Source organism: Odocoileus virginianus, chromosome 28 (genome assembly GCF_023699985.2).
Source record: "Odocoileus virginianus isolate 20LAN1187 ecotype Illinois chromosome 28, Ovbor_1.2, whole genome shotgun sequence".
Classification (NCBI taxonomy): domain Eukaryota; kingdom Metazoa; phylum Chordata; class Mammalia; order Artiodactyla; family Cervidae; genus Odocoileus; species Odocoileus virginianus.
Genome location: NC_069701.1, coordinates 37,627,491 through 37,742,282, shown reverse-complemented (window position 1 = coordinate 37,742,282; position 114,792 = coordinate 37,627,491). Strand labels below are relative to the sequence as shown.

Below are 114,792 nucleotides of genomic sequence, written 5' to 3'. Positions count from 1 at the left end.
CTTATTTTTGGGTGTGTCTCTGAAGGTGTTTGTGGATGAGACTAGCGTTTGAATCAACAGACCTAGTAAAGAAGAGGGCTCTCCTCACTGCTGGGGGGGGGGGGGGGTCTCCTTCAATCCGTTGGGCCAGAATCGAACAAAATGGCAGAGGAGGAGAACTGACTCTGTCTGACTGTGTGAGCTGGAACGTCAGTCTTCAGCCTCAGACTAGAACTCTCACCGTTGAGTCTCAGACCTTCAGATTTGGACTAGAACTAGACCACTGGCTTTCTTGGGCCTCCAGCTTGCAGATAGCAGATGGTGGGATGTCCCAGCCTCCCTTATCATGTGAACCAATTCCTTAACAGAGATATAGAGGAAGAGAAATATATATAATAAAATATGAAGTGAAAAAATGTGCAAATGCTAGCTGCTCAGTCGTATCCAACTCTCCATGACCCCATGGACTATAGCCCACCAGACTTCTCTGTCCATGGAATTTTCCAGGCAAGAATACTGGAGTGCGTTGCCATTCTCTTCTCTAGGGGATCTTCCTGACCCAGGGACTGGACCCAGGACCTGGACCCAGGGCCTGAGCCCAGGTCTCCTGCATTGCAGGCAGATTCTTTACCATCTGAGCCACCAGGGAAGCCCATGCAAATATAAAAATATGAATATATATCTCTATCTACTATTGGTTCTGGAGACCCCAATGAATACATGGTCATAATACATGTTTTTTATACAGTCTAAATTTTCCTTTGTCCTTTTTGATTGACTTCTCCCTCACTTCACCCATATTTCCTACCAACGCTCCCCCATAACCCAGATTAACACTCTGCTATGTATCCTCTCATATTTTATCAATACTCATAATCAAGAATAAATCTATATATAATTGTAAGTATGTGCAAGTGTACATATACAGGATGTGGGTTTTGTTTGGTTTTCTCATTACTAGAAGTGTTTGTGCCAAATGCACCTTTGCACTTTTCTCACTCAGCAATACTTCGTGGAACTCTCTTCAAGTCAACTGCTATTGCTGTAATTCACTCTTTTTTAATGGATATAATATCCTACAAGTGGAATTCAGCTACCTGTAGGTTTTTGCTTTGGTCTTGGTTGTATGCCAATATGAATATTGCTGCAATAAATCTTTTGTAGTGTCTAAGGGTTGGAATTGCTGGGTTGAAAGATACAAGAATTTTGTGTTTTGCTGAATGTTAGCTGAGTGCTTTTTTTTAAGTAACATATCTCATTTCCACAAAAAATGCATGGAAATTTCTGTTTCCCTGTATCATCTTCAGCCAACAGATGCTAAAGTTCTTCTAAATTTTTGCCAGACTAGTTAGCAAAGCAGCAGAACTGTATCATTTTAATTTGCATTTCCCAACCTTTCAGTTTAATCATCTTTTCCTTTGCCATTTGGAATTTTCCTTCTGTGAACTGCCTCATTGTATGCTCAGTTCATTTTTCCATCGAGTTCTTTGTCCTTGATTTGTAGAGCAGTAGTAAGCTGCTGGGCCCCTAGTGGCTCAGAGGGTAACGAATCCTCCTGCAATGCAGGAGACTGGGGTTTGATCCTAGGTCAGGAAGATCCCCTGGAGAAGGGAATGGCTACCCACTCCAGTATTCTTGCCTGGAAAATTCCATGGACAGAGGAGCCTGGCAGGTTACCATCCATGGGTCTGCAAAGAGCCAGTCACAGTTGAGCAACTAACACATACAGTAAGCTGCTCTTGACTTCTGCTTTGTAAATATTTTTCTTTCTTTTTTAAAAAATATTTTATCGACCACACTGCACTGCACTGCAGGTAGAATCTTTGTTCCCTGACCAGGGATTGAAATCACGCCCCTTTGCATTGGAAGCTTAACCACTGGACTTAACCACTCCACTTAACCAATGGAGTCTTAATCACTGGGCTGCCAGGGTGTAACTGTAAATATTTTTTTTCTAAATCTGTTCTCTGTTTCTTTGCTTTGTCTCCAGCATCTTTTGGCATTCATATATTTAATTTTTTATTGAGTCAAATATGCCTATTCTCCCTGTCATAACTTCTAGGTTTTCAGTCTTAGTTAAGAGAGTCTTCTCATTTTTTTACATTTTCTTACAAGATTTTTATTATGTTAACAAAAAACATAATAAAAATCTTGTAAGAAAAGGAGAAGAGGGGGGCAGAGGATGAGATGGTTAGATAGCATCACTGACTCAATGGACATGAATCTGAGCAAACTCGGGGAGATTGTGAGGGACAGGGAAGCCTGGTGTGCTGCAGTCCATGGGGTCCCAAAGAGTTGGACATGACTTAGTGACTGAACACAACAACAACAACAACAGCAAATTTGTTACATTTAAGCATTAGATCCTTCTGGAATTTATATTTTGGAGGCTAGCATAAGAGATAGGCCCAATTGTATTTTCTTCTGGATGGGTAGTGAACTCTGTGCTGGCACCTGCCATTACTTAACACAGCCCCTTTCTGCTAACTCGACACTCCGCATGTGTCATATGTTAAATCCTAAAATAGATAGGAGCCCAACTCTATATTCTTAATTCAGCTGCGTAAATCTGCTGGTCTAACTCTTTCCCAATACCAAATTGCTGTGATTGCAGTGTCCTTATGTGGCTCCTTTCTTGAAAAGTGAGGCCCCTTCACGATTCTTTTTTGTATATTTTTACTAATCCCAGACTTTTGTATTATTTGAGATAAGCCATTAGAATCGTTTAAAGCTATTAAAAGAGGAAACTTAGGGACATCCGTGGCTGTCCAGTGGTTAAGACTCTGAGCTTCCACTGCAGGGGTCTGGGTTCAAAACCTGCTGAGGGGCAAAGATCCCAGATGCCATGTAGCCAAAAAAATGTAGAACACTAACTGAAATCGCATTAAATGTATATATTAATTTTGGGGACAAGCAATCATTTTTTTTTTTTTTACAAGCGATCATTTTATGCTATTATGGCTAACCATCCAAAAATCTAGGATAGCTTTCTGTTTGTTCCATTTTAAAACATGTCTTTCAATATGATACTGAAAAATGTGACTGTTCATATTGATCTGTGCTTTTCTTGCTAAATTTAGATTTATCTTTGATTCATTTTGAGTTAATTTTTGCGTAATATAAGGTAAAAGGTCCAACTTCATTCCTTTGCATGTGAATATCCTGTTTTTCCAATACCATTTGGGGAAAGACTGTCCTTTCCCCTTTTAATAGTCCTGGAACTCCTGTCTAAAATTGAGTGAGTGAGTGGTAGTCGCTCTGGCACCCCTGTCTAAAATTGAGTGAGTGAGCGATAGTCACTCAGTTGTGTCCGATTCTATTGCTCAGTCGTGTCCCATGAACTATAGCCAGCCAGCTCCTCTGTCCATGAAATTTTCCAGGCAAGAATACTGGAGTGGGTTGCCATTTCCTTCTCCAGGGGATCTTCCTGACCCGGAGATCCAACACATGTCTCCTGCATTGCAGGCGGATTCTTTACCACCTGAGCCACCAGGGAAGCCTACTATTAACAGACATTTCTAAGTATAAAGACAGGTCAACAAAAACTATCAGCTGATACGTGCTTGACTTTATCTTATAATCTATAGACAATACATTAGAATATGTAATGAATCCATACACCTTTTTCAAAGAAATACCCGAGACAGAAGTAGCAATAAAGTTATAAATGACAATCATCAATCAGATGAAATAATTTAGATGAAGCTTGTCTCTCTCAATGAGATGGGAACTGGGCAAGTGGTCAGGAAGGAAATACAATGTACTTTTTTTTTTTTTATAATGTACTTTTAACTTTGTATGGAAAAAATTTATTGACCATAAATGTGAGGGTTTATTTCTGGGGTCTTGATTTTATTCCATTAGTCCATGTATCTGTTGTTACACCAATGTCACAGTGCTTTTGGCAGGTTTTTTTTTTTTAATTGAAATACATTTACCTGAAACTAACGCAAAATTGCAAATCAACTATACTTCAATAAAATTTCTTAAGTTCAGTGGCTAAGACTTCACTCTCCCATCGCAGGGAACCAGGGTTCAATCCCTGATCAGGGATTAGATCGCAGATGCTGCAATGAAGTGTTCACTTATCACAACTAATGATCCTGCATGTGGCAACTAAGACCGGGCACAGCCAAATAAATAAGTGTTAAAACAATAAACATCTATCAAACAAAGAGAAATACATTTGACAGATAACACTGGAAATTTAAGCTGTACAGCATTGTAATTTAGTATTTTATATATTATAATATGATCGTTATTGTAGCCATTGTTAGGTTCCCATCAGGTTACATCATCATCCTTACATCACCATCCTTTCTTTTTAGTGGTTGGAATCATTAAGTTCTGGTCTCTTAGAAGGTCTGATGATTTTACCACTACATTATTTGGCTGGTTTGCGTTTTTTTTAACCTGATCTGACAGTTTGTCTTTTATTACAAGTATCCGGTCTCTCACATTTAGTATAATGAATAATACACTTTCAATATTACTTTCAAGTCTTTCAATATTACTTTATGAGTAGAATTTATTTTACATTGCTATTTCTTTATTTACTTTAAGCTAAAATTTAAAGAAATGAGGTCTGTCATAAAAGTGTTTTAACACTATTGAATAAAACTAATGTTCCAGAAAGAATCCTTACTCTGCCACTTACTAGCTATATGATTGGGTGAGTAATTTAACTTCTCTGAACCTCAGTTTCCTGATCTAAAAAATGTGAATAACAACACCTCCTTCAATTGGTGTTTGTGAGAAATAAATCACTGTTGAACATAAAGGCCCAGCAGAGTAAGTATACAATAAATAGATGCTAAAATACACTTTATTGAATCAAAGACTGCAGATTTATCTTACGACGTCGTGGGGCTTTGGCACTGCTGAGGTCTCCTGTGGTTTGAGAACCTCTTCCTTGATCTCTATTTCTGGGGGACACAGGAAACCAGGTCCTGCTGGATGTAGCAGGTGGATGGATGTAGCAGCTTTAAATTTTTTTCCCTTTTTGATCGTACCACACAGCATGTGGGATCTTCATTTCCTGACCAGGGATTGAACTCGAGCCCCCTGCAGTGGAAGCACAGAGTCTTAACCATTGGACTTCCAGGGAAGTCCCTGGAGGCTTTTAAAAGGAGGTAAGTGTTTGGAATAGCTGACAGTGGGGACCGGAGAGGAGCTGCCCATGCAGAATTTCTTCCTTGTGACAGCCATGGGACTTCTGAGGTCCTCAGAGACGGAGGGATCAAGGAGAGAGTAGGGACTTTTCTGGGCAGAGCATAAGGATCTGGCTGGTGGAGGGTGTGCAAGAGAATGGGAGGGTTCTGGAAAAAGTAATTTGGAAGTAGGGAAAGAAGATGCTGGGAATTCCCTGATGATCCGAAAGGGATTTAATACTCTGAAAGGGATTGATCCCTCATGCACAGCCCCCCCACCCCCACCTCAGGAAGGAGATGCTATGGGGTTGGCTGCCTCACAGAAGGGCTAGAGTAGAGTCAGTCTCCGACATTAAACAGTATCCTTCTGTGCAGCAGTCACATTGCTCCTGTCAAAGCAGAGAACCTTAATTTTCTCCGCTATTCAGCTTTATTTCTGTTTTGAGATCCACCATGCCTTGGGAGTGGGGTACTTAATCTCCGTAATTTTTGAGATGTGGACTTACATCTAAGGTAGAGATTGAGAGGAAGGAAGGGCTCCCCCGGAGCCATGGTGTTGGTCATTTGAGCTGGTGGCTGAGTGCCATAGCTTTGTTTGAAATAAGGAGTATTACCAGGTATAAAGAGAGATATTGTATAATTATAAAGGGGTTATTTCAAGAAAACATAAAAATCCTAATTGGAGGTACTCAATAAGAGTTCCTGGATGCATGAAGCCAAAACCAACATAACTGAAAGGAGAAACTGAGAAAACCACAATTCGGCATTCCTCCGTGGGTAACTCATAGAACAAGTTCAGAGAACGTCAGTGAGTGTAGAGAAGATCTGAACAACACTATCGACCAAGTTGACCTAATTGACGTGAGTGTGTACTCAGTCGATCAGTCTTGTCTGACTCTTTGTGCCCCCATGACTGTAGCCCACCAGGCTCCTCTGTCCTGGGATTTCCAGGTAAGAATACTGGAGTGGACCCAGGGATGGAACCTGAGTCTCCTGAGTCTCTGGCATTGGCAGGCGGAGTCTTTACCGTTGAGTCTCCTGGGAACCCCAACCTAACTGACATTCACAGTCAAAGATAGTGCCTGTTCCCACCAGTCGGAAAGAAAGACTCTGTAATGTTACAGGGAGCATTGACTCCTAGAAAGGTCATGCCTCAAAAGTCAGGAATAATTAGCTCCTGGCTAAACGCTTCTCTGTTTCCACCTAACAGATTCCTAGTACAAAATTATATAAAGTATTATTTATTATCTATAAATATATATTTATATAAATTTATATGTATTTATATATATGTAATACATTATAGATATATATATTTAGCCTTTGTCTTAGTTCCTGGCACAGAGCTCTTAAAACCCTTGGTATGTCCTGAGTAATACAAATGTCTTTTGTTATTCATAAGTCCCTTTCAACCATAGCCAAATTTGTGCTCATGAGGTTACTATTGGTGGGCTCCTAAATAACTTCAGAATAGGAGCAGGTAGCCTGAGAAACCACCCTTGTGATTGGTGGATGGAACTGTCAGCCCCCTCCCCCAACCTTGAAGGAGGAAGAGTGGGAATAGAGATTCAGTTCAATCACCAATGGCCAGTGACTTAACCAATCATACTTACATGGTGAAACCTCCATAAAAACTCCTAAACAACAGGGTGTGGAGTGCTTCCCGGGGGGTGAACACCCAGTAAAGAGTCGGACACGACTGAGCAACTGAACTGAACTGAACTGAACACCCAGTGCTGGGAACGTGGAATGCCCAGAAAGGGCATGGAAGTCTGTACCCACCCTTATACATTACCTTCTCTTCCATTTGGTGGTTACTAAGGTATACCCTTTATAATACAACATTTCCCTGAGCTCTATGAGTTGTTCTACTGAGTTACTGAACTTGAGGGAGGAGGATCATCTACAAATAGTGTTAGAATTGAAATGAATAGTTGGACACCCAGTTGGTGTCAGAGAATTGCTTGGTGTGACGGGAAAAAAAAAAAACCTTCAAAATCTCAAAGCAAGATCCAAAGTAACAAATCATTTCAAAGTAATTTAAATGTGTCCTAGAATACAACTCAAAACTATTTGTAGGAATACAAGGATATCCTAGCACACAAAGAATTGAAATTCATCAGGCCTGATAGCCAACAAAAGGTTACAGATATGCAGAAGTGTAGGAAAATATGACCCAATGATGAAAAGGAAAATTAATAGATTAAAACTGCCCCAAAGGGATTTCCCTAGTGGTCCAGTGGTAAGAAATCTGCCCGCCAACGCACGGAATACGTTCCATCCTTGGTCCGAGAAGATCCCACATGCTGAGGGGTGACTAAGCCCAGGTGTCACAGCTCCTGAAGCCCGCACGGCTAGAGCCTGTGCTCCGCAAGAGAAGTCGCCACAATGAGGAGCCCGCACACTGCAACTAGAGAGTAGCCCCTGTTGGCTGCAATTAGCGAAAGCCTGAGCGCAGCAGCAAAGGCCCGGGGCAGCCAAAAATAAATCAGTACGAGAAAATCCATTTAAAAATAAAACACACACACACACACACACACACACAAACAAGTGAAAATTCCTGCCCTGCCACTTCTGTACTGTCTTCCCTTCTCTGGACTTCAATTCACTCATTTGTAAAATGAGAATCATACTATTGTACGGGGTTGTTTTGAGAGGTTTACATGAGATTCATTCACATGAAGGGTCATGTTCTAAGCCCTCCACAGAGGCGGGATAGTATTCCTGGCGGAGAGGCATCCAGCGCCTGCTGCACCTATGGAAAGCCCTGGCCCCTTCGGGTGCATCCTGCTCCCCACACCGGGAGCAGGACCACTCCAGGTCTACCAGCTCTTGGTGGCTGGGGGAAGCCTTCTCCGGTGCCCTGATCCCTGCTGATGCCTGGGGACTCTGTGAACACTCTTGGGCTCCCATCGGCCATTATCCTTGAAGACACGCTTGACCCTGGCTCCAGCCAGCCCAGAAGCATAGTGCAGGCGCCCGGGCTGGGAGCAACCCAGCCTCTCCGGGTTCTCTTTTCATTTCTACACTTCAGCCAGGGTGGGGCCCAGTGGGAACTGGGACATAGGTTCTTCCTGGGTACACCCCAACTTCTCTGCTCCTTTCTGAAGCCTCTGCTGCTCCTTCCTTGTTCCCCCTCTTTCATTATCCCCCTTGGGGAGGGTGGGAAGTTGATGGGCTCAGTGGCTGGGCAGTAGTTCTTCCAAATCTATTGTTCATGACTCGGAAACCAGCATCGTGGCTCCTTTTGTTCCACTGTGACCTGAGTCAGTGACTAGACGGGGAGTGTCACCGGAGGAAAGGAAGTGTGTGTGTTTGTGTGTGTGTCTGTGTTTGACCTGTGACCCTCTTCCAGATATCTCTGAGGAGGGCCAGTGGAATGGCGCTGACACTTGGTCTTGGGCCATGGCTGGACTGGAGAGAGACTGGGGAGGTAGAAGAGGCCAGAATGGGGGAAGGAACTGGGAAGCTGGGCTGGGGGGCAGAGCACTGAACACAGGCAAACAAACTGAGCCGGGGAAAGCGGAGTGAGTTTAGTCCCACGCGCCCGTGGGAAGGAGGGGCGGATGCAGGGGATAGCTGGGGGTGGGGGAGGGGGACTCTGAGTTTGGGGATTGGGAGGCCGGTGGATGGGCCTGTCTTGCTGCTGCTTGTTTGTGAATGGCAGCGAGGCAGCAGGATTGTCTTTCCTTCTTTGCCAAGATCTGAACAGCGTGAAGCTCTAGGATTGCCCCAGACCGACAGCCACTCCCAGCCCCAAGTCAGGGCATCTTGTGTCGCACCACCCGAGCCAGCCCCATAGCCCTGGCCTTTCTGTGGCTACCTCCTCTGGGACCACCTTTCCAAGGGTCTCGAACCTGGAAATCTGCAGTGGTCCAGAAAGGCCAGAAGGGCTGGGTGGGTAGATGTGTCACTGTCAAAATGGAACTTTTTATTTCTCCCTTTGAAATGTCAACCCCGCCAGGGCTGGAGCTTTGTCTTGTTCACTGCTCTGTCCCATGTGCATTGTGGATACACAGTGAATACCTCGCTTGGTCAAGATCTGGGGGGTCCTCTAGGGTGGAGACAGACTAGTGCCTTCTTGGAGGCTCCGTAAGCAGAAGACTGACCATCTCACGGGAGACAGAGGGAGACAGATTTTGACCCTATGTCACAAAGGACCGTGAAAACCCAGAGCTGCTGTGAGCTTGATATTGCCTGAGCTGACCACATGGAAGCTAGAGTTAGGCGGGGAGGGAAGGTGACTTGCTTCAAGGCAGACCCAAAGGGCCTCTGTGGGTCTTTCCAGTCACTGCATCTGGGACTGGGCTCCCGAGCCATAGGTTCCTGCAACAAGATGTCAGCTCTCGAGTCAGACAGAACTGGGTTTAAATCCTGGCTCCTCTACTGAGCTGTGTGACCTTAGGCAGGTCTTACCCAGTGTCTCAGCCTATTACCAAATCTGTAATACAGCCATCCTAGTGATACAACACTTGCCCCAAAGGCTGGCTGTAAGCACTAGATTCATAGCTTCAGCCACTTACAGCGGTTAGCTCAACAACTGGCTCACAGCCAAAGCTCAGCAAACATTAACTATTGTTACTGTGGTGGAGAAGGGGAGGGGCGGTTGCTGAAGGGGGAGCTGGTGCTCACAGCCCAGTGAACTAGGACAGATTATACAAGAAGCGAATTAATGGGTGGGCGGCCAGAAAGGGACACAACAGTGCCCTCATTAAATACTGGAGTGCACTCTTCTAGCTTGATAGGATTTTTAAAATTTTGTTATTATGTATGCATGTATGTGTTTATAGCTGTGCTGGGTTTGTGTTGCTGTTTGCAGACTTTAGTTGCAGTGATCAGGCGCTACTCTTTGTTGAGGTGCGAAGGCTTCTCACTGTGGTGGCTTCTCTTGTTGCGGAGCACGGGCTCTAGGTGTGTAGGCTTCAGGAGCTGCAGCACAAGGCTTGGTAGTCACGGCTCCCAGGCTCTAGAGCATAGGCTCAGTCGTCGTAGTGTAAGTGCTTAGTTGCCCACAGCATGTGGGATCTTCCTGGACCAGGGATGGAACCTGAGTCCCTTGCAGGTAGATTCCCATCCCCTGGACCACCAGGGAAGTCCAAATTTGATAGAATTTTGATTCATGCTCTTCCAAGTCATCACTGGCAGGACAATATTCAGATATAGGGAAGGTGCCATTTTTAGGAGATTTATAGAGAGAGATGTGCTTCCCAGTTGGTAAAGAATCCACCTGCCAGTGCGGGAGATGCAAGAAGGAAGATCCCTGGGTCAGGAAGATCCTCTGGAGGAGGAAATGGCAGCCCACTCCAGTATTCTTGTCTGGGAAATCCCATAGACAGAGGAGCCTGGAGAGCTACAGTCCATGGGGTTGCAAAGAGTCTGGGCATAAACACATTGGGACAGATACTAAATCCATAACTGGTGCAGAGATGTCAGAGAACCGACAGATAACTTAGTTCTAAGTCCTTTAGCTAAGCAGGGAGGTCCAAGGATTAGTTTTACTCTTACTCTTCTCTGTTAGAACAATCAGCTCCAACAAAAGAACTATTTAGATTGTTTTATAGCCAATTTTACATTGTTTCTATTAAACTCTGTTAATACAAAGTGCATCATTTGTAGAAACAGAAATTTTATCAACAATGGCAATAAAGTTGTAATTCTTAAATATTTAGCAAACATAATTAACATTAGGCCAACATTCAAAAATTCTCGGAACCCTAACTCAACACTGTAAAGCAATTATACTCTGATTAAAAATTTTTTTCAGAAGAAGTTTAAAACACTGATTTTGAGGCTCCCATTTGGAACTAAACCCACAAGAGAGGCTGAATTAGTCCTAAAATGAACTCAGTACTCCTATTGCTCCCACTTCTGCTGGAACTAACAGCAGAAGCAGAAGCAAACCCTTGTACCTTAGCCTGCATATACATAGAGCTCTCCCTTGCTCTGGGCCCTGCCAAACCCGGCAGCCTTCAAGCCACTCAGTGAACGGAACCGAGTAGAATTCCTGAGTGTAGTATGCGCTGTTGTCTAAGTACGAACCATATCTACCAGGTATGGCACCTTTTTTTTTATGGTAGGAGGTACAGGGTGCAATAACTATAGTCCACTGTAGTACCACAATTTCTTATCCATTCACTTGTTGATAAATATTTAGGTAGTTTACAGCTTGTCATACTGTAAAAAAGCTATAAACATCCTTTTATTTTTTGGGAATGTATTTTAAAATTTTTATTTTGGGAAAGTACATAGGAGAGAAATAGCTTGTCATGGGGCGAATGTAGACTTAACTTTATAAATGCCAGTTTCCCAAAGTGGTTGTACCATTTTCCCTTCTCACCAGCAAGAGTTCCAGTTGCTCCACATGAACTCACTTGATATTTTAGCTTGTTTTGATTCTAGTATACGTGAAGTGGTGTCTTATTGTAGTTTTAATTTACACATCTTTAATGATTTTTTTTTTTTTTTTGGCCTTGCTGGATCTTAGCTCCCCTACCAGAAATGGATCCTGGGCCCTTGGCAGTGAAAGCACAGAGTCCTAACCACTGGACTGCCAGGAAATTCTCTTTGATGATTACAGATAAATACCTTTTTATGTGTTTATTGATTATTTTTGCATCTTAAAAAAATTTTTTTTTATATGGGAGTATAGTTGATTAACAATGTTGTGTTAGTTTCAGGTGTATAGCAAAGTGACTCCCTTATACATATGCATGGAGGCCTGGCGTGCTGCGATTCATGGGGTTGCAAAGAGTCGGACAGGACTGAGCGACTGAACTGAACTGAACTGATTCTTTTTCAAGTTCTTTTCCCATTTAGGTTATTACAAAGTATTGAGCAGAGTTCCCTGTGCTGTACAGTTTAAGTACTTGTTGGTTATCTATTTTAAATACAGCAGTGTGTACATGTCAATCCCAAACTCCCAGTCTATCCTGCATGTATCTCTCTTTTGTGTAAGTTTCTTTTCAAATCTTTTGCTTTTTTTTTTCACTCTTAAGTCACAGTTTTATTTACGTATGCACACTGTATAATACTTTCCTAATGCTCTCAAAATGCTACAAATAAAAATGAAGGCTTGGCATGACAGCTGCTGGACAAAAACGTCAACACTGTGGATGTGTGGAAACACAGATTCTTTGTTCTTTAGCATCAGTGCAGAGTGCTTTTTTTTTCTTAATCATTGATATGTAGGGATTCTTTATATATTCTGGATATAAGTACTTTTTCAGGTATTTGTGTTACAAATATTTTCTAGTCATTTTATGAATAAGGCATAGAAAGAACACATGGAAAGTGTGGAGGAGAGGTAATATATCAAAAGACAGTGGCGCTTCCCTGGTGGTCCCCTGGTTAAGAGTCCACCAGCCAATGCAGGGGACAGAGGTTCAATCCCTGGTCCAGGAAGATCCGACGTGCTGCTGGTCAGTTAAGCTTGTGCTCCACGACTGAGCCCACGTGCCATAACTCCTAAAGTCTGCATGCCCTGGGCCTCTGCTCTGCAACGAGAAGAGTTGCTACAAGAGAAAGCCCACACAGCAATGAAGACCCAGAGCAGCAAAAATAAATAAATAAGTAAATAAGTAAATCTTTTTTAAAAAGACTGAAAGAGAGAGACGTAGTGGGCACTTCCATGGTGGTCCAGTGGCCGACTCCGAGCTCCGAATGTAGGGGGCCTGGGTTCGATCCCTGGTCAGGGAACCTAGATTCCACATGTCACAAGAAAGAGCAAAGATCCTGTGTGTTCTAACTAAGACCTGGCATAGCCAAATAAATACATGTTTTTAAAAAGGATTTATTAAGTTAAATATGTACATTTAATACCATCATCTCCATAGATGCAGAAAAAGCATTTGGCAAAATTTCATTAGCATGATAAAAACTCTCAGAAAAGTAGTAATAGAAAGGAACTTCCTCAACCTAATTAAAAGCCTCTAGCAAAAAAACCGCAGCAAACATGTTGCTTAATGGTGAAAGAGAATGCTTTCTTCCTAAGATCTGGAAAAAGACCGGGATGTTCATTTCTACCACTTTTATTCAGACTTCTACTGGAGGCTCCACCCAGTACAATAAAGTAAAAAAGAAAAAAAGAAAAGAGATTAAAAGGCATCCTGCTGTATGAATTGGGAAGGAAAAAGCAAAGATGCTTTTATTATGAACAATATGATCATCTATGTAGAAAATCCTAAGAAATTTACCCTATACGCACACACACACACACAAAAGTTACAAGAACTAAAATTCTTGTTCAGCAAGAGTTGCAGGATGCAACTCCAACAATAAATTTCTATATACTAGCAATAAGCAATGATAAATTTAAAAGTTAAAAACAATTAAAATGTCATAAAATATTGAAAACTTAGGAATAAATTTGACAAAATATGTGTAAGACCTATACACTAAAAAATACAAAACAATGCATGAAGAAATTAAAGAAAACCTAAGTAAGGCTAGATATATACCTGAGATCATGGCTAAGAAACTTGATATTAAGATGTAAATGCTCTCCAAATTGTAGAAATTAAGAAGCTGTATCCTAACACTTATAAGAAAATGCAAGGGATTTTAAAGAAAAGAAGAGGGAAGTTGAAGGATTATAGTATCTAATTTCCAGATATAATGCAAAAGAAAATAAAAAGAACAAAAATAAAATCAAGGAACTTCCTTCACAGTCCAGTGGTTAAGACTCCCTATTTTCACTGCAGGTGGCACAGGTTCAATCCCTGGTCAGGGAACTAACATTCCACAGGCCGAGTCTCCTGGGCAAAAGGAAACAAAAAAGATGTATTATAATGCTACCGTAATTGAGACTTTGTGGTATTAGCATGAAACAAACATATATAGATACAAGCAACGGAACAGAGAGTCCAAAAGTACACCCGTGTATATATATGGTCAGTTGGTGCCAAAGTAATTCAATGGAGAAATAATAATTTTTTTCAAGAAGTGGTGTTGAAACAATTCAATAATTGTGTGAAAAACAGGAAAGGAAAAGAAAGAAGCAAGCTCTTACTCAATACCATGTGCAAAAGTTAACTCGAAATGGATTATAGACCCAAATGTAAGAGCTCAAACTATAAGGCTTCTAGAAAAAAACTGAAGAAAATCACAGTGGCCTTGTTTGGGAAAGATTTCTTTTTAAAAAAAATTATCAAAATAGAAAAAAAATAAAAAAAAATTATCAAAGGGCTTCTCTGGTAGCTCAATGGTGAAGAATCACCTGCCAATGAAGGAGACATAGGTTTGATCCCTGATAGGGGAAGATTCCATGTGCTGTGAAGCAACCAAGCACCTGGGCCACAACTACTAAGCCTGTACTCTAGAGCCCGGAAGCCCCAACTACTGCGCCCACGTGCCGCAACTACTGAAGCCCCGGAGTCCCAGAGCCCGTGCTCCACAACAAGAAAAACCACCACGATGAGAAGCTGGTGCACCACAACTAGAGAGAGACGCCCTTGCTTGCCGCAACTAGAGAAAAGCCTGTGGAGCAGTGAAGACCCAGCACAGTCAAAAATAAATAAATAAAAAATTTAAAACTCTTTAAAATTATTGAAGTGTTACAACATAACATTAGTTTTGGGTGTACAACATATTTGACATTTTTAGAGATGATACACTATACAGAGTCATTATAAAATATTAACTATAGTCTGTGCTATGTATTACATCCTTGTGCCTTATTTATAAGTAGCGGTTTGTATTTCTTAATCCCCTTCACCTATTCCGCCCCTCCTCCCACCCCCTCCCCTCTAGTAACCACTAGTTTGTTCTCTGTATCTGAATCTATTTCTGTTTTGTCATATTTGTTCATTTGTTCTATTTCTTAGATTCTACATGTGAGTGAGAACATACAGTATTTGTCTTTGTCTGACCTATTTCACTAAGCATAATACCCTCTACATCCATCCATGTTAGTAAGATTTCATTCCTTTTGATGGCTGAGTAATATTCCATTATATATCACATCTTCTTTATCCATTCATCTGTAGATGGGCTAAGATTTTTTAAACATGATACGAAAGGCATGTAGTACAAAATAAAAAATTGGACTTAAGCAAAATGAAAATATTTTATTCTGCTCAACTGGTAAAGAGTCAACCTGCAATGTAGGAGACTTGGGTTCGATCCCTGGGTTGGGAAGATCCCCTGGAGAAGAGAACGCCTACCTACTCCAGTGTTCTGGCCTGGAGAATTCCATGGGCTGTATAGTCCATGGGGCCGCAGAGTTGGACACGACTGAGCGACTTTCACTTTCACCATTCTGCAAACCATACACTCAACAAAGGACTTGTATTTAGAATATAGAAAGCCATGTATAGTTCAAAAAGATCCACCAAATTTTTTTAAAAAGCAAGCTTCACTAAATAAGATACATGGACAGAAAATAAGCACATGAGAAGATTCTCAGAAAACCTCTGGCAAGACATCTACAGAGAAATAGAAAGTACAAATAAATAATGTAATGAATGAAAAGGGACACATAACTATAGTTACAGCAGATACTAAAAAGATAAGAAAGTTATCATCAACTTAATGCCAACAGATCTGAAAACTTAGGTAGAATAAATTCCTAGAAAAACCACAACTTTTCAAACTTAACTCACAAAAAGTCAAAATAGCCCTATAAATACTAATACAATTTTGTTACCAAAATTAGACAAGGCCCCCCCAAAAGGAAAACTACAGCCACTTAATTTACAAATGTAGTTGCAAAACCTTCTCCTAAAATAACAATAAATCAAATTCAACAATGTAACACACTGTGATCAAGCTAGGTGGATCCCAAGAATGCAGGATAGTTTACTATTAGGAAATCTATGTCATACTCTGCATTTACAGATAAAGGAGAAAAATCATATGATCTCCATAGATACAAGAAAAACATTTAATAAAAATCAACACCCAGGGAATTCCCTGGAGCTCAGTGGTTATGGATTGGGTGCTTTCACTGCTGGGACTGGGTTGAATCCCCAGTTGGGGAACTAAGAGTCATGAGCCCCACAGTGTGGCCAAAAAAAGAAAAAAAAAATCAACACCCATTTATCACAAACACTGTAAACTAGAAAGGAGCTTTCTTAACTTGATAATGGATATGTACAACAACAACAACAGAAGACCCTAAAACTGAATATGACCCAAGAACAAAAACTATAAAAATATACTCTATATTTAATACCATTATTGGTGGTAGAGTTAGTATCATTACCTCGAGCGTTTTGTCTACAGGATGAGACAGACCGAATGAATAACTGATGGAGAACTGAGGTTTTTTTTATTGTAGTAAAATATACATAATGTAAAATTTACCATTTTAGCTACTTTTAAGTGTACCATTCAGTGACACTAAGTACATTATTGTACCCCGGTGACCACCATCCATCTCCAGAATGTTCTTCATCACCAACATAAACTCTGCATCCATTAAATACAAACACCACATCACCCCCCGCCCCACTGACCAGCCACTGAGAACCATTATTCTACTTCCTGCCCCTATGAATGTGACTATTCCAGGTACCTCATATACATGGGATTGTGCAACATTTGTCCTTTGGTGTCTGCGTTAGGGACTTCCCTATAGCTCAGAAGGTAAAGAATCTGCCTGCGATGCAGGAGACCCAGGTTCCATTCCTGAGTCAGGAAGATCCCCTGGAGAAGGAAATAGCAATCCACTCCAGTATTCTTGCTGGAGAATCCCATGGAGAGAGGAGCCTGGTGGGCTACAGTTCATGGGGTCACAAAGAGTCAGACATGATTAAGTGATTAACATACACACTATGTCACTTAGCCTAATGTCTTCAAGATTCACCCATGTTGCAGCATATGTCAGAATTTCTCTCCCTTTTAAGGCTGAATGAGATACACACAGACACAGACACAGACACACACACACACACGCATATACCACGTTTTGTTTATCTGTGCATCTGTCCATTCACAATTGGATTGCTTCTACATTTTAGCTATTGTAAATAATGCTGCTATGAGCACTGCTTTACAAATATCTGATTGAGTTCCTCCTTTTAGTTGTTCTGTTTTATACCCAGAGGTGGAATTGCTGGATCATATGGTAATTCTGTTTAATTTCTTGATAAACTGTTTTCTATTTTCCACAGCACCTGTACCATTTTACACTCCTATCAATGATGTACGAAGAATCCAATTTCTCCACATTCTCAGCCACACTCATAGTTTTGTTTTTCTGCTAATAGCCATCCTAATGAGTATGAAGTGGTATTTCATTGTAACTTTCAGTTGCATTTTCCTGATAGCTATTAGGTTGAGCATTTTTTCATGTGCTTATTAGTCATTTTTTATCTTCTTTGAAGAAATGTCTATTCAAGTTCATTGCCCATTTTAAAAACTGGGTTGTTTGGGGCTTCCCTGGTGGCTCAGTGGTAAAGGAATCTGCCTGCTACTGCAGGAAACACTGGGTCAATTCCTGATCCGGGAGGACCCCACACGCCTTGGAGCAACTAGGCCCATGTGCCACAATTACTGAGCCTGTGCTCTACAATGAGAAGCCTGCAACGTGGATCCTGTGCACCGCAACCGCAGAGTAGCCCCCGCTCCACAGCCAAAAATAAATAAAATTATAAAAAAATAATAATAAATTGAGTTGTTTGGTTTTTTGGTTATTGTTTTTTTTTTTCCCATTGATCGCCCAGTTTAGTGGCCACAGACTTGAAACAATACTAAACAGCCTTCTCCAGCTCCACGGGGGGTGGGTAAGTTGACATGTGCCCACCCCTCTGAGGACATCACCCACCAGAGATGCAACCAAGGGTGGGGATCCCTTGGTCTGAATCCAAGGCCACCTGTGATCCACCCAAAGCCCAGACACCAGCCTCCTCCTGAAATTTGTTTTGAGAGATCCTTTCCGGTGGTCAGGTTCCACTCTCCCCTCCCCGCACTCCACCCCTCCTTCCCTGCTCCCCCCAGCTACAGAGAGCACCCTGCTGGAGCACTGAATGAGCCCCAGAACCCCTGTGTGCCAGGGGACTGGGGTGTGTGGGCAGGGGACTGACCAAGCTGCCAGGGGGATTGTGTGGAGGGACTGACCAGTGCTGCTGTGGGACTGGCCTATGTGTTGCAGGCTGAGGCCCTTGTTCATGTCTAGAAGTCCATTCTTGGGCCAGCAGCCTATGGCGAAGCTGTAAGCCTTTTTCAGGTTAATCCATTGCTTGAAGTAATCTGCTACTGGCAAGCCCAAGTACTGGCACTGTCCTGGGAGCATGACTTTTAATTCCCAGTCTCCACAGGTGACAAAAACTGACTTGACATTTGGATCTAAGAGGCCTTCCTTTGCCATCCACTCATTGACCCTCTCCAGGACTTGCTGCAGGCTTGGCTGTCCATCCACCATGGCTTGAATAATCCCGGTGAGCTTTTAGGGAAGAAATTTTCATTTTAAGAACGCTGAGTTCCTCTAGGTGGGTTTCTGTAGTTCATCAAGTCATTATTAGGTGGTATTTTCAGGAAGTGTAAGGACACAGCCACTCTATTTCATATTCCAGAAACTGTTTTTATATTAATCTGTTTTTTAATTGGATAACAGCTGCTGCCTACAGACTTCCCATGGTCTCTGTACAGAAGGGAGTAAGCTGTGGATGGACTATGGGCTGGACATACATGTGAAAGGTAGACTCAATCTCCATGGTCCGGCCATTTAGCTTCAGGATGGGGAACTCGATGATTTCCTCCACGCACTTGGTTATTGAGTTTTAAGAGTTATTTATATATTGTGGCCAATGATGGAACAAGCTGAACTTCAGTAATAATTGTAATGGAATAAAGCACCTCATGAGTGCTCAGTTGTGTCTGACTCTTTGCCTGTCCCATGGACCATAACCTGCCAGGTTTCTCTGTCCGTGAAATTTTCCAGGCAAGAATACCGGAGTGGGTTGCCATTTCCTCGTCCAGGAGATCTTCCTGATGCAGGGATCAAACTCACATTTCCTGCATTGGCAGGCAGATTCTTTGCCACTGCAACATGTGGGAATCCCTAAAACACATGAAAAACGTTTAATTCCATGCATTCATTAAGATATTTTTTAAATGCTTATTAATCAACTTTGGAGGATGTTAAAGAACCAAGGCATTATTTTGAAAACTGATAAACAGAAATTCTATACCCTAATAATCACATTTAGATATATACCCAAGAAAAATTCTGGATATATGTAACATGAGACATTTACAGGAATGTTCTGAACAACATTGTTTATAATAGCAATAAACTGGAAACCCAAATGGCCACCCTCAGGAGGAATAAATGAAAAACTGATATGTTTGCAGAATAGTACACAGTAGTAAAAAAATTGAATGAACTATGAAACAGATGAATATTAGTAATGTGTTGAGTGAAAAATGTAAGTACCAAAAGACAACAAATACCATACTTTCTTACAGTTCAAAACTAAGCAAAAACAAACATCATTACGTAGGCATGTATATATGAGTACTTTTTTCTTAAAATATTTTCTCTTTAGAAAAATCAAAGGAATAACAAACACAGAATTGTGAATGATGGCACCCTAGACACTGGGATAAGGAGGGGATGAACAGGTGAGGATCCGGGGGGTAGATGTAAGTCCTGATGCTTTTCCATCCAGCCTCTCTTTTGCAGTGGGTGCACTGGAACTCGTATTAATCAGAAAGTTACACATATCTAAATTTTAAAAGGAGGAAAATGCTAGCATCAGTGATGATTGTGTGTCATTAATCAAAGATTACAATTAATCCACTCTGTCTTCCCGACGACTGCCTCCTCAGAAAAAGTAAGGTGCCTTTTCTAATCCGGGGCAGCCACATGAGAAACCGAAATGAGTGGGAGGGGTGGTAACTGTTTTCACTTTTCTCTTCCTGTTTTTTTTGAGCCTGGGAAAGTAAGTCAGAATTTCCAATCTTTTCCAATTCCCACACGATTCCCTAATTTAGAACGAACTTCGAGAAAATAAAAAGCCTTCCTGCATCTGGGGAAGACTGCCGCCAGCCGTGGAGCATCCTCACTGTGGGATGAAGAATCCTCCCGGGGGCGGTGTGTGCTCCAGCCCCACCCCCAACCCGTTCGTACTTGCTTGTACGGGGCTCAGCCTTGGGGGACGATATCCTCGGCGAGGAGTCACAGGACGGTTAATTAGTGGAAATGCTTTGGGAAACTCTTGGACCCCAGCAGGAAGCCCTGGGAGGCGGGCGGGGGGAGGAGGGGCAGGTAAAGGAGTTCAAAAGGAACAGAGGTGTCAGGCTGCAGAGACAAGCTCCAGAGATTTACCTCTGGGTGACGACCCCTGTCCACCCACTGCCCCCCAGGGCTGGCAGTGTGGATGATCTTAAACCGACAAGCCTGCGGGTACTGCGCGAGCGGACGCGGCGCGGAGCCTCTGATCACGCTAACGTGCAGCAGGCTCCGCGAAGACCACGATCCGAGTACTGCCAGGTGGAGAGGTCCAGGCCAATTCTCTTTTTCCTCGTTGCATCCAGACTGGGGTGGACGGGAAATTAAAAAGTGCTTTATGCGTCAACAACCATCAAGAAGCACTTTTATTGACTAGGAAACCGTGAAGAGTTGAGCCACCTGGCCTTTGCGGGCGAAGCAGGCCGGAGCCTTTCCCTACGCGGGGCGGGCGGTCGAAGCCCGGCAGCCCTAGCTTGGCTCCAGACCGGCTCGGGGTGACATCACCAAACTCCTCCGATCGGCGGGAGGTGGCCCCCGAAATCCCCTAAAAACATAGTGAGTAATCGCAGGCCCCGCCCTCCAGGCGGGGCCCAGACTCGGGAGCGAGCCGAGCTGCCCCGCCAGCCCCGGGAGCGGCCTCCAGGCGAGCTGCCTGTCGGTTACCCGCGCGGCGCGCACTAGCTCCGGGTCGCCGGCAGCGGCGGCGCAAGCAGCCTATCCACCCTGCACGCGGCCTGTCCATCCTCCGCGCGGCGCGCGTTCGCCTCTGAATCTCTCCCGGTGGCGGCGGCGCTCGCTGCGGCGACGAGGGCGACGAAGACGTAGCGCGCAGGCGCGGTCGGATTCCCGGCAGTGACGCGGCGGCGGGCGCGCGCGGCGCATTTCCGCCTCTGGCGAATGGCTCGACAGTAGCGCGCGCCGCGGGCCCAGCTGCGACCCCGGCCCCGCCCCCGGGACCCCGGCCATGGACGGTGAGGGGGGCCCCTGACCCCGCGGGGTGGCGGCGCTGGGGCCGCGGTGACCGCGGCAGGAGGCCCCTCGCCGCCTTCCGACCCTTCGTAGGCCGATGGGCGCTGCGCAGGGAGCGGCCGGCCGGATGGTGGCGCGGGGTGGGGCGGGCATCGGGGGTCTGACTCAGTTTCCCTCTGGTTGTGGGGTGTGGGGTGTTGGGGGGGAGCGTTGACTCAGTTTCCCCCCGGGACCCGGGAGGGGGGGCGTGGGCAGTCCCAACTTAGTTTTCTTGTTAGGGGAGAATGTATCTGACTCAGTTTCCTCTCGGGATCGCGGGGGGGTGGGGGTGCCCTCCCTTAGTGTAACTTAATAGAAAAGACCGTGACTCAGTTTCTCCTGGTGGAGGGAGGCCACCATCCCTGGTTTTCCTCAGGAAAAGGGTGCTTCTGGCTCCCTTACCCACGCCCCTAGTTTCCCTGAAGTTTCCAGGTATCAGGCCCTGAGTGTCCGAGAGAAGGAGCCTGGCTCCCTCTCCTCATCGCGGGGAAGCAGGCCTTGCCTGGTGAGGACAGGATGTGGGCTCCTGCTGACCCTTGTCTCCCTCTCCTTTCAGACCTCTTCCCCCTCATCTTCCCCGCAGGTAAGTGGACCATCCTTTCTCAGTGGGTCGGGAGGAGCTCCCCAGGGTCAGGGGCGATGGGGTCAGCCGGCTGATGGGGGCTGGCCCGCCTGTCCTCTGCAGAGCCGGCGCAGGCCTCCGGCCCCTATGTGGAGATCATCGAGCAGCCCAAGCAGCGGGGCATGCGCTTCCGCTACAAGTGCGAGGGCCGCTCAGCCGGCAGCATCCCTGGCGAGAGGAGCACGGACACCACCAAGACCCACCCCACCATCAAGGTCAGTAGAGCCCCAGAGTGGGGGACGCAGAGTCAGAGGGCTGGGACTTGCTCCCAGCCCCTCCCCCCCACCCCATCCCGAAAATGTGTCTGGGAGTTCGGTCTGGAATTCCCGCCCTCTAGGGTGCTCTCTGTTCTTTGGACAGATCAATGGCTACACGGGGCCAGGGACAGTCCGCATCTCCCTGGTCACCAAGGACCCCCCTCACCGGCCTCACCCCCACGAGCTTGTGGGGAAAGACTGCCGGGATGGCTTCTATGAGGCTGAGCTCTGCCCCGACCGCTGCATCCACAGGTGAGCTCCCTAGGGGTGGCAGGGGGTGGTAGAAGGTGGTGATGACATGGGAATAGAAGCGGGCAGTTATATTGCTGTTACAATGTTAATCGTTTCTGGACAGAGGGCAGAATTCCTCACTGCTTGCTCCCTCCCCAGCTTTGCAAGCTGATTCTTTTATTTTGAAATTGTGTATCTCCTCTCTCCAGTGGATAGGAGGAGCTGCATGTAAGCTCTATGGCAAAGGTGTGGGTCCCTAATCACCTCTGAACCCCTAACCCCTGTGGCTGGAGTGTCACATCTCTTGTAGTCAGAATGAAAGCCATTGAACCAACGGTCTCCCCTGAAGCTTATGTACTGGTTGACAGAGGCAGACCATAAATTAATGTACAAATAACTGAACAAGATACTGTTAGAAAGTCATTTCAGTGATGAAAATGAAGCAGTAATAGGTTGGAAGAATAGCCTGAGGTGGGGGGGCGAAGGAGCTGGTCCCATTCCTTTGGACTGGGAGGTCAGAAAGGCCTCTTGAAAGTAAGACCTAAATGTGAGAAAGCAGAGAAGCACGGAAGGAACATGCCCAGCAGAATGAACAGGTGCAAAAAGCTTTGAAGTGGGAATGAGTGTCATGCCTTTGGAGAGGGGAAAAGAAGGCCCTGGGGCAGAGGGTAGGGAGCTGGCAGGGACTGTGACTGGGGCCAGGCGGCAGGGCACAGGGCCTTGTCAGCCACAGTAAGTAAGGAGTGGCTTTCATCGTGGCACAGTTGGGGGGGGTGGCAGCATTCAGTGGGGTTAAGAACGGAGTGATCACCTGGTGAGTGGGTGGGGATAAGGGGCAGAGTCGGCAAGGCAGGAGGGCGCAAGCTCTGCTGGAGACAGTGGAGCTTATGCCTGGGGGACCTCAGCTTTCAGAACCTGGGGATCCAGTGTGTAAAGAAGCGGGACCTGGAGCAAGCCATCAGCCAGCGCATCCAGACCAACAACAACCCCTTCCAAGGTGAGGGCGGCGACGGCGGAGGCCTGGGCCTGCCCGGAGCACCTCCAGCTGCTGTACCCTTTTGAGGCCACCTTCACCTCACGTGTCCCTCACCGGCCAAGATGCAGTGCCCATTCAGTACATACTCCCGTTCAGTACATTTTACCATTGGAGAAGCAGACCGAGAGTGGGGACGTAGGGGACATGACATCCAGGGTCACAGGTGGAGTCAGTGATGGGTCTAGAACCTTCCCACTGCCCTCCTCTAGGACTCCTGCTATTTCACACACCTTCCAACAGCCCTCCCAGCCCAGAGCTACCCGCACACCCCGCTCCCGCCCCAGCTCCATCCCCTGTCCCGGCCTCATCCCCGGCCCAGGCTCTCCTGACCATCGGTTTTTCTGACAGTTCCCATAGAAGAGCAGCGCGGGGACTATGACCTGAATGCTGTCCGGCTCTGCTTCCAGGTGACAGTGCGGGACCCAGCAGGCAGGCCCCTCCGCCTGGTGCCTGTCCTCTCTCATCCCATCTTTGACAACCGTGAGTGGTCAGGGAGCCACAGGAAGGGGAGAGGGATGGGCCTGTGAGGAGGAAGGGAGAGGTGGGGAGGGGTGACCTGCAAGAGGTGCTCTGACTTCGTCCAGTCACCCAGCGTATCCATCCTCCCTTCTGTGCCCAGCGCTGTACTGATCAAAAAGACGAGTCAGAGGAGACCCAGATCTGCCCTCAAGGTGTAGCGTCCAGGCTGGCAGGGAGTCGGATGGGAGACAGGCATTTCCAGCCCATGACGAGAGGGTGGTGTGCCCAGAACTGTACCGATGACGCCAGGAAATGAACTTCCAGGAATGAGATAATGTTAGAAACTAAGAATTCAATGAGGAAAGCTCACAGGAAGTTTACAGATGGATTGGGCTGACATTGGTCAACTGCAGTTTTAAAGTAGCCAGTAGGATACATGAAAATAAAAAGGCTTTGGAGCCTCAAGGCCGGAAAACCAGGATGAACCAGTGTGTAGAGGGGTGGGGGACTCAGGAGGGAAGGATTCATTGCCAAAGTGGGTATGAATGGGTCTTGAATACTGCCTGGGTCAAGGGGAGAAACAGCAGTTGTGCTCACTTTGGTTCTCGTAGGACTGTATGCAGAGATGTTTACCTTTTTGTTTGGGGTTATGTTCTTCAGGCCTACAGCAGAGCTGGCCACAGAGTAGGTGCCAGTAGATAAAGAGTTGCTGAATTGGTTGGTGTGAGGAGCCAATGGGAATGGTTGAACCTTGGCTGCAGAGGTGTAGTCAGCACACTCTGGACAACCTTGACCCTGGGCTGGGCAGGAGCCTTCTTTTCCTGCAGGTCAGCCCGGGAGACCGCCGGTGGTTCAGGGCTTCCTCCCTTATTCCTACACCCTCAGGCGCCCCCAACACCGCCGAGCTCAAGATCTGCCGGGTGAATCGGAACTCTGGGAGCTGCCTTGGCGGGGACGAGATCTTCCTGCTATGTGACAAGGTGCAGAAAGGTACACAGCCGGAAGGAGGGCTGGACCCGGGAGCAGGAGGCGAGGGGCAAGGCTGAGCAGGTGCGCTAAGTGTTAGGGAGCTGGCTTAAGCACTGTCCCCCACTCCTTGGGGACAGCAGGGCCATGCATCTCGAGAGGCAAGTATCGGCAACTACAGGGGGCGGCGGGCTGGGGGAGCTGAGCACCCACGCGGCCACCGTGTCTCCTGCAGAGGACATCGAGGTGTATTTCACGGGACCAGGCTGGGAGGCCCGAGGCTCCTTTTCACAAGCTGACGTGCACCGGCAAGTGGCCATTGTGTTCCGGACGCCGCCCTACGCAGACCCCAGCCTGCAGGCCCCTGTGCGCGTCTCCATGCAGCTGCGGCGGCCTTCCGATCGGGAGCTCAGCGAGCCCATGGAATTCCAGTACTTGCCAGACACAGGTACCCAGCTGGGCAGGGGAGCAGCAGGGCTCTGGGCTCCAGCCAGTGGGAGTGAGGCCGGGCTGGATGCCACAGCTGTGGGTGAAGGTCAGAAGCTGGGGTTGGGCAGAGATTTCCATAGTAATCAGACTCTTCTTCTCACCTCATTTAATAATGAAACCCAAGACTTACTGAGCTCTTGTGACATATGTGACCCTATTCCAGGCACATCAGTGAATTACCTGATTTTATTCTCTCATGAACCTCTTGAGGTGGGAGATAGCATCTAACTTGCTTGAGGTCACATAGCTAGTGAGTTATAGACCCAGACCTCATTTGAACCCAGGCCGTCTGGCTCCAGGGACCTGTTGCCTCACTGTATCTGTACTTATCACCACCACACAGTAATGGTGTGGTCAGGGCTTTCGGGCATCTGCTCAAATAGGAACAGCCAAAGTGATCCTTTATCTGAAGCCTGTCATCCAGCCTGAAAGTGTGTCCTGCCCTGGGAACTGTCTAACAGTCTGGAAAACAAGGCCTGAAATGGCCATCAGATCATTCCACCAGATGAGGACTGAGTGTCCACTCGGCACCAGGATCTGCGCCAGGTATTCTTAATATAAAGATGAATAAGACGTGTTCCCTGCTCTTTGGGAGCTCGGTTACATGAGGAAGACACACATGCAAAACAGAGCCTTACGGAACAGCGAGGTGTGTGCAGAATACTGCGGGAACTGGAACCGGCTGCGTGGAGGAGGTAGCGTTTAGGTTGGAGAAAGACCCAGAAGCGCATTCTCTAGGAGGGTGGAGCAGAAGGGCCGGGAGAGGGCATAGCACGTTTGGGGACAGCTTTGTGGCAGGAGTTCACGTCGGGCGGTGAGCAGGCCCTGGCAGAAGGGCCTTGAAGGTTGGACTTGCATTCATCCAGGGTCACATCCTAAGGCCTCAGGAGCCACCAAAAGTTTCTGAACAGAGAAGTGATGTGAGCAGGTCTGGAAGCAGCGTGCAGAGGATCTGAGAGCGGGGGACACGAGGTGGGGAGGTTTTGGAAGATGTTCCAGTCGTTCCGGGAGAGAAGGTGCTGTGTGAACCTCACAGACGGAAGGCACGAGAGTCTCCCCCACCGCTGGCCTCCTCTGGGACCCTGAGCCCCACGGGCCCTTTGTGTCCTCCTGGGAACCTGTGCTCTAGCTGTTGCCTCTGCTCGGAATGCTTGGCCCCTGGATCTTGACATGGGGGTCAAGTCCCAGTGCTTCCCGGAACCCCTAAACTAGATTCCTTGACCTTACTTCTGGTGCTGTTCCATCACCCTAGGTCTCGTCCTCAGAGCTCCTATCACTTGTGTCCACGCCCCAGTGTCACTTGGATGTTACAGCTTTGGGGAACAGGAACCTTGTCTGCTTACACAGGGCCATACTTCCAGTGGCTCAAATAGAGCCTGGCACGCAAGTGCATGGTGAATGTGTGTCTAGAGGGTGAATGGTGGGGAGTGAGAAAGAGGAAGCTGCTGAGGATGTGTCCAGGGTTTGGGAACAGGGCACAGAGGTAGGGCGGGAACACCGAGGGCGAAAGAGCCAGGATCAGGTGTTTGAGGTGAGACGGTGACGTTGGCTTTGGGCTGTTAACATCGAATGCTTTGGGCTTATCCAAGTGCTGCAGTAGTTAGAGAGTTCAGAGAGCTCCAGACTGAACTTGGAAACCATCAGATAGAAGATTAAGAGTCTGTTGAAGTCTTAAGCCAGCCTGTCATACCTGGGCTGCCCCCACCAGAGAGCAGAGCACGCAGCACCAGGCCTGGTCAGGGCTGGATGGGGAGCAGGGACATCAGCCGTGCAAGTGACAGAAGCCTGAGGTGGGACCCTGTGACGGCTGCTGGCCCCTGATTTGGGGGCACCCATGTGGCCTTTGGAGGGCAGATTCAGCTAACGGAGGTCTTCTCAAAAAAGTCATGCCACTCTTATAATTGTGGAGTGTCACAGAGTTGTGCAGCTCTACTCATTGGCTGAGGTTTGGAGAAACGGTCTTAGGAAAGTTTGTCCTCTCGCCTACCCCCCGAGGGTCCTTTGGGAGCTTTGGGGGTCTACTGGTACAAGGACCCACTTCCCGCCCTTGCTTTCCCAGACGATCGTCACCGGATTGAGGAGAAGCGCAAAAGGACATACGAGACCTTCAAGAGCATCATGAAAAAGAGCCCTTTCAATGGTAAGAGAGGGCAGTGGGAGAATCAGAGAGCAGTGGGCAGAGAGGGGACCCTGGACACCAAGAACTGACCCAGCTTTCACCCCACAGGACCCACCGACCCCCGGCCTCCGACCCGGCGCATTGCTGTGCCTAACCGCGGCTCAGCCTCCATCCCCAAGCCAGGTGAGGATTTCCTTAAGGTCATTACACCGGAACTGTAGGCTCAAATCTGTTCTGCCCGTGGTTTTGACACCTCTTGGAGGGAGTCGAGCAGTCAGTCTCACCAGCAGGTGTCTGAAGCCTGCTCTCTGTTGGGCTCCTGTTTCTCAGGGTCTGAGCTTTGGTGGCCTAAAATCAGAACCAGCTGGGAAGCGGTGAAGGTGCCGATTCCCGGGCCCCTTACAGACCTGGGGAATCAGGCTTGGGAGGTGTGTCCCAGGAACCAGCACCCTCCTGGGGATGAGAACCCCTGTGGTGTTGGTTAAACCCACACTGGATGCCTTGAGATGCAGAAGTTTCAACAATGCAGTCTCTGCTCTCAGCTTTCCATTGAAGTGGGGCAACCAAAAAGTCACCTCTGAAGTAGCAAAACAGCACACTGTAATGTATGTGCTGCTGTGTGTCTCAGAGAAGAAGGAAGAGGCACTGCTCCCTGCCGGCTGCGCGGGTACAAGGTTGTGCCCGTTCGGAAAGCATCCCTTCCTCTAAAGGCTGTGAGAGCTTTGTGGGCTGGGGTAGACAGGCGGGACTCCACGGAGGTGAGCCTGGAACTGGGCCCTACAGGGGAGGCCGACTGGGTAAGAGGAGGGTGCGCCACGGGGAAGGGCTGAGCCTCAGCACCTGAGGCAGCAGCAGGGGCAGAGGATGGGGGCCGCCTCTGAGGCTTTCTCTGACCCCTGCCTCTCTTTCTCTTCTCCAGCTCCCCAGCCCTATTCCTTTACGCCATCTCTCAGCACCATCAACTTTGAGGAGTTTTCCCCCATGGTCTTTCCTTCTGGGCAGATCCCAAGCCAGACCTCGGCCTTGGCACCAGCCCCCAACCCGGTCCTGACCCAGACCCCAGTCCTGGCCCCAACCCCAGGCATGGCATCAACCCCGGCCCCGGCCCCAGCCCCAGGCATGGCATCAACACTGGCCCAGGCCCTAGCCCCAGGCCTGGCTCAGGCTGTGACCCCGCCTGCCCCCAAGACCAACCAGACTGGGGAAGGGACACTGACAGAGGCCCTGCTGCAGCTGCAGTTTGATACCGATGAAGACCTGGGGGCTCTGCTTGGCAACAACACTGACCCTGCCGTGTTCACAGACCTGGCATCTGTCGACAACTCTGAGTTTCAGCAGTTGCTGAACCAGGGTGTACCCATGGGCCCCCACACAGCTGAGCCCATGCTGATGGAGTACCCTGAGGCTATAACTCGCCTGGTGACAGGGTCCCAGAGGCCCCCTGACCCAGCTCCCACTCCCCTGGGGCCCCCTGGGCTCACCAATGGCCTCCTCTCAGGGGATGAAGACTTCTCCTCCATCGCGGACGTGGACTTCTCAGCCCTCCTGAGTCAGATCAGCTCATAAAGGGGTGACACTGCCCTGCCCAGAGCAGTGGGTTAGCAAGGGATTGAAGCCCTCCCAAAGCACGCACTTATGGATTCTGGGAGGGTGTGCTCCAGTTGCCCTCAGCTTCTTTGGGTGATGTCTTCCTGGGGAGGGGGGGTGCATTTTATTCTTTTATTGGCAGTATCTCTCTCTCTCTCTTTTTGGAGGTGCTTAAGCAGAAGCATTAACTTCTCTGGAAAGGGGAGAGCTGGGAAGACTCAGACTCTTCCATCCCTTCTCCTGATGTTTGGCTCCAGGCTCTACAGAAAATTCTGGGGTCCCCCAACGCCACCCTCCAGCTTATAGTACTCTCCTAGAGAGATGGGTAGGCTGGAGCTATGGCCTTGGAGGCCACAAAGCCTTATTACAAGTGTCTTCCTCAAATTGTAGATTCATTTATACCTTGAGGCAAAATAATACCCCTGTTACCTGCCCCTTTCTGGTGCTGGCATTCTTTGTGCCTAACTACCAGCCTTTGAGGGCCTGGCCTTCCCAGCCTGCAGAGGTCTCTGCCAGCTCTTCCCTTGCTGGGCTGTGGTTGAAGGGGACTGGTGGGGCAGTATTGGCCCTCTCCAAGACCCAGGGAGGTTCTCTTTGAGACTGCTCTGTTCCTCCTCTTCTCAAGTGCCTTAATAGTAGGGCAAGCTGTTCAGAGTCAGGAGGAGAGCAGGCTGGCTGCTCTCCAGTCAGGAGGCTCAGTTTTTACTGAAGAATCAAAGCATTTATAGACTATTGCTTTTTCTACTCTGAACTAATAAATTTGTTGCCATGCTGGCTAGAGATTTGTCTTCTTTGAGCACACTCTTTGCTGGTCATTTCAGGCTGGATGTTGGTGATACAGAGTTGGAGGCACACATTTGCTGGAGGAATACATTGCCACTGGGGAGCTTGCAGCCCAGAGACATCCGTGGAAACTACTAGCTACCAGCCAGTGGATGAAAGCAGGCGGCTGTGGGGGGCGAGGGGAAGTCCCAGCCTAGCGAGAGCCCGGTTGGACCCAGGAGTTGTGGGGATGGAGCATTTTCAGGAAGGGCTTCACGGAGGCCACGCTAGCTTCAGGTCTATACATCAGAAGAGGGGCTAGCCAGCATTTATAGGTAAGCGGGATAAGAGACGATGTTGGAAAGATTCGATGGGCCAGTCTGTAAAAGATAAAGAACGCTCGGCTAAGAGGTTGGAATTTCATCTCAAGTGGTTGGGGAGGGAGGTGTCGCATCAGTTGGGGAAAGGGAGGTGCCAAGTGAAGGTCTGTCCTTTCATACCCTGCCCTGGGAGGACCAAGGAAATCTTATATCCGAAGCCGCCTCCTCTCCACCACCGCGCACGGCCCAGGAGTCCTGAACAAAAACCAAGCCACGGCCCAAGGGCTAGAGCCGGACAACTTCCGTTTTGTCTCGACGCACGCGCAGTAAAGCAGAGTCAGCCACCGGCCCTAGTGAGCGAGGGCCTGCCTTCCCGAGTGCGCATGCGCACAGATAACTTTCTACAACTGGGCGGCCAGGCAGTGCGCTTCGGCAAAAGCCCGTCCTGAGGCCGATGGTATCGCAGGGTTGCGGGAGAGTGAAGGCAGGAGCACCCAGGTATTAGTGAGACGTTGCTGCACATCTAGCGAGTCCCCTGGGAACACAGGAGGCCCAGGGTGCAGGCTCCGATGGCGTCTACGAGGAAAGATGCCAGCTGGCGGCGGAATGCTGGGGAACCGGAAAGCATCTAGCGACTTGTGCTGCGCTAAAGCGTTTCTGTCGGGGGGGCGGGGTCTGAAGCAGGTGGGTCACCCTGGGGCCTGGCCAAGCTGTACTTACGCCCGAGGGGCGGGACCCAAGAGCCGTGGCCGGGTCAGGACCTGAGCGGACGAACCCGCCGGCAGTGCGTGGGGAGGTGAGGTTTACAGCTGCTGCGCTGCGGCCGGGGCCAGGGCGAGCGCCGGGAAGGACCTGGTGGGGTGGGAAGACTCCTCACAGGAGGAAACTGATGGCCCAAACTGCCCGCAATGTCGCCAGCCTGAGGCCCGGAGGGAATTAGTGAGTTCGGGTCCTCCACCTCAGGCTGTGCCTCGCTCTTCTTGGCTTCCCCAGTGTCCTGAAGTGACCTCCCGTGCTTCCCCGAAAGCCCTCTCCTGGCCCTTCCCACACTCCCTGAGTGACGTCATCATGCCCATGGCTCACCAGTCCCAAATCTCAGACTTCTCTCTCCTGTGCGCCCGCCCTCTGGACATCTCACCCTGACATCCCTCAGGTCTTTCAAAATCTCGAGGACCCTAGCATCCCCGGCCTGCCCTTTCCTCTCAGTCATGGCCTTACCAGCCTCCAGGGCTCCAGTCAGAAACCTGGCCACCTCCGTGGATTATGCACCTTCTCCCCTCGCAACTCGAGTTCACTTCCTCACTTGGTCCTGGCAAATGTGCCCTGTTCTCCCCATCCCCACGGCTATCCCCTAGTTTAAGCTACCACCTCGCCTCCTGGGGCTGCAACTACAGCTGCCTCCCTGGCCTTACCTTCCCTGTAGGGCTCTGACACCCAAATCTCATCACCCTCCCTTTGAACATCTACCCACCCATCACCAGACCCGTTTTCTGCAGACTCACAGTCAGAGAGTAACCAGAGCCGTCCACCCTGCCTGTGAGGGCTCCTCACTACAGTCCACCAGTGAGAGCTGGGACCCAGGGCTGGGAAACCCAGTGCTCCCATTCACAGTCCTTTCTGATTCAGCTCCAGCCTCCTTGACCCTGGGTCCCTGCAAAAGCCAATCCAGTCCAGTAGGCTCCCAACTGGTCCTACCCAGGATACCCTTGACTTCTCTATCTCATGAACAGGACAGTGAACCTCTGAAATTCACATTACCTCCTCCTCATCCCCTGACCCTGTTTTTCAGAGCCTGGCTCATCCTGCCAAAGCCTAAGTCAGTGGCCTGGGTCTCAGCAGGGTTGGACAAGGCATGGGATGCTGGGCAAGTCAGTGCCCTGTCTGAGCCTCAGATCCCGAAAACAAAGAGTTTAGACACAATCTAAGTTCGGACCTGCTGATGCCATTCATGGGAAAGAGCCCAGCCTGGTGAGGAACAAGGGGTCAGAGGCTGGTGAGGAGGAAAGTGAGTCGGAGACATGGAAACATCTCCCCGGCAGCTAAGGCAGAGAAGCTCCTACCTCTGGAACTGGGCCCTGCAAGATCTGGCCAGGTGACTGAGGAGTGCCAGGCTTGGGGGCTCAGTGTCTGCAGAGAGGAGAGGACCTCCTGTACTGGGGCAGGGCCTTTAAAGGGGGGCATGGTCAGCACCTTCCCTCCTGTGCCCAGCAGGTCCGCTCTCTGCCTCTGATCTCAGCCTCTCCGGTTTGGTTCCAGGGCAAGGGCCTGGCTCCTACAGTTAAGCAGAATCAGTACAGAGTGTGGCGACTTGCTTCCCCACAGACCAAATAAATGTTTGTGGGACAGAAGACAAGGAATGGCCTAGCCTCAGAGAAGCCCCGGTTTGTGGCAGCCCAGCTCTGAACAGCGTCCCCAGGGCTTCCCTCACCAGTCCCGGGAGCTTGGTTGGAGCCTATGGGAGCAAAACCCCTTCCCCCATCAGGTCATGAACACCTGTGTAGACACAAAGAGCAGTGGCTTCTTTATTCCCTGAAGTCCCCTTTTCTCCACAGAATATTTACAAAGAAGGGTGGGGTGAGGGCAACTGTGCCACCGAATGGTGGGCTGGGGAGTGGGGCAGTGCTAAGATGCGCCTCGCGCAGGGAGAGTTCCTGAGGAGGGCCCAGTTTGTGCGGCCCAGAGGCCCTGAGCGGCCGGGAGCTTCCAGCAAATCTGCAGCCAGGCTTAGGCCTGCCTGCGGCTCAGGCCCGGTCGGTGGCGGGGGAGCCCAGCTGCTTGGAGGCCAAGAGCAGGCGGGTGGCTGCGCTCTCCGACTCGGCCTGCAGCCGCCGGTTGTTGTGCCGCAGGCTCCGCACCTCCTCCTCCAGGGCCGCCCTGTCTGCCTTCTCCTGAGGGGGTAGGGGGTGAGGGGAGGCAGGAGTCAGGGTGGCTGGGCCCCAGCCCTGCTCCCGGGGCATCCCTGACTCCCCGCGACCCGCGGCCACCGTATCACCTTCTGCAGGTCATCCTGCAGCTTCCTGAGCATGGACTCCAGGTGAGAGACCTTCTCGGACAGGCTCCCGGGTTCTGGCCTGAGGACAAGGAAGTCGGGACTCAGGGGGACCAGGGCTGGGGGCAGCACCACGGGCTGGTACCCAGACCCACCCGTGTGAGAGGGGCCCAACCCCCATCTTCTGACTCAGGTGTCCAGAGCTTCCCTCTCATGCATGGGCGTGAACACTGGGCATGGGGTGAGGGGTAGGTCGGTGGGAGGCTTACTCAGCATCAGACTTCGGAGTTCCCTTGGCGTCTCCACTCTCGGGGATGGGCTGTCCTGTGGGGACAGAGGGACCGTCCGGGCAGGTAAAGCGAGAGAGCCCCACTCTGGCTCCCGCACCCCTGATAACCACCCCCTACCCCCGGAGCACTGTGGTGGCCTCACCCTCCCGGGAGAGCGACTCCAGGATGGTGTTGCAAGTGGAGGCAATCTCCGAGATGGACTGCCACTCGTCTTCCAGGGTCTCGCTGCCCGCCTCGGACATGACTGTGGGCAGCGGGGGTGGGTTCAGCCAGGGAAGCGCAGGCCAGACCCCCTCCCACTCCGCTCCTAGAGCCCACCCCACCCTAGCTCCAGACTCACTTTTGCTGATAGAGTTCCTCAGAGACAAGGTTCGTGGCAAAAAGGAGGCCCTCAGCTCCGGGGCCGGTTCGTCCTTGTCCTCAAAGCCACTGGGGCTGCCTGGCCCGTCCTGGGGTGGGGGGGCGGAAGTGGGTATAGATGGGGGATGGCCACCATGACCACTGTGCCCACCCCGGCTTGTGGGGCTCCAGAACCTTGCTTCTGCTCACCTGAGCGGACGGTGCCTCCCTGCCCGCACTGGGTGCTGCCGGCTTGGCCGTGGTGGCGAGGAGGAGGTCCGGGGTGGTGTTGGGCAGGACTGGGGCCTCGTCGGACAGGGAGCTGCGAGGAGGGGGACGGCTCAGCACTGGGGCTGCGCCTGCCCGCGGCCCCTGCTTGCAGAGGCCTCCCGGGCTGCAGGAGAGGGGAGGCCGAGGGGGTACCTGCAGGGTGACGGCGGGTTCTGGCTGTGCAGGAACTCGGTCCTCTCCTCCGCCAGCTCCCCAGGCCCCTGAGGACCACCGCTGTCATTCAGGCACACTTGCAGCAGCTGCTTCGTGTCGGGCAGTAGGGCCTCGGCGGGGGCCTCATCCTGCACCGGCTCCGCAGCCCCCCGCCGGCTGGGCTCCTGCAGAGACAGCGTGTACAGCTCCGAGAAGCTCCTGCGGGGGGAAGAGGGGGTCAGGAGGGGTGTCCAGCACCACCAGTCCCACTCCCAGCTGTGCCGGAGGCTCGCTTCCAGGAGGAGAGCACTCCCAGCTGCCTAACAACAGTGAAAGAGGTTTGCCTGGCTGCTGGCCATTGTTCCCACAGGCATGTGTGTGTGTGTGCTCAGTCACTTCAGTCAATGTCCGCCTCTTTGCGACCCCGTGGGCTGTAGCCCACCGGGCTCCTCTGTCCATGAGACCTCAGTTCAAATCACAGGGCTGCCTGCGCGTATCCTGAGCAAATCAAATATCTCCATCCGTGAAATGGAGATGATACTACTGATCTCCTGGCTTGCTGTGAGAGTTTAAATAACGTGGGAAAACCACTCCGTGTAGAGATCCAGAAAGTACTGCCTGGGCACAAATCCAGCCGCTTGGCTTTTTTTCTTTTTTAGCAGATGTGCCTGTTTCTAGAGTACTAAACACTAAGGATTGGTTTTTACGATCTTAAATGGTTGGAAAAACACACACACAAAGAATGTATCAATGGCATGTGAAAGTCGTATGAAATGCAAACGTCGGGGTCCACACTCATCAATTATGTGACATCTGTGGATGCTTTTGAGCACCTGTGAGAGAGTTGAGCACCTGCAGCAGGGACCAGATAGCCCAGAAAACCTGAAATACTTTCCATCTCTCTCTTTACAGGAGAAGCTTGCATGTCCCTGCTTTAAAGTAGCAGATAGTCAATAGCGTGTGTGAGGGTGTCTGTGAGAAAGCTAGTGGGAGCTGCACTTCGATCTTTCCGCAGTGAAGACAGTGCTTAATTGGCTTCCTTCGACGCATAAGAAACGAGTCGTTCGGAGTGATTAAATAAGAGACGTGGGGTTCTCTCAGAGGAAGGCCTCCACGCAAGGTTCCTGTGGCCAGTGGGACACAGTAGGCATAAGCAACGCGGTGGCCAAGCTGCCCGGTCCTCCCACCGCCCTGCATCCAAGCGCCCTGACCTGCGGGGCCGGCCGCTGTCGTCGGGGGGCAGGACGGTGACGCAGACCTTGGGCGCCGAGCGCAGCAGCTGAGCAGCGGCCTCGGGGCCGAGTCTGGGCAGCGTCTGGCCGCATACGCGCAGCAGGCGCGCCCCAGGCCGCAGCCCTGTCGTCTCCGCGAACGTGAAGCGCTCCACGTGCGTGATGAAGCCGGCGGCATCCACCTCAAAGCCCAGGCGGCCTTGGCCGTCGCGGGGCAGCGCCAACTCGCGGGTCTCGCAGCCGCGGCTCACCAGCTGGGGCGGGGCGGAGCGTGAGCGGCGCTGCTAGAGGACGCGCAGCCCCAGCGCCAGCCCCGGGACGTCCCAGGTCACACGAACCCTTTCCCACCCCCCGGGGAGGGCATTAACAACCAAGCCGCGGAAGACGGCCTGGGGACCCCTAGTTCCAGCTCTGCCAGGCTCCCGGACTGGGTGTGCCCCCGGTACTCCGAGTCTCCCTTTCGTAGGAGAGGCGGCGGAAACGAGGGGTCCCAAAGCAGGTTCCTTCCTGCCGCGCCCCGAACTTAATCCCGCGCCTCACCTGCAGGCGCGCCACGACCTCGCCAACGGCTTGGCCAGGGGACCCGTCGAACCGCAGCGTGATCGCCTCCCCGCGGCCGTAGTACAGGTCGAGCCGCTGCTCAGAGAAGGTCCAAGCCAGCACGTCGCGACAGGCGCAGTTGAAGACTACCCGGCCGTCGCGCGGCGCCACCAGCACCAGCGCCTCGGCCGAGATGCCCAGCAGGCAGGGCACCTCGGCGCCGTCGGGGCAGCCCGCCTCGGCTCCGGCCGCACCTCGCGCCCCAGGTGCCGCGCGCACGCCCCACACCAGCGCGCCCGCCGCCTGCAGCTCAGCGCCTGGGCCCCGTGGGGCTGCCCGCCGTCTCCCGCCCAGGGAAGGCAGGCCGAAGCGCGACGCCGAATCCAGCGACGTGGTGGTCACCTCGTTGGTGGCCAGGTCCTGCAGGTACTGCTGGCGCGTGCGCGTGGCCATGGCGTGGAACTGGCGTGCGTGGCCCGCCGCCTGCTCGCCATTGAGGGCTTTGGCCAGCAGGAGGGCCCGAAAGTCGGCGTTGGCCGCGAAGGGACCTCCGCCAGGCGGCAGAGCTGGCCCGAAGGCCGGCGTGTCCTGGGTGCGGCTCACGGCCACCCTATGGGGAGGGAGGCCGTAGTCAGGGACAAAGGCAGGGTCCAAGAAGAGGCACCCTTGGCAGAACTGGAACCCCAGGGCGCCCACCTGTAGGAGGTGTGTGGAGTGCAGGGCGCCTCGGCCCGCACCACTAGGAATATGTGCTGGAAGTGCGAGCGGATGGTGGTGGGGCAGAAGGGCTTGCTGCCCGGTTCCTGGAACACGATGGTCACAATGTCGTTGCCGATGTGGCGCTTCCGCAGGAGCTGGAGGTTAGGAGGAGTGGCATGTGAGCGGGGCTTCCCCAGTGCCTGCTCTTTCAAGCGAGGCAGAATCTGGGCATCCGTGTCCCCCACTGGCCCCCCGGTGCAGGGCTGGGGTGTCTGGCTTTGGGGAGTCACACTGGCTGGGAGAGAAGCTGGGGGTAGGCAGAGCTCAGGCCAAGGTCCCGCCCACGCAGCACCCCTCCCTGGTTCCCCAGAGCCCTCGTCACACCTGCTGCTGATTATTGGGGGTGTACGGCAGCATCGTGGATACGTGGAACATGATCTCATGGTCCTGGTATGTCGTGTAGAGGGAATGCGTGCCCGTGGAATCCGCTGTGGCCGGGGAGTTGGGGACACGGAAAGCAAGGGGAATCTGGGTGGCTTGGACCTGTCGTCCCTGCCCACAGGCTGCAGCCTCTGTCCCCCCGCCTCCCGCCCAGCAGGTAGAAAACTCTTTCCCACCACCAGCCAAGCCCCAGGCCATGAGCTCCAAGGGTCTCAGCCTTGTCTGCTCCCCTTCCCCAACCCCCGCCCCGAACCCCCACCCCCTCCCGCCACAGGATCCAGCCTGGAGTTGGGATGCTGAGATAGAATGACGACAGAAATGAGAAACGGTCTGCTAAGAGAGGCGGGGGCGGATGTCCCAGGAGAGGACAGATGTTGGCCTAGGCACCAGCATGTGTGGAGCAGCTGAGAGGGGAAGGCAGGCAGGAGGTCACCTCCCAGGAGCCCTGGGACCTTTCCAACACAACAGGCTGAGGCTGGACTGGGGCTGTGTTTGGGGGGTAGGGGGAGGTGGTGCCCAGAAACCCCCATGGCCCAGCTCCGGCAGTAGGGCACCAGAGCTTTGGGGGACATTCCCAGCCCCTCCCAGCCTTCGCAACCCCCGCTGCACGTCCTCGGCCTACCCAGAGAACTCTCCACCCCCGGCCCCGGCCCGAGGACAAGATGAGACAGAAATCTGAACTGGCAGCTAGTTCTTGCCAAGGCAGCCTGCCCTTCAGCACAGGTCTCTGCCCACCCCACCCGACCCCGACCCCCTGGGCCTCACTTTTGGTGTCCAGCTGGGCCCGGTAGCTCTCAAAGCCTTTGAGCCGCACCACGTCGCCCAGCAGGGTGAGGAACTGCATGAAGGCAGGTCCTGCCTCCTGGTTGTTGTACATCTCCTCCTCCGAGCCCTGGCCCGCCCGGCAGTACAGGATGCCCACCTTGCGCTGGAAGCTCAGCTGCGGGGGGAGGGCACAGGCGGAAGGCTCAGGCCTCAGTCTCCCAGCAACACCCCGGGGGCCTTGGGGCACAGACGGGACACTGGCCTGGGGGTGGGACTGCCTCTGCCCTCTCTAAGCCATGACCCTATCAAGTGGGTTCGGTCTCTCCTGCTCTGAGAGCTCAGGAGGGCAGAGGAGGACAAGGTGGGAAGGAACCAGGAGGCGGCTGGTTCTCATGGGACCACAGAAGACGTGATTCACGGAAAGGACCCTGCACAGAGGGTGCTCGATCCCAATCAGCGTCCGCACAGTCATCCTCCTTAGCCCAAAGCCAGCCTGTCTTCCCCCCTGGAGTCCCAGGCACCTCAACCCCAGTCTCTGGAGCCCCACACCACCTCTTGCCCTCTGCTCCCAGCTCCTCTGGCTCCTTTGCACCTGCGCTTAACTGTGCACAGCTCAGGGTGCCCTGCCACCGTGCCAATGAGCCCAGGGCCCTCCAGCTCCCGCCTCCCTTCTTCACAGTAAGCCTGTTTACACCCACAGTTCCCACTTTCATCACTCCTAACCCCTAGAGCCCCACACTTCCACCCCAACTTTTAAACCCCGAGCCCCTCTTAATGACCATGGGCATGGCTTCACCCTGACATACTCTCACCATAGTTGGCACTTGGGATAACTGGAACTTCACTTGGCCCGTGACCCCAGGGACTGCCCCCTTTGTGTCCGGGCCTCTTCTCCACACCTGGTCTTTGCCCTCAGTGGCCAAAGCAGCCGTCTCCATGGACGACACCCCCATCTCAGCCTCCAGTGCAGCCCCTTTCCTGGCTGCAGCTGCATGGATGTCCTTCTAGCACCTGCCACCTCACCTCCTCCCTGTGACTCTTCCCTCCCGCCCATCCTCCAGGGTCCCTGGCTCCACAAAAATGCCATTCCCAGGGGCCAAGGAGGAGGGGAATCTCACAACACCCCCACCAGCCACTCTGTCACCTCTGGTATTGTCACCACCAGGCCTGGCTTGGATGACTGCCAACAGCCTTCAGCCTGGCCTCCAGTGCAGCCCCCACACTGCAGCCAGAGGGCTGCTTGAGCTCTCAGATCTTCCATGGCTCCACAGCGCCCTCAGGACCAAAGGCCAGCCTTTGCCACCCTGTACCCCTAGCCCCACGCCAGCCACACAGAACTGCCCACAGGGCCCTAAGAGTTCTTAGTCTCTAAGCTTCACCCAGGTTGTTCCTTCTGCCCAGAACATGCCTGCCCTTCCTGGTTTGAACTCTTGCATTTCCTCTATGATGCTAACATCCTGGCCAAGGAAGGCAGTCAGCCCTACCCTGGTGCCCCACGGAGCCCTCAGCATTCCCCTTTCACTATTATCCTGCTCATCATTATCCATGGTTTTCTGTGGGTCTCTCCCCACCTGGCTGTGAGCTACTTGAAGACAGAACCTGGTCTAGACAGGTCTCCAGCATCCAGTCTGGAGCCTGGTACCAAGGGGTGAGGAAATGTTTGTTGAGTGACTGACAGATTGAATGACCAAGGAGGAAAGTCAGGGCCAGTGGGTAGTAGCTTTCGGCACAGGGAAGGGAAGGACTTCCAGCTGGCTTGAGTGGGCCCTCAGTGGAAGGAGTGAGCGCCCCAAACTAGCAGGAGACCCAGCACAGCCTTGCAGGGCAAACTGACAGAGAATGAGAGGGACTTGCAAGAAGAGGGGGTGGCAATCAGAGAGCGCTCCTCAGCGGACAGGCACATGGGAATTATCTAGGGATCTTTTCACGTGCAGGGCCGGAGTCAGTAGATTGGGGTAGGCCCCCGAACCTGCCTTTCTAACAAGCCCCCAGGTGATGTGGATGCTGCAGATCTTGAGAGGCAAAGTTACAGATGACCTCTCATGCCCTTCTTTTGAAAAGCTAGCTCTCTTGGGGTCCCTATCCAGCTCAGGATCAGGGTCAAGGCTGGGTGGCTGGGAGCTGGACAGACTCGGTTCAGACCAGGTCGAGCTCTAGGACGAGGGTGTGCCCTGCCCACTCACCACTTGCTTATCCAGAGTGAGGTCAAGGCTGGGTGGCTGGGAGCTGGGCAGACTGGGTTCAGACCAGGTCTAGCTCTAGGACAGGGGTGCCCTGCCCACTCACCACTTGCTCGTCCAGTGTGAGCAGCGTGCGAGGCACCTTGGGTGAAGCTGAGCCCAGGCGCAGGCAGGTGGGGCTCAGCCGTGGTGCCACATGCTCTAGAAGCTTCCTCGGGGACAGGCCTCGGGGGGGCCCTGGTGGCAGCGCGTCCTCTGAGATGGTGCCTCGGAGGGTCCGGAGCTAAGGACGGGGTTGTAGGGGTGTTCAGGATACACGCAGGCGGCTCCGAAGGCAATCTACGGCCTGGCTCCCATGACCCCGCCCCACCTGCGTGGTCCGCACGATGATGCGGTAGCTGTGCAGAGTGCCCCCTCCGCTGCTCTCCTTCTCCTCCCGCCGCAGGCTCACTGCCACCGGGCCCAGCGCCTCGTCCAGTCCGAAGAAGTTCTGGTGTTCTGCCGGGAGCAGGAGGCAGATGACTGGCCTCGCCCCTCAGTAGTCCCACCCTCGCTTGACCACACCCATCACCAAGTGCCCCTTCCAGGTCCCATCACACTAGCTCAGACCGTCCCCTCCTCAGCCCTGCCCACATTCTACCAAGCCAAATCCTGACTCCTGTCCACATCTATTATACACTTGGGCCCTAAGCCTCATCCATATATCTGGCCCCAGATCCAGTGGGCTATGCCTCCCTGCTCCAAAGCCTAGATCCTGCATGGCCTTGCCCAGCATGTCCATATTCTTCCCCAGAATATCCCTCGTGAACACTGATGATGACAAGGTGCCCGGGTGCAGGGGTTCAGATTTTAGCTCCCAGCAATGGCCTGAGGAAATCTCTCCCCAGCCCAGAGGAGTACGATGACCCGATGGAGGCAGAGGAACATGTCTAGGTGTGAGGGGAGGCCTGGCTTGGCTGCAGGGAGGTGGTTAGACCTGGGCAGCCTTGACTGAGAGACACAGCCTGACCCTTTACATAGCCAGGGACTCGACAGAGAAAGGACAGCACGCTGCAGGTGACCCCCACCTTTGCCATAGAAGTACTTGCGGTAGTAGCCGGCGCCCAGGTCTGCGTGCTCCAGGCTGTAGGCGGAGGTTCGGTTCTGCGGCTCCTCCAGGACGGACACAGCGGCGTTGGGCAGTGACGGGGGCACAGGTGGAGACACCGGTCCTCCCAGGCCCAGCTCGCCTTCACCCCCGAGCTCGCTCACAAAGCCAGGCGCCTCGAGCAGCAGATCTGAGCTGGCAGTCTGGTCCTGAGCTGCGGCTGGGGTCCCAGAGCCGGCCTCCGCCTGCGCCCCATGTCCCCGGGGCCTCGGAGACCAGTCAAAGAGCAGGCTCTGCACGTCGTAGTGGGCGAAGCAGCGGGGCTCAGGCACTGGTGGGAACTCAGGCTCTGGCTCCTCCGCCGGCAGCCCCAGCAGTGCCAGCGGGTCGGAGAAGAACCGGGCCGGGGGCGCGGCGGGGCGGCTGGCCTCCTCGTGGCTGTGGGCGCGGGCGCGAGGGCTGGCCGGCGTCGGGGGCCGGGCCTCGCCTGCATCGCTGCCACTGCGCACGAGTGGGCCCCGGGTCGGCCTGGGCTCAAAGGTGTGCGGCGTCAGCGGGGGCCGGGCCGGCTGTCGCAGCTTGCGGGCAAAGAGGTCATCGGTGGGCGCAGGGGCCGGGCCCCGCCGAGGGCTCCCCACGCCACCGCCGGCCCACATGGGCGTGCCTCGGACCTGGGGACCTGGCTCTCCGGGTGCCGGGCCGCATTGGCGGGCGCGGGTGGTTGGTGCCCAGCCAGCAGGCCGGTTCCTGCCCTGAGGGAGGAGTGGGCTGCTGAGAGGGGCCTGGGGAGAAAACAGGAACCCAGCCCCCAGCCTGGTCCTCCCCACGCGGGTTGGCTTCCGGCCCCCTCCGCGACCATCAAAGCCGCTTCCGCTTTCCTGGCCACTTCCTCGTCTGCCTGGGGCTGAGGTTTCAGCCCCCTCCTCCAGCTCAGCACCGGGCAGGGCCAGGGGCTGGGCTGTGGCGACCTTGGCCCTGAGGGCCTGGGAGCCCTGGGCCGCCCTGGGGCCGCCAGGGTTCCCCAGCTCCCACTCACACCTTGGCTGTGGTCTGGGCCCAGGGTGAGGGTCCCCACCAAGACCTGGCCCAACCAGACAGATGATTTGTCTCCACTGGGACGGGAAACCCATGGGGCCAACTGGTGTCTGGGTCCTGCCCACTTGACAAAGGGAGGACGTCCTGTCCCCAGAGACCTTCCTCCCTGCTCCTCCCACTTCCTCCAGGATCCCAGAGGAACTCAGCACCCAGCGGCTGGGCCTCAATGCCCTGGCCCTCACCGCCTCAATACCTCAAGGACTCAGGGGTTCCCAGGGGGCAGTGGCCAGTCAGCACGGACGGCAAGAGGACTTCCTTCAATGCAGGAAGTGGCCCCAGCTCTGGGCCCAGCCCCCTGCCCAGCCCCACATCCTGAGGAAGGTGCTGGGGTCACACCAGCTCAGTCATGGGACCTCGGTCACCCCAACCTGATGGACAGGTCTAGGCTCACCCTCCTGCAGCCTTCTGTGGCCATGCCTGGGGGGAGGGGAGGGAGTCCTGGTGACCAGGCCCCTCTGCTGGAACGGGGACCCTTGGGCACTTCGGCCTACCTGGCCACATAGAGGCTTGACAGGGCATTCTGAACCCCACATGACAATCAAACCGAAGTGCCCATAAGGGACTGCTCTTGCCTGAAGCAACTCTGGGTCAGCTAGGATTTGAACCTGGGCCTGTCAGTCCTCACCACGCTGAGCTCTGTGTGAGTAGGTGTGGGCAGGTGGGGGGCTGGGCTAAGGCTTGAGGTCTCACAGGATGTACGAGACGCCGAAGGCCCCAGGGACCTGCTAAGTGCGGAAACGTGTGGAGACCAGGGGCAGGTGTAAAGAAGGGGTGGTGTGAGAACGTGAGGCGGCCACCCTCAGACGAACCCAGGATGGAGTGGGCGGCTGGGGCAGGGCTGTGGGTGACCCACTCGAGGTGCAGGCACCTGCTGGCGGGTTTTCATGCGTCAGCTAGGGCTACGTGGGGCTGGGCTGGGAGGGGGTGGGGGCAGACGCTCTGCACCCCTCAGCTAGAGCTCCAGAACCAAGCGAGGGCAGGCCTTCAAGAGCTCAGGGTGCCTCCTCCCTTAGCTTCTCCTAGAACAAAGTTCTTGATGCTGACCCTGAGCCTCTGTACTCTCATCTCCAAAATGGGGTTAATTAACCCTACCTGTCCCTTCCCAACCCTGCCGGGAGACTGCAAGCAAGGGGAAGCGAGCAAAGCTGGCCATGTGTTAAGCGTATGGTGGCAGATGCAGGCCCTGACTCCATGGGCCAAGCTCCGGGGCCTGGGCTGTGGTGTGTGTGTGTGAAGTGTGTGTGTGATGGGGTGGGAGGGGACACGAGGCAGGGGTCTGTGCAGGCTCCCCCTCCGTGCAGGTCGAGCTCTGTGTATCTGTGTGTGCACAGCTGGGGGCTGCTTCTTGCTCTGGCCCACTGCCGGCTGGGCTCTGGCCCTGCCTTGAGGGGTGTTCTTGGGCTCTGCCCCCCACCCGGCAGCTTCACACAGGGTCCATTGAGGCCAGGACATTCCTTGCGGCCTGTGTCACTGGCGAGGAGGGGGCCGGCCCGCTCCCACAGATCCGGAAGGCCTGGCTGCCCCAGGAGGAGGCGCTGGACGCTTCCCAGCACATCTGGAGGTCATGACCCCACTTCTGCTGCCAGGGGGCGCGACAGATGTTTCCTCCCAGGCCAGGCTCGGGACTGGGGGGCGGTGTGCAAAAGCTGGGTCGGAGGCCGCCAGGGGAGAAGGGGAGCCCCAGAACAGGGGGTGCCCGGCACACAGCCAGCAGGCAGCCAGACAGTCGCCAGCTCCTCTGAGAGGAGCCGGGAATCGCCGCATCCACTCACTCATCCGCCACAGACCGGGCCGGGCTGTCCACGCAAAGGAGGTGGGGGCGGCACCAGTTAGAGGCAGGGGACTGGACGTGCTGACTTGGGACTGGAGCCCAGTGGGAGGTTGGGAGGGTGCAGGCGGCAAACTCGGCGAGGATCCCCTACCACCCACACACCACCCTGGCTGACCGGCAGGCCACCTCCCCCCCTGTCCAGCCCGACACGGTGCCGCCGCTCCCCCGCTCCCGCCGGTACCTCTGGGGCTCCCGCCCGGCCGTCTCCTCCTGCGCTGGGGTCCCGCTGCCTGCTCTCCGGCGGCGGCTCCGGGCGCCGGCTCCGCCTGGGGGCGGGGCCACGCCGGGGGCGGGGCCGGGGAGGAGGGGCGGGGCCGGCCCGGGAGTCCTCCGCGGCGGGAAGCGCATCGGGCGGGGACTCGAGGCCTGGCCGCGGTCAGCGCGGAGCGCAGGCGAACCGCTTGCCCTGAGCCAGGCCCGGCCCGGCAAGCTGTGAAACTGTCGGGCCTCTAGCCCTTGGCCGAGAAACCGGAACAAGTGTACCGGCCTTCCAAACCAATTTTGGGGCTAGACCGGGACGCCTAGTGTTGGGCTGCAGGCCTGCACACAGACCCAAGTACTCAGGAAGGGCCACTATTCATGAGTATTTGTAAGCGCGGCTCTACACACAGTCTCATGTACTCTTAAAAGGCCTTAGATGGGTGTCATCTCTTATTTACAACTGGAGAAACTGAGGCTCAGAGAAAGACTGGCCAAGGGTTAGGCTGATAACTGTAGGAACCTGCCATTGGAGCTAGAAATCTTTGAACATTTTGGCGTGAGAAGCAGAACAACTGCAAACTTAAGGTCAAGGTTTAAAAAGGGAACAGGCAAGTGGCAAAGAGGATCCAGTCCCACTTGAGCCCCACCCTAGTCTAACCTTGACCTCTTTGTGCTCCTCTAACCTGACTTGACCACCTCCTCTACCCTCCACCCAAACACCCCCAGATAGAAGAAGAAACTGCCAACCAAAATCAAAAATAGTGTTATTAATTCTGGTGTCTCCGAAGCACGAAAAAAAAAAAAAAAAGGAAAAAGAAATCCCCCTTTCCCACATTTCAGCCCCAAGTCCAAGGCCAAAGGGCCACCCCAGCAGGCAGTGCAGGCTGAGGGGCAAAGTCAGTCCTGGCCATGGGCTTGAAGTGGGACCAGCCCATGGGTTTGGCTCTTAGGGCCCAACTGGGATGCTGCCTGCCTCAGTTTGGGGAGCCCAGGCTCTGGATTAGGGATGAGAGATCAGGGGTCAAGGTCAGAGGTCTGGGCTATTCAGTTCCGGTGCTCTGGCTAAGGCAGCCAGAGGTCAGGGTTCACATGTGGAAACCAAAGCCACTCGGTTCTGTGGTCCAGCAGAAAGGGCCAGAGGCCGGGGGTCCAAGTCCCCAAATACATCTGAGGCCCAGAGGGCGCCAGGCCACTCAGTACTGATGCTCCAGCAGGGGCTGAGCTGCCGGGCTCTCTCGCTCCTCAGCAGGGGCAGGCCAGTCGCCCAGGGCCCCGGTGGGCGTGCCAGTCTCAGGAGCACTGCTGTCCAAGCAGTGAATGTCCTGCACTGCTCTGGGGGGTGAGGCTTCAGTGCTGATGTCCGGGCTGAGGCTGAGGCTGAGGTCTAGGGGCGCCTGAGGGAAGGGAGACAGGTTGGTGGTGGGGGAGCAGACCTGAGCCGCCCAGACCTGACCCCGCTGGAAGAGCCTTACCTGAGATTTGGGGGTGCTTCCTTTAGGGCTCCCTGAGGCTGGCTCCCCCTCAGATCCCCCTAGCCCCTTCCGACCCCCCAGGCTCCACTTCCCACTGGGACCCTCAGAACTTAGGAGACCAGGGGCAGGGGGCCTTGAGGGCCTAGGACCCTCAGGGGGGGCTGGCGAAGCGGGGGATGGTCCAGGGAGCCGAGGGGGTGGCCACTGTAGCAGAGGAGGGGGGCGCCCATCACCAGAGCCGCTCAGGGAGGGCCCCGGGCCCCAGGCTGGGCCTGGTGGGAGGGGCTGGTCCCCAGCGCCTGTGGGAGACAGATAAGAGGGCAGACTTCAGTCGCTAGGCTGCCCTTCCCTCTCACGGGCTCAGCCAGGCCTTGTCTGCTCACCTGCTGTGTTCTCAGGTGTGGGTTGTGCCAAGGGGGGGTTATTGCTGAGGGAGGTCAAGCCACCGCCTCCGCCACAGTCTGAGTCATCCACGTTCCCGCCACTATTGCAGCCGGCACCGCAGCCCTTGTGAAGCCTGGGTGAGGGGAAACAGAGACGAGGTTGGTGGTGGGAGGAGGGTGCAATGCCCTCACAAGCACAAGTCCCCGACCCAAGACAGACCACCTAACATCTCAGATCCTAGTCCTATTTCTAAAAGATTCTGCTATCTACTTTACAGGGTGTTTTTTTTTTGTTTGTTTAAGGTTACACTGCGAAGCATGTGGGATCTTAGTTCCCTGACCAGGGATCGAACCCATGCCCCTTGAGGTGGAAACCCACTAGACCACTAGACCACCAGGGAAGCCCCTACAGAATTTTTCAAGGTGGCATTATCGATGGTGCTTCAGGCTAAAGACCACCTTCGGCTCTGGCTGAGGGGGCAGGGTGTGCAGTTGGGTCAGCTTGGGGTTCGCTCCTGGCTCCGGTGCTTCCTCAGTCAGACCTCAGAGAGCACCACTTCCTCTCTGTGAACCTCTGCTTCCTCCCCTGTGACCCCAGAGGCAGGGGTCAGAGCTCACCTCTCCCAGCTGCGCAGAAGCCAGTGGGCGATGGCACCCAGGCTGACGGGGCCACCCCACAGCGCCCGCAGCTGAGGGTGGCTGCCGGCCAGCGAGGTGGTGAGGGGAGACACATAGATGGGGTAGCCCAGCGGCTGGTCGCAGGAGGAGTTGATCATGTTGCGGAGAGCCTGCTTGGCGTTCTGGATGCTGCCGCGCTCGGGGTTGCGGTTGCGCAGGAACACCAGCTCCTGCTGCTGCCCGGCCCAGAGGCCACGCACGCACTCCCGGTTCACCTGCGGGGGCCACATGTGTGGGGGCAGGGGGGTGTCAGGAGGCTGCGGCAGGAAGGGGGCCAGGTGGGGTGAGCGGCTGACCCCACCTTGATGACGCGGAAGCTGAGGTGGCGCCGGTTGAGCATGATGATCTTGTACTCGTCTGAGGCGTCGTCTAGGACGTGGCGCAGCGCCAGCAGCGAGGGCGTGTTGCTGAGGATGGCACTGCGCCAGGCCGGGTCGCCCTCGTGTGAGATGACCAGCCGCTCCTCATTGGCTGCGATGGCGTCATACAGGGCTGCCGGCTCCTCATACTCGTCCGGGGACGTGAAGTGGTCCTGCGGGGAGGATGGGAGGGCCGAGGTGGGCTGCCCCTGCCCTGGGCGGTGGGTTCACTGCCTGCCCACCCTGCCTGGGCATACCTCTGCCTACCTGGTGAAGCTTGAGGGCCATGCGCACCCCGGGCGCCACCACGCGGTGAAGCAGGTCCATGTCGGCGAAGACCCACTCATCCCGAGGTGAGGTGATCCGGAAGTCCCCCTTAAACAGGGCGTGCAGGCCGTAGAGGAAGGGCTCCAGGCTGGAGAAGAGGAGGAGGGATGAATGCACCAGCGCGCGGGGGCTCCTCAGCGCTGGCTCTGTGTGCAGGGCTCAGAGGGCAGCCCACGCTTCACGCTGGGCCTCAGTTTCCCCATCTTGACAAGGTGGTCAGTCCCTCACAGGGCGATGGTGACGAACAGGTGGGGTCCCATGGGGAAAGGAGCCGCGCTGAAGGAAGGACTGATGTGGCCCTGGGGGCTGCAGCCATAGGCCCAGGGCTTGTCAGCAGGTAGAGGGGAGGGCGACAGGCTGGGCCGGGCACTCACCTGGCAGACATGCTGTGCGAGGCGGTCCCCAGGGCCCGGCGGCCCAGCACACACAGGCCAAAACACAGCGTGACGAGCGGCGAGTTCCAATCCTGGTCCACAGGCTGCGGCACAAGGACCCCCGTCCCCAGACCCCAGCTCAGACCTGGCACAGGGCACTTGGGGCAGGGGCTGGGGCCCAGGCCAAGGGAGGCTGAGGGCGAGAAGAACCCACACGGGGAGGGGGGAGGCCGAGGGGGAGAGGGCAGCCCCAGGCTGGTGGTGGCCGGACCTGGCCGCGCCGGGAGGCACAGTACTGGATCCACTCTAGGTGCACAGCGCAGAAGGAGGGCAGCGAGAGGCCAGAGAGGCGAAGGTCGTAGTCCTCGTCCACGCTCAGGGAGAAGGTGGGGTCGGAGTCAGCGTAGCCAGGTGCCCGCACGGGACGCAGGGCCGTTGCGATGCCTTCGTGGCTCAGCCAGGCCTCCAGCTTGGGAGAGCGGCTCACGTAGTAGATGATACTCTGTGAGAAGAGGGCAGGGGTCAGTGACTGGGGGCGTGCCCTCGCCCTGGCCACTAGGGGAGACAGTGTCAGGGGACAGAGGCTTCTCCTCATGAGTTCCCTAGTGGTCCAGTGGTTAGGACTCTGCGCTTTCACCGCAGAGGTCCTGGGTTCGATCTCTGGTTGGAGAACTAAGATCCCTCAAGCTATGTGGCCTGACCAAAAAAAAGAGAAGCTTCTGCCTTAGACTGCGCTGAAGTCAGCTTCCCAGGACACCTGTCCCCTCTCCCATCTCAGCTCCCTGAAGCCACACAGGCCTGTCTGTTCCTTATCTCGGTCAGGGAAGAGGAAGGGGAAAGCCGACAGGAAGCACCCCTTCTCACAGAGCATCCACTAGAGGGTGCTGCCTGTGGCAGGTGCTTGGGTCATGGGTCCCTCAAGAGAGCGTTAAGTGTGATGGCCACAGCACTTCCCCTCAAAAAAACGAGGCACAGCATCTGTACCCAAGCCAGGGGCTCCTGGACCCCTTAAGAGAATCTGCTGGGGACTTCAGTGGTTAAGAATCCACCTTGCAGAGCAGGGGACGCGGATTCCATCTCTGGTTGGGAACTAAGACCCCACACGCCACAGGGCAACTAGGCCCACATGCCACAACTACTGAGCCCGCCTACAATTAGAGAGACTGCGTGCCACAACGAGGATCGTTTGAGCCGCAACTAAGACCTGACTCGGCCAAGGAAATAATAAAATACACATTTAAAAAAGAAAGATTCTGCTGGTTTCTAAGCAGGGGCATGGGTGAATGGAGGAGCTTTTGGACAGTATGCAGCTGGTACAGACATGATGGATGGGCAGTCTGAGGCCGTCAGTTGGCAGTCAGTCAGGTTATGGGATCTTGTGTGCTGCCCTGGATGGAGCCATTGCCTTCTGCCTGGGGGAGGGGTGGGGAACCCAGAGCTGCGGAGGCTGGTGCAGTGGCTGTGAACAAGGGGCATCTCGGCAGTAAGGGGACCAGCAGGGCAGCTCCGGTAGGACGTGGGGGGTCAAGAACCTGGGCAAAATGGCCACAGTATAAGCTCTTCCCTAGGAGTGAGTGAGGGCATGGGAAAAAACATCTGAGAAAGTAGTTTCTCTGACAAGTGACACAGACGGGGCGTCCACTGGCAGCAAGAGTCAGCTGGGGGACACAGGACCGCCCAAGAGAACCTCAGGTGAGCAGGCTCCGTGGACTCCCAACAAGCCGCACGTCCCTTCTGGGCCCATGACATGCTGCAGGGTGGATGCCAAGAGAGCGTGAGGGGACCTGATTGTGACCCCGTCACCCCACTCCTGTAGTGCCCTTGTCATTCCTGCCACTTCACAGAACTGCAAGAATCCCTACTTCTCAAAGGGCCAAACGAAGGCAAAGAAAGCAACATCGCAGGCGTCCCACAACCCAGTCCAGGGCTCCCTTGGGACCCCACACTGTGCCTCCCCAACCCCTTGCCCCACAGCAGGCCTAGAGCCCCTCAGGCCTGGCTTGGAGGGCCTAGGTTGAGACAGGGAGGCCCAGCCCAGGCTAAGCCTAGCTCCAGCACTTCCTCCTGATGCTGGGGCCTCAGGCAAGGCACTTTCCACATCTAAGGCAGCAGCATGTCTCCTGCAAGGTGTGGTGGGCTTCACCCAGCTCAGGAGAGGTATCTGGCAGAGCCCACCCCTTAGTAAGCACCGCTGCTTGACAGATGCTCCTAAAGCTGTGTTAACACCACCATGGTCAGCTATACTGTCTCTCTGTGCTGGTGGGGCGTGGTGCAGGGCTGGTGGTCTGGAAGGTGGGCATCAGCAATGCCCCTCCCAGGACCAAAGTTCAGAGAGATCTGTGTACGTGCTGCCCACTGGCCCCCAGTACTCACCACCCCATGGGAGCCTCCTGGAGGCGATGACAGAGGGCCCCCACCCCAGGCCCCGACAGGCAGAGTCACGGGGCCTCAGAGACCCAGTCTGGCAGTGACGCTTTGGAAGATACTTCCACTCTCTGAGGCCCTGGCGTCCCTTGGACAGAACAGGCTCCCAGAGACCCAGAAGGTGGCCTTCGGGAAGCTCCTGGCCAGCGAGCCCTGAGCGTGGGGCCCCGGCCACCCAGCCTCACCCTCCTACCCTGACGTAGTAGGTGACGAGGATCTTGCGGAGGTCGAACACCTGCAGCATGGACGCGGCGTTGTTGTCACTGATGCTGTAGCCCTCCAGCACGTACTTGCTGGCCGTCACCTCCCAGGCCAGCCAGCGCTGCCCGAAGGCCGCATTGAAGGACAAGACCCGTGGCAGGTGGCCTGGCTCGCAGCAGCAGCAGCCCTCGTCCTCCTCCACACCCTCGGTGATGGCCTCCACCTCGCGCTGCTGGCAGTATGTACCTGTGGGGAGGGGGGCCAGTCAGGGGACACGGGCACATCCCCGCCTGCCTCCTCCCCAGAGTGCCCAGGCCCACCCCTGGAGGCAACGGGAGTCACCGTTACTTAGTGAATGGATGAACCAACGAGCCCCTTTCTCCTGCTAACTCCCAGTGGCCATGGTGGGGTGGGACTAGGGTGGCAGTTTCAGGACGGACAGGGCCAGGTCCCTCACTTATAGACGCAAAGACAAGCGCAGGCTCGTGCTGCTCCGACCTGTGCTTCGAGCCTCTCTGCACTCGGGGGCCTCTTCTGAAGCTGGTACCTGCCACGTACATCTTCCTGAGGGCCAGGAGCTGGCTCACTCCCCAGGGCTTATGCGTGGGCCCAACCTGGGCCAGACCTGAGTCCACAGAGCAGGCCAGCAGGAGCCCCAGGCTGGAGCTTCCACCGGAGCAGCCTGTTCACTACAGACCTGCCACAGTCAGGGCAGGGACAGGGGTGGGCCAAAGAAAGCCTGTTGCCTCAACGTTCAGACTAGGAATCCCAGGCCATGGGGCCTGTAGCGGAGAATGCCTTGCTCAAGGGCCCCAGCAAACTGGGGTACAGCAGGGTTAGGGTCCGGCCCTCACACACTGACAAAGGCGGCACCCTGGCTCACCTCGGAACTCGAGGCCACGCAGCTGGAAGGTGACGAGGCCGTTGCCGACCTCGATGAGGTGGACCAGGGCGTTGAGGTAGTCGGAGGCCAGGACGAAGCAGTCGCCAGGGCCGTAGTTGCCCCAGCGGCCCAGCACCAGGTCCCCACACAGTGTGTGCTGGAGCGAGCGGGTCAAGTGCTCGTAGAAGATCGAGTTGAGGTTGTTGTCATCAGCGCCTGGGACCCAGGAAAGACAGACAGATGGACATGACAAGTGAGCAAGGCTCCCTCCCCAGGGAGGCCCGGCCCCAAAGCTCCCAATGGCTGGGTACACACCGGGGTTCCGGTCCAGCTGAGTGACCAGGCGGGTGTTGGAATGATCCACGCGTTTAGTGCTGTTCAGAGACAGGGTGATACACAGGTGGCTGAGAGGGCAAGGCTGCCCCAGGCTCAGGTGACAGTTCCTGCCACTCCCCACCACGCCCCTCTGGGCTTGCACCCCCATACTCTGAGTCAGATGCCACAAGAGCCCCATGATAAGGGGAGGGTAAGGCTCACAGACATGAGGGAAACCCCCCCAGGGGCACCACACAGCCAGCAAGCCCAGGGTGTGATCCACAGGCCTTGGCCTGGCTCAAGCTGTGTCCCTGTGGGTCAGCCCACGGTGCCCCTCCCCAGTCCAGCCTCCAATCTCCATCCGATCTCCCCGCAACCTGCCCGTCCAGCTGCCTGCTCCCCGCCAGTCCCGCTCAGGGTCCCACACAGCGACCGCCTCCGTCCCAAGAGACCCACTTGTAGTCACGCTCCCAGAACTTGAGGGGCCGCGCATAGGACATGATGAAGACGGCGCTGCCCAGCAGCGGGTTGAGAGGCGTGGAGAAGAGTGCCGAGAGCAGGGCCTGAACGAACAGCATGGCCGAGTCTGGGCGCGAGTCAAGGAGGTGGCGGGCACGCAGGACCCTCCCCGGCCTCCCTCATGACCCCTCCACCCCTGCCAGCCCGCCTGGAGCCCCCCAATCCGGGCGACGGCCCTCCCTGCACACCCCCGCCCAGGCCGCAAGCGGCAGGCTGGGTACGTGGCACGGCGAATGGCTGGGCAAAAGCGTGGAAAGCTGAGCCCCAGGTGATCTGCCAGGGCGCGATGTAGGTCAGCACGAAACGCAGCTTGTACAGCAGGTCCCACAGCTGCAGGGGTGGAGAGGGGAGGGGAGAGATACACGGACTGCTCACAGAGAAGGGGGCCCGCCAAGTGCCCACTCAGACCCCGGGGACTTCCGACACCATTAGCAACCCCAGACAGAGCACCCAAGGGGACATGAGCTACTTAATTCATATAATCATCCTGGGAGCGTCCTATCACTGTCCCACTTTGCAGATGGGAAAACTAAGGTTCAGACAAGGTAGAACAGATACATGATTTGCTCAGGCTATGCCATTCTTGGTGATGCGGCTGTGATACCAAGAGTTAAGAGACAGTCACAGGCCCTGCCCTCAAAGGGGGACACAGTACTCATCTCCACCATCCTGGGCCAGGCCAGAAACCAGACCAGAATGCTCACGGGAGTGAGAAGAAAGCTCAGGCCTGTGCCAGGCTCCCCCATGGGCACCACTGTAGGCCTCTAGTACAGAGCCGGGGAATAGGTCTTTGTTCAAGTCTCGGCTGACCACCAGCTCTCCAGGAAACCTGAGGCAAATCACTTACGCTCTCTAACCCTCAGCCTGCCCACTGCCCTGCGAGGAGGTGTTGCCAAGGCCCCGAGAGGGGATACCACGGCCTGGGGCGGGTCTCCCACACTGACGCAGGAGAGGTCTGCAGTGCAGCCCCCAGCTCACCTTGCTGCAGAGCAGGGACATGAGGAAGTAGTCGAGCAGGAAGCCCTGGGACAGGCGTGGGTAGTCGAAGTGAAAGAGCAAGACGGTGAAGGCCAAGGTCAGATACTGCTGGGGCGGGCAGCAGAAAGCCGAGCGCAGCAGCTTCAGCCCAGCCACGGTCATAAGCAGTGCCCGGCAGCTGTGGGCAAGAGGCAGGCTTTAGGGGCCGGGCGGTGGGGGGGGTGCCCACCCCTTGCAGGCCCTGGCCTGGGCTCTGCTGGGCGGGGCCTGGCTCTTTTGGGCCAGTGACCTTTGTCTCTGCTCCCTGAAGAGGGCACTAAGCCCCCCAACTTCAGGCGTACTGGAGGGACACGTCTGCTCCTGAAGAGGCAGGTGCTTCACTGGAAAGGGTGTCAGAGGCTGGGGGCCTACTTATGCTTGTTGGCCAAGGGTACTCAGTCTCCCCCTGGGTTACTCGGGCAGGTAGACGGTGGGATGACCAGGGGGCCGGTGGTCCTCACTAGAGGCAGAACTTGTCTGGGTGGCTGACGACTGTGTGAGCGTCCACCGTGAGGGCGTTGAGCACCACGGCTGGGTAGATGAGGTACTTCTCCACACACTGCAGGCCAGCGTACAGCTTCTCAAACCACATCACCTGGGCAGCACCTGCAACCACAGGCAGGAAGGTGGGACTGCTGTCGAGCTCTGGGCCCTCCACACCCTCCTCCTGCTGCAGGGGAGGACGGGCGTGCTCTCCGAGGGAAGCTGGCGGGAGGGAAGAGCCCAGGATGTGGGGGTGCGCAGTTCTGGGCCCCTAGAATTTCTGAGCAGCTGGGGGGTGTTGATATTCGGCAAATCAAATGAGGGCGATGAGGCCCAGGCAGGGTGTGTGGGGGGCTCAGGGTAACTGCTCTGCCCATTCGGCTATCTGAAATAAAGGATGATGACAACACCCCCAGGGTCCACCGGAGTCAGGACAGATTGGATGAGGCCCAAGTTCACAGTGACCCTCAGTCACAGGGTCCTTCGGACCAGGTCCCTGTCACTGGCTCAAGGTGACTGTAGCCACATGGAGATGCTGGCCCAGTAAACAAGATCCTTCACAAAGAAAAACAAGCACGCAGACCTTCGTACCACAAACCCAGGTATTCAAATACAAGCTCCAGGGAATCTGTGTTGCACAAGTCAGCGTGCGCTGCACTGGTCTAGTTCATTAAGAACCAGTCTGTATTTCTCAACACCACCTCCTGGAGTTCTACTCCTACCTGCTCAGAGTCCACAAGTCGGGGAGGGGAAGGGCAGAGCAGGCAGAGCGAGTGAGCCAGGGGCTGAGGCGGGCACAGGAGAGGGAGCAGAGGGCGGTGAAGGGGCCGCAGGGCGGTGTGGGCAGAGGCCGCCCCCTGCTGGCGCCGAGCTGGGAGGCCCCAGCTCCTGTTGGAAGGGCGGGCGGGGTGGAGGGCCCAGCCGGGCCAGAGGCGCTCACCCCGCACTTCGTACTGGCTGTACTCCAGCGGCTTCAGCACGGGCTGCGACAGGCAGAACCAGGGCAGCTGTTTGCGGAGCTGGGGCAGCAGGTAATGTGTGAAGAAGCCCACGGCCCCCGCCAGCGCGTACAACACAAAACCCAGCACGGACTGCAAGGAGGAGAGGAGGCTCAGCCTCGGGCTGCCTGGTGTAGGTCAACCAGGGCCCGAGAAGGGCGTGAGGCCATAGCTGCCCAGCCCTCAGGACGTTCAGGCTCTGGCAAAGACCTGAGTGGGCGAGAGGGCTGGCCTGTGCCCCACAAACCTTCAGGGCAATGAAGACGGTGCTGGCGCTGATGGCGAAGGTGAGCACAGCAATCACTACACACATCACCAGGTCGGAGTGCAGGACCTCGCGCTGCAGGGTCAGGAAACACCAGCGTGGGTGCCACCGCCACCGGTGACCGAGCACACCCTTCCCCCCAAGACTGGACCCCGGGACTCTGGGCACTTACCACTGACTGGCGCATCTTTTCTGGCAGTGGGTCTGGGGGCTCAGCGCGGGCGGTCTCCAAGCTCCGCTCCTCCAGCTCGGGGAAGAGCTTGCTCCGGACCAGAGACCTGGGGGGTAGGGCCATGAGAAGAGTCAGGGGCCTGGGTCTGGGAGGCTGCCCCTCCTCCCACAGGCCCTGGGGTCGGGTGGTGACAGCACATGTGCAGACCCTGCCCCCAACCCCTGCCATGCACGGATACACACACAGACACACACACAGACACACGTGCACGCACAGACAGGCCCACGCAGGCACCCACCAGAGCACGGTGGGGTCACTGCTCTGCCGGCTCAGGTGGTAGGACAGTGCCACCAGGAGGCCACAGAAGACGGAGAAGAGGACAGGGACGTGCTGCTCTGGCCAAGGACTCTGGGGAGGGAACCCATGCTGGTCAGGGCGTGAGGGTGCCCCCCCGCACCCTGGGGGAGAAGCCACTGTGGAGTGTAATTCACAGCCCCATCCCAACAACCCCCAGGCTCTGGACGCCTCCTGGCCCCCCACAGGTAATCCCTACCTTGATGGCCCCGAGGCAGAAGCCATAGAGCAGGGCAGCGGCCAGTAGGCTGCGGGAGAGGCTGAAGACGGCGGTAAGGGGACTGGTGGCGGCTGCAAGGCGAGCGACATCAAGTAAAGCCAGATCGCACCTTCTAGGCCCCATGGCACTGACCCCGCTGCCCCTCAACTTCCAGAGGCTAACCTCCCCTGGACTCGGGACCCGGCCCACTGTTTTCTGCTCCCCCAGCCCAGAGAGGCCTGCAGGACTTTTGGCATTCTCGGGTTTAAACCACTTGCCTGGGGAGGAGACGGGAGAAGAAGATATGGGCACTTACAATCTTGCACATAGACTTGGAGAAGCCTCAGCGAAGTGCTAGACCCACAGTTGGAGAGCCTCATACCCTCAAAGACCCACCCCCGAACCCCACCCTGGGCTCCATACCTGTGCCCCCAAAGCCGTGCATGTCTATCTGCTCCAACAGGTACATGAGGCAGGTGTTCACCTGGGGCAAGAGGCCCAGGAGGAAGACGAATGGGAAGCACAAGGTGAACACTGGCAGGGAGGGGAAGCGGAGGCCCGGTCAGTCTGCCGGCTGCCCCCCAACCCCCCCGCAACCTCAACCCTACCCGCCTTACCAGTGGCCACGTCACGGGCACAAAAGAAGAAGGAGGCAGAGAACAGCGTGAGGCCATAGAGAGAGACGGGCGGGAAAGGCTGCGCGGAGCCCAGGGCGTCCAGCAGCCAGATGAGCAGACAGCAGATGCAGAAGTAGACAGGTCGGCTGTACGCGATCACCCAATTGTGGCCCTGGAGAGGGGGCCTGTGAGGAGCCATGCCTCCCTCACTGAACGCCCTACTCACAAACACATGCTCACGTGCCCTGGCCCCAGCCCTGGGTCCAAGAGAGCTTGGCAGGGTTGGGGGCAGAAGGATCTGGGGTCTGGAGGCAACGGGGAATGGTGACGGTCTCAGCCCCGCCCAGGCCCAGGCCTTGCAGGGAGACGTGCTCGGCTGTACTCACATGCATGGGGGAGGCGGCATCCGGCTGCACACTCTGGAAGAGACAGGAGCTACACTGGTGACCAGAGCCTCGCCCACAGGAGGGTGAGAGGCCTGGGACCTGTTTGATTCCACTTCCCAGGCATTATGAGGGACCAGGGCAGGACTCCCCCTTCAACTATTCTGAGCCTCAGTTCCTTCATTTGTTGGATGGGGCTGGGAGGGTGGTGGTTGCAGGGAACGTGAAACATCTTATCTGCTTTCTAGCTCGACCCCCTCAAGAGGAGTTGTGGGAGGAGACCCAGGAGGCCATGCCTGACCTTCAGCAGGGAATACTGGCAGGAGGCGATGACCAGGCAGAACTGGAAGACCCAGATGTCCGTGAAGAAGCCCTTGAGCAGCAGCAGGTAGCCCAGGAAGGCGACGAGGCTGCTCAGGCCAACACCAAGGATGTTCTCCAGCAGCCCGCGCGTCCTGGAGAGACCGCCGGGTCAGAGCACGCCTACCTCCTCCCGTACTGGCGGGGCAAGGGATTAGGGGGTGGGGGTGGGGGACCGGACCCAGCCACAAAGACCCACATCCAGGCTGGCGCCCATGCCAGCTGTCATCCTGAGTATCCAGAGCTATAACCTTGGGCAGGGCCAGGCTGCACCTGCTCCAGGAAGCCAGCTCACTGCTACCCTGCACCCAGTCCCAGGTTCTGTCCCCTCTAGACCCGGAAACCTCAGGGGCCACACTCTGGGATCTGGCCGATTTGCCTCCCGCTCCCCCAAAGCACCGCTCACAGTGCTGGGAGAAATCCAGAGCGCAGGAAGCCACCCAGACAACAGAAGTCACCTGACATCTCTGCCTTTCTGGGCCTCAGTTTCCTCCCAGAAAAAAATGGAAGCTAAGACACACAACTTTCTGGCTCTTTAGGCTGTATAGGATTCAATTTAATTGACTCTAACACAGAAGCAAATAAAAAAAACCCACACCGCATAGGAGCAATGTCTCCCTCTAGCAAAATTTTGAGAGAGGAATGATCAGAGCACCCCCACCAGGCCAAACATCTGCCCCCAGAAGAACCTAAAGCAACCCCACTGCAAATTCCAGCCCTCCATGCACCCTCAGTGACCCAGCAGTTAGGCTCTCTGTGGCCATGACAGCCTCCACACGTTCCCAGAGTCTGGAAGGCCTGAGGCTAGGAACAACAGAGGACGGGGGGCTGAGTGCTCACCGGTCCAGCAGGGCCAGCAGGGCGAGCCGCTCATAGCGCACAGACGTCCAGCGGCCAGGAAGAAGCCAGTACTTGTAACTGTGTTGGGCCCGGGGTGGCGCCTCCTCCATCAGTGTCTGCTCCTGGGATTCGTGCAGGGAGTCCTGGTCCAGTAGGTCAAACTGCGGTCCCCACGGCCGCGGCCATCAGCCCCACCCCCCACCACCACGGTCCACGCAACCCCCTGGCAGACTGGCCATCAGCTGCGCCACCCCCCCCCCCAACTGCGGTCCACACCACCCCCGGCACACATTGGCCATCAACTCTGACCCACTGCCATCCATGCCACCCCCTGGCACATGTGGGCTGGTCTACACAGGAAGTCTCTACCATCTAGTGGCCCCGCAGCCTGCCCTGATCCTCCACCCCAGGGCCTGCTCCTTTCTCCAGCTCCCCAGGATATGGCTCAGTGGCTGTGGGGGCTGCTAAGGGCCAGGGTTACCAGCTCCTGTGTCTGTCTTCCCCACTTAGGAGGTGTCTCCGGCCTCTTCCTGGGGTCGGTGAAATCCACCTTACCCTTCGGGAGCCAGCACAAATGCCACCCTTTGCCCAGACATGGCCATCAGGGTCACTCTGACCACCCTACCCTGGAGCACACGGAAGGCTGGCCCTAAGGGCAGGCCTGGGTGCCAATACCACTGCTGTGAGGCCCTGGGCTGCCTACTTAACCTCTCTGGACTTCTTGGGTCTTTAAGTCAACAAGTGCTTATGGGACACATCCATGAGCCTGTCCGGTGCCAGGCCCTGGAGACACAAGGACAGCCACCGCAGCACAGCCCCTGCCTCTGGAGGAGCCCTCGCCCGTGTGAGGACTGCACTGCTCTCCCACGGGACGGGGAAGGAGGACAAGCACATCAGGGAGCACGCGCGGCTTCTGGGCGCTGCCCTTGGTCTCTCTGTGGCCCTGGCTGCGTGGGCACTACTCTCACGATTGTTCTTTAGGCTCCGAATCTGCGCCTTACACAATCCTAACGTTTCTGTCATCTCCTGACCGTTTACATAAGTGTCGTCCACACCAGGACCCTCTCAGGAACAATAGGAGGTGCTCTTACTAACCCTGCTGAAACAGACAAGCTCGACCAGCCTCAAGCGACCCACCGCCACTGTCCGGTGAGCTCAGCTGTCCCCTTTGCGGGCGCCACTACATCGTCCCCACTAATTGCGGGCCCCGCCAGAGTAAAGAAGCTATTCCAGACATATTTACTGAGTAAATAAATAAGCAACTCGTCACTCGTGTTCTGTGCACCCTGTGCTGGCCATCAAAGATCAGGACAGCCACTTTAGGGCCCCTGGAGCCCTCACTCGGAATGACCTGGCCCTCCCGGGGCCTGCACAAGTGCTTGGTGCTCTGCATCCCCCAACCCCTCCTGCAGGTCCTTCCCCAGTGCTGGCTTCTCACCTCCGGGATCTCCAGGGGCACTCGGCGCACCTGCATGCCCTGCAGGACCACAGGCCGTGGCTGCAGCAGGTTCAGGCCGCCAGTGGCCTCTGGGACATCAGCTGAGTGGAAGCTAGAAGAATGCGAGTGGCGGTCCCTGTGGGAACAGCAGAGGTGAGGGTCAGGGCTGTGGGTGAGCCCAGGAATGAAACAGGGTTGAGGCCAAGGCCAGGCCACGACTGGGGGCCCAAGGGGGCTGTTCAAGTACCCAGACAATGCACAGGGGTGTCAAGAGGAGACAGGTCAGCCCAGGTTGGATGCATGAGACAAGTGCTCGGGCCTAGTGCACTGGGAAGACCCAGAGGGAGCGGGTAGAGAGAGAGGTGGGAGGGGGGATCAGGATGGGGAATACGTGTAAAACCATGGCTGATTCGTGTCAATATATGACAAAACCCACTACAATACTGTAAAGTAATTAGCCTTCAACTAATAAAAATAAGTGGAAAAATAAAAAAGAGAGAAGACAGGTCACAGAGGGCCTCCCTCCCAGACCCTGGGCCTCCAAGAAGGTCCTGGAACCTCGTGCTTGGAAGTGCCGTGGAGCCAGGGACCCAAGGGATCCCTGCAGGCTTGCCCCTCTCCCCTCCATGCCCCTCGCTGCCACCCACCCTCCTCTCCTCCTGGAGGTCTGAGCTACCCCTGCTCCTGCCCAAAGAAGGAAGGGAGAAAACTTCCCAGAAATAACAGCTCACCAGCCGCCAGGCTGGGAGAGCCTGAGCTTGGAGACTCACCAGGCTCCATTGGCTGCCTGCTCCCCCTGCTGCCCCACAGGGTTCTCATAGCCGCCTCCAGCCAGGCCAAAGGTGTAGGAACGCCGCACACCTGGGGCACAGACAGGTGTGGGACACAAGGCGGCCCGTCACGGACAGGAGCACTGAGGCCCAACCCCCCTGCGGAAACCCGTGTGCTCGGGTCTCCAGATGGCAGCCCAGCCCTGGGGCACCAAGGCTGCAATTCCAGGGACGATGACCCTAGGCAGGGGGCAGGTGGGGAGGGTGCGGGGTGGTGGGGGGGGCGGTGGGAGGCTGGGCCAAAGGCTTGGCCACTGGACGAAAGGAGGGGCTCACCGCTCTCGTCGTAGAAGTAGTGCACGGCACCCTCGGAGGTGTCATCAAAGGTGCAGGCCTCATGCACGTTGGCGCCCGCCCGGGTGAGCAGCAGCGAGGAGGCAAAGTGCAGGGCCGAGGGCAGCGTCAGAGCCCGGGAGTGGGAGGCCGCGCGGCCCCGCTGAGCCTCCTGCAGGCTGCTGGGGAGGGGGCAGCCCATGGGCTGTCAGCAGCACTCAGAGCCAGGGGGCCCCCACTCCCCCACCTCAGGCAGCCAGCTGGTGCTCACCTGGGGGGCGAGCCCATGACAGAGGCCGGGGGGGTGGGGTTGCTGCCAGCATTGTGCCGCCTCCGGATGGCCTGTGCCCGCCTCACGCTGCTTGAGCGGTCCCGCTTGCCAGTCTCCTCGGCAGCTGCCCAGAGAGAGGCCCCCCCAGTGTAAGTGACAAAGAAGCGAACAGAGCCTGGGGGCGGCCGGCAGAGAGATGCAGGTGTTCCTGTGTGGAGCTAAAGGTCAGGTCTAGTGCAACCATATCCTGGCTCTGTGACCCCTCCAGGTCACCTAACCACTCAGGCCAGTTTCCACATCTGGGAATAAAGACATGTCCTGCTCCGCTCTGCTGGTGGCCCAGAAGAATGAACATGGCTACACAGAGACCTCAAAAAGAAGAAGCTCAAGTGCTAACTTCAGGACTGGAGCCAGGTGCCTGAGGTCTCTGCCTCAGCCTCCCCTACGCTCAGCCTGGCAGACAACGTCGCTCGACGGCTGTGTCCACATCCACCTGCTGCCGGAGGCTGAGTAGGCCCTGCTCCAGCTGCCCCTTGCCCCAACCCCCGCCCCTCCGCAGCCCACCCTCTCCAACTGGCACTCACCTCCCCCCACCGCACCTTCCTCCTGCAGCTCCCCACGCCAGCCAGGCTGGTTGGCAGCAGGTCCCCTGCGGGCCTCGGCGGGCAGCACAGCGGGCTCACCGGCAGCCAGCTCCACCCCCGCCTGGGCCTCCAGTTCAGCCTTGGAGCCAGCCAGGGGACCCCGCAGGACATCCCCCCCTGCCCCGTCCATGCTCAGCACGCGGGCGTGCGTTTTGGCGCTGGCAGTACTAGGCGTCCGCTGGGTCCCATAGGGCCGCTTGGGGGGCACAGCCATCCCCTCCTCAGCCCCGTGGGGGGCCCGTCGTTTTCGGGCTCCCCCGGCGGCCCCCCGAGAACTCTCGGGGGAATAGCATGAAGTGGAGGAGGAGCTGTCGGTGCTGTAGCGGCGCTGGGACCGGAGACTGGAGGCTGGGCTCAGTTCACTGCCCTCGCTGGTGTCATCATCCTCGAAGAAGCCCCGGCCTTCCAGCAGCGGCCGCCGAGGGGCCCGGCCGGCGGCAGGGGAGTGTCTCCGCACGGGCGGCCGCCGTTTGCTGGGCCGGAGCAACGCCAAGTCCTTGGGCCGCACGACCAGGAGCGGCTCAGCCGGGCCAGGCGGCGTCCCTGCTCCTACAACGGTGTCGAAGGAGCGGAGCGTGTCATCCGAGGGGACTCCAGCATCTGGGGAGGCGGGCAGCTCTGCCTCCGAGGGGGGGTCTGTGTCGCTGCCCTCGGGGGCTTGCCCGCCAGGGGGGCTGTCTAGGTGGGTCGAATTGGTCTTCTCACTCTTGAAGCTGCTCAACGTCTCCCTGTCAGTGCCACTGAAGCAGGAATCTGAGGAGCCAGCTTTCTGGGGTGTGGGGTCCCCCGAGCCCCGCCGGTCCAGGGGCTGGTAGCCGCCCGCTCCCCGGCGCTGTTCCCGTCGACTGCTGGTCCTCACCAGGGCCCGCTCAGGCCGGGTTAGGGTCAGGAAGCTCTTGCTAAGTTCCTGGCTAAGGCTGCCCTTCAGGAGGGGGCTCATGGGAGTGTCAGCCACACTGCCGCCACTCCACGGGGCTCCGTCTCCAGCCAGGGGAGAACGTTCTGAGGAGTCCGTGCTGGGGAGAGATGGGTCCGGGGCAGCCCCTGGAGGCGTCTGGGGAAGGTCTCCAACTGTCAGAAGAGAAGGCGACACAGGACTAAAGAAAGGCATTCTCTAGCAGGAACTGATGGCTGAGACGGTCCTATGGCCCCGAGTTCTGAGAGCTCAGTGGGGCGGGACACTGAGGCCCCATCTCAGAGGACCAAGAGAGCCCCAGGAAGCAAAGATGAGGGTGATTCAAAGACATGACAGCTGGTCTTCTCCCCAAGCCCTTGCCAGTCATGACCACTCACTCAGCTTCTCCTGTGAGCTCAGCTTCAGCATCTCTCGATCGGCCGAGGTCACGATCACGTTGTTGCTGCCCTGCTCCCGCACCAGCTCCTTGATGTCTACAAGCACAGCCCCAGACGCGTTAGCGGCACCTCAAGGCATCGACGTGCTGGGCCCTGCTCTGCACCACCACCTCAGCCCTCGACAGCAGCCACCTACCTCGGAGGGGCCCGGAGTCCTCTATCCGGGGCAGCAACTCCTGAGTGGGGAAGAGAAACGTTTGAAGGAGCCAACAGGGCAAAAAAGTAGGTGCAGGACATACCCACACGGGGAACAGGTTCCCAGGAGAGGAGGAGGGGAGGCTGAGGGCCAGCACCACTCACCGAGACCTGGTTGAAGCCAAACACGGAATGCTGAGAGCTACAGCGTACGGGGGGCGTGGAACTCACTTTTCGAAATACAGTCATCTCCACTCCAGGGTCTCTAGCAGTGCACAGGAACATCAGTTTCGAGCTAACCTTCCCTCTTCAAACAGCACCTCTCCCACCATCCCCATCACTCATACCTCCATGTCGATTCCCCTGACAAATCCAGAGCCAATCAAGGAATATTCAACCACTCTTGGACGCAATGTTCCCTGAGCCCCCTCTCCATCTTCCAATGCCAAGGCCCAAGCACCAAGAACCCTCCATTTCCAGCACAGGCCCTGCCTTGCCCACCTGGGCAGATTGCTGTCCCCCTGGGCAGGCTCTTCCTCTGGTTCCCCCATGGTAGAGTTGCGCTTCTCCACAATCTCGCCCTGGTCGAACATAGCATGCAGCCGATAGTTCACAGTCTTGATGGTAGCGAAGATGACAGCCACCACAAGGCAGTACACACCAGCCACCAGCAAGCTGGGGGGCAGGACCTGGAGGTGGCAGCAAGTCAGGTCATTCTTCACAGATCCCTGCTCCCACAAAGGGTGGACCTACCGCCGCCATCAAGGCTAGGATTCACAAGTTCACAAGAAGACTTCCCCGCCCCTGCATACAACCAGTACAAAGACCCTATCTTTTCTCTACTAACTGGACAGAGATTAAGTGAGGGGCTCAAGGTCACCCTGGCCAGAAAATTCTGGCCTCTCCTCTACACACTCTGAACTCTGCAGTGAGTCCCCTTCCCACAGCCCGGAGTCCCTGTCAGTTTGCACCCCTCGGTGACATCTGCCCTCCCTTTCCCCGGCAGGAGTTACAGGTGGCGATAGCGTCTCACCATGTACAGCAAGAAAGGGAAGGTGAGCAGGAAGATCCAAACATAGAGGTGGAAGCAGTTGGAGAAGGTGCTCTGGTGCGGGTCGAAGAACCAACCGCCGGTGAGCGAGGCCCACACCCCCTGGCGCAGGATCTGCAATACCTGCGACCCCATGGCCCCGCCGCTGCTGCGCGCGCCCTCCTCCCGGGACCCTCATGGGGGCGGCCCCTGGCCCATGCCCCGCCTGGCGCCCGAGGGCCCCGGGGCCCGGCCTCGCGCTCACGCCATGGTCCCCCCCCAACGGGGGAGAGAGGTCTGAGGGGCGAGGGTGCGAGCAGGGGGCGGGGCCGGCCGGGCAGTCAGCGGTGTGAGACCCAGGCGTGGGGGTGGAGCCGCATCAGAGGCGGGGTCCTGGCCCCCACCCCCGCCCCAGAACTGCTCCCGAGGGCCGGGCCGGCAGGCAGGCGCGGGGCACGGGCCGGGCACCCGTCGGCGGCATCCAGAGGTGGGCGTGGGGTGGGTGCTCCGGGGGTGCAGCGACGGCTCCTTCGGTTCCGGCCGGGGGAAAGCCCCGGGACCCTGAGGTCCACTTCCGGGGTCACAGGTCACTCGCTTTGGGCTCCGCGCTCGCCCCGCTTCTGCGGGAGCCGGCCCAAGGGGGAGGCCGGAAGAAGGAGCTGCGAGCCGCCAACCTGCAGTGGCGCATGCGCCCAACGAGCCAAGTTGGGACCCGGAAAAGGAAAACCTGGCGGCTTGAATGCGCAAGCGCAGGGAGGTGGTGGAGCGATAAGAAGCCAGGGAACCCTTCGGGCTTGCGCAGAGTCCGGGTCTAAGGGAAGGGGCGGGCCGAAAAGCAAAAGCCCTTGGGCGCATGCGCACACCTGAAAGTTGCCAGCCTAGCGAAGACCACTGGGCGGAACCCAAGGGATAGTTGAGTGGCCATCGAGTAACGGCGGAATTAATTGGCGCAAAACTCTCCCAGTGAGTTACAAGAGCCGGGGAAAAGGATGGAGGCGTGGACCTGCCTGAGCTAAAGCTACAGTTCGGCGCAACGGGGGCACACCCCCCTTTAGGTCCAACCTATTCAGTGCGGGACCTTAGACGTCATGAGCTGCTTCTACTTCCGGGTCAGAGCTCACACTTAAGATTGTAGAGAGCGATCCTCCAGAAAGGCAGAAATAGTCGAAGTAGGATATCGTCGTTCGTCTTAAAGTGACAGGCTCAAGGCAATCAAGGGGTCAATCATGCGGTTGCGAGTGCGGTTTGGCTATTCTGAATCCAGTCACTGCGCACATTTCGGGACCACAGTCTCAGGTTTCCGCCCCTTCATGGGGAAGAGGAATACATAAGTGGTTTCCCAGGTGAGGGAAAGGAGGACCTGACAACTCGTTTCAAGAGCTCGAGGTGCAGCCAGTTCGGTCCTCCTCGTCTTAACCGCCCCCCCCCCCACGGCCCATCCCACTAGGTCTGCAAAGCTGAGCTTCTGGCCCCAATTTCAGATGCAAAGAGAACGAGGCGCAGAGAAGATGGATCACACAGCCTTGCAGCTTCGGAGCCAAGACCAAACTCGGGTTTGTCCCCTTCCCAAGCCAGGTTCTTTGCCCGAGTTTTCCTGATGCGTATGTAGAGGGGAGAGATGGCCCGTCGTTAGCAGAAACCAACTCGACCCTGAACCTGATGTCATGGGAGGTGGGGGCTAACCTTCCCCTCCGTCGGCCTCTCATTGCCCGCCTACCCGGGAACTCCCCGGCCCAGCTGCCCCGCAGCCTCTGGGAGGGGAGCGGTGCTACCCGCCCGCGTCATCTGATGCTGTTTCCTGCGGGAGGGAGAACAGCGGAAAAAAGTGAAACTCCACCCTCCACCTCTGCCTCCCGCCCCCGGGGCCAAAGTACAAAGGGAGGAGGAAGAAGGGAACGGGGTTGGAGCCTTCGGGTCGAGAGAGCCCAGCCAGGAAGAGACAGCTAACCCCAACAAGAGACACTCCAGCCACCCCCTTCGCAAGGAGACCCAACCAGCGTCCAGGCGCTGCCCCTTGCTGGCCCCACCTTACACTTCGTGGGGTGCTGGAGCCAGGCTCCCAGGACTGCTCCAGACTGAGGAACGCCGGGGCCCCTCTGTGCCGGCCATGGTGAGACACCGGAGGCCCCGGGGGCCCACCCCCCAAGCCTGACCACACTGCCCTGGGTGGCCTTCCTCCGGAAGCCCGAGATGCAGGGGGCCGGGAGGCGACACTCCTGGATCCCCAGAGAGGCGTGGGTCTGGGGCTGAGGGCCAGGGCCCGGATGCCCAGGTTCCGGGACTAGGGCCTCGACGGTCAGCAGGGGTGGGGACCAGGGGCACCCAGGGAAGGTCCCCCACACCCACCAACGCCAGCTCCCAGCCATGGAGCCCTTGAAGAACCTCTTCCTCAAGAGCCCACTGGGGTCATGGAACAGCGGTGGCAGTGGGGGCAGCGGGGGCGGCGGCGGAGGTTGGCCAGAGGGGTCCCCGAAGGCGGCAGCTTATGCTAACCCTGTGTGGACAGCCCTGTTTGACTACGAGCCCAGTGGGCAGGACGAGCTGGCCCTGCGGAAGGGCGACCGTGTGGAGGTGCTATCCCGGGATGCAGCTATCTCAGGCGATGAGGGCTGGTGGGCGGGCCAGGTGGGCGGCCAGGTGGGCATCTTTCCGTCCAACTATGTGTCTCGGGGCGGCGGTCCGCCCCCCTGCGAGATGGCCAGCTTCCAGGAGCTGCGGCTGGAGGAGGTGATTGGCATCGGTGGCTTCGGCAAGGTCTACCGGGGCAGCTGGCGGGGCGAGCTGGTGGCTGTGAAGGCTGCCCGCCAGGACCCAGACGAGGACATCAGCGTGACAGCTGAGAGTGTGCGACAGGAGGCCCGGCTTTTCGCCATGCTGGCGCACCCCAACATCATTGCCCTCAAGGCCGTGTGCCTGGAGGAGCCCAACCTGTGCCTGGTGATGGAGTACGCTGCCGGTGGGCCCCTCAGCCGTGCCCTGGCTGGCCGGCGTGTGCCCCCCCATGTGCTTGTCAACTGGGCTGTGCAAATTGCCCGTGGGATGCACTACCTGCACTGCGAGGCCCTGGTGCCTGTCATCCACCGAGACCTCAAGTCCAACAACAGTGAGTTTTGGGGAGCGTGGTTGGAGGGTGGCATGGCCTGAGCGCACACCTACTGCCAGCTCGCAGCTGAGCCTACCTGGGGATCTACTAGAGGCAGGAGCTACTGTTCTAGGAGCATCTCAGTTGACCAGGGGTGCCCCTGGGCTCACACTAGCCCCAAAGCAAGAGTCCCAGGCACCCAAGAGTCCTTTATGCCCCAGCCCCAGGAGGCAGCCTTGACCCCAGCTCACAGGTGCCGAGTTAAAAAATTGGAATCTCTCGGGAGGACCGTAAGCAACCTGCCTAACCATGGCTACTACCTCAAGGAAGGGTGTGCTGGATCCTGGCACCTCTCATCTTCAGGGAGTGCCCACTTGTCCTGCAGGTGCCTCCTCTCCTCCACTTGTGGTGGGTAGCTTCTCCAGAATAGACATCGCAAAGGGAAAAGCCCCTCCCTGCTTCCCCACCCCGTGGTGGTCAAAGCTGGGGCCAGGGATGGAACTCTAACCCTACTCCTTTCCCTGGCTGCACTTTCTCTAGCTGGTTATTTCAGCTCAGAGCTTCGATTTCACTCTGTAAAAAGCGAGTGATTGGGAGGATGAATGGGCTTAATCATTGGGCACCCAATGCCCAGCATGCGGTGGGTGTCAGCCATGGGTGTGGATGTTTGAAGGCTGGATCGCCAGGAGGGCTTTGCCTGGAATCAGCACTTGGAGTGGGCGTGGCAGGGCTAGGAAGACTTGAGGCACTCTATCTCCAGCCATTTCAGGTCCTACGCACGGCCCAGCATGGGCCTGAGAGAAGCAAGTGACAGGTTCAGAGGGCTTCCTGAAGCAGGCAAGCTTCACACCTGGCCCAGAGCAGGGCATGTTCAGAGAGGCACCCAGCTGGATGTCCTGGCAGGGCCTGATGAGAGCAAAGTCAAGGAGGCAGCACCCATCACGGTGGTAGGGATGTGGGTGGGCCTGCTGGGGCCCAAGGTGCAAACTGAAAAGCAAGAGGAGGGGCCGACAGGGCCACTGGAGAACCACGGGTCGCCCGTGGAGGGGTGAGCGTGGATATTTGGAGCCTCCCGGCCTGGGCTGACCATGGATCAGAGGCTTGTGGGGAGCAGAACACCAGGGCTCAGTGATACCCAAGTCTTTTCCAGGGCTGGAGGGGCCTCAGGAGGTCTGCCAGCCACCCCACCCACTCCTCTCATCCACAATAGGGTGCAGGTCCCAGTGCTCAGCTGCACTCCTGAGCCCCAGCCATCTAGGGACCCTCACTCCCTGCCCCAGCCTGAGGGGGATTCCCCGAAGGCCTGGGGGGAGGGGACTCCAGTCTTCTGTTTTTCCTCCAGTTTTCTTTCCAGAAAAAATGGAACAATAGCCCAGGCCCCTGCTCCCCACCCTCCCCACCGCTTCCTGCGTTTCCTGCTGCCCCTGAGCCGGCTTCCTGCCCCTGCTCCAGTCTCTGCTCTCTCCCCAGCCCAGCTGCCTGCAGGGGAGGAAAGAGTTGGGGGTGGGGGGTTTGTGGGAGAGGAAGGAGCCAGGGATGGCACCCCCACTCCCCCCAGTTCCCTGCTTTCCTCCCTGAGTCTGGGTGGTGGCGAAGGGCAGGAAGGGTGCCCTTAGCCTCCCTGAGCCTGGGCTCCCACCTCACAGACCCCAGTTCTAGGCCCGGGGTGCTATCTGCGGCATTGTGGGGGGGGGGAGTCCCTGGGCTGGGGGGGCGCAGGCAGGAAACAATGGCGTGATTTTCCTGGACAATGGGGGCCTTGTGAGGAAGCCTGGCGGGGAGAGGAGGGGGAATTCTCCAGGCCCACGAGTCACAGGACTGACCAGCCAGCCCAGCCTGGGCCTGACCTCCCCCAATTCTCCCCCAAAGGACCCCCCCCCCCCGCCATTGGAGACCTGGGCCAGATCTCCCAGAAAGGAGAAGTAGGGACCATGGGAGGGAAGCGGAAGAGGTGTGAGCTACAGAGGCCACTCCCGGGCTCCCCAGAGGCAGTCTAGGGAGGGGGCTGGGGGCCAGGTCCCTTTTCAGAGCCAGGGAGCCCTAAGGGGGTGCTGGGAGGGGCATCTCTAGCCTTCTCTGAGTGACCCCTGATGACCCCATCAAGGTCTATATCAGACACTAGAAGAGCAGCTTGGGTTGGAACAAGTTCAAGGCCGTTGGAGAAAAGCAGGGACACGGAGGGGAGGCTAAGGCCTCACAGGTGTCAGGTTAACTGGGGACGGGGGTGGCAGAAAAGGCACCAGTACAGAGGAGTCCTGAGACTCTGAATGTGTTCCCACCCCTCTCTGGGCTTCAGATGACCTGACTGCAAAAGGGAGGCTGGCCTCCCAGCTTGAGATACTGGTGCAGAAAGTGCTTCACCAGTCCGTGAGGTACCACGGGTGGCTAGAGACCTGACGGAGAAGTAGCAGGGGTTGGTCTTCAAGAGGATGGGTGGGTCCTGGCACCAGAGGAGGTGGGAGTCCCTCCCCAACCCCAGCACGTGGACCCCTTTGCCCGGTCCCTCTCCAGCCACCCGCCCCAGCCTGCTGCGGTTCTTTGGAATGGATATTCACAGGGCTTACTAAATGGTCCCTTTCTGACACTCCAACAGCCAGGCCAGAGGCTATTGTGAAGCTGGGAATAAGATGTGGTAGTAGATGGAGAGGAGAGTCAACTTGAGATTCACGGTAGCATCTTTGGAACAACCGTCAGATCCTTGTGTGAAAGCTTTAAAAAGCATGGTCTTGTTTAATATTCATGATGATCCTCTGGCTTTTGTTGTCATCCTCAGCTTTAACTGTTCAGGAGTCAACCCCAGTTTGGCTCAGAGGAGAGGGTAGGTTGCAGGACCATTCTCTGAATTTGGAGACAGGGCAGGAAGATTTGCCAGGCACGGTGGGAGGACGTAGGTGGTGGTTGAGGGCATGGAAACCAGGTAGGGTGACAGCTGGGTAGCTGGACCCACTTCTGAATGAGGGCTCCACATACAGGAGATGCCAATGAGGAGGGGGCAGCTGGCACCTGGGAGAGGCCAGGACAGCCTGGAGGCAGTAGGCCGAGGTCAGGGGGAGGCCAGGCTCTGAGAAACACCGGCATTGAAAAGGCTAAGGGTGGGGAGGCCTGAAGGAAACAGCACAAGCAGCCAGAGGCCCTGGGAGCCAAGGACAGCAGGGAGGGGCTGAGCAGCAGTGCCAGATGCCCCCATGAGGCCCAGGGAGGTTGGCCAGCAGCAGGATCAGGAGTTGTGGCTTTAGGCCTAAAAAAGTGAATACCCTGGTCGTGCCGCCACCTCTGAGAAGTCTTCCCTGACTCACCTGTATGAGGTGCCTGTCTCCTCTGCCCCAACCCCAGTACCCTGTGCTGCCCCCTCTGTGGTGCTGTCACCCTGGGCAGGACTGCTGAGAGGTATGCCCTGAAATGGCAGCCCACTCCAGTGCTCCTGCCTGGAGAATCCCAAGGACGGAGGAGCCTGGTGGGCTGCCGTCTGTGGAGTCGCACAGAGTTGGACACGACTGAAGCGACTTAGCAGCCGCAGCAGCAGCAGCAGTGCCCTGAAAGGATATGTGTTCAGAAATGTCATTGGCTTCGATGTCCCTTCTGTACAATACAGTTGACTATAACCAGAAAAGTAGAGTCCTCTTCAGACCCTCAAAGATTCTCTGACTTTGCCTTCCTTTTTTTCCTTTAAAACCTCTCTCCTTTGAGCCATGCTTGTCCTGGTGAGACATTTGCAAGTTGCTGGCTTTCTTGTGTGTCCAGGGTATGGTGGCCCCATGAGGGACAAAGCCATGAGCCTTGCTGTGTCCATCCACTCCTACATTTGTCCCAAACTCCGTTTTAGTCAACAACCACCCTTAGACCCCTTCGTCTCTCACATCTAGCCACATCAGTGGATATCTTTTGGAGTCTTTCTCTCTTCTGGAAATGGCTGTGCTAGCCACAGTGGGACATGGGCACCAGGGGTCTATAGTGCCCGCTGGGCTTCCTTTCTCACCAGACAGTTCCCTCCTGCTCCCCACCCCCAGGGAGGTTCTAAGTCACACTCTTGCCTCAACAAAATGGCAACACACAGATTTCTTTTGATATCAGTCACGAATGCTGAGAGGCTGCCATATTGCCCATTTCTGTTCTGCGCAGGGTTAGGGGAAAGTTAGAGCACTGGCTTTGGAACCACGCATACCAGGTTGTGTGTGATTCCTGCTTTGTTTGCTTATGACCTTGGTTAAGTCAAATTGTTGCTCAGTTTCCTCTTCTGCAAAATGAGGATAATGATGTCTTTGTTGTTGCTGTTTAGTCACTAAGTCGTGTCTAACCCTCTGCAAGCCCAAGGGTTAGAGCCCACCAGGCTCCTCTGTTCATGGGATTGAACCCCCAGCATCACCTAGTTGAGGCCAACTCCTCACTCTGGTCTCAGCTTAAATGGCACTTCCTCTGGGAAATCTTCCCAAATCTTACAATTTACTTATTTATTTATTGGTTGAGCCAAGGGCATGTGGGATCATAGTTCCTTGACCAGCGATCGAACCTGTGTCCCCTGCAGTGGAAGTGCGGAGTCCTAATTACTGAAGTGAAGTGAACTGTTAGTTGCTAAATCGTGGCTGACCCTCTGCAACACCAAGGACTGGAGCCCACCAGTCCTCTATCCATGGGGTTTTCCAGGCAGAAATACTGGAGTGGGTTGCCATTTCCTTCTCCAGGGGACCTTCCCGACCCAGGGATCGAACCTGTGTCTCCTGCACTGGCAGGTGAATTCTTTACCACTGAGCCACCAGGGAATCCCATGATGTTTACCTCACAGGTGTGTGTGTGTGTGTGTGTGTGTGTGTGTGTGTGTGTGTGTGCGTGTGCACGCTAACACTGAGTATAAATGCCTAACCTCTAGGAGCCCCTTGATAAATATGTCCCAGCCTTGTGTTTATTGTCTCATTCTATCCCAACCCCAGATATGAACTCTCCAGGGCAAGGTTGAGACCAAGTCACCTCAGTGCCCCAGTACCTAGCCAGGATGTCTGTCAGATGACAGTTTGCTCCCAGCTCCTCCCCTGTCCCCACCACCTGAGCCTGGAACCACAGTCCAGCCTCTCTTCCCCAGTTCTGCTGCTGCAGCCTATTGAAGGTGATGACATGGAGCACAAGACCCTGAAGATCACTGACTTCGGCCTGGCCCGTGAGTGGCACAAAACCACGCAAATGAGTGCTGCAGGCACCTATGCCTGGATGGCTCCTGAGGTTATCAAGGCCTCCACCTTCTCCAAAGGCAGCGATGTCTGGAGGTGCGGCTGGGTGGAGTCTGGACAGATATGGGGCCGCGGGGGTGGGAGAGGTGGCAGCCAAAATCTAGGGCTGGATGGATAAGCAGAGGCCAGGGGAGGGACATAGACCACTTAGCTCTTGGTTGCTTTGGGGTGAAATGGCAATGAATGAGTCGAGGAGGGAACACAAACCCTTTGTCTCACCCACAGCTTTGGGGTGCTGCTGTGGGAACTGCTGACTGGGGAGGTACCCTATCGTGGCATCGACTGCCTTGCTGTAGCCTATGGTGTGGCCGTGAACAAGCTCACACTGCCCATTCCATCCACCTGCCCGGAGCCCTTCGCACAACTCATGGCCGGTAAGGGGATGGGGCAGGTGGGTGAAGGGTAGAGCTCCTTGACCCAACAGGACATATCTATTCACAGACCCCTTCCCCTGTCCCCCCCCCCCCTCCGCCCCAACTCCGTTTCCCTAGACTGCTGGGCGCAGGACCCCCACCGCAGGCCCGACTTCGCCTCCATCCTTCAGCAGTTGGAGGCGCTGGAGGCGCAGGTGCTACGGGAAATGCCGCGGGACTCCTTCCATTCCATGCAGGAAGGCTGGAAGCGCGAGATCCAAGGGCTTTTCGACGAGCTGCGGGCCAAAGAAAAGGTGGGAGGAGTCGCGGTCCCAGGGTTGGAAGGAGACGCCGGGAAGGGACGTCTCGCGGAGGGTGGGGATGAGCGCCTGGGACCGTACCGGCCTGACGCCACCGCCTTGGCTGTCCTGGGCACAGGAACTACTGAGCCGCGAGGAGGAGCTGACCCGCGCGGCGCGTGAGCAGCGCTCACAAGCAGAGCAGCTGCGGCGGCGCGAGCACCTGCTGGCTCAGTGGGAGCTGGAGGTGTTTGAGCGAGAGTTGACGCTGTTACTGCAGCAAGTCGATCGCGAGCGGCCGCACGTTCGCCGCCGACGCGGAACCTTCAAGCGCAGCAAACTCCGCGCGCGCGACGGCGGGGAGCGTATCAGCATGCCACTCGGTAAGGGGCAGGGCCCCAGCGCGCCGCCCGCCATTGGCTTCGCGGGCGGTGGGGCGGGACCAGGCTGGTGGCTGACCGCGCTGGGATTGGCCTAGGGTGTCGGTGGGTGGGCCTGTGAGCGGAGGCTGGAAGGGGTGGGACCAGGAGTGTGTATTTGTCTGTGGGCGGGTTCTGGCGGGAATATTTGCATGTCGGCCTGGGAGTGGCTGCGGCCGGGAAGGGGCGGGGCTCATGAAGGTTCTGGGAAGGCCTAGGGCGCCGGGTGGGCACTCCTACTTCGCGGCGCTCCCAGGGTTTGGGGATTTCCTTAACGATAGCCAGGGGCTCAGGAAGCCAGTGAGGCCGGCCCCAGTCACCTAGCCGCTGTGCTAGGCCGGGTTCCAGCACTGCCGAGGGGCCCTGCGAGTTAGGATCCTGTCTCTTCTTCACCACAAACCTGCACCCTGCTTCCCTCCCCACAACCCTAGACTTCAAACACCGCATCACCGTGCAGGCCTCGCCTGGCCTGGACAGGAGGAGGAACGTCTTCGAGGTCGGGGCTGGGGACTCTCCCACCTTCCCCCGGTTCCGGGCCATCCAGTGTAAGCAACTTCTCTTGTCCACGTCCTTCTCCCCAGATCTTACCCTTTTGTTAAACCTTATCCTTGGAAGTGGATCCCTCGCACTGTCTCCTCTTCTTCTCCCTGATCCCAGGCTCTCTCCCCATCCATCTAAACTGGTATCTCTAAGTTCACCAAGTAGCAATCATTTTACAACTTTTTTTTCTAACAATTGTATGATGCTATGTACCATTCACTTTCCTAAGTGCTTTGCTAATATTAGGGTGTCACTGGTGGCTCAGAGCCTAAAAAGAATCTGCCCACAATGCAGGAGGCCCAGGTTCGATCCCTGAATTGGGAAGATCCCCTGGAGAAGGGAATGGCAACCCACTCCAGTATTTTCACCTGAAGAATCCCGTGGACAGAGGAGCCTGATGGGTTACCATGGGGTCACAAAGAGTCAGACACGACTGAGTGACTAACAGTTGCTAATATTAATTCCTCACAATGACCCTGTGAGGTAGATATCTTTACTATTACCTAGGTTTTACTGATGAGAAAAGTGAAAGAAGTAACTGCCTAATACTGCATAGCTGATAAGCGGCAGGGTCAGAATTCAGACCCACACAGTCTGCTGCAGTGTCTGTGCTAATTCCTAAGCAGCAAATGCCAGCTGAAGGACTAGAGATGCCCCACTGCCAGTCCCAGGACCCACACTCACCTACCCCACCCCAGTTCTGTGTGATTTCTCTGTAAGCCCAAAGCTTACCACAGGAATGGGATGGGGTCCAGCCTGACTATCCGCTCCCCATCCTCCAAGAAGTTGCCCCTGGAGCCCATTTCTTACGATGGGAGGACAAGGATCAGGGTCTTTGATCTTGACTCAGACTCCTTCGGTTCCCCCCCTCACCTCACCCACCACAGTGGAGCCTGCAGAACCAGGCCAGGCGTGGGGCCGACAGTCCCCGAGACGTCTAGAGGACTCAAGCAATGGAGAGCGCCGAGCATGCTGGGCCTGGGGTCCCAGCTCCCCCAAGCCTGGAGAAGCCCAGAACGGGAGGTGAGTGCTTGACTGCCACCCACCCAGTGGCTCCTGCCTCCCAACAATCCTGAGATTCACGAGGCACAACTCCCCTTCTCATCCCCCTCACCAGGAGAAGGTCCCGCATGGATGAAGCCACGTGGTACCTGGATTCAGATGACTCATCCCCACTAGGATCTCCTTCCACACCCCCAATGCTCAATGGTGAGTGGCCTTGTCTGCCCCCAGCCAAATGTTGCTGCACTCCTGTGGGTACTGTGGCGAGGCAGGCCATTGCTAGAACCCAGGTCTGACCTATAAGCCCACAGCTGAGGGGGATCCCACCTAGGCCTCAGGGGGCCCAGAGTGGTCCCATTGTGCAGGGCTGGCCTGCAAGCAGGCTTTTGCCTGGGCTTGCATCAGCTGCTGTGCCCTCAGCAAGCTCTAGGGAGGGAAGGAAGACAAGGAACACTGCCCCCCGTTGGGGACCCAAAGGAAGCTGGACGCAGAGAGGGGAAGGAAATTGTGCATGTGGGGTGGAGTTAGAAAAGTGGCTACCGCTCTGTGCTTCTCAGAGTCCTTTCTGGGGAGCTTGGAGATGGAAAAGAGGATAAGAAAGCTGAATGTGTGGGTATCACTGCATCTGGGGCAGTTGTGGGCTCTTCTGTTTTCCATAATGGCCACAGCGCTTACTGTGTATCAGGTATTCCATTCAAGCAACAACCCCATGAGGGGTTATTATACCCATCTGAGAAATGAGAAAACTGAGGCTCTGAGACAAAGTAATCTACCTAAATCCCCCAGGTAAGGATCTGAACCCAGGAAAATGTTGACACTGATGCTTATAGTGAGCTTCCCCAGAAGCTTTCACTTAAAGAAGGAGTTTCTCACCTACAAGCTACTTGGGAAGCTAGGGGGTCAGCAGAAAGCAGGGATCCTGGGTCAGAGAGGCAAGGCTCATCTCAGCACTGCCCAGCATTGGCAGGGACTAGAAAGTTGCAGCCTCCTTTGCCCAAGGGTCCCTTTACAGCCCCCAGCTGCACCTGCTTCTCAAAGCCAGAATATAGAACCTGACTTAGCTGTCGTCAGACCAGAGTCCTATTCAACAAACAAGTTAGACTCACTCCTCTCACCCCAGCCAATGCATCACCTCCACCATTACCTAAGCTAGGATTCGCAGTAATAACAACAGCAAACATTTATTGGGTCCCTCCTGTGTGCCATTTTATAGAGGAGAAAACTGAGGCACAGAGAGGTAAAGTGATTTGAAGTAGGACACACAGCAGAACAGGGATTTGAGCCCAGGGCTTCCCTTGTGGTTCAGCTGGTAAAGAATTCACCTGCAATTCGGGAGACCTGGGTTTAATCCCTGGGTTGGAGAAGTCCCCTGGAGAAGGGAAAGGCTACCCACTCCAGTATTCTTGCCTGGAGAATTCCATGGACTGTATAGTCCATGGGGTTGCAAAACTTTCACTGACTCCAGAGGCCGGGCCCTGGACCCCTATCTGCCATGCCAGTTCTTGCTTCAGGAGTTGCATTGCCTCAAGCGGGCTGTGCTGCAGGGACTGAACTGAGAATTGGAAGGCCAAGGGGGCTGCTTGGAGTCACCTGCTCTAGAATGCCCCAGGCCAGAAGGCTCATTGGAGAACATGAGGTCCTGTCAAGCTGGATGTGCAGGCCGAAGCAGCCCCTGACCATGGTCTACAGATCCCTTCAGATCCCTTTGGCCTTATCTTCCCTGGGCTCCCAGGAGCAGGCACCTCATCTTTCTCCAGCTTGCCCCCTTACCTGAAAGGATATCACTTGTCCCAGCCCAGCTGCTGGCAGCATCTGTTTCCACGTGTGCAAGCCCTCATCCAGCTGTCTTGGCCCACTCACAAGTGAGTGATCTTGACCTCCCAACCACCTAGAGAGTCAAAAATCTAGCTAAGAATCAAAGATGTCCCTGAGAGATTGTCCCAGGCATTAGCCACACCACTGGGGAGTCGCATCTCCCACCCCCGTCCCTGTCTGGGTGTGCTGGCCCCTGGGGAACCGGTTGTAATGGATTGGTGGGCATGGTCTGCCAGCAACTGCCCCATGAAGCATTTTCCCTGGAGCCACCAACTACCACATGGCCGTGTCCTTTCCATGAGACCCTGTAGAAGTGATTTCACCTTCATCTCTGAGTCAAGAATGGTTTTTCTGCTTTCTCTGTAACAACAGGGTTGTCACCTCTTACTGCCAGGGAATTTAGAGGTAAATTAAAATCATTGCCAAGTTACCTGGGGCAAGTTTCTGACTTCTGGGAACCTCGGTTTCTCAGGATATCAACTTCAGTAACTTCTTTCCATTCTTAGTTGGTGTGCTGATCTCCAGCTTCACTTTCTTCCATTTTTCTTGCTTGTTTTAAACATATTTTTCCCCTGTTCTGTTTTAAACTCACTGTAAATGATCAGTTTCTTCACCTGTAAAGTAGGGGAACAGCGATCACCTTATGTGCTTGTCACAGGGATTCTAAGAATGGAGTCTTCCATCAAACATGTACTGACACATATAATGAGCCAGGCATCATCATGCTAGAGATCAGCAGTGCCTTGACCTCTGGGCGGGCCTAGTCTGGTGGAGGAGGCAGACTCAGAAACAAACAAGTACAGTAGAGAGTAGCATGTGGTAGGCTGAAGGACTGTACAAGGCATAGCATGAGCAAGAACTGCATAGGTTAACAGGGGATTCTGACAAAGCTTCTACTTTATTTTTTAAACTTTTTTTTGGTTGCACTGGGTCATCATTGTGGCACACAGGCCTCTCTCATTGTGGTGTGCAGGCTTAGTTGACCCGCAGCATGTGGGATCTTAGTTCCTCCGCTGGGGATCAAACCCACATCCCCTACGTTGGAAGGCAGATTCTTAATCACTGGATCACCAGGGAGTCCCTGGCAAAGCTGCTAAAAGAGGAAAAAGCTCTTGTTTTCCTCTCCATTCTATTGCTTCACTACTGACACCATGCATATGGAGTTTTTCCCACAATGGCCAATTCTGGGACCCCAGCTGGACAATCCAGTCCAGTTCTGACACGTCTACCTGGAGTTAGCGTCAGAGCCCACGGGTTAAGGGTTCAGGCCCACAAGATTGCTCCTCTGCACTGCAGACATCAGTTGTAAGTCCAGGTTATCACCTGTGCTCCTCACCAACCAGCTCTACATCAGAGGTTCCCATGACCCCCCTCCTCAGATTTGATAATTTCCTTGAAGAGCTCACAGAACTCAGGAAAACCATCTACTTACTAGACTACCAGATTATTATAAAGGATACAGGTCAAGGACATCCAGATGGAAGAGGTGTGGAGGGCAGGGTATGTGGGAGGGGCACACAGCTTCCATGCCCCCTCTAGGCACACACCTCTGCTGGTTCACCAACCCAGTTCTCCAAACCCTTTGGCTGGGTTTTTATGAAGGCTTCATTACATGGATGTGATTAACTGATTAAATCATTGGCCATTGGTGATAGGAGTCAATCTCCAGCCCCTCTCCTACCCTGATTCAGGTAGAGGCTGAAAGTTCCAACCCTCTAATCACAGAGTTCGTTCCCCCGGCAGACCCCATCCTCCAACAATGACTGCATCAGGGACTTCCCTGGTGGTCCATTGGTTAAGACTCCATGCTCCTAACGCAGGGGTTACAAGTTTGATCCCTGGTCAGGGAACCAAGATCCCTCATGCTGCACAGGGCTACCAAAATAAAAAGACCACATCAATATTAACTCAGATATGGAAATTCCAAGGGTTTGGGGAGCTTTGTACTAAGAATGAGATGAAAACCAAATATGTACTTTTTTTATAAACCACAGTGTCACAGCTTCATAGAAGCTGTGATCTCTCAGCCGGGTCTTAAATGGTAAGTAAGCGATTACTGAGTGTGAGGTGGGAAGGTATGCTGAGTGGAGGGAACAATGTATGTGTGCAACCGTGGGGCTTACCAGACCTAAGGAAGAGGAATCCTGGTTGAAATTCATTGAAGGAGTTGAGAGCCAGGGACTCACAGGCCTGAAACAGCAGGCTGGGGCCAGTTCAGGAAGGATCTGGAAGTTGGGGCGGGGGTGGAGGGGGTGGGGAGCAGTTTAAGAGAGACTTGTCCTTAGCAGGTTTGCATTTTAGAAGGCAGTGGCCACTGCTGGGGTGGGGGCGGGGGGGTAGGAGATAAGAGAGAGATGGGGCGGGAGTCAGGGGTGGAATTCCCTGGCTTTCTGGTGGTTAAGGACTTCCATGTTCTCACTGTTGAGGGCCCGGGTTAAATCCCTGGTGAGGGAACTAAGATCACACAAGCCTTGGGGCCAAAAAAGAGAGAGAGATGATGTAAGGGTAGTGGCTGAGGACCGACCCCAAGCAAAGTCCTGGTTCACTGCAGAAGCTCACATTTTCCCCAGCTTTGCATTTCTTCCTCTGGACCCCCCACCCACTGCTCCATACCAGGCAGGTCCAAGGAAGACAGAGAGGCTCTGAAAGCCCAAGCAAGGAGCTTAGCCTTTCTTCTAGCAGCCGTGGAGAGCCATGGCAGGTTCTAGAGCTGAGGAGGACTTGACAAAATTGGGGTTTGTGGGGGGCCATCACAGGCTGCCCTACCTTCTCGATGCCTGGTTCTCCAGACCCACCCATTTGGTCTAGAATAGAGTCAGAGTAACCCTAGGTCCACAGGTTAGGACACATGTCCTTTAATCCAGGGCAGGGTAGCCTTAGCTAAGCCTGGGAAGCCCTGGGGCGTGAGGCTGAGACAACGTAATGCCCCCCCTAAATCACTCAGCTCAGGCCTGACACAAACAACTGACCTCTCCGAGCCTCATCTCCTCATTTCTGGAATAGGGACAGTGTTGTGTCCCTTTAGGGCTGTTGTGTACATTGGAATTGGCCTGTGTGCCTATACAGGCCACCACTGGAGGCTGGAGCAGGCAAGTGGGAGGAGATGGGCACTGCACGGGCCCCAGCTGTGACCCCGGCCCCTGCAGATATCTGCCCCTGCTCTTGAGGGCACTGAGGCGGGCCCTGCTCTAGCTTGAACTTGCTTCTTGGTGGACCCGGGCCTTCCCTCCAGCCAGCCCTCCTCTTGTGGGCTCCAGGGCACCTGCCTTAGCTCCTGCTGCTTTCACAGGTTGCACTGCCCTCCTCCACCCCCAACACTTAATGAAAAGTCAGAAAAGGGGTGCCGGGGGAGGACTTGGACTGGGGGAGTCGGGAGCAGAAGTCAACCCTTGCTCCAGGGCTGCCCGAAGTCTGCCTAACCTGTGTACCCACTGCCAGGTAACCTCCCGCGGCCGAGCCCGGAGCCCGAGGAGCCCCGGCGGCCTGGCCTCACCGAACGCGGCAGTGGCTCCGGGACGCCCAAGCTGATCCAACGCGCGCTGCTGCGCGGCACCGCCCTGCTCGCCTCTCTGGGCCTCGGCCGGGACTTGCAACCCCCAGGGGGCTCGGGCCGAGAGCGCGGAGAGCAGCCCTCGCCAACACCGCCCCGCTCGTCGTTGCCCACCCCGTCCCCTGCCGAGCCGCCCCCCTCCCCGCTCATCCGCTTCTCCTCCGAGACGCCCGAAACTCCAGCCTCCCCGCTGAGCCCCGACTCCTCCGGCCCGCCCGCCCCTGCGCCACCCCTGCTGCTGGAGCTGGGTGTCCCCGCCGCGGGGCAGCCCTCAGCTAAGAGCCGCCGGCGCGAAGAGGAGAGGCGCGGTAAGTGGCCTACTGCCTGGTGACGGGGGAGGAGGGGCTGGTGGGGACCCGCAGGGCCACCCCTGTCTGCTGGACCTCCAGCTGCGCCCTCGGGGTGATGGGGATACTGCAGGGAACTGAGTTCTCTGTTCAGCCATGGGCGGGCCAGGCCGGTTGTGAAATGATGGAAGTAATAAGGACCACCCCAGCAAACTCCTACTGGCTGTTTACCTGGGCCAGGCACTATTCCTAGTGCTTAAGAGAGGTAGTTTCATTCATCCGATAACAATGCTATGAACTGGGCACTCCGGTTAGACCCATTTTTTGAGTAACTTCTGCGGCACAGAGAGGTCAAAGGACTCCAGGGTCCCACTAGTAAGCTGCTGAGCTCGGTTGATCCAAGGCCTGCTCCAGAGGCCTCCTCACTCTTAACTGCTCAGTTGTGGCACCATGGAGCAGGAAGTGTTGTGGAAGTCATGAGTCCCGGAGCTCACTGTGCCAGGAGGAAACAGGCCCAGAGCAGGGCAGTGCCCCCTGGGGCCACCCAGGAGCCGGTGACTGCCTGACCTGGGCCCCCTCCTCTTCCTCGAATAGCCAGCGCCGTCTCGCCGCCGCCGGGGATATCACGCTCTGCTCCTGGCACCCCAGGGACCCCGCGCTCGCCGCCTCTGGGCCTCATCAGTCGACCTCGGCCCTCACCCCTCCGCAGCCGCATTGACCCGTGGAGCTTCGTGTCCGCCGGGCCACGGCCTTCGCCCCTGCCCTCGCCACAGCCTGCGCCCCGCCGGGCACCCTGGACCTTGTTCCCAGACTCAGACCCCTTCTGGGACTCTCCGCCTGCCAACCCCTTCCGAGGGGGCCCTCAGGACTGCAGGGCGCAAACCAAAGACGTTGGTGCCCAGGCCCCGTGGGCGCCAGAGGCAGGGCCCTGAGCGGGCTGGCTGCTCCCCCGCACGCCCACTGCCCTGGAGGAGCCTCAGCATACACTGGAATAGGAGCCAGGCCAGTCTCTCCAGGTGCCTTGGTTTTGCCCAGGGACCCCGCCCCCTTCTGGGGGTCCGGAACACTACACTGCACAGGAAGCCTTCACACTGGATGGGGGGCTGCACCCTGCCCCCGCACACACCTGCCACGGTGGGCCCCCCAACTCACCCGCCCCACTGGGGCCCGACACTGCACCCAGCTGGTTGGGAGGACCAGGGCCTGTCTCAGGGAACTGCCCCCGGGGGAGGTGCAGGGGAGCCGGAAGGTGCAGGGGAGCGGGGCCGGCCTTAGAGCCTGGGCCCCCCTGCCCTGGGGGTCATCTGGGGCCGGGGCTCTCTGGGTGCCTTCCTGCTACCCCGGCCAGGGCTGGGGCCATGGCCTCAGGATCCAATGAAGCCAAATAAACTCCCCAAGCTGTCCCCCCAAGCACAGCCTGTCAACGTTCTTGGAGGTAATGGGGGGATCCTGACCATTCCATGACCCTGGTGACCTCAGACCCCTAGCAGAATGGCAGATGGCCTGGGCCGATGCTGGGATGCTCTGGACCACATTTCTCTCTCAGGATCAAGTTCAGTGGATCATCAGGTGTTACAAAGCCCTTCTCAGCCTCCCTGATACCCATACACTTTGGCCTTACTCACCTGTTCCTACCCTTGCCAGTCCTTTCCCACCGTGTCAAGCCACTGTTTGCCCTGATTGTTCCTGTTGCAGGGTGGTCCCCACTTAGCCTCAGGGCCCAGCAATAACACCACCTCCCCTCGGGCTCCTTCCTGGCTATGCTGCGCCCACTCCAGGCAGCTTGCTGAACTCGGGAGCCCACGGTCCTCTGGAAGGCATCTTAGGGGTTTGTCCAGGGTTTGTTTTTATCCTGAGACCTGGACACAGGAGGGGGTCATCCACCCTGACACCTGGCTCCACTCACCCTTCTCTTAAGAAGCCACAGGGGTTCTGCAGACCACCCCTTCCCCACCACACCCCAGGACCACCCCTCCCATGCCACGCCTAGGGCAGGGGTCCCTGGGCTCATCCCCCAATGGTTTGTGGGGGTTGTGGTCCAGGCTCCCTCTCCCCCTCCCCTTCGCACTCCCAGGCATCCAGATCTACTGTGACTCGTGTTCAGCCGGGCGGGGGACTTGGGAGAGCACAAGAGTTTCTCAGGAAGGATTGGGAATGGCGGGAGCCTCACCTCTCCAGGGCGCCCAGCGTCCTCCACACTTGTCCTGCCCGCCCCATCCCAAGTCCCACCATCCCTCTCCCATTCTGCTGCCCAGGCCACCACCTTCTCATCTGGGGTACCTGCCATAGCCCTGTCCATAGGTCCCCATTTTTCTCACCACCCAATCACCTTCCCACCTGGCCTGGCCTCTTCTCTTCCCCAGCTGAACTGTCGCTCCCCAGAGGAGCTTTTCAGGCGAAGTTCCCCTCCCCCATCATCCAGGGCGTTCCCTTCAGGGAGTCTATGACAATGTGAACTTGCCCTGCCTCCTTGCTAACAGGTTTCTCCTGGGAAGGCCGGGAGGGCAGGGACCTGCCTCTGTCCTCTCCTCTAGTGTCCTCAGGATCTGGGGACCTGCTGACCAGTGAATGGGGTCTGTGACTGGGTGAGCTCGTCCTTGCATGATCCACCACTGTGGGAGGGGGAGCTAGTTGATCGCCTTGCCTTCCTCCCACCTGATCCTGACTGCCCACCACTCAACCACCCAGCTCTGGGGACCTGGGTGGAAAACGTGTTGCCCCCAGAAATGGAGGAGTGACCCAGCTCCTTCCCAAACCTGAGCCGCAGCCTCACCCTCCTGGCCCTACTCACCCCAGCTCCATCCCAGGCTTCCTTCCCTCTCCAGCCACCCACGCAGCCCCTCCCCCCAGCCCCACCCTGCCCAGCCCCTCCCAGGTGCCTGTGGTAGAGAGTTGGCTCCCAGGGCACCTCTGACGGACTCTGGTGGCATACCATGGGGGCTCTAAGGCCCTGGGCCCGATACGGGCTACTGGCTGTGGCCCACCTGCTGGCCTTGGGGCTTGGGGCCACAGTGCTCCAAGCCCTGGAGGGGCCTCCAGCCCTTCGGCTCCAGGCTAACCTCAGGGCCGAGCTGGCCACCTTTCAGGCAGAGTTCGGAGACTGCCTGCCACCTGGGGCGCTGGAAGAGCTGCTGGGCACCGCCCTGGTAGCCCAGGCCCATGGGGTTTCCAGCCTGGGCAATGACTCCGAGGCCAGGAACTGGGATCTGCCCTCAGCCCTGCTCTTCACTGCCAGCCTCCTCACCACCACGGGTAAGGCGGCCCGGCGGCCCGGCAGGAAGGCGCTCTCGAGGCCGTCCCTACCTGGGGTCCCTGAGGGTGCAGCCCTCTCCAGGCCCCAAACTGCTAGACAGAACCCAGTCCTCATTAGGCCTGTCATCAGGGCTGGGGCTCCCCCCACCAAAACACCCCAACTGGTGCCTCAACTTCAGGTGCCAGGGGGCGTGGCCTCCTCAGCCCCACCCCCAGGCAGCTGTGAAACCCAGGGGAGGTGCCCAGACCCCACAGACCTGAGGCAGAGACTGGGGAGCCTGTGCTGTGGGATGGATTCTTGGATAGAGGGAAATGGAGAGAACCCAGGGACCACCAACCCAGGAGGAGTATGGGGGGAGGATGTTAGCTAATGAGACGTTAGCCCAGGCAAGAGTGCACGGAGACAGACACAAAGAAATTCCTGGCAGAGGAAACAAGTGTGAAGGCCCAGAGCCCAGGAAGTGGGGGGGCTGGGGGTGGGAGTGCGGTGCTTGCCCTGTAAAGTATGTGAAATTCATTTATTTATCTAGGCTGCACTGGGTCTTAGTTGCAACACCCAGAATCTTGGATCTTCATTCTGGTATCTTTAGTTGTGGCACGTGAGGTCCAGTTCCCTGACCAGGAATTGAACCCGGCCCCCTGCATTGGGAGCACGGAGTCTTAGTCATCAGATCACCACTGAAGTCCTGAGTATTTTTTGAAGTCCATTTTCCACCTTCTTTTGGAGAAACTTGGAAACCTACTTGCGCTGAGCCAGAAGCTCCTGTTGGAGAACAGGGCCCGCCCTTGGGACAGTGTGTATGCTTGCTCTCCAGCCCACCCCTGTCCCCACCACTCCCTTTTGGCTCACTTCTGACTCCAGGCATCTGCGTTTTACAGCCCTGGACCAGCTGATCCTGTTCCCCTGGCAGGCCCTGATCTTTCACCTCACCTGCCTTTGCACATACCTTTCCACCCCTGAAAAGCACGCTGCCTCTTTTGCAACCCTCCATGTCTGGTGTCTTGACTGATTTTCCTGCCTGCCTCCCATCTGAACCTGAGCAGACTCAGGTTCCAGCACAGGGCCTGGCACCCAGCGTAACTTGATATGCCTTTGGGGAAATGAATGAAAGACTGGGTAACATTTCACCTGCTGAACTGGGAAGTGTGGATCAAAGACAGTCTGAGGAATCTCTCAGGAGGTCAGGCTGCCTCAGGGTAGGATAGAAGCTCTCAGAATTACCCCAGCCTGAGGGGGACTCTTCTCATCCTTTCATGTTCCAGAACATTAAAGAGTGACCCAGAGAGGTTCAGGGACTTGACCAAGACCCCCAGTGAACGAGGGGAAGAGCCCACAAACAGGGCCTGAATAGTTCCGGCCGTGCCGGCCACCAGAGGGCAGCCTTCTGCAGGAGCAAGGCTCGGGGAAGTGGGCGCCAGCGACCCCACCCGGGTCCTCATTACCCACGGCTCTCTCCCCTCCAGGTTACGGCCACATGGCCCCGCTATCAGCTGGTGGAAAGGCCTTCTGTGTGGCCTACGCGGCCCTGGGGCTGCCGGCCTCCTTAGCCCTTGTGGCTGCCCTGCGCCACTGCCTGGCTCCTCTGCTCAGCCGCCCCGGGGCCTGGGCAGCCACCCGCTGGCAGCTGACGCCGCCCGGGGCTGCGCTGCTGCAGGCAGTTGCACTGGGCCTGCTGGTGGTTGGTGTCTTCGTGCTGCTGCCAGCACTGGTGCTGTGGGGTGTACAGGGCGACTGCAGCCTGCTGGAGGCCATCTACTTCTGCTTCAGCTCCCTCAGCACCATTGGCCTGGGGGACCTGCTGCCGGGCCGCGGCAGTGGCCTGCACCCGGCGCTTTACCACCTCGGCCAGTTTGCGCTTCTGGGTGAGTTCAGCGGCTAAGGAGGATGGGGGGCGGGGGGAGGACAGGAGGGAAGAGGAGCCTGAACTACAACTCCCATAAGCCCCTGGGGGAGGCTGTCTCACAGGCCCCTGCCCCAGGGCATGGTGCAGAGTCTTAGTTGGCAGTGGGAAGAGAATTGTGTGGGTGGGAGGTGGGTGGGAGCATGAGAGCTGCCCTAGTAACCTCCCCTCCTCAGGTTACTTGCTGCTGGGGCTCCTGGCCATGCTGCTGACCGTGGAGACCTTCTCGGAGCTGCCCCAGGTCCGTGCCATGGTGAAGTTCTTCGGGTCCAGCGGCCCTGTGAATGCTGAGGACGAAGGTGCCATCATAGGCCAGGACGAACTGGCTCTGAGCACCATGCCACCCTCAGCGGCGGCCCCAGTACAGGCCCCAGCTTGCTGACAGGTGTCGGTGATGGAGCTGCGCTCCTTTCAGGTGGAGAAGCCTGAGGAGGGAGCCCTGGGGAGTGGCTGGGGAAGCCTCCAGAGGAGGGAAGGGAAGGGGTGAATGTGAGAACCTCGGGAAATAATGTGTTAATAAAAAACAGGCAACACAGCCGGCTGTTATCGTTTCTTCTTTCGAAACGGGACTTCCCTACAGCCATCAACAACCCAAGCTCCATCATCCTTTAAAGGCAGAGGTCAGGCCTCTGGTCCCGCCTTGGCTGGCATCTAAAAACCTTCCCACTCTGCACAGTCCCAGTGAGGATCGCAGACCGCCTTATCGGCCAAGGCCCCACCCACTTCCGTCTATTGAAAGCCCGGGTCACCCTGAGAAAGCCCAGGCGCGCTGGCGTGGCCTTTTCCAACTTTATTGCTCGCGAGGAACAGGAAGGGGGGCGGGGTGTTGAGCGCGGCAGTTCACCAGCCGTCCCTCCCACCCCCTGGAGCTCGCCGGCCGGGTTCAGCCATCGGGAAGGGGCTCTCGGTGGGCACGCCTGGGACCCTCAGTCCACCACGAACATACACGCACACTCACTCACATGGACTAATAAATACGGCCTGGACGGCGCGGCCGCCCAGCCTGCCGCCCTTGTCCGTCGGGGCCTGAAAGGCTGCGCTTTCTTTCCCAATAAAGGATCACGGCGGCCCCTACTGGTCGCGCGCGCACCGGGGAGGGTCCGGTCCTCCCGAGCGCAGGCCCAAAGCGGCGATCCGGCGCGGCGGCGAGAAAGGCTGCGGTCCGAGAGAACCGAAGGCGTCTGGGCCCCTGCAGTCTCAGCTCAGCACGCAGCGTTCGCGCCGGTTCAACTGCCGGCTCAGCTTGCGGCGCCGCTGCTCCAGGCCGCGCTCCAGGCGCTCATCCTCCTCCAGGGCGCTGGGAGGGAACGGGTTCCGGTCAGTCCCAGCGGCGTCGGGGCCCACACGCTGGCCGCCGCCAGGGGCCCAGACCGAGCACTCCTCCTTGACCGCCCCACCCCCACCCCTCCCCAGCGCCTCCCCAGCCCTCTCCAGCTTCCGGCGCATGCCGGGCTCACTCACGTCCGCTCCTTCTGGTCCAGGTCCCGGACCAGCTCGTCTCGCTGGTTCACCAGCGACACCAGCTCCTCCAGCAGGAGTTGCTCTCGGCGCTGCTGCGCAGCCGTTTTCAGCCAGTCTGTGGGCAGAGGAGGCTTAGGGTCAGGAGGCGCCAGCCCCTGCCCCGTCCTGGTCCCCGGTCCCACAGCCCCATCTCCCACCTTCAATGGCCAGCATCGCCCGTAGCTCCCGGCTCAGCAGCTCAAATCTCCGCTCCAAGTCCTGTTCTTCGATGCTGGGGGTGGGGTGCCAGGTCAGGGAAAGGGGAATGGCCGGGAGTGTCCAGGGTTCTCGACCACTCCCTGGCCCTCACCCCACCTCACCATCAGTTCCCACAGATGCTATAGGCAGGCAGAGCTATACCCCAGTCCCAGCTTGGAATTATCTCTTTTGTTTCAGGTTTTTTTTTAAGCGGCATATAGGATCTTAGTTCCCCCACCAGGGATATGGAACCTGCACACCTTGCAGTGGAAGCAGGGTGTCTTAACCACTGGACGGCCAGGGAAGTACCTCTTCTGTTTCAACTGTTCCCCAACATATAGTCTCCTCCCCCCACCGACCCCTTTTTCAAAAATAAGAAACAACCCAGGATTGTTTGGATGAATATTATTCATAAATGGCAAATATTAGACTAAAATTTATTCTGAAAAATGACCCAAGATGCAAAAAGGAGGCAAAACCACCTTCACCATGCAGGACTATAAAGGCAATGATGCCCGGGGAATTGTTTCTGACCCCACTCAGGAACCCAGCTCAGCTGTCTCTAGGCCTCAGTGTTCCTCACTGTAAAGGAATGGGGTCAAACTGGGGTGCTCAGCACTAACCTGCCAGTTTTCTTTGGGCCTCAATTTTCTCATTCATAAAAACAGTACCAATTTAAGAAGTATACACTTTACTCCGGAAGTTATGAAAAAAAATTAAGATGGCTGAGCAATTTCTCAAAAAAAAAAAAAAAAAAAGGAAGGAAAGAAACCGCAACTTTGTAGAAAGAAAAAAGCAGTGAAGAGTTCTAATCAAGGTAGTTAAGTTTGCATTTGCTCTGCCCAGGTGGTAACAAAAAATCCCTCCTGCCAATGCAGGAGACATAAGAAACATGGGTTCACTCCCTGGATCAGGAAGAACCCCTGGAGCAGGGCGTGGCAACCCACTCCAGTATTCTTGCCTGGAGAATCCCATAGACAGAGGAGCCTGGCAGGCTACAGTCCATGGGGTCGAAAAGAGTCAAACATGACTGAAGCAACTTAGCATGCACGCACTGCTCTGCCAGCCCTGGGTGGGCAGAGGCAAGGCCTGAGTGGGGAGGATCAGCACTCACAGCAGCTGCAGCTGGTCCTGCCTGCGGATGAGAGCGTTCTTCTTGTTGACCAGAGTGAACCACTCCTGGATCAGTACCTCCTCCTGCAGCCTGTCAGTACCTGAATCAGGCCAGGACAGTCACCAGGCCAGCCCCTGACCCCTATGTCAGGAGCAGGAACTGATGGCGGCAGGGGGTTGGGGGTGGGGTGGGGGCGTGGTTTCCCTTGAGTATCCCAGAAACCAGAGGTGTGTGCCTCCAGCAAGCTGCTTCCGGGCTGCAGGCCTCAGCATGCCCAGCGGTAAATGGGGATAGTGACCCCAGCCTCCATCCTCCCGACTCCTCCCAGGGTCAGAAACAGCTGCAGAGCGGGCCAGATGCGGTGGCATGTGCTGGCGAGTGGACTCAGGACGCCCGTCCCACCTGACTCCATGAGGCTCCTTAGCTGTTTCTCCACCTCGGATGCCCGCCCGTCTATCTGCCTCTGTTCCTGTTCCAAGGCCTGAAGCTCCGCGCACACGTACTGACTTGTGTCCTGGAACCGTTGCTGGGGTGCAAGGGACAGGGTGGGTTTGGCTCAGGCCCCGCCTAGGAAGCCCACCCATCAGCTCCTCCCACTTCAGCCCTCCTTACCAGCCCAGCATCCTCCCCTGGGCTTGGGGGCGGTTCTTCCGAAGGAGGTGTCCCACCTGCGGACAGAGACCAGGCTGAGGGACCCCCCAACTGACAGCTGCCCCCAGAGGGGCCCCAGCTCAGGATCTGTGAGCCGGCTGAGTTGAGCTGAGTCACCACCGCCTCGAAGCTACTCACCAGAGGGCTGCTGTGGGGCTGAGGCTGCGGGAAGGCCAGGGGCAGGGCTGGGGTCAGGGCGCGCGCCTTCCTGTGGAGAAAGAGGCCAGTAAGGGCTTGGAGGGGCTCCCCTGACAGCAGGCCCAGGGGCCAGCCACAGCCCCACTCACATGGGGAGGAGGGGCCTCCCTGCCCCATCAGCTTCTCAGTCCAGCCGTCAAGAACCCCACCTCCACCCCTTCTGGAGAACCGCTTTCGAGTGAAGGCCATGGCCTTCACCACCCCAGGCCCTGTGGTCGGGCCAGTCCACTCCCGCTGGCCAAGCCTCACAGTCCCCGTTCCTGGGGCCCCACAGGGCTTTTGTGGGTCGGAGGTGAAAGGCTGTGAGGGGCCCAGCTGGGGCCTCTCCTGAGAGCTGTCTCAGGCCTCCTCAGACTCCGTCACCTAGCGCCAGCCTCTCCGATCATGGCCGGGCCCCACATAGGGACACTGAGCTGAGGCGAACCTGGCCATCATGAGCCAGTGCCTCCATCTTCTGGCCAAAAGGGGGTCCCCCTCCCGCCTCCTCAATCCCCACACCTGAAGGATGTATCACATGACCGTCAGAACAGAACAGGCGGCGGGACCGCCGATTTTAGCCCGGAAGGGCAGCTGGCCCCTCAGATGCCCTGCTCCAACAACTTGCTGGCACTGTCAGCCCTTGAGGCCCCAAACATTCAGCTCAGCTGATAGCCTGGCCCCCTCAAGGGTTCCTGCTCTGGCCACCTTTCCAAGTCACAAGGTGAGGAGAAAGCGCTGAGCCACCCACCATCCACCCTACCAGGCACCTCTCTGAGACGCAGCCCTGGAAGTGCCCTGCTCAGGGGACACCCTCTCTGGTCTGGGCAGGTGGCAGCCTCTTTACCAGCTGCCCCCTCCCCGCCTCACGCCCTGCCTGCTGACTTTACCCTCAGGCCACAACTGAGGAGGGGGGGGTCTCCCTAAACCTTCATCCCGATACTGTCACTCTCCTCACTTGCCTTCTCAGCCCCCAGTCTTGCTGCCAAGGCCTGCTGGCAGTTCCAACATTAACTCCTACTGCCCTGAACCCCATCCAGACACCACCCTCCGGCCCCAGTGGTGGACTTTCGCTTCCCCAAATCGTTTCCTCAGCCTGGAGCAGCCTCTCTCTTGGGCGGCTAGACGTCAACTCGCCCTTCATGACCCAGCTCAGCCCCACCTCCCCAGAGGCTCCTTCACCCGGCCTTCTTCCTCCCTCCCTGACTTTCATGCCTCCTGAAGCCTCCTCAATCCTCACCATGGCCCCCAGAGCCTCTCCCATTACAGCTCCAACCCCACTCCCACCCCGCCATGACTGCTGGCTACTCCCGTCTCCTTAGGCAGAGGCAGCCCCTGCAGACAGGCTGGGGTCCAGAGGACACACTCAGGGCACACCGCGTTAACAGTAATGGCAGGATGTTCATCAAGCATCTGTCGGTGTGTTGGATGCTGTGGGTGCCCTGACTCACTCCATCTTCCCAACAGCACTGTGAGGCAGGGACCCTTTCCTTCCCCATTTTACAGATGAGGAAACTAAGGATCAGAGATGACACTCAAACAGGGCCTGGCTTGGGCCCCACTGTCTAATCCAACAGTCTGTTCCCAAGTTTGGCCACCAATTTGCTGTCTGCCTCTGGGCCAGTCATACCCACCGGGCCTGTTTGTGTCCTTGTACATAAAGGACATACAAGCCCCAGGGGGGTTGCAGGGCTCCAGACAGGCATGTGAGGAAAAAACACAGTTCCCCTTTTTTTTTTGACAACACCCTGCAGTGGTCCCTCAAAACCACTTTGCAAAAAAACTTTCATGTCTTTGCTTCTTATCCTCAGGAAAAGAACGCAGAGAGGTGGCTTGTCCAAGGTCATGCAGCCAGTGCATACTGCTGGGCCCAGCAGAGGGCACCATTTGGGAGTTCCGTCTCATGGAACTGGGGGTTCACACCCAGGACCGACTACCTTTACACTCACATCCCTGGGCCCAGACATTCCTACTTACAAAACGGGGTAAACGTTTCTCCCCCAGAAGAAGCACTGTATGAGTCGGTGAGGAGTTGATGAGGGGTTGTGGAGGCGGGGCAGGCCAGGCAGGAAGCAAGTGCTCAACCAACAGGGCAGGCAGAGGCGGGAAAGTGGAGAAACCCCAACCTCAGCAGCAACTGAGCTTACTCACAGCTGCTCTGATGGGAATTCCAACACTTCCTCACATCTGACCCAAATTCCCCTTTCTACAGTCTCCTGTGCGGCCCCCTCCTCCAGGAAGCCCTCGTAGAGCCACACCAGAGGCACTCGGGCCTCCTGGCCTCAGCCTCGCCCCAGCTTCAAGCTGCCTGACTTCACCCTATCCAGGGGCAGGCCCTACTTCCTCCACAGCATGCACGGGGTGGGGGGTGGGAGTGGCCAAGAAGGAAGCGGGCCCTCACAGCTCCGTGGGTCAAATATCTCCTGTGGGACAAGGGCTGGAGAGGGGCCTGGCTTAGAAGAGCAGACACTGGGACCTGGGCCCAGAAAAATCAAGCTTTCCTTTTTTCTTTTTCCACTGCTCATGGATGTGTATTTTAATAAGAATAATTGTGTCCAAATACAACAGGAGTTTTTCATCTCTCAAGTACAATGTAACAGAGCCTTCCCTTTTAAGATATAAAGAGCCATTGACACATACTGAGGGGGCTTTGGCCACAAGCTAACACAGCCCAGGATAGCTGTCCAGCACAGCTCCTCTGGGTGTCTCTGATGCTCTCCCTGTTTCTCATTCATAGGGTCAATGCTGCACCTCCAACCCCACACTCAGGGCTCCTGCTCTCCAGGCCAGCCTCATCACTGCCCACCAGAGGTGACCTTACAGGAGGTGATCTTACAGGAGGTGATCGGCAGTTCCCTAAGTAAGACCCAAGCTTTCCTGTGACCTCATGTTTACTTGTGAGGTCCCACCTCTTGAGAACCACCCCTCAGATTCTTCATCTGGGAAAAGCTGCCCATTTTATTAGCCTGGCTTAAGTGGCTGCTTCTTCCAAAAAGCCTTTCCCAGTTTGTTCCCTCTTTTCCTTAGAACTCAGGGGTCATCCCTGGGCAGCTGAAGGCTTGAAGCAGCCTGACAGAGCTGCCCCCGCTGTCCAGGATGGTGCTGCTGGAGAGTCCAGGGCTGGACTTCGGCAGCTGTGAGTCCTTGAGCATACCCTTGACCCATATGGAATAGTCTCCCTTTTAGTGTAGTGGCCACAAGATTCCCTGGTGGCTCAGTTGTAAAGAACCGGCCTGCAAGGCAGAAGACCCGGGTTCCATCCCCGAGTTGAGAAGATCCCCTGGAGAAGGGAATGGCAACCCACTCCAGTAATCTTGCCTGGGAAATCTCATGGACTGAGAAGTCTGGCGGGCTACAGTCCATGGGGTAACAAAGAGTCGGACACAACTGAGCGACGAAACCACCACCGCAAGACACCCTGGGAGGCTGACCTGAGACCTGCAAGGGATGGGGGGACATGGGCACCCACCAGGGTCTCCCATCTCCAACTTTCCCTCATCGGAGTAGACTCTAGGAAACTGGTCTCCAGCGTCTGGAGTTAAAGATTCAAGTCAGAGAGTTTTGGAGCCGGGAGGCCCTGGAGAGCTCCTTTGAGTACAGAAACCCCGCTCCCAGCTTCCAGGGAGGTGGTGGGCACCCCCAGCCCACTTGACAGCTGATGAAGAGCGTGAGCTGAGTGCTGACTCCCGGAGCCTTCTGGGAACTTCCTATTACAGCCTGACTTCCCTGAGTGCCATCCCAAGGCTGGCAGCAAGTCAGCGGCTCCGGGCCGGGCGGGCCTTGGGCACGGGCGCCCCTGCTGAGGAGCTCGCAGGAGACTCCTCCATGGCACCGGTGCCTCGGCGTCCAGCAGAGGCCCGTCGCCCCTCACCCCTGCGCCGCCTCTCTCTCCCGACCCCGCGCCGCTGGAGGGCACTCACCGCCGCCGCTCCCGCCGCTCCCGAGTCGGGCTCGTCCCCGGAGAAGGAGCTGCTGTTCCGGAGCCGCGAGCGCCTCTTCTTCAGCAGGTCGGCGTCGCGCACGTGCGAGAAGGAGCCGTGCGCGCGGGGCGGAGGCACCGGCCCGGCCTCCGCGTTGACCGACGGCCGCCGCAGCCTCACGCCGCCCGCAGCGCCCGGCGCCCCCACCCCGTTCACCAGCCCCTCTGCCGGGGGCACGGGCGCCCGGGCTCCGGGGCCGTCGGCCGGGGCCTCGGCGGAGCTCGCCTCCTGGGCGGCTACGGCCCCGCGGTCCTTGGTGGCCGCCTCAGGGGCCGCCCCGTCCACGCGGGTCGCGGCCTCCTGGGGCTGCTGGGGCGCCTCGGCCCGGTGCTCGCGCAGCCGCTGCGCCAGGCCCCCGGTGTCCAGGTCGTCGGGCGGGTTCGGCTGGGCGCTGGCCACGCGGTACGTGCCCGCGCCGCCGCCGCCCTCCAGCTGCACCAGCTGCAGCTCCTGCCCGGTGCAGAAGGCGCGGATCTGGCACAGGTATGTCATGACAATCAGCTTGTCGGGCACCGACAGCAGCACCATGTCCGCCGGCTCCAGCAGCCGCGACACGCCCAGGGCCGCGAAGCCATCGAAGGCCTAGGGAGCATGCAGGAGGGTTACCCAGCGACGCGGCCGCCCCGCCCCGGCCCGCCGCGGGGGTCCCCGCGACTGGCACGCCCGGCTTTGCCCGCAGCGCCCTCGCCCTCCTATTGGGAGAAATCTAGCAACAGGATCCGCCCCCGTGTTACCCAGCAACAGCACACCAAAAGGGTGGTTTCAGGGAAAACCATCTGGTGGAAATATGCTTTAAAAAAAAAACATAACTAAACTCAGGAAAACGAACAGTGTAAAGACCAAAAGGGTAATAAGTGGCAGAACTCCCAAAAGCCAGTGCTGGGGCTCTGAAGCCCACAGATTACTCTCCTACACACAGAGGAGGATCCCAGATCTCAGCTTGGGCCTGGCTGGACCCTCCTTCCCTCCAAGCACCAGCCCTGCCCCTTCTCACCTGCTTGTTGTTCTGTTTGATGTTCAGGGGGTCAAGGGAGGCAAAGTCTCTGCAGGGAGAACGCTGGTCAGAGGCTGGATTCCCACCACCCTCCCCTCCTCCGCAGGCTTCCCCATTCACTGCCACCCCCTCCGGCTGCTCACATCTTGTCTGGGTAGAATCGGTGCAGGATGGCACAGAAGGCCAAACCGTTGCGCCAGGACGTGGTGAAGTTGGTGATGCGCACGCCACGGTAGCCAGCGGTGACTTCCTGGCACCACTCTAGCAGGGACTGGCTGAAGCTGACCTGGGCAGGTGGTGCCTGGGGACACAGGGATGGGTCAGGGAATGTGGACGTGGGACCTGCCCCCTCTGTCCCTTGGGCACAAAACAGCTCCAGCTCTGGGTCTGCAGGAGTCACCGCACACCATTGGCCAGGGCTTTAGCATCAGGCAAAGAGGTTTCCAGCTCCAGGGTTATCTATCAAGGTCACCTAAAAGGTCAGTGGCCCCCAGGCAAGAACAGAAGTAACGAGCAGCCACACCTCCAGGTCAGCCCAGAAGATCAGCTTTGGGAGGGGTCCTACTCCATGCAGCCCAGGGGAGACAGGGTGGGGGAGCCAGGGCATCCTGAGAGGGGAGGGGGCAAGGGGCTCCTGGAAGCTGAGCCCCTGTCCCACCCCACCCCAGTTGGCCAGGTGGGTCCATGCAGAGCCGCCGTTCGCTCAGCCCAGGTTAGTGGGAAGCAGCAGACTGGGCCCTCGGCGGCCCCCATCCCTACCTGGCTGCCCGGCAGCCTCCTGTCCTCTTCAGGCTCCTCTGGGGAAGAGGCCCCGGAGGGCCTGGACACCCCAGCCCCTGCCCCACTGGCCACCTGCACCTCCATCAGGCTGGCCTCTGGGAGGTTTCCCTCAGCTTCTTTTCCCTTCTCGGCTCCTGAGACCCCAGCCTCTGCTTCCTGGGCCTCAAAAATACCAGATGGGTTCTCTGAAGTCCCTGAAACTTCCATCTCTCCTTCCTTGGCCCCCCAAATCCCAGACTTGGCCTCCGAAACTCCCCAATTCCCAGTCTCCACCTTCTGGCCCCTTGAAACTGTAGTTTCTGCCTCTGCTCCGTGGGATCCTAAAACTTCATGCTTTATGTCTGGGACCCCTACAGCCTCATATTTGAAGGTCTCCCCAGGTCCAGTCTCTGCCTCCTGGACCCAAGAAGTCCGAACTTTTCCCTTCTCAGCCTCTAAAACTGTAGTTCCTGTCTGTTGACTCCCTAGTGCCTCAGCCTCTGCCATTCCAGCTTCTGACCCTGAGGACCCTGAATCTCCCACCTCTGTCTCCTGAGTCCCCAATGTCTCAGTCTCCATCTCAGGGGCCCCTAAGTCCCCTACCTCTGTCTCCTGGGTCCTCAGGGTCTCAGTCTCCATCTCTGGGGCCCCTAAGTCCCCTACCTCTGTCTCCTGAGTCCTCAGGGTCTCAGTCTCCATCTCTGGGGCCCCTGAGCCCCCTACCTCTGTCTCTTGGGTCCCCAATGTCTCAGTCTCCATCTCTGGGGCCCCTAAGTCCCCTACCTCTGTCTCCTGAGTCCTCAGGGTCTCAGTCTCCATCTCTGGGGCCCCTAAGTCCCTTACCTCTGTCTCCTGAGTCCTCAATGTCTCAGTCTCCATCTCTGGGACCCCTGAGCCCCTTACCTCTGTCTCCTGGGTCTCCAATGTCTCAGTCTCCATCTCTGGGGCCCTTGAACTCCCAGCTTCAATCTCCTGAATCTCCAGTATCTCAGCTTCTGCTACTTCAGTCTCTGTCCCTGGGACCCCTGAACCCCCTACCTCTGTCTCCTGGCTCCTTCTTATGTTGGATTTTATCTCTGAGACCCCTGAACACCCCAGTTCTGTGTCCTGAGCCCCAAGTATTTCAGACTCTGCTATCTCAGCTTCTCTTCTCAGTATCCCTGAGCACCCAGATATCTCCTGGGTCCCTAATATCTCAGTTTCCAACATCCTAGTCTTTGTCCCCAGAACTTCTGAACCCCCAGCCTCTGTTTCCTGGGTCCCCAATGCCTTACACTCTGCCATCCCACCCTCTGTCCCTGAGGCCCCTGAAATGCTTACCCCTGTTTTCTGGGTCCCTAGATCCTCAGACCCTGCCATCTCAGCAGCCTCTGACTCCAGGACCCCCAATCTCACTGCCTCTGTCTCCTGGGTCCCCAGTGTCTTCGCTTCTACTGCCTCAGACACAATCTCTGGGGACCCTGAGATCTCCTGGGTCCCCAATAACTCTGACTCTGCCACCCCAGTCTCTGTTCCCAGGACCCTCGAATCCCCAGTTTCTACCTCCCAGACCCTCAGATCCCTGGACACCACCCCTTGTTCAGCTGCTGGTGGGGCCCCCTGGTACCGGCTCACCTGGGGCCCAGCGCTTGCTGCTCCAGCAGAGGGTCCCTGCTCCAGGCCTGTCCCCCCAACACCAGGGTCTCTGCCCCTCACCTCTGCACACTCTCTCTCCTGGCCTGCAGCAGCCCTGGCCGCCTTGAGGTCACCCAGATGCCCGGAATGCCCTGCAGGATCTGCTGGCATTGGGCTCAGGACTGTGGGAGCTTCATCCCTGGTCTTGACCCCCGTCCTCCCCTGAGAGCCCCTTGGAGGAGCCTCAGGAGTCCCCTTGAATCTTGCCTCAGATGTCACCTCTGTGGCCTCTGGTCCGTTAGTGTCCACAGGTTTCACCTTTGACCTCTGCTCTGCATCCACGTGACCGATTTCTAAACTCTCTTCAGCCTCCCCAGCTCTGACCGCTGACCTCTTGCTGTTCACCTCTCTGACTCCTGACCCAGGTTCAGTGTCCACCCCACTAGCCTCTACCCTGTCTCCAGTGCCCCCCTCCTCAGCCTTGGGTTTCTGCCCTTCCAAAGATTTGCTGGAGTCTCTGTTCTCAATGCCTGGGCCCAGCCCCGCTCCCTGGGCCTCTGTCCCTTCCTGAGGGCTTGCCCAAGCCTGGGTCTCCACAGCAGAATCCACTCCTGCTGGGGGAGCCCCGGAGGCTTTGGGGGCCTCATCCTCTCCTTGGTGGACTGGGGGCCAGGGGGCATCAGAGCCTTTCCGGAGCCTAGGGGCCGGAGTGGGGACCACGTCCTGGCCTGGCTGTCTTGAGGACCTGAGGAGAGAGCAGAAAAGGATACACTGCAAGAGCTCATTTGTCACCCCTCCCCTTAGCCCCCCTCCCCGCCTGTCAGACTCCTGGGACCCTGGAAAGGCAGGTTGGCGCGGGGTGTACAACTTCTGAGGAGCCGATGGGGGAGAGGGGCTGGAGCTGATTCCAAAGCTCACCTTGTCTCCGGCGGGGTTCCGGGGGGCCTTGGGACCTTGAGCCCCACCTGGCCCCCTGCTACAGTAGCTGGTTCTGAGCCCTGGCCCCGGGAGGCCCTGGCTGGCGGCGCAGAGGCACTCACAGGGGCTGGGCTGGTATCCTCAGCACTAGAAGGGCTGGCAGCTACAGGGAGGAGGAAGAGAGAGGATGCTGAGGCCTGGGACCTGGGACCGGAAGTCACAGCCCCCCGACCCCGGGCCTACCCCAACCCCAGCCTGGGCCTCACCTGCCTGCCGGGGCTGCAATCGGCCCTCCTCCTCCTCCTCACAAAGTGTCTTCAGCTCCCGAGGGGTCTCTGGGGATAGGGTGTTGGGGGCAAGGTCAGCGCCAGGAAGGGCTCTGCAGGTCTTACCCTCCCCCCTTTCCCCAACTAGAATGCTGGGCCTACCTGGAAAATGCCCCAGCCTCAGGGCACCGCCCCGGCCTAGGAGAAGAGACAGGCCCACAGATGCAGAGAAAAAGAGAGAGAGATGGACAGACGAAAAAAAAAGCCTTAACAAGCAGAAGAGAGGGATGAGGTTGTGTGGTGAAGGGTGGCGAGACCAGGCTGGAGCCCCCTCTGTGCTTTTGGCCCAGCTGTCTCCGGGCAGGTTTGTGGGCAGGTGCACACCCAGGGCGAGGAGAGGGTCGGGGGCATGGAGTGGGGGGCACTGGGAACCCATCTTGCAGGACACTCAGGGCTGCTGGGCAGGCTGGGAGCCCTGGCAGCAGTGAGCTCCCTCCACTGACCCTGCCCCAAAACAGCAAGAGGATTTTTGGCCTGGGTGATCCCCACCCCCGCGTCTTGGTGATCTCAACCTCCAGCTGGCTGCCCACCTGGCTGGGGGCCACGTGCCCGCGCCTCTGGGACCCCTGGACCATTGGCCTCCTCCTCATCACTCTCGGCAAAGTCATCCAAGTTGCCCACGTCACTAGGTTTCATGCTCATGAGGCTCGCAAGGCTCTGCATGTCATCATCCCTGCGGATTGGAGACGAGGGGTGAGGGCTGGCATCAGAGGTTGTGGACTAGGACCCAGGAGGGCGGGCAGGCACTCACGTGGCGCGGCCCTCCCGCAGCAGCACCCCGGACAGAGTGAGGCTTAGCTCGGCCTGTACCACCTTCACTGACTTGGGCTTCAGCCGCAGCCGCAGCGGGACCTGGGTAGGCACGGGCCCCGCGTGGCGGGCCAGGTCCACCTCGGCCGTGGCCAGCACCTTCCGCTGCCCCTTGGACTCCTGGGGGCAGGGGAAGGAGCATCAGTGCTGCCCCGGAGTCCCCGAGACCCCAAGCTCCCGCCCACCCTGGCCACTCACATTTTCAATGATGAACGTCCACTCTTTGGCCTCATACTGATCCACGTGGGGGTCCTGGGGAAGAGGGGCACTGGTGAGTACAGGGGCTGCTGGGCTGGGGGCAGGGAGGACTGCCTGCGCTAGTTCAGGAGGTGTTTGTTTGGGGCTTTCGGACAGGCTGGTCCCTCCTGGCAGGTATGCTCCCCAGCTCCTCCTGATCCCAGCTTTCCCTCATGTGGTGGGTAAATGCCACCTCCTCCAAGGAGACTTCCTGGGCCACCCAGGCTGAGTAGGCCCCCTGCCATGATTCTTGGTCTCACCCCTCTGTTCTTTTCTATTTGGATGGATAACCCACCTCCCATGGCCCCTGGGGTTGCAATCGCCCTCTCATTGCCCCTCTGCACAGGAGGGCTGGAGACTCACCCGGTAGAGGGTCACAGAGATGTCCACATTCTCAGGTACCATCCATACCACGGTGCCTCTGTATGGGTTCTGGATGCCTGGCTGCCAGCTGTGGGCCTACAAGGAGCTGTCTGAGTCCTCCCTCCATCCTAACGCTCCCCCTCACGCCTTGTCCTCATCTCCAACCTTGACCCCATCTTTTTCCCTCTTCGATGGATTCTGATCTGAACCCGACTCCAGTCCCCCAACAGCCCTCCGCCATGCGCCCCACACCCCCAAATGGCCCCACCCCCCAAATGACCCCACCCCCAATCAGGACCCCCAGTTGACATCCTCCCCACCTTGGAGCAGATCCGTCGGTTCCTCCGGGTCCACACTACCACCAGCTTATCCGGTTGCCTGGGAGGCGAGGGGTGGGGGAGAGGGGGCCACTCAGTCAGGCCCACCCAGCCTCTCCATCTCATCCACAGTCTTCCTTCTGCCCACATCCCCCTCCCCCAGGACAGAGGCCGGACAGACCCCTTATCTGGGGCCACAAGGAGCAGGGTGGGGCAGCTGAGGCAGGGTGAGGCCTGGGCCAGAGGGCAAAGGCCTATGGGTTGACAAGGATTATGAAGAAAGTCATACAGAGAGACAGGCACACACAGGGACAAAGACAGCAACCCAACAAGGACCTGCAAGACACACAGACTCTGATACAGTGAAAGAGACAAACTTGGAGTAAAAGGAGTCCATTCACTCACAAATATTTGTAGAGTGCACACTATAACCCCAGCCCACACCAAGGAGAGGCAAGACCCTGCTGGAGCAGGAAATGGCTCGTGTGAGGGTCTGGAGAAGGTAGGATCCAGGCAGAGGGGATGGCAAGCGCCAGGGTCCGAGGATGGGGATAGGTGTAGGGTCGGGTGTAGGGTCGGGTAGAGGGGCAGAGGCTGGGAAACAGAGAGGCGTAGGGTCAGCTTGTCATTCGATACCCTCCCAGGACCTTCCACGCCCAGCCCTTCACTTTGCAGGGGCTCCCATTCCCACAAGGGACATCAGGGAGGACGTCTAGAAGGTGACATCTAAGCTGAACAGCATAAGCTGGGGCAGAGGCAAAGAGATGCGGGGAGATAGAGACAAAGCCAGAGGAGAGAGTCGCCAGGCACAGGGCTGGGCCTGGGAGGGAGGGGCCGAGTGCTGCCCAAGAGGGTGGGGAGGGCTCAGGGGTCATCAGGCAGAGGGGGCAACACAAGAGCCCTCCATGCCTGCACCCAGTCCTATGCCAGGACGCGCAGGTTCACCCAGCTCACAGCCCCTCTGGAGGCCGAGCCAGGATAACTGGTTCTCCTGTCATCTTCCGGGGGATGCCGAGACCAGAGAGGTTAGGGGCTGGGCAAGGGCACACACCTTAGCCCAGTGCCCCTCCTGGACCCTACAGTGCAGGCGATGGCTAAGGGCAGCCATGGGGCCTTCCCAGAAAGGGGAAGCCGACTGTGGGAGCCTGGGGAGGGCGGGGCCTGGCCGGGCAGCCTGACTCAGGCGGGGCACACCCTCCTGTGGAGCTGTGACCTGGGCAGGGGCAGCTTCCTAGCCGGGGCTCCAGGCAAGAAAGTCCAGGAGGCCCTGCCCGCCCCCTGTGACTCAGACACGTTGACACTGCCCACACCCTCACCCAGCTCTCTGTGACCATGCCCAGTATCCCCCAGGCTTCACCCAGGATGCTGGGGCAGAAGGCAGAAGCCACGGGTCAGAGTTCAAGTCCCAGCCCGGTGCTGTGTTACCCCAGCCAGCTCCTGGGCCTTTCTGGGCCTTTCTGAATGGTGTTAACCAACCACCCTCTGGCTGGCCCGGTCAAGATCAGAGAATGACAACTGCCCAAGGGATCCCAGGCCATGTTCTTACTCCCCTCCCTTTGGACCCTCTGGTCCCTTCCTGTCCCTCCTCTTGGGAGCCTAAATTTAGCCCCGCCTGGCGGGTGAGGCCCCCACAGCTGTGCTCTAATCCAGCCAAGGGAAGCTGACACCAAGGAGCACGTATATTTAGGGTGTGACGCAGGGGCCCGGGCAGCTGCGGGTGGCGGCGTGTGAACCAGATGCCCCCAGGCCCTTTGGTAGTCAGGTTAGGGTCCTGCATCCCCTGACACATCTCCCCTCACCCCACCTCCTTGCCTTCTCCAGGCTCTCTCCTCTGGGACCCACAACGTCCTAAACCCTTGGGCCCCTTTAAGCTGCTGCCTGCCTCCCTCCTCATCACACCCAGCGCTCAGTTTCCCCTTTTAAGGATATTATGGAGATGAGTCCAGCCGCCCAGGGCCCACTCCAGCTGAAGGGGCGGGTGGTTCCTCTGGTTCAACAAACAGGCAGGGGAGGAGGGGGCACCATCTTTGTTCTGAGCTGGACTGAGGTCATTGAGTTGGTTGTCCCAGGCCCTCCACCCACGGACCTGAAAACTTGCCCCCTTTTCTGATGCTCCACCTTGAACCACCCCTCTGGCCAGAAATATGAGGCCTCCCTTTTCCCAGCTCTGAGAGCAGCTGAGGAAAGTGTGGGCCCACACAGATCCTCAGGCCTGGATGTCCTGACCTCCACTCCCCAAAGGCTGCCCACAGCCCCCCAACTCTGGGGATCCCCCAGAGTTGCAAGGGCCCTTCTCTGTGTCTGGGTCCCCCGGGGAGTAGGCGGTCTCTTTGGCCACTGGACGGAGGTCAGGGTTCTCAGGCCCCCGGATGGGGTCCCAGCCAGTTTGGGGAGTCCCCCAAGGCTTCCCTCCCACTCACCATTTCTTGGTGCACTCCACCACCAGTTCGTGGTAACAGGCCACAAACTGGAATTTGGCGGCCCGCTTGCCCACGCGCTGCAAGCGCTTCCACACCGAGGTCATGGCCCCGCCGGCTCCGCCGCCCGCTCCTCAGACCCGGGACTCCCGCTAGTCCGCAACCGCTGGCCCGGCCCAGGTCCCCATGGCCTCCGGGATCCTATCCGCGCCGCCCGCCCCGTCCGTGCGGAGGGGTCCGAGGCGCGGGACCGGGGGGCCACTCTTTCCGCCGCCGCCGCCGCGGGGGCCCGCCGGTGATCTGGCCGCCTCGGCGGGGTCGTCTGGGGCTCGTCGGGTAGCTGGAGCGCTGAGCGGCGAGCGCGCGGTTTCCTGGAGCCGCACCCCCGTCGGAAGGCGGGCGGGGCTCCGGCGGGAGGCGGGGGCCGGGGCGGGAGCGCGGGGGCGGGGCGGCCCGGCTTCCGGGGCCTCGCGCGGGAGGGAGAGCAGGGTCGAGGGGGACGCCTAGACCGCAGCGTCCGCCTGTTGCGAGCCGAGGCGGTGTGGAGGCGCGGGTGGGGTAAGGGGCGCGCGGGCTGGGGCAGGGGGCCACCAGCAATTGGTGCCGCCCGCGAGAGCGCTGCCCGGCCGCCTCCCTTCCTGCCCGCAGCCCTACGAGGTACGTACCTGTGGCCCCATTTTACAGGCTGGGGAAATAGAGACCAGAAAGGAGAAGAGACGTGAAGGGTCTCAGTGCGCTGAGCCAGAGCCAGCTGGCTTCAACTGGGGAGACAGACTCCTGCTGCCACCCACGTGTTAACCAGAGGGGGATGGAGCAAGGTCAGGGGCCAACCCCGGTCGCCCTACGATGGAGCAGCACCCACTTGCCAGCCTCCAGACCTGGCTCTCCAGCTGTCAAGTGGGAAGGCAGTCCCAACACCCCACAAGCAGCTGACCTCCAACAAGTGTGTGACCTTGGGCAAAGTACCAACGCCCTGAGCCTCAGTTTTTACCTCTGCAAAATAGGGATAATTATAGATGCACCGTTTACAACACCATTGAGAATGAAACCTTGGAAAGCATTTAGTGTGGAACCTGGCTGATTTTTGCCAGGTCTTACTAGATGATATCCGTTATGGTGGAGAGTAAAACTGTGTGTTTACTCTCCCTCCCCTGGAAAGCCTGCCGCGGGGCGTTAACCGCTGTGTTCACACCTAGATTAGAGCCCTTATCGCCAGCCCGCCCGCTGGGTCATGAACCGCTGCAGGTGTCAGGCCCAGAGTTAGAACAGCCGTAGAGCAGCACCCTGGCTTGTCCCCTCTGTCAGTGCAAACGCTCTGCTAGGTTTGTGAATGGACAGAAGCCTGGTCCTTGATAAATGCTCGGTTTGAACAGGACGTCTGACTGCCAAGAGTGTCAGCTGAGTTCTGTCCGGGGCGCAAGTGACTGCAGTGGACGTGGGGACAGGCAGCCAGCCGGTAAGCCTAACTGCGCAACTTCGGGGTCCTCTCCTCTTCGTTTCAGGAAGTTGTGGGGTATTGTGTGCGCGAAAGCCTTAGCACCCACCACTCGCAAATATGCAGACTTATCTGGGGAATGAGGGGAAGAAGCTGACACCCCGGTTTAGCTGCTAGACCCAGCCTCGTGGCTCTCCACTGTAAAAGAAAGCCTTTTACGTACAACTCTAAAGGTCTAGAGGGGGAGCCAGGCAGAGAATGGGGGTGTTTGGCCGCTGGGAGTATGTCTCAGGCATTGAAACCTAGAGCCCCATCACCCCTCCAGGGATTGCCTGGACTTCAGGGGGGACTCGGGCACTGGGGCTCCATCCCTTTCTGCCTCTGCAACTCTTTCCTCCCGCCCATTGGTCACTAGTTCCCAGCCCTTCCAGGACGCGCTTTCCCCTCTTACGCCCAGGGCCCCCTTGGCCCGGCCCGCCTGCCCGGGCCCACCCATTTCCTGTGCCGCCTCAACTCCGCCCCCACTTGGGGTGGAAAGTTTCTCTCCTCGAGATGGGCGGCTGCTTCTCCTTCCTTCCCGGCCGGCCAGGAAAGCCCGAAGCGAGTGGGTAGGCTGGTTGGGCTCCAGGCCTCCAGCTAGAGAGGGGAAGTGACTCGCCCGCAGTCACACAACCGCGAGACCACGCCGGGCCAGCTTGGAACGATCGGCAGGCAACTCTGCCCCGAGAGCGAGGTTTCGCACCCGGCCGCCGCTGAGCCTCTTCCAACTCGGGGTCTCGGGCGCCACCTGCTGGCAGAGCGCGGGGCAGCACCTGTCAGAATCACCGCTATCTTCCCGCCCCAGAGCTAAGCAGTCAGAACACACCAATGCTGAGACAGTATTTATTTATCTATGAGCCAAAGAGGCTGACCCCTAAACTTAAATATCCAGCACGGAGCCTTGGTCCTCTTGACCTTGGATGGTGCAGGAATGGGTCCTGGAGAGCCCCTGTCTAGGGCAGTGGAACCCAGGGGCCAGAGGTGGAATGCCCCTGAGCCAGCAGCTGCCAACAGCAGCGAAGGTGAAGAGACAGGAGCCAGGCCACTCAATCCCAGTCCCAGAGGTGCCAAGGAAACTGCTTTGGACCCCACTGCCAGACTGAAGGTCAGCCACGCTGGAGGTCCCACAGGTGGGACAAGTGGAGGTCCAGTGCCATGGGCAGAGGCTATAGCCCAGGTACCCGCCCCAGTGCCAGCTAACCCAAGACATGAGAGGGTAGGCAGCTTTGCCTTCGTGGGGCCCAGACCTTGCCCTCCTGTGAGGTGAGGTGGTATGGGGGAAAGCAGGCACTATAGTCTGAGTACTTGCTGAGGGGTGTTTCTGAGCCTTTTTCATGGGTGCATGCCCCCACCCTCCCAGCTCTCAGAGGCTGATATGGAAGGCATCCTGCAGCCACTGGTCCCGGACATTGTGTGTCTGGGGTACAGTGAGGGGTGGCGGGTCTGGGGGCAGGCTAGCATCTGGAGGCTCCTCGTCATCAGACAGGCCAGCGTCGGGTGGATAGGAGCTGTCTGAGTGCAGAGAGGATGACAGGTCCTGGCACAGGCTCAAGTCTTGGCACAGGTGCTTATAGTCCTGGATCGACTCATACAGGCCCCACAGCTGGCACAGCAGGGACATGTCCAGCTGCCGCAGGCCCACCTGCAAAAGACTGAAAGTGGGCTGGGGTTGGAGTGCCAGCCATCCCTCCACCCAAGCCAATCTTCCCAAGCACAGGTTTCTGTGGACAGCTTTGAATCTTTAGGCAAGTCAGTAACCCCTATCTGCAAGACAGCAGAATGGAAAGAAATAACACTAGTAAAGCATTTAACTAGTAAAGCATGGTAACTATTGCCAATAAACATAGCTATAATTATTACCGTATCCCCTCTGACCCAGCTGGCTTCTTTCTGTTATTCCTCTAGACCCAGACCGCGCGTTGCCTGTGGACCCCGCCCCGCCCGCGCCTGGACTCTCTAGCTTGGTAGCTGCCCCGTCGCCCCCCAATGCCCAGCTGACCGAGGCCCAGCTACTCACCATCTCCTTGCGCAGCGCCGCTAGCGCCGAGTCGAGGTTGATGGGGCGACGCGGGCCAGGATGACCCGCGGCAGTTCCCGCGTTGGCGGCGCCGGTGGCTTGGCGGGGCCCGTCCGGGACGCGGGCGGCTCGGCTCAGCTCATCGTGGATGCGGCTGCGCTGACTGTAGACGCGCTCCAGCTCCCTCCACGAGCCCCCGCTCGCGTTGAGAAGACCGCTGAGGCCGCGCGGTAACGGCGGGAGACCAGCCAGGGCGCAGCCCGCGCCGCCCGGCGCCTCGGCAGAGGGCAGCCCATTCATGGCCGGGCGGGTACAAGAGGATGATGCCGCCTCCTTTTCTCCAACGCTCCGCCCGGGCCGCCGCCCCCAGGCCCCGCACCCCGTGGCCCCGCCAGCAGAGCCCAGCCGCCGCCCGCAGGCCGCGCTTTGTTCCCACCCGGACTCCTCCGACTCCGCCCCTGCCCCACCCCCATCCCCCGCGTGGGCGGGGCCTGTCTTAAAAGGGCAACGGCTCTGTGCGACCACGTTGCTCCAGGAGACCAGAGAAAAGGTCATTGGCCACAAATGGAAGGGAAGCAGGTAAAAAGGAGAAGGAAAGAGGTTAAAAGCGGAGGGTGCGGTTCCTCCCCCTCCAACACTGTTTGTTTATTCCGGCCAATTACAACTCTCAAGGAAAAGGATATAAAAGGGATGGGGTGTGGTCAGGAGACAGGTTAAGACCATCCTTGATCCCTACCTGACTACATCCTGTCAGTATCTGAGTACCTGGTCTGGGCCTGAGGTGGGACAGGATGAAGGTGTCTGGATGCTTGGGGGAAGAAAGGGAAGCTACCGAGGGGACTGGAACCCCAAATCTCTCTCAAGGGTGGGGAATAGCGCTGGATGGCTGGGGAGGTTCCAGGATTCCTTCAGAGATCCACGCCTCCTGTTTCTGTTTTTGAAGAGGTTGGGGCCTCCTCACCAGAAAAACAATAGCTCATAGTCCTCTGCCACCTCATCCTTTGAGTGGGGACACTGAGCAGAAACAAGCCCCACTCATTTCTCAGGGCATCAAGGAGACCAGACTGTGATAGCATGAAAGACCAAAAGTAGGAAAAAGACAAGTGGAGCTGGGACTTGCATGCACACTCAGAAACAAAAAAAAGAACAAACCACACAAGAGGAACAGCTGTTTTTCTACAGGGTTTTTCTCAGGAAGGGTTTTTAGTGTTGCAGCTGCTGCAGACTGCGCAGGGCTTCAGCACACGCCCGGATAAGGCTACACAGCTGGATGCTAGTCTCCAGGGAGGTGCTAGAGCCCAGCTCAGCTGAGGCCCAGGTCAGCTTCTGCAGGAGAGCCTCCTGTGTGCAGGCCACCACATCCGCATTTGGAAGCACAGCAGGAGGGGGTGGCCCCTGGACTGCCTTAAGCCCTGCTGCAGCTCCCTCACAGTGTTCTGGGCGGGGTACTGGGGGCTGAGGGGCAGGCCGGGAGCTCAAGGGGGGCTCCGAGGCAGAGGCGAGCTGGTGCTCCCGAGCTTGGGAGAGGGCAGCCTGGGCATTCAGAGCTAAAAAAGGAGAAAGTCAGTGGAATGATCAGGATACACCTGGCCCCACCTCAGCCCTGAGACACTTCCCTACCCTTTACTGTTCTGCTCTCTGTACTTGAGACGTATTCCCTGCCCCAGTATAAGGGAACACATCCATTTTCTTTTTCGTATCAGAGGTATTTACGCCCTTGCTTAAAGAACATAAGGCCTTCTCTCATCAGAACTATGCCTAATAAGCTCAGGCTCTAGTGTCTGGCACACAGTAGGTGCTTAGTGCTCTTACTGAATGAATGGTCCTGTCTAGGAGAAAGGAAAACGCAACTCACCCTTGCCCCACCCACAAATACCACTGTCACCTCCCAAGTACTGTTCCTGAGCCTCTATCACCACAGTTCTTCATCAAGCACCCTCGACCCCTCACCCGGGTTATCTTTATCCACGTCTGAGTCGAGCTCCTGACAAGCCACGCAGTAGATTTTCCGCTGTTTGTCTTGGAGGAGGATCGTCTAGGGGCCAGAAAGCACAGGGAGCAGGGGTGAGACGGGCGATGGGGTTCAGAGGGAAGAGATGGGGAAAGGGCTGTGTGGCCTGGTCCGCGGCCCCAGCCTGGATCCCATGTCCCGAGTATCTCCTCACCCCGCAGTCAGCGCAGGTCTCGCCCAGCATGCGGTAACCACGCAGCAGGTAGTCGCCCATGAGCCGGGAGATGCGATCCTGTCGCTCCCGCCGCGCTTGCAGCACCTTCGTCTCCGCTTCGGTCGGGGGCTCCCAAGAGAAGTCGTCGACTTCTGGGGGAAGAGAGGCACAAGGGGCCGGAAGGTCTTGCTGAAGCAAGGTGCTGCCCGAACCACGAAGCCACAGGCCCCCGCAATCCATGTCCTCACCAGCGCCGTTTAGGGCCATGTTGCCGTTGTCGCCGCTAGACTCACCGGAAGTGACGCACAAGGAGCGCGCCTTCTTCTTGCCCCGCCCGTCCCTGTCGGGCCGAGAGTGAGGGCGGAAATGACGCTCTCTCTACTCCTCCGACGTCGCGATGCCCAGAGTGGGGCGTGTCTGCCGCAGTCTGGACCCTATCCCACTGGCACGCCTCGGTGGGAGTCTGTGGACAAAAACTTTTCGACTGGCTGGGCATCAGGAGGGGCGACTCCGTGATAATGCCGTTGAGGTCTCAGGACCCGGAAGTGACAGCGCAGGGTCGCTCTTCCAGCCGCAGTTGGAGGGGATCGCTTGGCTTGAGAAATCTCCGCTGGCCTCCACCTCCCTGGTGTTTCCCTTTCCGCACTGGCAGGATCCGCGACAGGCGGGGCAGTTGGCATCATCACAGCACCACTCTTGATAATAACAAACGGCCCCTTCCGCGTGCGTGGAGCCTCCTCGGGCCTCAGTCGTTCGCCATTCAACTGGCAAAGCAGGCCAGGAAACGAAAGTTCTCCCCGTCAGTTGTTCAGTCGCCAAGTAGTGTCCGACTCTTTAGGACCCCAGGGACTGCAGCACGCTAGGCTTCCCTGTCCTTCAGTATCTCCCAGAGTTTGTTGAAACTCATGTCCATTGAGTCAGTGATGCCGTCCAACCATCTCATGCTCTGTTGCCCGCTTCTCCTTTTGCCTTCAATCTTTTCCCGGCGTCAGGTTCTTTCCAATGAGTCGACTTTTCGCAGCAGGTGGACAAAGTATTGGAGCTTCAGCATCAGTTCTTCCAATGAATATTCAGGGTTGATTTCCTTTAGGATTAACTGGTTTGATCTCCTTGCTGTCCAAAGGATCACAGTTCAAAAGCATCAATTCTTCCGCGCTTAGCCTTTTTATGGTCCAACTCTCATATCCCTACGTGACTATGGGAAAACCATAGCTTTGACAATACGGGCCTTTGTCTGCAAAGTCTATACCTTTCAGCTTATTTCAAGACCCCTCCCCTTCTTCATGTTTGGTGTTCCAGTGTACCCACCCCACTACCCACTCCATCCTCATCCAAAGGCCTGGGACTGGTGCACAGTCAGCGCCTAAGCAGGTTTTTTTTATTTTGTCGAAGTTGGCACGCTCAAAAAGCCAGCTGATGGAGGCGAGGGGTCGGGTGGTGTGGTGGTGGCAATCGCTGTGCTGGGCATGTGCTGTTTTGGTCCCAGCCGCATGCTGGAGAGTGGGGATGAGGGGTTTGTTATGCATGCCTGTGACCCTCATAGGGGTTCCCAGGTGGTGAAGTGGTAAAGAATCTTCAGGCAACACAGGGGAGAGTGGATTCGATGCCGCCTGCTGCTGCTGCTAAGTCACTTCAGTAGTGTCCGACTCTGTGACCCCATAGACGGCAGCCCACCAGGCTCCCCCATCCCTGGGATTCTCCAGGCAAGAACACTGGAGTGGGTTGCCATCTCCTTCTCCAATGCATGAAAGTGAAAAGTGAAAGTGAAGTCGTTCAGTCGTGTCTGACTCTTAGCGACCCCATGGACTGTATAGCTTACCAGGCTCCTCAGTCCATGGGAGTTTCCAGGCAAGAGTACTGGAGTGGGGTGCCATTGCCTTCTCCGGGCATTGATCCCTAAGTGGGGTAAATCCCTTAAAGGAGTAAATGACAATCCACTCCAGGATTCTTGCCTGAAAAATCTCACAGACAGAAGAGCCTGGTAAACTACAGCCTGTGGGGTCACAAACAGTAGGACATGATAGAGCACGCACATAACTATTATGCTCTTCTTGAGTGGGTTGCTGTTAAAATCACTCGGGCTTCCTAAACATTGGCCCCAGTGGGGTTTTTTGTTTGTTTTCTCCCTCTTTTTTACCCCATACACATTCTCTCCCTTAGTAGGTTTGGAGAAGCCAGGTGGAGCAGGCAGCAGTCCCCCTGACGTGCAGCCTGCAGTGCCTCAAAGGCTGTATTCCGGGGAAGTGGAGGCACTAGGACTTAGACTCCCACAGTCGCTTCAGCAGTCTGTCTCTGACTGGCAGAACATGCTTTCACAGCTTTACCTGCAGCTAGAGTGCCCTCCTTGTGGCCCCATCTTCCTCCTACATAGACTCCCTGGACCTTCCATTTTTGGACACTTGCTGCCTCCTGCTTCCTTGGAGAGCCCTGGGCCCCGAGTCGCTCTGTCCAACTACCAGCAGGCTCTTGGGCAGCAGTGTACCTGACTGTTGGTTCTGCCAAACTGACTAGAGGGGCTCTTGGACTCTAGCCTATATGCACAGTCCCTCCAGTTCCTTACTATCTTCAGCTCCCAGCTTCTTCTCACCCCCAGATTCCTCAATGCATCCTTCTGTGTCATCATAATGACCAACAGCCACTTAACAGCTTATCCTACCTGGCCTCAACTAAGACCCTTACATTCATCCTCCCATTTACTCCCTTTCATTTATTCCTCATGACAACTCCTCTCTCCTGGGTGGGATTGGGGAGTGGAAAGGTAACATCTCACAGAAATTCAGTTCTGTTATGGACCAAAAAAAATAGATGAATCACTAGAACTTTGCTGGCTCACTTGGGAGATGAGGGGTAGGGCAAGTGATACTTGGTAAGATAGAATGGCAACAGCTGGGCCATCTTACAGCTTAGCTCTTTCTACAGTCTATCATGCCAATCTTAAATCCATTCTGAGATGACAATAAAAGGTCTCAGTTCCTCCATCCCCACCCCGCACCCCACAGTGGGTCCTGGCTGCTATAAAGGAGCTTTGTCCCTCTTAGGGGAATTTCCTCGAGACAGACAAACTCCCATAGGAAACTACAGGTGAGGCAGTGATTACTGCTTGGGCTCATATTAAGTTTATAGTACTGCTACAGGTGACACAAAGAAGTCTAGATAAATTCTTGTGATCAGCTCCAGCTAGAAAACTCTCCTAGTCCTTCTATTATAACAAGGCAGAAATAACATGTTATTATGACAGTGGGACAGAAATACCCCCTATTAAGGCAGTCTCCTTTAAAAGAAAAATCACAGCTGTCAAGCCCAAGTCCTGACAGACATCTATAGAACACTCTTGCCAACAACAGCAGAAGTCATATTCTTAAGTATACTTGGAACATTCCCCAGGATAGACTGTAGGTTAGACCATAAAACAAGTCTCAATACACTTATTTTAAAAATGTATTTGCTTATTCAGTTGTCTTAGGTCTTAGTTGTGGCCCTCAGACTCTCCAGCTGTCGTGTGGCTTAGTTGCTCTCATCATGTGGGACCTTAGTCCCCCGACCAGGGGTCAAACCTGAATCCTCTGCACTGCAAGGCAGACTCTCACCCACTGGACCACCAGGGAAGTCCCTGAATACACTAAAAAGGTTAAAATCATACAAACTCTGTTCTCAGACCACACTGAAATGAAATTAGCAATCCATAACAGAAGGTAATTTGGGAAATTCACAAATATGTGGACATTAACACCCTCTTGAATAACTAATGGGTCATAGAAGAAATCACACGGAAAGTTAGAAACTACTTTGAGATTAATGAAAACACAGCGTACCAAAACTTGTGAGATGGAGCTACAGCAGTGCTTAAAGGTAAATTTACAGTTGTGTGTTACTTTTTTTCTTCTTTTTTTCTTTTGGCTGCACTATGGGGCTCATATGATTTTAGTTCTCTGACCCAGGATTGAACCTTAAACCCGAGGCTTCAGCAATGAGAGCATCAAGTCCTAACCACTGGACCACCAGGGAAATCCCTGTATATTCTTATATTTGAAAGAAAAAAAAAGTCTCAAATCAGTAATGTAACCTACTACCTTAAGAAACTAGAAAAAGTAGAGCAAACTAAATCCAAAGAAAACAGAAGGAAAGCTAGAATAAAGATTAGAGAAAATCAACTCACCTACAATTTAGTTCTTTAGAACAGGAGTTCCTGACTCCCTGTCCACGGATTGGTACCAGTCCCTGGCCTGTTAGAAACCTGGCTGCATGGCCAAAGGTAAGCAGCGGGTGAGCCAGTGAAGCTTCATCTGTACTTACAGTGGCTCCCCATCACTCCCATTACAGCCTGAGCTCCGACTCCTGTCAGATTACCGGCAGTATGACATTCTCATAGGAGCGCGAACCCTCCTATGGACTGCACATAGGAAGGATCTAGGCTGCTCACTCATGAGAATCTAGTGCCTGACGATCTGAAGTGGAGCTGAAGTTGTGATGCTAGCACTGGGGATCAGCTACAAATACAGATTATCATTAGCACAATAAATATAATGCTCTTAAATAATCCCCAAACCACCTCACCTGCCCCCAGCTATGGAAAAATTGTCTTCCACAAAACTGATTTCTGGTGCCAGAAAGGTTGGGGACCACTGCTTTAGAAGATCAACAAAAATGCCAAAACTATAGTGAGAGTGACCAACTCAAGACCAGGTCAGCCAAATGGTGTAAACCTTGCAGCTCCAGCTGGAATGCAGTGTGGCTGTGGTTGCTGAGTCAAGGAGTCCCCAGACGTGAAACAGATAACGTCACAATCCTGCTGCTTGTAGAGGGCTTTGGACAGCAGTGTTCTCAGGCAACTGTGGAAACAAATCATGGCTGATCAAACCATCTAGATCACTTATGCAGATACCCCTGCTGAGGACCCATTCTCTGATGAGACTGACGGGAACCAAGCTGTGGATTGAGCCCACAATGCCCAAATTGTCTCCACTTCTGCCCGGGCCCATCGTCATACCAGATACAGCAGCGCGTCCCCCATCACAGAGTGGACACAAAGTATAGGACTCTGTGCCTCTGATGCAGAGGCCGCCACTTCATGCCAGATTTGTGATTCCAGCCAAAATCTCCGTCCTGCGAAGAGGGAGGCTACAGTGTATGTGGCATTGTCCTTGCCCACTCTTGACAGACTGAAGGCACAGGACCTTTGACTCCTTATTGGGGCTACGGATGGTGTTTCATACTTTTTCACTTTACAGTGGTACTGTTTCAGATCCATCAGTCAAGTCAGGTCACACCGTTGTGGTTCTTGAGACTAATCCGTGTAATGTTCTTGGCTTTATGGACCAATTGAAGTCTAACAGTGGTGTACCCTTCATCTCAAAAGCCACCAACAATGGGCTGATAGTTTAGGTATCTGGTGGTCCTTCCATTCTCCCTAATCATCCACAAGCATGGAGTACTGTTGAGTGTTGAAACAGCTCCTCAGAAATTAGATCAAAGAGATTTCTGGCTCTTCCTCCTGGTCCACATACCTCAGTACAGCAGTTAAGTCACTAAAGGACCATCTCCTCTAGGCCATGTCCTTCATAATGATCAAGATGAGACGGGTGGGGTTTGTATAGACCAGATTTGGCATTTAAGGGCTCACCATTCACCATTCCTGGACATAATGATTCTTTCTTTCCTTTAACAGCAACTCCAGGTCAGCAGGGTTGGTGAACACTGGATTACAGCCCAGTCAGAAAGGGGCCTTGAGACTTCCCTGGTGGTCCAGTGATGAAGAATCCACCTTTCAGTGTGGTTCGATGCCTGGTCTGGGAACTAAGATCACACATGCAACTAAGATCACACGTTGCAACTACAGAATCTGCACACTGCAACTAGAGAGAAGCCTGTGCACTACAACGAAGAGCCTGGTGCTGTAATGAAGACCTCGTGTGCCTTAACTGAGACCCAGTGTGGCCAAAAAAGACATTTTAAACACTAAAAATAAATAAATGAAAGGAGGGGACTGAGGGGATTCTCACTATATTATGGTTCAACCACCTGGACTCTCTAGTTTGACTGACACGGGTCTAGATCATGAGACTCCCTAGAGGGCTTGGTGCACACACTTCTGTCTCTCTTTGAGTCCCCCTGACAGTGGCCCATATGTGGAGTGGTAGACATAGTGAGTCCTTGTATATTTTATAAAAATGTCCCAGTCCTTCTTGCACCCAATCATTCCAGATGAAAAGTATAGCCAGGAGAGACTGCAAAAAAGGTGACTTTCTAATCAGTGGAATAGAGCACATTGACTTTGTGGCAATGGAGGGAGAAGAGCAGGCTTGGCACCTGGGGATGGGGACAGCTCAGACCTTGGGAGAAATGCGGGAAAGAAAGACACTAACATTCTTGTCTCTCTAAACCACCTGGAACCTCCTTCACTGAGGATAACATCTTGGTTCCACTCTTTCAAGTGGCTTAAATTTAACTGACTTAGGTCTTCCATGCTCCACTAGACAGTTCTGAACTTGACTTGACTGCCATTCTGCTTAACTTTACCAAGAGACTGGAAAGAGCAGGAGGTAGCCTCAGCTCTTCTTGTTGTTCAGTTGCTAAGTCGTGTCCAACTCTTTGCCACGCCATGGACTGCAGCGTGCCAGGTTTCCCTGTCCTTCACTATCTCCTGGAGTTTGCTCAAACTCATGTCCATCTCATCCTCTGTCTCCCTCTTCTCCTCCTGCCCTCAAGTACTTCCCACATAAAATACCTGTCAGCACCATCACCTCCAGATAAAGTCCACAGGCCCAATCCTGTAGCCATCACCACTCAGTCATGCCATCGAGTGGATAAATGCCATCTGGCCGGTGGCCTAGACAAACAGGACTAACTGCCCTGAACCAAGCCTTCCAAAAGAAAAGCCTAGACTCAGTTATTTTAATTGGGCCGGGAGTCCTAAGGCCCACCAACTTGAGGGGAGAACCCGTCAGCCTGGGACCCCCTAACTGACGTAGGTCCAACTGGGGGCACTGTATTTCTCCCCAGAACTACTCCCCAGAAGTACCATGTGTGCCCTTGAGACTATATGACTGATGTGCCCCTCTCTAGAAAACAGTGATCTGAAATTTCTCCTTGACTTTAGCCTACTTGCAAATTAACATGTGAGCCTGCCACAGGTTCTTGCTTGCTGACAGAAGACAGAGACTCCTGGGGGTCAGAGACAAA

The 114,792-nt window shown here is 56.5% G+C and overlaps 8 protein-coding genes and 3 long non-coding RNA genes across 26 annotated transcripts; 4 read left to right on the top strand and 7 right to left on the bottom strand.

The window, feature by feature from the left end:
* Positions 1-15,173: 15,173 nt before the first annotated feature.
* On the bottom strand, positions 15,174-21,051 carry LOC139031890 (uncharacterized). Its single transcript, XR_011484396.1, has 2 exons — positions 20,200-21,051; positions 15,174-19,128 (listed from the first exon to the last, which is right to left on the bottom strand). It is a non-coding gene; the product is annotated as an uncharacterized lncRNA (long non-coding RNA).
* Positions 21,052-21,188: 137 nt separating this feature from the next.
* Positions 21,189-29,853, top strand: RELA (RELA proto-oncogene, NF-kB subunit). Its single transcript, XM_020906459.2, has 11 exons — positions 21,189-21,272; positions 21,866-21,892; positions 21,995-22,146; positions 22,292-22,440; positions 23,325-23,416; positions 23,804-23,935; positions 24,800-24,904; positions 25,116-25,328; positions 27,429-27,509; positions 27,597-27,671; positions 28,408-29,853. Exons 1-11 carry the CDS (start codon positions 21,266-21,268, stop codon positions 29,052-29,054), a joined length of 1,680 nt encoding a protein of 559 aa, XP_020762118.1. The 5' UTR covers positions 21,189-21,265; the 3' UTR covers positions 29,055-29,853.
* Positions 29,226-30,483, bottom strand: LOC139031891 (uncharacterized). Its single transcript, XR_011484397.1, has 2 exons — positions 30,338-30,483; positions 29,226-30,217 (listed from the first exon to the last, which is right to left on the bottom strand). It is a non-coding gene; the product is annotated as an uncharacterized lncRNA (long non-coding RNA).
* Positions 30,484-32,655: 2,172 nt separating this feature from the next.
* Positions 32,656-44,333, bottom strand: SIPA1 (signal-induced proliferation-associated 1). Of its 3 annotated transcripts, XM_070457648.1 has the most exons (16): positions 44,250-44,333; positions 41,123-41,894; positions 40,426-40,553; positions 40,162-40,338; positions 37,876-38,050; positions 37,054-37,157; positions 36,667-36,824; positions 35,971-36,580; positions 35,410-35,684; positions 34,199-34,417; positions 33,986-34,097; positions 33,777-33,885; positions 33,579-33,680; positions 33,416-33,470; positions 33,150-33,228; positions 32,656-33,045 (listed from the first exon to the last, which is right to left on the bottom strand). In XM_070457648.1, exons 2-16 carry the CDS (start codon positions 41,796-41,798, stop codon positions 32,899-32,901), a joined length of 3,126 nt encoding a protein of 1,041 aa, XP_070313749.1. In that variant the 5' UTR covers positions 41,799-41,894; positions 44,250-44,333; the 3' UTR covers positions 32,656-32,898. The 3 variants fall into 3 exon arrangements, with proteins under 3 accessions (XP_070313749.1, XP_020762117.2, XP_070313750.1); XM_020906458.2 differs by lacking the exon at positions 44,250-44,333 and having other exon boundaries at positions 41,123-44,199; XM_070457649.1 differs by lacking the exons at positions 32,656-33,045; positions 33,150-33,228; positions 33,416-33,470; ... (3 more) ...; positions 34,199-34,417; positions 44,250-44,333 and adding an exon at positions 34,427-35,322 and having other exon boundaries at positions 41,123-44,204.
* A 683-nt stretch (positions 44,334-45,016) lies between these two features.
* On the bottom strand, positions 45,017-64,577 carry PCNX3 (pecanex 3). 4 transcript variants are annotated; one of them, XM_070457632.1, is made up of 35 exons: positions 63,870-64,577; positions 63,338-63,525; positions 63,002-63,101; positions 62,838-62,877; positions 62,642-62,737; positions 61,289-62,419; positions 60,705-60,828; positions 60,437-60,615; positions 60,101-60,191; positions 59,331-59,466; positions 57,893-58,053; positions 56,994-57,147; positions 56,696-56,728; positions 56,310-56,481; positions 56,116-56,226; positions 55,693-55,784; positions 55,438-55,547; positions 55,140-55,245; positions 54,950-55,042; positions 54,645-54,795; positions 53,683-53,827; positions 53,183-53,360; positions 52,426-52,534; positions 52,142-52,271; positions 51,686-51,744; positions 51,371-51,586; positions 50,480-50,733; positions 48,134-48,364; positions 47,863-47,966; positions 47,429-47,576; positions 47,104-47,334; positions 46,743-47,017; positions 46,125-46,258; positions 45,742-46,040; positions 45,017-45,663 (listed from the first exon to the last, which is right to left on the bottom strand). In XM_070457632.1, exons 1-35 carry the CDS (start codon positions 64,020-64,022, stop codon positions 45,463-45,465), a joined length of 6,135 nt encoding a protein of 2,044 aa, XP_070313733.1. In that variant the 5' UTR covers positions 64,023-64,577; the 3' UTR covers positions 45,017-45,462. The 4 variants fall into 4 exon arrangements, with proteins under 4 accessions (XP_070313733.1, XP_070313735.1, XP_020762116.2 ...); XM_070457634.1 differs by having other exon boundaries at positions 57,893-58,035; XM_020906457.2 differs by having other exon boundaries at positions 57,893-58,014.
* Positions 64,578-64,726: 149 nt separating this feature from the next.
* Positions 64,727-81,842, top strand: MAP3K11 (mitogen-activated protein kinase kinase kinase 11). 2 transcript variants are annotated; one of them, XM_070457646.1, is made up of 11 exons: positions 64,727-64,829; positions 65,314-66,969; positions 72,023-72,203; positions 72,393-72,541; positions 72,659-72,834; positions 72,959-73,202; positions 73,670-73,783; positions 74,666-74,801; positions 74,896-74,987; positions 80,034-80,453; positions 81,027-81,842. In XM_070457646.1, the coding sequence occupies exons 2-11, from the start codon at positions 66,231-66,233 to the stop codon at positions 81,362-81,364; spliced, it is 2,589 nt and encodes an 862-aa protein (XP_070313747.1). In that variant the 5' UTR covers positions 64,727-64,829; positions 65,314-66,230; the 3' UTR covers positions 81,365-81,842. The 2 variants fall into 2 exon arrangements, with proteins under 2 accessions (XP_070313747.1, XP_070313746.1); XM_070457645.1 differs by lacking the exon at positions 64,727-64,829 and adding an exon at positions 64,986-65,209.
* Positions 81,843-81,928: 86 nt separating this feature from the next.
* Positions 81,929-86,120, top strand: KCNK7 (potassium two pore domain channel subfamily K member 7). The gene is made up of 3 exons (XM_020906455.2): positions 81,929-83,684; positions 85,149-85,547; positions 85,762-86,120. The coding sequence occupies exons 1-3, from the start codon at positions 83,366-83,368 to the stop codon at positions 85,965-85,967; spliced, it is 924 nt and encodes a 307-aa protein (XP_020762114.1). The 5' UTR covers positions 81,929-83,365; the 3' UTR covers positions 85,968-86,120.
* Positions 86,121-86,355: 235 nt separating this feature from the next.
* On the bottom strand, positions 86,356-102,334 carry EHBP1L1 (EH domain binding protein 1 like 1). Of its 9 annotated transcripts, none has more exons than XM_070457638.1 (20): positions 101,961-102,331; positions 99,544-99,601; positions 99,224-99,319; positions 98,822-98,875; positions 98,565-98,743; positions 98,344-98,486; positions 97,754-97,822; positions 97,488-97,650; positions 96,570-97,314; positions 94,956-95,138; positions 94,340-94,497; positions 94,197-94,245; positions 93,143-93,784; positions 89,187-89,256; positions 89,010-89,065; positions 88,800-88,923; positions 88,398-88,497; positions 87,244-87,317; positions 87,047-87,161; positions 86,356-86,882 (listed from the first exon to the last, which is right to left on the bottom strand). In XM_070457638.1, the coding sequence occupies exons 1-20, from the start codon at positions 102,062-102,064 to the stop codon at positions 86,783-86,785; spliced, it is 3,282 nt and encodes a 1,093-aa protein (XP_070313739.1). In that variant the 5' UTR covers positions 102,065-102,331; the 3' UTR covers positions 86,356-86,782. The 9 variants fall into 9 exon arrangements, with proteins under 9 accessions (XP_070313739.1, XP_070313740.1, XP_070313736.1 ...); XM_070457639.1 differs by having other exon boundaries at positions 94,956-95,132; XM_070457635.1 differs by having other exon boundaries at positions 94,956-97,314; positions 101,961-102,332.
* Positions 102,335-102,441: 107 nt separating this feature from the next.
* LOC110145923 (uncharacterized) lies at positions 102,442-113,593 on the top strand. Its single transcript, XR_011484395.1, has 4 exons — positions 102,442-102,614; positions 103,331-103,413; positions 105,337-111,462; positions 113,279-113,593. It is a non-coding gene; the product is annotated as an uncharacterized lncRNA (long non-coding RNA).
* Positions 104,261-106,003, bottom strand: FAM89B (family with sequence similarity 89 member B). The gene is made up of 2 exons (XM_020906449.2): positions 105,449-106,003; positions 104,261-105,073 (listed from the first exon to the last, which is right to left on the bottom strand). Exons 1-2 carry the CDS (start codon positions 106,001-106,003, stop codon positions 104,795-104,797), a joined length of 834 nt encoding a protein of 277 aa, XP_020762108.2. The 3' UTR covers positions 104,261-104,794.
* ZNRD2 (zinc ribbon domain containing 2) lies at positions 106,618-107,955 on the bottom strand. Of its 2 annotated transcripts, XM_020906452.2 has the most exons (4): positions 107,862-107,955; positions 107,614-107,765; positions 107,399-107,483; positions 106,618-106,995 (listed from the first exon to the last, which is right to left on the bottom strand). In XM_020906452.2, exons 1-4 carry the CDS (start codon positions 107,878-107,880, stop codon positions 106,652-106,654), a joined length of 600 nt encoding a protein of 199 aa, XP_020762111.1. In that variant the 5' UTR covers positions 107,881-107,955; the 3' UTR covers positions 106,618-106,651. The 2 variants fall into 2 exon arrangements, with proteins under 2 accessions (XP_020762111.1, XP_020762110.1); XM_020906451.2 differs by having other exon boundaries at positions 107,614-107,900.
* Positions 113,594-114,792: the final 1,199 nt, after the last annotated feature.

What these genes read in the sequence shown, in the direction of transcription:
- RELA (XM_020906459.2), top strand. An exon ending in CCCGACCGCTGCATCCACAG is followed by an intron (nt 22,441 to 23,324) that starts GTGAGCTCCCTA and finishes GGGGGACCTCAG; the next exon opens with CTTTCAGAACCTGGGGATCC. An exon ending in GAAAAAGAGCCCTTTCAATG is followed by an intron (nt 27,510 to 27,596) that starts GTAAGAGAGGGC and finishes TTCACCCCACAG; the next exon opens with GACCCACCGACCCCCGGCCT.
- SIPA1 (XM_020906458.2), bottom strand. Translation starts at nt 42,272, where the DNA reads ATGGGTTTCCCGTCCCAGTGGAGACAAATCATCTGTCTGGTTGGGCCA. An exon ending in AACCCGCCGTCACCCTGCAG is followed by an intron (nt 34,098 to 34,198) that starts GTACCCCCTCGG and finishes CCCTCCTCGCAG; the next exon opens with CTCCCTGTCCGACGAGGCCC. An exon ending in GGGAGGCACCGTCCGCTCAG is followed by an intron (nt 33,886 to 33,985) that starts GTGAGCAGAAGC and finishes CCCCCACCCCAG; the next exon opens with GACGGGCCAGGCAGCCCCAG.
- PCNX3 (XM_070457632.1), bottom strand. Translation starts at nt 64,022, where the DNA reads ATGGGGTCGCAGGTATTGCAGATCCTGCGCCAGGGGGTGTGGGCCTCG. An exon ending in TGCCCGTGACGTGGCCACTG is followed by an intron (nt 56,227 to 56,309) that starts GTAAGGCGGGTA and finishes CCTCCCTGCCAG; the next exon opens with TGTTCACCTTGTGCTTCCCA. An exon ending in TCAGCTTCCGCGTCATCAAG is followed by an intron (nt 47,018 to 47,103) that starts GTGGGGTCAGCC and finishes TGGCCCCCGCAG; the next exon opens with GTGAACCGGGAGTGCGTGCG.
- MAP3K11 (XM_070457646.1), top strand. Translation starts at nt 66,231, where the DNA reads ATGGAGCCCTTGAAGAACCTCTTCCTCAAGAGCCCACTGGGGTCATGG. An exon ending in AGACCTCAAGTCCAACAACA is followed by an intron (nt 66,970 to 72,022) that starts GTGAGTTTTGGG and finishes TCTCTTCCCCAG; the next exon opens with TTCTGCTGCTGCAGCCTATT. An exon ending in CCGGTTCCGGGCCATCCAGT is followed by an intron (nt 73,784 to 74,665) that starts GTAAGCAACTTC and finishes CACCCACCACAG; the next exon opens with TGGAGCCTGCAGAACCAGGC.
- KCNK7 (XM_020906455.2), top strand. Translation starts at nt 83,366, where the DNA reads ATGGGGGCTCTAAGGCCCTGGGCCCGATACGGGCTACTGGCTGTGGCC. An exon ending in CAGCCTCCTCACCACCACGG is followed by an intron (nt 83,685 to 85,148) that starts GTAAGGCGGCCC and finishes TCTCCCCTCCAG; the next exon opens with GTTACGGCCACATGGCCCCG. An exon ending in CGGCCAGTTTGCGCTTCTGG is followed by an intron (nt 85,548 to 85,761) that starts GTGAGTTCAGCG and finishes TCCCCTCCTCAG; the next exon opens with GTTACTTGCTGCTGGGGCTC.
- EHBP1L1 (XM_070457635.1), bottom strand. Translation starts at nt 102,064, where the DNA reads ATGACCTCGGTGTGGAAGCGCTTGCAGCGCGTGGGCAAGCGGGCCGCC. An exon ending in GGAACCCCGCCGGAGACAAG is followed by an intron (nt 97,315 to 97,487) that starts GTGAGCTTTGGA and finishes CTCTCTCCTCAG; the next exon opens with GTCCTCAAGACAGCCAGGCC. An exon ending in CGATTCTACCCAGACAAGAT is followed by an intron (nt 94,246 to 94,339) that starts GTGAGCAGCCGG and finishes TTCTCCCTGCAG; the next exon opens with AGACTTTGCCTCCCTTGACC.
- FAM89B (XM_020906449.2), bottom strand. Translation starts at nt 106,003, where the DNA reads ATGACCTTTTCTCTGGTCTCCTGGAGCAACGTGGTCGCACAGAGCCGT. An exon ending in CGGCGCTGCGCAAGGAGATG is followed by an intron (nt 105,074 to 105,448) that starts GTGAGTAGCTGG and finishes AGTCTTTTGCAG; the next exon opens with GTGGGCCTGCGGCAGCTGGA.
- ZNRD2 (XM_020906451.2), bottom strand. Translation starts at nt 107,880, where the DNA reads ATGGCCCTAAACGGCGCTGGTGAGGACATGGATTGCGGGGGCCTGTGG. An exon ending in AGACCTGCGCTGACTGCGGG is followed by an intron (nt 107,484 to 107,613) that starts GTGAGGAGATAC and finishes TCTGGCCCCTAG; the next exon opens with ACGATCCTCCTCCAAGACAA. An exon ending in CGTGGATAAAGATAACCCGG is followed by an intron (nt 106,996 to 107,398) that starts GTGAGGGGTCGA and finishes CTCCTTTTTTAG; the next exon opens with CTCTGAATGCCCAGGCTGCC.